This window comes from Pinus tabuliformis, chromosome 4_1 (assembly GCF_031772625.1).
Source record: "Pinus tabuliformis cultivar Carrire ecotype Pingquan chromosome 4_1, CPIR1, whole genome shotgun sequence".
Lineage (NCBI taxonomy): Eukaryota > Viridiplantae > Streptophyta > Pinopsida > Pinales > Pinaceae > Pinus > Pinus tabuliformis.
Genome location: NC_142303.1, coordinates 793,221,387 through 793,365,565, shown reverse-complemented (window position 1 = coordinate 793,365,565; position 144,179 = coordinate 793,221,387). Strand labels below are relative to the sequence as shown.

General features: G+C 37.9%; 2 protein-coding genes across 2 annotated transcripts; both read left to right on the top strand.

The window, feature by feature from the left end:
- The first annotated feature begins 42,666 nt into the window (after positions 1-42,666).
- On the top strand, positions 42,667-99,686 carry LOC149178579 (glucan endo-1,3-beta-glucosidase 3-like). Its single transcript, XM_089422152.1, has 7 exons — positions 42,667-42,915; positions 46,528-46,535; positions 46,618-46,714; positions 96,849-96,909; positions 97,379-98,695; positions 99,542-99,569; positions 99,656-99,686. The coding sequence occupies exons 1-7, from the start codon at positions 42,667-42,669 to the stop codon at positions 99,684-99,686; spliced, it is 1,791 nt and encodes a 596-aa protein (XP_089278278.1).
- Positions 99,687-100,111: 425 nt separating this feature from the next.
- Positions 100,112-103,741, top strand: LOC149178578 (protein NDL1-like). The gene is made up of 10 exons (XM_089422151.1): positions 100,112-100,217; positions 100,385-100,484; positions 100,589-100,649; positions 100,837-100,923; positions 101,033-101,110; positions 101,219-101,275; positions 101,406-101,461; positions 102,661-102,796; positions 102,905-103,151; positions 103,663-103,741. Exons 1-9 carry the CDS (start codon positions 100,112-100,114, stop codon positions 103,148-103,150), a joined length of 927 nt encoding a protein of 308 aa, XP_089278277.1. The 3' UTR covers position 103,151; positions 103,663-103,741.
- The last annotated feature ends 40,438 nt before the right edge of the window (positions 103,742-144,179 follow it).

Below are 144,179 nucleotides of genomic sequence, written 5' to 3'. Positions count from 1 at the left end.
ACCCATTACTTCTTTAGTAAAGGTCCCCTGTTCTTTACAAAGTTTCACTGATGGGAGGACTCCCAGGACTGTGCTACCAAAATCAAGGTTTTCCAGGTATTTCCCTTCCTTAAGCTATAATCCATTAGGGGAGATCACACGAGACTAGGATTGAGGATTAACCCCCCATTTAAGATGAGGGAACAAGACTACAGTCAAAACCCTTCCTTCTTCCAAGTCACCCAATAATTCATGCCCAAAGTGGCCAAGGAGAAAAATGCTTAATCACCTTATTGCACAATGAAAACCATGCCTTTAGGATTGGATTGCCCACCTTCAAACACATGTTCTCGATAGATGGGCAAGGGGACATACGACTGGCTCAGGGAGCGGAGATAAAATGTCACAATATAAATAAATCTGCTATGATCATACATGTGCTTCAAAGAAGGAAAATGAATATGGAAAACACATAAGATAAATAACGAATACTACAATATACCAACATATACTCAAATCAACTTGCTCACTTTTATTATTCTCTCCAAGGAAGCCAAAATGATTAAACAAATACTCAAAATTCCAAAACTCCAAACCCTTTTCCACTGGTTTTCATGTCTTTTAAATATTAGATCAAAATTAGTTACAAAGGTAACTATCAAAACATAGATAACTACTTAACTATCTGTAACTAAAAAGTCTTTTACCACGTTACAAAATGATATTTTCTCATTTTTGAGGAGTGATATGACTAGTGGAACATTGACTTTAAGGATTGGTGCTCAGTTCTGCCATTTGAACTTCTCCTTCAAAAGGAGTAATCAAGATTTCACACTTCTTCCAAAGTGCTTCATTTGGGAGATGACACTAGATCATTTTATGGAATGCAATTTTCAAATTTGAAAGCTTTGTATAATAAGGTTTTGCAACAAATAGTGTCTTCATCAGCCAAAGAAGTTTGACGTCCCTCTAAAAATAATTCACTACATTTCTTCCCTTTAGAATTGCAATATTTTCATGTGTTTCATTTGCTCTACTTTTAACAACCACTAGTCCCTTTTCATATAGTTCCCAAGAAAGAAGAATTCCTTGTTGGTCCCAACAACTAGGTAAACCATCTTTAGTCCTTTGGACAAATTTGGAATCAAACAAAGATACTGACTTCTGAACCTCCTTTAATCTGTTCTCAGCCTGAATATGAAGTAGATTTTTCTCATTCATTTTACTGATTTCCATAATTAGTCCTGCTATGTGATATCTGATGCCCTTATTTCAGTTGAATATTTTCCATTTGAATATTTGCTCATCTTTTTAGCCTTCACTGCTTCTTTCTGTACATTTTTCTTGCATGCATCAATCATTAAATCACACCCTTTCTATAACGCCACCTCTCATATCTATCCACTTTCACCATCTTTCCAGAGGTAAACATGATTTGAGGGATACTATGACATGAATCAACCTCCTAGGTCACCTTAATCAAATAAAGTCGACAAACCAAGACTTATTGACTTCCCTCAGGTGCTGCAAGACCCCCAAGATCTAAAACACCCTTCCAGGTGCCCAAACCTTGAGTTAACTTTCTTTTTCACTGATTTGGACTCCAATAAGCTGGCATAGCATTGCCTAAATTTGACCGTATCCCTCCAGTCGCATGCATAAGCCTACAAGGAAGCGATTGTAGTCTTTTTTACCCAATTCTATGCCAGCAACAATGAGATCCAATTCGCTTTTTCAGGGCTAGTCTCCAGAACTCTGCCTAGAACTTGATGAAACTCTCAGAAATGATAAATAATACAGAGAAAAGGCCTCTAACACAAAACTTAACCAATGACTTGACCTAAACTATTCTAACCATGACATTCATTCCGTCAAACACATAGTGAACATGCAATTCACATGTCATGAATGCATATCTGAACATAGAGATCTGAAACTTATTTGAGAATCATCAAGAAGGTATAATTCCCTCTGACAATAGTGTAGAAATTCTAGATCCTCGTGAAGAAATGTTGTCTTCACATCCATCTATTCTACCATAAAATCAAAACAACAACAACAGATAAAAGTAATCTAATAGAAGCTACCATGGCAACAGGAGAAAAGATATCACCAAAATCAAATCCTGGCACCTGGGAATAACCTTTTGCTACCAACCGAGCTTTGTACTTCTCCACCTTTCCTTCAGCATTAATCTTCTCCTTAAACACCCATTTGCTGCCAATGGGTTACCTTCCAATCGGTAACTCCACCAGATCCCAAGCCTCATTTTTGTGCAAAGATGCCATTTCATCAACCATGGCCTCTTTCTAGAGTTTTCCATCCTTCTGCATTCATATTCTTCTTAAACACCCCTTTGCTACCAATGGGTTACCTTCCAGCTGGTAACTCCACCAGATCCCAAGCCTCATTTTTGTGCAAAGATGCCATTTCATCAACCATGGCCTCTTTCCAGAGTTTTCCATCCTCTGAATCTACTACTTCCCTCATATTTTTGGGATCATCATCAGTAATAGATAAATCAAAATTTGAACATAAAGCAGATGGACTATACCTTTTTGGTTGCCTTCTTTCTTGAACTAATCTTCTCACAGCCGGAGTTTGTGGTTCTTCATCTTCTGATTCCTCTTCTGCTGTAGAGTTTGATTCTTCCTCCTTTAGCTCAAACTCTATCTTCTCAGGTTGCTTTTATAGGACTTCATGTTTAATAACATCTTTCACCTCTCTAAACACCAAATCTCGATTGTACGCAACCTTCCTTGTTTTTGGGTTCCAAAGCTTATAACCTTTTAAACCATCCTTATACCCAATAAATATGCACTTTTCAAATTTATTATCTAACTTTGTTCTTTTCTCCTTTGGAACATGTACATATGCATCACATCCAAATACCCTCAGATGTGAAAGAGAAGGTTTCTTACCAGTCCATACCTCTTGTGGAGTCTTATCCTCCAATGCCGATGAAGGTGATATATTGACCAGGTAACATGCAGTCTCCACTGCCTCTACCTAGAATTCCTGTCCTAACCTCGCACCACTAAGCATGCTTCTTACCTTTTCCATCAACGTCTTATTCATTATTTTTGCAACTCCATTTTGTTAAGGTGTGTATGGAATAGTCTTCGACCAGTCTATACCACACTTTTTACAAAATTCTTCAAATTCCTTCTTGCAAAACTCTCCACCGTTATCTGTCCTTAGCACCTTTATCTTCTTCTTTGTCTGGTTTTCCAATAGAGCCTTAAATTCTTTAAACCTATCAAAGACTTCAGATTTTTTCCTGAAGAAATATATCCATGTATTGCTTGAGAGTCATTTATAAATGATACATAGTACACAGACTTTCCTAGTGATAGAACCGACACAAGTCCAAACACATCACTATGCATAAGCTCTAATATCTATTTCGCCCTCTTACCATCAGAGGGGAAACTCACCCGATTTTGCTGCCCATATACACAATTTTCATAGAAATCAAAATCAAGTGAGAAATTAGACATACCTTCTACCATACCATTACCATGAAGTATTCAGAGACTTTTCTCTCCAATATGTCCAAGCCTTTGATGCTATAGCATGGTCTTTTCTCCAAAGACCACTAGATTTTCTGCTCCACTTTCAGGAACCACAAAACTGTTCCACCCATCAATAACAATGCTACCCTGAATCATGTACAGAGTTCCAATTCAAACTCCCAGCATCAATGCTAGTGCTCCCCGAACCATCTTGCAGGGATGTTTCTTGAACACTCTTTTTACACCTGCATCATCCAACTTGCTTACAAAAATCATATTTCTGACCAATGCAGGTGTTGGGTAGTAGAGGCACCGTGTAATGGTTTTGGGGCTCAAAGGCCACAATTTTGGGTAAAGATATGGTAAAGACTTTGCGGGATGCACGGAGCGCAAAGTGTAATGAGTCAAGTCAAAGGGTTGTCCACCCAAAAATAATGTAAAGCGAGTCAGCCTACCCATGGTCCACGGACCATGGAAATGTATAAATAGAGCAAGGCTCTATGGTTAGGAGGCAGTTAGTTTTTAATATGCATTATTGATCTGAATTGTAATGGGTTTATGAGGCAAGAAGTCTTGGAGCATCCGTAAGATTGAGTCAAGGGTGTTGGTGGGTAGATAGAGGCTCTGCAGCTGTGTGCACAGAGGCCTGGTAGAGTCTGCAGCTGTGTGCGCAGACCCCTGCAACTGAGTGCGCAGGGTAGATCTAGATGTATTGGCGAAAGAGTTGAATAAAGATAAGTTGGTTCTGAAATAATGTGTTGAATCTAAAATATTGTGGATCTCGTTAATTTATGGTTGATATTTCTGTTTGATATGTATGCTTATGCTTATGTCCTGAGTTTATGAAAATCTATGACTTTTCTGGGTGCGCGCACTGGTTACCTCTATTAAATGCTTGCTTAAAGATTGTAAAAAGTAGATCTGATATATAACAACTCACTAATAATAAGTATTAAGGAATTGCCTGGTTCTGGATCTACGCGGAAGCAGAGTGGCGCGGGCCCACAGAATGGCGCGTGAACCCTACAGACCACATCAAGACATCCAAAGGGTGCGGAAACCTGGTTCCAGCACCCTCCCCTACTACCTCGGGTGAAACCTCAGTTCGCGCTCCGCGGGTTGTTGTCGAAAGGGCCGATAGCTGTGGGATTTGTTTCGCTAAATAACTCTTCTGAACCTGGGTTAGGCCCCAATAAGCCAACAAATGGTTCCATTGCTGGGACCAGGATCTTCCTAAGGGATGTCTGATGTTGGAACACTGGAACCCTACAAAGAAAGAGCTTGAAGGTTGGTTGGATCAGAAGCTTCACGAATTCGTGGTTCAGGAAAACAAAAACCCGCGGATATCGGAGGAAGAGTGGTTGGATCGTTACATATACACAAATATCCACGAGATCTTCTTCGCGACATTTCCGATAGAACTGTACGAGTGGATCGCGAGGTTAGCTGATAGCGTGGGAAGGTGCATACTAGATCAACCTATTGTGTGGACTCTAGATTGGTGCGTAGGCTAGAAGCAACTGAATACAAAATCACACGCGTAATAGATCATTGGTTGGATCGGGTAATAGGTGGGTTTATCACTGAGTTTGCGATAGACACAACTGTAAGTTATAGTGAAGCAGAAAGGAACTTTCTCCAAGGGTTGCGGGGCAAGTATATCAAATCGTTGAATACTTGGATTAAAATGTTGTTATGTGAAAAAAAGATTATGCGTATTTATTGATGTCTGGCATAACACAGAATGGAAGAGGTTACCGAGGAACCAAAGGATTAGAGAACTGTCCTCTGATTTCTATTTCACGAGAAAGAAAGGAGGAGCTTGTAGGGTTCTCTCCAAGAAGTGCAGTCTGGTTCATTAATGGGTGCTTTCCACTGATACCACCTCTGTCCATGCCACCACCTACTTCACCGACATCGAATCCATCTTCATTGACCCCACCTCTGCCAACACCGAAGGTTGGGATGGCGAGCGTAGTCAAGTTGCTGGTATTTAGGGGCGTAGGAAATGAGGAACCAGGTCAGTTCTAGTTTGTGGTAAAGGCTGTATGGGAAGCTCAAGGCATAATAGATGATAACATAAAAAAGGTTACTCTAGTTAGCGCATTGCAGGACCGCGCGTTGACGTGGTATATAAAGTACTCAAGTGATCATCCAAATGCGGGAATAGTGATGATCCAGGACGCATTGAACAGAGAATTTGGTCAACCAAAATCAGAGGCGCAGTCGGTTATTGGGTTCAAGGAGATCATGATGTTACCTGGTGAAACCCCGTGGGGTTGGATCAGAGATTGAAAAGCACCATCCGCAAGGCTAACATGACATTGACAAATACGTAGCACTACGCGTGGTTTGTGGCATCTTTGACACCACATTTAAGGATGGCACTGTCCCAACAAAAGATCTCAACCCAAGCCGAAGCATTAGAGACCGCAATGAGGTTGCACAAAACTCCAATACAGGATCCGAGGTTGGGAGTTCAGCAAATCCATGCGCAAATACAAAACCTATGTTTAGAGATGCGAAGTTTGAAACAAGGACATGTGCCTCGGTCAGAAGTGCACAAAGAGGTGTGGTGTATCAAATGTAAGGGCCAGGGCCACGATAAGGATCACTGTCCGATCTTTGCAAACTATGTGGCAGCAGGGGGACCAATACCATTGCAAATAGAGGTACAAGTAGGGCCAAGCACGATGCTCGCACTCTGGTGCACGATTTGTCAGGTGGGAGGAAAGCATGCCACAGAAAATTGTCATCTATTGCAGAACCTAAGACAACCCCCACCTCATCAATTATTTTGCAATTTCTGTAGGACGATAGGCCACGATGAAAGAAATTACAAAAGTTACGAGATGTTGATGGATCAAACACCTACTTACAGGATGAAGATGGAGGTGCGGGTAGGATCCTGCTGCAGCAATAGCGTGAGGCGTATTCCAAGGACGCGGACGGGGGCGAGGGGGAATGGGACCCGGACGCGGATGGGGACAATTAATCTACTATAATTGTGGAGGACCGAGGCACTACGCACGTGATTGCATGAACCCGACCAGAGCCTTTTTCCTGTACTGTTACCAATTTGACCACGAAGCAGTCGATTTCCCCACGCTAATTGCTTAGATGCGGGAAAAAGGGGTGCTTCCGGCTAACCCCACTCAGAACGTCCAAATGATGAAGGCTGAACTGCGCAAGGAAGACCCTAATGTGAATATGATGCTCAGAAGTGGTGCAACTACAGGGGAAGATAAGGGGAAGAAGCTAGAGGAAGATGCATGGGTTTGTAAGGCTCCCACAAAACAACTAGAATTTGATTTGGAGCATGCGAAGGAAACATTTATGGAAGCTAAGAAGAGCTTCGCGGAAGCTTCCACTTCAGGTGGCAAGGATCAAACGAAGTCAGAGAGGGATACTTCTATGCTAACTACCTTCTTAGAGACATGCATGAAGTTACTATGGGATGCTAAAGTGGTGAAGGGACTGTAAGAATTGATAACTAGGTGCGCAGGATCGGATAAACCTCGAATGGTCCAGAAGCTAGGCAAGCATGCATTGCGCACTGGATGGGAAATGTGATTGACTGCCTAGATTGGGGACTATGAGATGGATCAGGTCGTTCTGGATTTGGGGTCAGACGCGAATGTCCTACCTAAACAAACCTTTGAGCGCAAGGGTAGGCCCGCACTACAATGGTCCCCTATCCAATTGCAGATGGCGAACCAAAAAAAGATCTTGCCCATGGGAAGATTGCAAGGAGTTACAATAGACATCGACGGTGTAAGCACACAAACGAAATTTGAGGTCATAGAAATTATGGATGACAGTAACCCATAGCCTGCATTATTAGGGATAGACTGGGCAACGGATATGAATGGAGTCATCAATAAGAAACAAAAAATGATATTCGAAAAGAAATCTCTTCGCGTAGCGGTACCGTTGGACCTAGCCGAAGGGGCATGCTATACTGAGCCAGTGCGCGACAAGGAGAGTGACAGTGAATTGGACTGTATCTACCAGATCACAACGCAAGATCAGGACTGGGTGAATCTGACAGCAAATGAAAGAATCTCATGGGACCGTGATAGTTCCTGCACGTCGAACTCAGATGAAGAGATTAAGCGATGGAAGAACCGATTACATGAGGTAACGACACTAAATTGTAATAGGATGGTTAGATCACTATGCCGTGTAACAATAGAGGCAAGGGAGTGGCCAACTGGTGAGGTTGCCATGAAAGCAAAGGAACCAGTTGACCAATGTGAAACGATGAAGCCGAGACAAAATCCACAGGAAGTATCCATGGAGGCACCGCGTGCGACAATTTCTTCAGGAGGGGGTACATGCCCAAAGATGCGGAAAGTGGTGCGGATGTCAAGGTAGATGCACGGACGAGTTGGAGGGAAAAATGGGGTAAGCATCCATCGCCAGCATAGGTTGCAGGTGTATGTTGTGCAGACACCCAACCAAAGCAAAATCAGAAGCCCAAAGTCACCCCAGCAATCCGGTTCGCCAGCAGTCCGCGACAAAGTCAGGAGGGGACCAAGGGGAAGCATGCACAGTGTCTACCCGATAAAATGACCCAATAGGGAGTTGCGGGTACCGTGGGTTTGATGGGCATATAATAGAAGGCAGAAAGGAGCCCAGAAAAAGCGGGGTAACAGCAGGCATCGCAAAATCAATAAACTATGGGCACAACTAAGAAGGAAAAACGCGCTAACAGGGGAGGGAATCAGCAGGATGGCAAGTAGCGATGCCCATGTCGACCGCATGTGTCAACACAGAAGGAAACCAGGCCCGGTTGGGCATCCCGCGGAACTGGAATGGGTCGCAATCCTGCTATCGTGGTTGCACCCACACCTACAAAAAGATACACCCCACACAACAGCGCACGAAAAAATAAAAGCTCCAAAGGCACTCGAAAGGTGCTTGCAGCTTGGGCTAGTAGGAAAGCTGAGACATCACACATGGGGTGCGACCACCTGACTAGCTATAGAAAGCACAGTCTCAACGCCCCAAGCAGTAGGCGTGGGACTATAAACAAGTCTGCGGGAAGTTGGCGTGGAAAACAGGATCTGTGCAGAGTCCTTTGGTTGCAAGAGCGTGGCTACGCTACTGTGAGGAAAGGTCAAAAGATGACCGTTAACACCACTATTCCTGATAAGAAATTTAAGTTATGGCAAGGAGGAGCAGGCGGCGAGCCATTAAGACGGGAGTTTCAAGTAAGATCCAAAAAGATCTGCTGCCTAGACGCTGGTACTAAACTGAAAGTGGAGGGAAGGGATCTATTCAAAGTTACATGTTCCTCTAACAACCTATGGATGGCATTGGGATATTTGCGATTTGAACCACTGAAGAACAATAAACACTTAGCTACCAAGTGCCCCATGAGTACCATGGCAAGAACCCAAGCACGATTCGCAGAGGAACTACATCCAACCCAGGAAGAGCCAGATGAGGTAACGCCAGTCCCCGAGGTTCCAAAGTCCCCACACACACCACGACCCCGGAAAAACAAGCAGACGATAGGGCCAGTCAGGGTATCACTGAGATTCAACAAAAGGTCAACAGTCGAAAAGGGCAAAGCAGTCACCACCAAACTCGCTGAGGACGATGAAGATTTACAAGCTCTGACTGCCCAAATTGAGGCACAGGATGAGGAAGAAGAAGATGCATTCCAAATCCCTTCATTACCCCCATATGTCTCTCCGTGGAATGGGACGACCAAAATACCAAAGGACCTGGATGCTGCAAAGAGTATGCTACAAACCCCGCTTCTCCCAGACGATATAAGGTTTGATGGTTTGCCACTGGGCTGCATACCAAGTATCAAGTTCGAATATTGGGATCTAGCGGACAGCGACAAGTTCCCCCAATTGACCACAGACAAGTTACTACCATGGAAATGGTTACTAGGTGTGGAAAAGGTGGGCTTACTCAATCTGAGGTGGATACCCCACTATCACTGCGTGACCATCACCATATTTGTGATCCGACAGTTGCTATGTCTGATACATGATGGGTGTCTCTGGTTGGAAGAGCTGATTCCGATCACAACTGATTTAGTCCACCGAATTACGCACCTACCGGTTAAAGGGAACGACCCCATAAACATAGCCGGAACAAGTAGCGAGGTGGGCCTCGCAGAAACAATGAAGGCTAAATATAAGCTGGAAAAAGAAAAGCGTGGGTATGTCATAGCCAACATTAATAACCACGTAGTGCGAGTTGCAACTCAGCTACTAGCCAGTAAACTCATGAGGAAGTGTCGAGCCGATGAGGTACCAGCCCCTGTTATTGTGCTCGTGAAGCAGTGTGCCAAAGGAGCCCAGTTCAACTGGACGCAGTTCTTATGCGACAAATTTTTGACAAATTGTCAAGAAGCACAGGACAAAGGTAAGCCATTTCATTATGCATGGTTGCTGCTATCCATCCTTCTAGTTGTAGGAGAACTGCCGTAGGGTAGCCAATTTCCTAGCATTGCGGACAATCTACCTGAAGCAGTGCAGTATACTTCGCTCTGGGCTACAAGGGATGCAATGAGGGTGTCTGAAATCAAGGTTTTTTGGACCTTCATGGAGGGGAGTATCCGAACACAGATTTCTCGTAGGCCACGGATGTCTCCAACAATATGCAACGATTTGCAAAACACGACTGAGTTCAAAGCGGACATGCATAACCTATATATCCGGGCACGAAAGGATCCAAAGCGAGCATGGGTCATGCTTCCGTTCATTGCGACAGACGATGCCATTTACGAGGTATTAGCAACATGGCATCTAGAGTGTCGCGGCCCAGACACGACCATCCTAGAAAAAATTGCAGCATAGCAGCAGAAAAAGGAACTCCAGCAGCGACTCACTCAATTGGCAGAAAAGACACGACAGGGACAAAAGGCAGCTTCGTAGTAGGAGGAAACCAAGGAACTGATGGCCAAAGAGACCTCGGCAGATCAGGAAATGGCGTTGGAACAGGACACGCAAAGGGAAATGGGGACAAAAGAATGCACATACCATCTTACAGAATCGACCCAAATCAAGAGGCCGCGCGGTAAGGAATTTCCGCACACACGTAAAAAGTCCAAAACAACGAAGGCTTTGGAGAAAGAGTTTATTGACAGAAACCAGTCAGCGAGCAATACCCCTATCAGTGCATTGGTAGAGCTAATCATAGAACAGACAACTGTGTTGGGGGAGATTCGAGCGCAGTTGCAGGCATTACAGGTGCGACCCTCGGGCGGGGTCATCCTAAATCTAGCAGAGGACATAGCCGCAGCCGAGCAGATGGTGCGCACTCACACAATGAACACCTTAGCGTTGCCAGTAGGCACTGTCCTAGCAGAAGTCGTAGGCAAAGAGCGTAGTTGGGGATTGAATCTAGCTGCCCTTCCAAGAGAAACACTATACCAACTACAGGATGGGGTAACTAATGAGCTTCGTACCAGGGAAAGTCGCGCCCTTAAAACCTTGATGGAGCACAAGGAAAATTTGGAACAGGTCACTCTCCAGCACAATGACTTGGTCACACACTACCAGGAAGTGGAACAGGCCGTGACGGAGGCTTGCAACAAGGTACTGGAGCTAGCTATCCCTGCGGACCTTCCAACAACTGCCAAGATTCATCACATGGCCGCAGGATTCCGTACAGCCCAAGAGGAGGCCGCGAAGGCTCAGTGGGAGTTAAATTTACAAATTGCAGAGCTAAGACTAAAGGCGTAGCCGCCCACACCTCCGAAAGTTCGAGAATGGCGTCGTGGCGAAATTCAAGCTGGACTGGAAATGATAAAGCGCACTGTCCAAGATTGCTCAGGATTGTTAGATCAGTCCCTCCTTATGCTCACCTCCATCCAGGAAGACCCAACCATACAGTAGGTAGAAACCGAAGCACGAGAGTTGCAGTAGGCTTATGACACAGTTCGAGGGGCTGCACAGATGGTCACTATCACACAACGGTTGGCCAAAATGAAGGAGGCCCAGGCTCTCAAGGCACAAGTTGACGCCGTGCGACAACAGGAGGCAGTGCTTAAAGAACACATCCAACCCTGGCTTGATGAAGCATTCGCGGTCTCTACAACCATCGAAAGAAAGTTAGTGCACATGCAGGCAGTATGTGATCCTGAAAAGGCAACTGCAAGTGATATGGATGCATCAACAGCTCGCTTAGAACATGTACAGAGGATAGCGACAAAGTTTGTTGAAAGTACACGCGACGCGCAGAAATTGTTGACCGACCTCCGTGTGAAGATTACCGCACTAGCCGAGTGACTCAGGACAAGTCACTATGATTGTGTTGGGGGATTGTTGGGTAGCAGAGGCACCGCGTAACGGTTTTGGGGCTCAAAGGCTGCAATTTTGGGTAAATATATGGTAAAGACTCTGCGGGATGTGCGGAGCGCGAAGTGTAATGAGTCAAGTCAAAGGGTTGTCCGCCTAAAAATAATGTAAAGTGAGTCGGCTCGCCCATGGTCCACGGACCATGGAAATGTATAAATAGAGCAAGGCTCTATGGTTATGAGGCAGTTAGTTTTTAATATGCATTATTGATCTAAATTGTAATAGGTTTATGAGGCAAGAAGTCTTGGAGAGTCTGTAAGATCGAGTCAAGGGTGTTGGTGGGTAGATAGAGGCTCTGCAGTTGTTTGTGCAGAGACCTAGTAGAGTCTGCAGCTGTGTGCATGGACCCTTGCAGCTGAGTGCGTAGGGCAGATCTGGATGTATTGGCGAAAGAGTTGAATAAAGATAAGTTGGTTTTGAAATACTGTGTTGAATCTGAAATATTATGGATCTGGTTAATTTATGGTTTATCTGGTTAATTTATGGTTGATATTTCTGTTTGATATGTATGCTTATGCTTATGTCCTAAGTTTATGCAAATCTATGACTTTTATGGGTGCGCGCACTGGTTACCTCTATTAAATGCTTGCTTAAAGACTGTAAAAAGTAGATCTAATCTATAACAACTCACTAATAATAAGTACTAAGGAATTGCCTAGTTCCGGATCTATACGGAAGCAGTGTGGCGCGGGCCCACAGAATAGTGCGCCAACCCTCCATACCACATCAAGACATCCCAAGGGTCTGGAAACCTGGTTCCATCACCCTCCCCTACTACCTCGGGTGAGACCTCAGTCCACGCTCCGCGAGTTGTTGCCGAAAGGCCCAGTAGCTGTGGGATTTATTTGGCTAAATAACTCTTCCGAACCTGGGTCAAGCCCCAGTAAGCCAACAACAGGAATATACAGAACACCTAGAAGTGTTCTAATCCTTCCACCTTGCAAATTCAACTTAACTTTTTCACGAACGAAGATTCTAACCTTCCTGTCATCCCCTAAGAAGACAACACCACCATCATATCTCTCATACTCGCATAACCACTCCCCGTGGGGAGTGAAGTGAAAGGATGCACCTGAATCACCATGCCTCATGATCTACATGTGTACATGAAGAAGAATCCAAGTACACATCCCCACTTTCATCTAAGGGGGTTTTCGCCTTTGCAGAAGGAGCATCATCAGATCCCTTTCCTTTCTCAGGAGCTTTAGATTTACAGTCCCTTTTGAAGTGCCCTTCCTTTCCATATTTCCAGCGCACCTTTATAGGTTTTCCTGGAGATTTAAATCTTCCACTCGAGGAATTATTTTTGTTTCTATTCTGGGGCCATCCTCATACAGACAAGGCATCACCATTTCAGCCCTCCATATTTTTTCGTCTCATCTCGTCCGACAACAAGGATGAGACTATTTCATCAAACTGCAAGGCAGTTTCATTGCTACCTATTGCAACAACCAAACTATTCCATGAATCTGGTAGAGAACACAACAAGCTGGTGCAATTATATTCATCTGAAATTTTAATATCAACAGATAATAATTGGCTTACCACAGTATTAAATGCGTTCAAATTCTCTGTCACCGAGTCTCCATCTTTCATCCTTAGGTTATACAAATTTTTCCCTAGGAACAATTTATTCACCAGAGACTTAGATTGGTACAACGTCCCTAAATTTTCCCACAAAGCCTTCGTCGAAGCTTCCCCTCAGACATTCAGCAATACTGAATCTGAGACACATAATCGTATTGTGCTCTTTGCCTTCAGATCCAACTTCGCCTAGTCTTCAGCTAACATTGTTGTTGGTTTAGTACCCAGATCTATTGTGATCCACTGATATTTATCCACCAATAGATCATCCATCATGAGTTTGCACAACTCAAAACTCTGACCATTAAATTTTTTGATCTCTATCTTTCCACTGCTCGCCATCTTCTTTCACCACAAGAATCGATCCCGCAGACCTCCCACTGAACACGGTCTACCATAGGCCCGAGAAAAACCCCTCAGCAACAAGGGCATCCCCTTGAAGCCAAAACAACTCGGAAACCAAATGTAGGTTTTAACCATGAATAGAAATTACCTGCATACGAATTCTAAAAAATTGAAAATAAAGAATGGTGAGAGCATAAAACATAAAGTATATATACACAAATATTTTCCCCTGGATCCAAAAACCGGGACTACTAGATTGATTTTTTCATTATGTTCCTTTCAATGTTATAATACATATATATACATGCTGAAGCATCCATAAACCCCAATCCATTAACACTGGATTAGAACATAACCCTAGTTCCCTTGATCGAATCTACAAAATACCATGGACATTAAACCGTCATGCCCAAAAATCCACGCACAAAACCATAGGTAGGTTTTCCCACCTAATATAGGGCCCAAAAAAATTACCACCCCCCGATAGGGGGGCAGCTGCACCCTCGCGCGTGGGCTAGTCATGGAAAGAATATAACACAAACCAACATGGACCTAGTATAGGCATTATGAGTTTGTTGTAGTTCATTTTGGTCTAACTAATGCTCCAACTACTTTTATGTGCTTGATGAATAGTGTATTGGGTCCTTATCTAGACAAGTTTGTTATTATGTTCATTGATGATATATTGATATACTCTAAGAATGAAGAAGAGCATGTTGAACACTTAACAACAATATTGAGATTGCTAAGAGAGCATCATTTGTATTCCAAGATTAGAAAATGCAGTTCCTTTTAGACAAAGCTACATTACTTGGGGCATGTTGTTTCCAAGGAAGGCATAGTAGTGGATCCGGAAAAGATAAAAGTTACCATGGAATGGGAAACTCCTTGAAATGTGGATGAGGTAAGGTCATTTATGGGGTTAGTAGGTTATTACAGTAGGTTTTCTAGGAACCTCTCACATATTTATTATCCTATTAGATCATTGCAAAGGAAAGGTAATGAATTTGAATGGACAAAAGAATTTGCAACGAATTTTGAGAAGTTGAAGAAGTTGTTGACAAATGCTCCAGTTCTAAAGATTGCAGATCTAGACAAATAATTTGCGGTGTGTACAGATACTTGAAAGAAAGGACTTGGTGGGCTTCTAATGCAAGACAGACAAGTAGTGTGTTATGAATCAAGGAAATTGAATGAGCACGAGCATAATTATGCTACTTATGATCTTGAGTTGGCAACGACCATTCATGCATTGAAGATGTGGAGACACTATCTTATGGGACAGAGGTTCATTCTGATGAGTGATAATAGTGGGTTGAGATACTTTCTTGACCAACTGAATCTGAATGCTAGGGAACCTAGATGGTTGGCCACGATCAATGAATTTGATTTTGAGATCAGATACATTAAATGGAAAGAGAACATAGTGGCAGATGATCTTAGTAGAAGAGTGAAGATGAATCATATAGCAGCTATGAGTTCATATGGGATGGATTTACAGGATCAAATCTTACAGGTAGGTTAGCGGGATGACAGGTATAGGGATCTTAGGCATAAGTTATAGTAGGATACAGGTGATCAGGATGCGGACTATCATCTCACAATAGATGGTTTGGTTAGATTTAGGGACATGATATATGTGCTAGAACACAGTGAGCTCAAGAAGATTATCTTGATGGAATTTCATGCTAAATCAGTTTCAAGTCACCCAGGATATCATAAGACATTGATAATGGTGAAGAAGTTATATTATTGGTCAGATTTAAAGAAGGAATTGGTAGAGTTTGTGGCTAGGTGCTTGGATTATCAACAGGTAAAAGTAGAGTGTAAGCATCCAGGTGGATTACTACAACCGATTCTAATTCAAGAGTGGAAATGGGAGGTTATTTCCATGGATTTCATTATATGTTTTCTAAGGACCTCTATATAGCATGATTCCATCATGGTTGTGGTGGACAGGTTGACAAAAGTAGCACACTTCATTCCATTGAAGGTCTTCATCAGGGAGATAGTGAGGTTGCATGGTATTCCGAAGAAGATTAAGTCAGACAGGGATGCCAAGTTCACCTCCAGATTTTGGAAGGAATTATTTGCAGGTTTGGGTATAGAGTTGGCCTTCAGCTAAAATTATCATCCATAGATAGATGGAAAGACTGAGAGGGTCAATAGAATTCTAGAGGACATGTTGAGGATGTATGTGATGCATCAGCAATAGAAGTGGGAAGAGTGTCTTGCATTGGTTGAGTTTGCTTACAACAATGGGTATCAAGAGTCACTGAGGATAAGTCTGTTTGAGGCACTCTATGGGCGTAGTTGTAAAACTCCAATTAGTTGGAGTGATCCAGTGAGTAGGGTGTTGATAGGACTAGACATGTTGGGAAAGATGGAACAGGAAATGTAGGTAATCAAGAAGAATATAAAGGTAGCACAAGACATGCATAAAATTTATGCAAATCTGCACAGGTTTTTTAAGAAGTTTCAGGTTGGGGAACATGTGTACTTTCACATCAAGCCCAAGAAGAGCTCCTTGAGGATTTGGTCATGTGCGAAGCCGGAAACTTGGTATTGTGGGCCTTTAAAAATCCTTGAGAGGATTGGACTAGTGGCTTACAAACTTGCACTTGCTCCGACAACGAAAGTCCATGATTCTTTCCATGTTTCATTGCTTAAAAGATATGTGAAAGATGTTGATCATGTTATATATTGGTTTGTATTGCAAGTGGAGCTAGAAAGATAATTCTAGTTGGAACCTCACTACATTTTGTAGAGAAATATGGTCATGCTCTGGAATCGACAAATCAAGTAGTGTCGACACTTAATCTTTGGGATTAGGTAAAGCCATGTAAATAGTGTAAATAGCCAAATAAAGAGAATTTGAAGACAAAGAGACATTTGGAGATGAAACCCAATAGTCTCCCTCTCCATGTATATATCCATGTTCCATCTTAATGAAAAACACAATTCAATTCATGGAGTTACCTCCTGGATTGACAAGTAGGTTAAGTGCAAGTGGAAGCACTTCAGGCACGATGAAGCTACATGGGAGATGGTTGATCAGATGCAGGATATGTATCCTTGATTGTTTTTCAGTTGAGGCAAAGAATTTTTGGTATATGTATATATGTATATGGATGTAAATACAACAATGAGTTGTGTTATAAAGCTCCAATAAGAGGTGTGGATTTCATGTTGTTATGTTGTCATGTTGGTGTTTCTTTTTAGCATGTTGATCATTGTAAATAATGCAAGAAGCTAAGTTATAAAGCTCCATGGGTAGTATGTTTTGCTTCTCAATGATATTTCTAGTTGTAGGTTCCATTGAACATTGAGGACGTTGTGCCCCTAAGGAGGAGGGGTTTGTAACAACTCCTAAGGCAAAATAATAACCAAGGTCATGAGACACATATTCCAAGATGAATGTTGGGAAAAACATAGTGACGAGCATCACTTGTGATTAATTATTGGCTATAGAAATTGGCAAAGGCAATGGAAAAGGATTTGAAAAGGAATGAGGCATTTTATTTATGAAAATAATAGAAAATAAGATAAAATAAAGGTGAAAGGTAATGGGTTTCATGTGAGGAGAAAATTGAAGGAAAATAATGGAAAATGAAGAAAATAGAGGCCTCAATGATAAAAAAGGCTTCTAAGGATCAGTTCACAGCTTTTGTCAGTTCAATATTTGCCACCCTCATTCTATTCACTTTCTTTCATACTCTTGGACACTTAGGGTTTTCTTGGAGCACTCTTGGAGGAGTGTGGCTTACTTGGGATTTGGAGCAATTACACAAAGGAAAAGAAGGAAAGTGCAAGAGGACAATGATATCAATGACTATAGTGGGATTTTCTTGCAGGTATCAAGTTGCATGTATGATTTCCTTGCTATTTTTGGCATGCATGGCACATGCATGTGGTTTATTGGTTATGATCTGTCACTGGCATGGAGGATCACCTAGATTGACAATGGTTTTTCCTAGCCTTTCCATTTCTTGGATAACCATGGTGTTGTGGGTTTTATCTTTGTTTTATGGTTGTTTCTCATGATCTTATGGCTATGGGTTGAGTTATTAGTTCTTGGAGCTTTGGTTGAACAAACGCTATGGAAAACCTCTAACAACTTGGGTTGAGTTACTAGTCTTGGAAGCCTTGGTTGGACAAACGCTTTAGAGCCCTTGGTGGTTTGAGTTACTAGTCTTGGAAACCTTGGTTGGAAAAACTCTCTAGAGTCGAGTGGCAGTTGTGTGTTGAGTTACTAATCCTGGAACTCGGGTTGAAATAAATTCTCTAGAGACCTAGACATTTGGGTAGAGACCGATCTGGTGATGGTTAATGATATCTTATCATGAGGTGGAATCACTGGTTGAGGGTTGAGGTGGTTAGGTCTCTAAAATCCTTGATTTGGTTTTGATCAGTTATTCCATGAGATCCCACATTCATGCTTGGAATATGGCATGAAGGTGATTGGCTGAAAGAGAGATTTGGTTCAACCTAATCTATGGTTAGGTGGTAAGGGGAAGTCCCTACCTTGATTGAATTTGCATATGTTAATAAGAGTTCTTTTCCTCTTATGTTCTATGTGTAAATGTACTTGTTATGATGTGGTTTTGATGGTTGTTCTATTTTTGTTATTTATCTGGTTATATGTTAATTATAAGTATGGTTTTATGACAGTCTTGAGTAATGGATCTCATCATGTTTTGGTTATTAGATGAAATTTTAATGAATAAATGACATAATAGATGATAATGCATCTAATGTGAGAGGGAATCAGAGCTTATTAACGATTCTCAGATAAGTATGAGGTCCCTATGTTTAAATGTGTTTTTATGACCTGTACGTTACATGTTCATGATGTGCCTGACAGAATGCCTGACATGGCTAGGGTGAGACAGGTCAGGTCCTTGTTCATGTTTTTGCATTAGAAGCCTTGTCTTCTTGTTATTTATCATTTCTGAGAATTTCATCAAGTTATGGACAGAGGCCTAAGTCCTGAAAAAGTGGCTCAGATTTTGGGATCGTTGGCACAAAACTTCCTGAAAAGGACTATAGTCGCATGGAGGCCTTACTGTGGGAGTGAATGGAGGGTTATATTCACTTGGAGGGCTTGTCATGGGAGAAAATGGAGGTTATTTCAGTTAAAAATCAAGTTAACTAAGGGGTTGGGCACCTTGAGTGGTTGGTTAGACCGTGGGGGTCCTGTAGCTCCTGATGAAAGTCAGTTTGGTCTTCTTTTTGTCGATTCCGCTTCCTTAACTGTACTTGGTGAGTTGAATCATATCATAGTAACTCTTCATCACATATTTAACCTAGTGGATCAATAATCTTGGGTAAGTGAAAGAGGAGGGTGTTACATTGTCTTGGGGGTGACAACTGTAAGAAAGACTTGGTTGCAACTTATTTATGGTTGGGTGGAGAGTTAGAGTCCTAATTTCAGTTGCTAGATCTCTTATAACATAAGTATGCTCGTATGTTTTTGTGCTTGTGGTTATTATTATGTCTTTTTTATTTGCATCAAAATAATGGTATGCTAATGTTGAGTATTGTTTCCTGCATTAATGAGGAATGACAATGTTTTGTGTAAAGATCTCGTGAAATGGGATTGTCTTGTGGACGTTTTGAGCTTGAAATAACTTAAGACTGCTTGAACATGAGGAGATTGAAATCTATGTTAATGGGTAAATTATTTGGACTAACCTATCGGTATAGATGGTCTTTGTGTTAATGATGGGCACACGTTGACAATAAGGAATATGGAATTCCTATGTAGAAATGCTCTTGAAAGTCTTCCTTCAACAATGGTTATTCTTGTGATTATACTAAGTTTGTAAATTGGTCTATGTGACTTGAACATGAAGAGGTAGACGATTTATGTTAATTAATTGAATTACTGAATAAAAATGATGATACCAACAGGTCTTGATTTACAAATTGTAAGATCTAGAGGGACAATGTCTCTCTCTCTCTCTCTCTCTCTCTATATATATATATCTATATATATATATATATACACATATACATATACATATACATATACATATACATATACATATACATATAGATATACATATAGATATATATATATCTATATATATATATATATATATATATATATATATATATATATATATATATATATATATATATATATATATATATATATATATGTATATGTGTATATATATATATATATATATACACATATACATATATATATATATATATATATATATATATCTATTCTTATATATGTATATGTATATAATTTGTTTGTGGGTTGCAAGAAAAGGGGCCTTATAAAAATATACATATGCCAGGTCAAGTCAGGAACAAATCTATCATAGCCAAGACTATGCTAAGTTCCATTGGAAAACCACTGGGTTCAAGCTTATACATATAGAACAAGAGAGAGTCGAGCCATAGTACTCATAGGGCCTAGGTTCTAAACTGAAACGACTTATATACAATAAAGCCATTATGATCGAGTTCTAAGGGTGGAAGGTCCCAAGTACTTCACCTCTCACTTGAGCCATGGGGCTAGAAATTTAGGGATCATAAGGGTTAGTTGAACCCAAGCCTACTAGGCCAAGTCACTGAGCGCCATAACCAAGTGCATAAGCATGGTAGATCTAGGCCATCTATGGATGAGCATCCATGGTCATTGGATCACCCCATAGGTTTGGTACCCCATAGGTTTTAAGTGGAGCACCAAGGGAAACTCCAGGGGTCAAATTTTCAGGATGATGTGGCAGTGGGGCCTTTTGAATGCCCAAAATGATGAAAGTATCCCCAGTCAAATAATACACAAAATCCCTTAGTGGGATCCACCGTTACATGGCATACGACATGGAGGATGAAACGAGGGATGACATTTCCTAACGGTTGGGGCTAGTGACCCTAGACTCAGAGATTTCGAACATAGGTTATAGTAAAAGGCTTGCGATTTAAGTCCAGGGGTGACATATTGTAAGGTACCCATTGGTGAGGACAAGCATCGCATGGAGTGGACAAGTTTTCTTGCCAGCTAAAGGGGAGGTTGTTCTGTGAGATGGAATTGCAATGCCATGTAAGAATGGGAGGTTTTCCTCGGAAGTTCGACGACGAGCAGTGTGCAGACACATTGAGGTTCATTGCAGCAGGGTGACATGGACGTAGAGGGCCTGCACTTGTATACACCTAATATAATTTTATTATATATATATATATATATATATATATATATATGGACCATAAGAGTTGCGATTAGTTCGTGATCAAGTATGAATAGGCTGGAAACTACCACTTGGCATGACATGGTATGTGATTTTCCAGCAATGTGGGTGCCATGTGGCAAGTTAAGTTGACATGGCTCAATATGATTGGCCAAGACTTTAATCAACCATATATCTTAATCCGAGAGTCAGATTTGGAAAAGTCTTATATCATTGGAAAGAAAAAAATGATGTTATATCGTTTTGAAGAAGTCCTAAGAGATAAAAAAATTTAGACCCCATTTCCATAACAAGATATTGGAGGTCGATTCAGTTCAATAACTACCTCTTACTACCTTTGCTCATGGTTGGTGTTAGTAGGGGGTATGTTATAGAGTGGTATCAATGCTTCCAAGTTCAACACTTGGATTGGATATGCTCTATTGTAGGAGAAACGTGGTCAAGGGTCAATACATGAACTTTGGAGATTGAGTAAGGTCTTAAGGCGTTGTGATAAGTGTTAGGAACCTAACTATTTTTTGCTTTGGTTATATGTGTTGCTAATGTTAAAAATATGCAACTACGGTAAAATTCCACTTTGGATAGCTCACTTGATATAGATAATGATTTCATTGAATTCCTCTTTTTGAGAGGACCAAAATCAACCTAAATATCACTCAAATCAGATAAGGGAAAGTGTACTTATGAAGAAAAGCCCACATGTGCATATTTGATAAGGTCAAGCCTAAAGCAAAGTGGACCACCTTAAAAGGCTATAAATACAAGTTACCTTTACCTCATTTGGACACAATGATGAGATACACTTCTATATTGTTTTTGGTTCACACAGGTCTCAGGCTTGTCTGTAGAGGATTAGGTTCGATCTGAGGTGAAATTGCAGGGTTCAAGGCTCGCATCTCTGATTTAGGGTTTTGGGCTCCAGTCACAGGCACTTGACAGGAAGGATTTAATTGTAGTCACATGCATAGAATTTCATCTGTACTACTGGAGCCTTCTAGCCTCACGGACAACTCTCTATCCATGTAATTGGGGGTTTAGGATTTTTGCAGTATAGATCTGACCCCAGTTGATCGCATGCCAAGTGTTGATGGTGCTGGACCCGCCAACATGTCAAGGGGACTCCCTGATAAGAATTCCTAATTGGATCTCAGATCGTTTGGTGTAGGAGTCCCAGCAGTGGGTCATAAGGTAATTCCTTGACCGTGGTGTCGCATAGAGGCAAGTAGAATAAATCTATCAGTAACAAGGGTGTGACTGATGCAATGAGTCAAGGAAGGTGTATGAGAGGTTCCAACACTTAGAAAGGGGAAGGAGGTGAAGGTGACTTCCAGGTTGAAAGGGATCAATACCAACTCGACTAGGAACACACAACACAAAGGACATGCATAGCTTTTGGCGAAGCAGTCCACTCGAATGCGACAGTCACATCATACAAGGTAAGATAACATGTACAACACTCACGGATCAATCAAAGAAGAGTGTGATGGTTGTTCTAGCAAGGTTCAAGTGAACGGTCTGTCTGATGTCCAGCAAACCAGTCGACACAAATGGTGACAACATTAACAACATATACAACACATTAACAACAAGATTCATATAATTTCATGTGAATTAGTTCATACACAAGTACGTAAGTTAAACAACACATATCATTAAAGAAACCAGAGCAGTCCAACTACAATAACAACATATGCATGAAAATGTGTTGGCTCTTATTATATAAAGAAGTGTAAGTCACAATCATACAATACATCCACGTAAACCTGCTAGCCCTAATAGTGGAACGTTACAGCCACATCTGCCTTCTCCTCCATAGAGATGTACTAGCTTCGTGCAATGGAGAAGCCAAGGTGCATTACAATACTGTCCAAGCCTTCTTCAAAATAGTCTTAGTAGAAGCTTGGCTGACCAAAAGCTTATACAATGAGTTATGAGGGACTATTTATAACAAAGGGTGGGGTGACCCTTGACATTCCCCTTTGTGACCATTCAACTACCCTCATGACTCTTCACCTACTCTATGACTGTTACATCCACTCTTGAAACTTGACTTACACTTAACATGACTCAACATTACAATGCACATGTACCCATGTGAATAATGGCTTGGACAAGCCAAACTAGACATCATTCGGACTTAGACAACCATAGAAGTCCAACTGCTCAACATCCTCATGTTGATCAACAGTGACATATTGATGCCAAGATTGGTAGTCCTTGAGAGTGTCCGTGTGTTCTGTTGTGACATCCGTCTTAAACCTGAACCTTGCTCCATAGCATCCAGGTACATTGGTCAGGCTCCTCTGTACAACTCGTCTGTGAGCATGTGCATCGTTCTCTTTAGTGTGGTTGGGCCAGCAACGTACTTGCGCATGATGTCTGCACTGATAGGCAAGTCTGGGCTAGTGGCGGTGCGCATCAACTCGTCAAAGTATGAGTCAAGCTCCTGTTGGACCTACTTCTTGGTCTTCACCTGGGTGAGGGTCCCAAGTGATGGGATCGCATGAGTGTGCACTATAACCTCCATGCTTTTGAATACTTGTGCATGGGAAGCATGTATGCTAGTGATGAGTTGTGGTAGGTCTTCACTATTCCGGACCTGACTACAGATACGTGCCTGTAGCTTGACTGCATTGGCCTTCATCATCTTTGGCAAGTGAAGCGGGACTCCCTTGTACTTCATTGTCCATGCTCGCATGTTATCAACAACAATATGTATGTTCTTCAAGATGCGTACTCTTCTTGCATAGCTGCTACCATCCTTGGAGATGAACGACTGCTTGATGCATGGTACCAAACTTGGAGTACAATTCTCGCATAACTGTGTCCAAGGAAAATACTTCATCCAATATTGCCTTCTTCAATTCAGCTCGAGCGGACATTGTCACCAAGTCTCCTCCCTGCTTGGCCACCTATAGTTCCTTCACCATTCACTCATTCTTAGCTATAAGAAAATGAACACTTGAGCTAGTGGCTTCGACATAAAATCTAGTTGCATCGGCCAACGGAGTTGGATGCTTGTGCACATCAGTCACGATCACTTGATCTTCAAATTGCATAGGGGATGTTTGGTCCTCCAGAGTCGGTACTCTCTAAGACTGCACAACTCTGTGATGAGATTCTTCAAAGGAGATGTTGTGCATCTCTGCTTCTGGTTGACCATCAAAGATCTTAGTACATCCTTGGTCAATCGAGACTTGCTCAACGTCTTGATGCATTGAAGCAGGTGAGTCGACCTTTATTTGGTGAGGCATGAGGTCAGTGTCTTGTTACAACTCTTGTTGCTCCATGTCTCCATCCAACTGTTCAAGAGCATGTTCTATCTCATGAACAAAGTCTTGCCCCTACGAGGGTTCACCTTGTTCACCTGATGCCAGTCGTTCAAAAGAATCAACTACTTGTACGGGCGTTGCTTTGTCTGTCTACACGTGATGCGCCCCTACTGAATCTGCTACTGCTGCGCTTCCTTCTGTTATCACTCCAATATTTCTCTAGAGTGTTGGAGAAAGAAATGATTAGAGGTAACCAAACCACAAACCAAATTTGGAGATTAGGATCTAGCCTTCCTAATCTCAGAGAGGGTTCTCTCTTTTTTATTTAACTTTGTTTAGTTATTTGATTTTAGGCTAGTTATGATTGTGCTTGGGTTTTGATTTATATTTGGTGGTGGAATCACATACTTAGATGAAAAGATGGGTGCCTTTTACCATTGGGATATGGGGTCAAATGTCAGACAAACAGGACTGGATCAAATTCTAAAAACAATGTCTACAGGGCAAGATAGCAGGGTTACTTCATATCTCAAGACTAGATGGTGAAGTGGTTTTCAATCGGATCCAAAGAGCAATTAAGGGTTCCTTAGGCTGAATTATGAAGAAAATGAAAGAGGTCAACTAGATGGGAGAGCAATTAAGGATTCTCAGATCCGGGTATCAGGAGAAAACATGTAAATGATTAACTGTGGAAAACAGAGTGTACTTAAACAAATTCTGAGATAATCTTCCTGTTAATTCATTCAACTTTAGATAACAATTAAGTTTGTGAAAAACATAAGAGAATAAAAAATTGACAAAGAAAATACTTCATTGTAATAGCTCTACACATGAATCCTGTAATGCAATCTCTTTATTACTTTCTCCAGTCTGCTGACTTGAAAATTGGTACAATAACCCTCAGGTTTATGATCAAAATAACTTTACAAATGTATAGAAATCCACCCTCAATACTTCGAATTATGAAGTATTTATACAAAAATAATTTACAAAATATCCCAAACTGTCTTGGGAACTAATCTAGGAGAAATAAAAATCTTCATGCAAGAAGATAGAGACAACTATTGAACTGTTGTTTGCTGTCCTTGCTTATTAGGTTATGTTGTCTTTAGCCTTTGATATTTTTCCTTTTAATCTTTGCTTTGCTGTTAAGTCTTCACGCTGGATGTTCTAGTTACTCTGACCTTTCAACTGATACACTTTGACCTGGCTAACCTGTCATTATCCTTTTACTGTGCCTTTTACTCTTACTGTACATTTTCACCTTTTGAATTTCTACAGTAAGTCATTTAATTTCTCCCATGTTTCAGCATCTGGTAATTGGATATTGAGTATCTTCTTGTAAATCTCATCTTCTTATATATACTTGGAAAAAGTAGGTTTATTGACAAAAATGTGTTTTACCTCATCTTGGAGGTAAAACAAATTCTCAAAAGTTTGGTATAATACCTTGCCAGTAGGTATGCCCTTCATGGATGAAGTATTCACTTGATCTCTGGCTACTTCTCTGATTTTTTTGTTATAGTCCTCCTGTGTCATCAACTTATCATTTATTACCAAGGGATTCGGTAAACCCTTCTACCTCAAAATTTCAAATTTGACCATGAATCTGTTAATGGCCAGTTGCATGGTTTGGCACTTGTCTTCAAGGTTTAACATTAAATTCCTCTTGGTGAGGACCCTTTTCACTTCCAAAATTGAACCTGTTATGTCAGGTATCTCTAATTCTTGCAGCTCATACTTGTTCTTGGAGTTGAAGAAGTGTATGATCCTTGAAGCTTCCTCTGGCATGCCTTCGAGTTCTGCTTTTACTCTCTATATGGCTTCTGTAGCCTATTTCATCAAATCAATTTTCTCAAAATTTACTTGGATGGATGGCCAAATTTCATTGACACAGTCAATGATATTGGCCCACAATTGTTCTTTAGCCTGTCCAAGGGGTTCCTTCAATGTTAGTTCCTTCTCTAGGCTTTTTATTCTTTCAGTCATTCTAGTGGCTTTCTGCACTTCTTCTTTGTGCATGATTTGGGCAAGCTTGTTATCAGTTTCTAGACTGGTCACCTTCTCCTTAAGCTTGTTCATTTCATTAGTATGAATGGACATGTCTTCCATTACCTTGACCAATCTGCTTGCCTCATCACCTATAAACCTTGTTGCTCTAGGCCCTGTTGCTGATGTAGAGGGTGTAGATGCTGGTAGTGTTGTGGCCATTGGAGCTATGGGAGCTAAGGTTGCTGCCAAAGTGGAAGGTGTTGGCCTGGGTGCAGGCAATATAGACAAACGCCCTAATCCTGATATAATTTCCTCTAATTCTGGTGGAGTTCCTTCTGCTTCCTGCACTGGAGTATCAGTCATCTATTTCTAGACAGACTGTTCATAAATTTCCCCTCTTTTTCCAGAACCACCACTCTTTCCCCTTTAATCGCCCCAACCCTTGTTACCGAGAACAATTTACACAATAGAGTTTTTTTCTCTATCGGGACTGTAATTCCATAGGAATTACGAAATACACTATCGGCGGGGTTTTTGAATGGAATGAATGTAATTGTGCATAAATGCACTATCGGCGGTGTCACAATGCGATTTTACATGGGAATGCACTATCAACAGAGTTTTATTACCGTAATGCTATTCCACAGGAAAATACACTATCGGTGGGATTTTCCTAAAGGGAATGCGTTAACATGCGATTTCACTATTGGCGGGGTTTTCCCAAAGGAAAACGTTGATACACTATCGCAATCGCTATCGGTAGTTCCAAAGAACGGAACACAACATAACATATTCTGATGCGATAACACGTGAGTTATTAGCAATCGCTATCGGCGATTCCAATACTCCAATGCCAGGCTCCTCCCACTCCAGTCTTGCGATGCGATAGCTTCGCGGACCCGATAGCTTATCAAACTCTCCTCTATAGTTTTTTGGGTCCAAGGTATTACTACTTCAGACTTCGGCGATTCCAAAGGTCGGTCCCTCTCCACTCAAGCGATGCGATGCGATAGCGCTTACGGACCTGAAAGGGTCTCGACCATAATTAATAAAGTTTCAAGTCCAGAAGTTAATTCCGACTAAGGTTTTTTACAGTTTTCCAGTGTAAAACAGAGTTTCCGCTACGGAACTTAACAATGCTTATAAGGAAAACAGGGCATGTCGATATAAGAGAAACCACTCCATAGGCTTCAAACAAAATGTTAATTGAAAAAAAAAGTCGAATCACTGTTAATAAAACTCAGAAGAAAACAAAGCCGAATACATGCATAATACCAGATTTACAGGCAAATAGGCGTTCAAATGCATAAGAAGGGTTTCAAAGAGCACAAGCTCTCTAGGATTGACCAATACATAGAGATATCTGCTCCTCTCTTTAGAAATGCGTAATAAACACTTTCGGTCAAAATCCCTTTACAACAGCGTCAAACTTACGTATGCACTGGTTCATGTTAACAACCAGTTCCTAAAACAGAGGCTTTATTTAATACAACTATCAATTCTGCGAGACATCCTCCTCGAGAACCTCCACTATGCTAACTAATCCTATCTGTTCAACAAGGTATTCTCCTCGAGAACCTCCACTATAGCTGAACTATTAACATTTATTACTACATGATTTATTCCTAGATTCTATATCTATGCTAAACTAGAAAAACATGGAAATTGATGGCTAAAGGATCTTATTCCTTTGCTTCTATATTTTTTTTTGTATTTTTGGAATAAATTTGAAGATTTTTCCCTCCAAGTCTCATACTCCTGCATCAGACTCCTGAGGACAAAATTCTTCATGGGCTCCTGTCCATGAGCTCCTCTACAGAACTGCCCAGCTCCTGTAGCATGTTTTCTGTTACCCAAGTAGCTTCAGCAGTTGGCTGATCCTTCCATTTTACCAAACACTGAAAGTACTCATGTCCTCTAGAACACTTTCTTGTCCAAATTCCTTTCTGGCTGTAACTCTTTTGTTGTAGGTAACTGTTTTACCCAGTCAATTTCTCGTGTCTCTTGATCTTGTGTTGTATCATCTTCAGTTTCACCTTCATACTTGTATAGGTCTGCAACATTGAAAATTAGAGATATTCCAACATTAGGGGGCAATTCAATTTCATATGCATTTGCAGAAAGCTTCCTTAGTACCCTGCATGGTCCAATTTTCTTGAACTTCAATTTATTATACTCCCTCTTTGGAAATCTTTCCTTTCTGAGGTGTGTTAAAACCAAATCTCCAACTTCAAAGTTCACCTCTCTTCTTCTCATTTCTGCTCTGGTCTTGTACTTAATGTTGCTATCCTGTAGCTGTTGTTTCACTTGTTCATGTATTGCTTGCATTTCTGAAGCAAATTCTTCTCCATCTGCACTACTCAGCTCCTCTTTTCCCAAGTTTCTCAACTCAGATACTCCTCTTGGGTGCATTCCATAAACTATATGGAATGGAATTTGTCCTGTACTCTTGTTAGGTGAGTCATTATATGCATATTCAACTTGTGCCAACACTTGATCCCACTGCTTTGGATGTTCTGCAATAATACTTCTCAAAAGATTGCCCAAACTCCTATTCACAACTTCAGCTTGTCCATCAGTTTGTGGATGATAGGCAGAACTGAAACTTAGTTTATTTCCTAATTACTTCCATAATGTCCTCCAGAAATGTCCAACAAATTTGGAATACCTGTCTGAGACAATACTCTTAGGCAACCCATGCAATCTTACTATCTCCTTGAAAAACAAATTAGCAATGTGAGTAGCATCACTAGTTTTATAACATGGAATAAAATGTGCCATTTTTGAAAATCTGTCCGCTACAACAAAAATTGAATCATTCCATCTTTGAGTCTTTGGTAAGCCCAAAACAAAATCCATACTTACCATATCCCAAGGCCTATTTGGAATTGGTAATGGAACATACAAACCTGTGTTTTGGCTTCTTCCCTTTGCATATTAATAGACTTTGCAAGTTCTCACATACTTTTCCACATCAGATCTCATTTTTGGCCAGAAATAAAATATGTTCAACTATTCATACATCTTCTCTATACCAAAATGTCTTGCAAGTCGTCCACTATGTTTTTCTTTGATTAAATTCTCCCTCATAGAACAATTTGGTATGCACAACTGATTTCTCTTAAACAACAGTCCATCTTATAAGAAATAATCCAACCATTTACTCCTATCCATCAAAACCTAATTCTTACAAGCTTCAAATGCCTCTTTAAAATCTGGATTTATCTCATATAATTCTTTTAGAAAATCAAAACCCAATACTTGAATTTGACTTTCTTGAAGTAATATGTTTATCCTACTTAAGGCATCTGCAACTTTATTTGATTGGCCATTTATGTGTTTCAAAACAAAATGGAAGCCTTGAAGATACTCTACCCATTTAGCATGTTTATGGCTAAGTTTTGGTTGCTGCATAATATACTATAGTGCATGGTTATCTGAATAAAGTATGAATTCCTTTGACATTAGATGATGTCTCCACTTTTTCAATGACTGCACAACTGCGTAGAACTCCTTATCATAAGAAGAATACTTCTTTTTTGAATCATTCAACTTTTCACTAAAATAAGCTATAGGTCTGTCTTCCTAACTTAAAACACCTCCAATAGCTTCTCCGCTGCATCACACTTCACTTGGAAAGGTTTATTAAAATCAGGAAGAACCAAAATAGGCTTTTCAGTGATCTTCTTCTTCAACCGCTGAAAATTATTTTCTGCTTCAGCAGTCCATCTAAATGGCTGTTTATCCTTCTTTATGGTCTCAATAATAGGTGCATTGATCTTACTAAAATTCTTTATGAATTTTCTATAAAAACGAGCAAGACCATGAAAACTTCTTACCTCAAAAACACTTTTGGGTGAAGGCCACTCCATGAGTGGGCTCTTGTTCTGCAAATAAACAATAGTGTTAAATGCCTCAGCCCATAAGAGGAAAGGCAAACTCTGATCATGCAACATAGCTCTAATTGCACCCACAATGGTCATGTTCTTCCTCTTCGCCACCCCATTCTGCTAAGGGTTATATGGCACAATGAGCTCCCACTTTACGTCAAAACTCCCACAAAAATCTCTCATCTCCGCAGAAGTGTACTCGCCCCCATTATCTGATCTCAACACCCTGATCTGCGTCCCTATCTAGTTCTCCACGAGAGCCTTAAACTCTTGGAATCACTGGAAGATCTCATCCTTGGTCTTCAGGAAGTAAATTCAGGTCCTCCTAAAGTGGTCATTAATGAATGTCACATAGTAATCATATCCAATCAATGAAACACATGGGACATAGGACAACATACATCAAAATGAATCAAATCAAGGATACTTGCAGCTCTGCTGTCACTGCTCTGGAAATGTGTCTTGGTGTACTTTCCCAAAGCACAACCCCTGCACACATCATGATGCTCTGTGCTGATGTCAGGAAACCCTGTAACCATCTCCCTCAACATCCTGAAAGATCCATGGTGCAAGTTGGCCATCCTTTTGTGCCACAACTCACATAAATCACTGCTACTAATCTGCGCTACCATAGCTCTAAGAGGCTGAAATAAAAGTCTGTATAGTCTCTCAGTGTGAGCTCCAATCACACGAGAATAATTGATATTCAATCCCTTGGGATGTATCAACACTTGTCCCTTTTGGAATAGTACCTCATACCCCCTGTTCTCCAAGCTAGAGACTAATATCAAACTCTTCTTCAACCTTGGAACATAAAGAACATCTATCACCTTCATAGGGGGTGATGACTCCCTCTAAAATGAAACTGTCCCCATACTTTCTGCCTTGACTTTGGAGTTGTCGCCAAGCACAACCACCAAGTCAATGTCATCCTCCAAAAGGCTCTTGAAGTGCTCTCTAACTTGGTCATATGGCAGGATGCTCCACTATCTATGGACCATTCATGGGAAGAAGTGAGATGAGTGAATAAACTCACCACCAAAGCACACTTTGAATCAAACATAGCCGTAAAATCATCCACATCTGTTGAAGCTGCAACTCCCTGTTTCTTCTTATCTTTCTTGTTGGGACACTAAACAACATGGTGACCCATCTTCCCACAAGCAAAGCATTTCACTTTGCTCATGTCCTTCTCTTTAGCCTTCTGCTTCCACTTCTCCTGTTTTTCTCCACTAGAAGATCCCCCCCCGCCTCCCTTGATCTTCTTGCCCTTCTTTCCCTTTGCCGCAAGAGCAACATTCTCACCACTCTTGTTGCCACCTTTCACACTCCGCTTAATCTCCTCTTGGATGAAATCGTCCCACATCCTCCTCCAACCAGGAAAGTGCTCTCTGGCCACCAAGCCATGGATAAAGCCATCCCACTTCTCGGTAAACCCATTTAAGGCAATCTAAACCATCTACTCTTCTTGAACAACCTCTCTAATGACAGCTAACTCATCCTGCACCTGTGCAACTGGTGAGGAAATATGTCACAATATCAGTCTTGGTCATCTTGGTGTTGCGTAGTTTTTGTCTCAACAACACCATCTTTCTGTTCTCATTAGAATTATGGTGCAAAGAGACTAAGGACTCCCGCATTTGATATGCATATCTCATCCCTGAAACATGAGGGAATAAATGGTCCTTGATGGCATCTAGAAGGATACACTTTGCCTTTACATTCTTGTTGAACTCCACTAATTGAGCTGGATCAGTGGGTGCTTGCACAATTGCTTCAACAACATCCCACACTTCCACCTCCTCCAGTAAAAGCATGATCCTCTTGTTCCATGGGCCAAAATTTTCAGGCCCCATCAATCTGTCCTCTACTCTCAACCCAGTAGCCATGACCCCACAACCAACAAAATGAAGCAAATCTAGAAGCTAGAACCAACCTCCCTTTGAACTGCTGAAGTTTTTGGGTTTCTGATAAAGTTTCAAAGGTATGGTTCATTGTTTGAAGAATTTAGTAGCTTGCTTCCCTCTTTATTAGCTGACTGAAAATAAAGATTTAAGCCTCAACTTGGCTCAACTCAGCTCCGATACCATGTAGAAAAATTATGATCTGCACCCTTAACCCAATTTACAAGTTTGCATGTGTTGTTTAGGCCCAACCCACATGTTTTGTCACGTTGATATAAATTTCAATATGCATTAATTGTAAACATTGAAATATTGAAATAGTACTTCTACTATTTTTCACTTTCCTATCAACTGAAAATTAACACAATTTTGCAATCTTTCACACATGTAAGACACTAGTTTTTGGTCAAGGTGACCCCAGAAAGACCCGACAACCTCTTGGGGAAAACCAGTCTTCAAAGGAGGATTTTATTGCTTGAGAAAATTAGTTTAAGTATATAAAATAATCAAAGTACTTATCTCCCTTAGCAGCTGAAACATTAAATGCAAATCTGGAAATTTGTTCCCATTGATATTTTTCAGATTTCACAAATTTTTCATGCCCAAAATTTTCTGCACTTTCTCACAGCTCAGCTCCTCGATTTTTGTGCCCAAAATTTTGCCTCGTTTTTTGTGCCAAATGCTGCATCGATTTTTGCGTTGGAAGTGACTGCAGAACCTCGAAATTCCATGCTAGATGGCAGCATAGACTCTAAAATCATGCTGCCCATAGCAGTAAACCTGAAAGTTCTGCCTCGATTTTCGGGCTAGGTTAACGCAGGAACAACCCTCAAAATTCCTGCCCATCAGCCTCGAAATTCATGCTACTGTCCTCGATTTTTGTGTTTTTTGCCTCAAAAATAATGCTGACTGTCTCCTTGATTTTCATGCCTCCTATGGCTGCCTTCCTCCTAGAAAATTGAGCCCTCCTCTTGTTGCAAATTCTCCTGGAAATATGTCTTCTCCTCATGCTCTCTCAATTGTGAAGTGAAGAATGAACTTCCCTTTTCTCCTTTTGTATCTCAGAAAAGATTGAATCCCTAAACCTAGGATCCAATTGATGAGATTTAATCTCCAAATCTCAATATGTGTGGTTGAGATTAACTCTCTCAATTGAACCCTTACACATTGGCAACATTACTTAAAAGCCACCTAGTACGTTTTTCAAGTTATGTACCTTTTTCTATTTTTCTCATAAAGTGACTTTTCATCTTAGAAAAGTACATCTAGTTTACACATAAATTCACTTTATAAAGTACAAATGACTTTAAAATTAGATAAAATACATGGTATAATATTTTTAAGTAATTTTTCCACCCATGACAATGTTATAACTCATAAATGTCACCAAGACAAAAATCATTAATGTGTCTACTAGATTAAAAGAGATAAATGCCTAGTAACACTTCTTCTTAATATAACTCATAAAGGTCACCAAGACAAAAGTCATTAGTAACACTTCTCCTTAGTACTTTCCAACAATAATCTCTCCTTCTTAATATAACTCATAAATGTCACCAAGACAAAAGTCAAAAGTCATTAGTAACACTTCTCCTTAGTACTATTTCCAACAATAATCTCTCGGGATAAATCCATAGTAACATTTCTCCTTAGTACTATTTCCAGCAATAATCTCTCATAATGTAGGCAAAGCCTTGTGATTCAAATGTTCCATTTACCTATGCCACAACTTGCATAGGTTATCACTGTCATGAACCAAGGCACCAGCTAACCCTTCATCATGTACATGTTATCTTCTCTCCTCCCAATAACTCATTCTGTGCTAGAACTATAAGATCTTGACTTGATAAAGACTTACCCATCTTCAAAATAGGTCTCATATTCCTTTTCCTCCATGGCTGAGACATCCCTTTTCCTCCATAGCTGAGACTGTAAGAAGGTTCTTATGTAGCCTTGGAACATAAAAAACATCTGTAACATCCAAGGGTTCACTTGACTCTAGTTGAAATTGAATAGTCCCAACTCCCTCTATTGGTTCACCTGACTCTAGTGGAAATTGAATAGTCCCAACTCCCTTTATTGGACACTTGGAATTTTTCCACAAGCTCTAGTAGCAAGGCGAGAACCCACCAAGGATAAACCCAAGAGCTCCTTCAAGTTGCTCAACCCACGTCTTCAGTGTAGAAGGTTAAAGGGTTTATGGTCATATAGAAGAAAAATATTTTGGATCTCAATGATTTTAAGGCAGACATCACAGATAATCTTAGAGAGATGTTTGGCTGAGGAGTCTCGTTTGAGCTCGTCAGCGCATCTCAAATTGATTACAGTGTGTGTTGATTCCTTGATTCATTCAAATCGATTCCAGTGGGTGTTGATTCTTTGATTCATTATAGATTTAGTCACATTTTTTTGATTTAGCACATTTACCTAACTTTCTCTATTGTAACTCTAAACTCGTCTTCATCTTTAGGCAATGGAATTGGAAAGTTGAGTATAAGTGAGCTTCTCCAAAATTGGATCTCTAATCCCCAAGGGCTCGTTGCTAGCCATATCAAATATGGAATCGATCAAGTTTGACTGGAAATCCAACTTCATAACTTGAGAGCATTCTTCATCACTAATTCGCATCATCACGAGTTCTTCCTCATCTCACTCACTCTTGAAGTTCCTGGTCATGGCAGTGTTCACTTCGACTGCAACTCTTCAGTGTATCCAACCTTTTAAATACAATAGAGATCGTCTCTTTTTCTTTAATCGGGTAAACATGTGATTCATCTCAAATATTAGGTAGGGCATAATGTTTTGATTAGGAAACAAATTTATGTGCTACTAACTACGTCATTATGTATTATGTAGAGCTATCTCCCTGTTAATAGTTCTCTTGCTCTCAAAAAACTAAGGGAGGTGCATAGTTCTCTTGCTCTAAAAAAACTGAGGGAGGAGGAGCTGATAAACCTAAGAGGTGGATACAATGGAATGCTGGAGACTAAGAAGTTGTGGGACATAGTGTATGACTACGATTTCTACAATGATGTTGGAGACCCAAACAAGAAAGTGGAGCTTAGCCAATCAATGTTGGGAGGATCTCAAGATTTTCCATACCCCAGGAGGGGCAGAATGGGCCATCCACATACAAATACAAGTGAGATTAGTTCTATCATGGGCATTTATACAACAATTCAATCTCCATTTTCCTACTTAGGCAATGAGACAGGGAAGGGAGCAAAAACGCTAAATTTGTGGCCGGTATTGATTGTTCATAGAGCCTGCTACGAAACAGATTGACATTAGGCATGAGTTTTGACATCTATGTTCCACGAGATGAACGTTTTGGGCATCTGAAATTGTCTGATTTCTTGGCCTATTCCCTCAAGTCAGTTTCCCAATTCTTGGTGCTGGAGCTCAAATCGCTATTCGATTCAACCCCGAACGAATTTGACTCCTTTAGAATATTTTGTTTTTTTTTTGTCAAGTTGTGATCTTGCATGCTTGATCTATGGCTTGAGGAGCCGTGACCCAGGGGCATCTAAGTTGTTAAAGTCACCTAGGGATCACATCTAGCCTGGGCCACACTAGCCCTTAGCTAACTGGATTTTTTAGCATGTCTCCTCCCCCTAGCACAGGGCACAACCACCCCCCGTGAGGTTTGACCCTAGGTTGCCTTGCTGACGAGGCCCATCCTCAACTAGTTGTGCTAGTGGGACTTGATGACTCCTTTAGAACATTAAGAAGCTCTACTCCGATGGGATACAACTGCCTGACAACCCAATTCTCGATGCTGCAAAGACTCCTCAAAACAGGGAGCTAGAAATTTCTCAAGTACCCCTTCCTCAGGTTATTGCCAGTGAGTGTTTCTCGTCTAAACACACCTCTGCATGTTCTTAACCTTGCACTTGATTTCCACCAGATTATGTATAACTGAATTTGGTGGAACTAGAATTAATGGGTGCAAATTCAACAGGCAGCCAGAAATTGCTCAAGTATCCCCTTCCTCAGGTTATTTCCAGTGAGTATTTCTCGTCTAAACACACCTCTGCATGTTCTTAACCTTGCACTTGATTTCCACCAGATTATGTATAACTGAATTTGGTGGAACCAGAATTAATGGGTGCAAAAGATGAATTTGCATGGAGAAAAGACTAGGAGTTCGCGCGGGAGACGTTGGCTGTTGAAGATCCGGTTGTTATACAGAGACTCCAAGTAATTAGCAAAACACTATTTCCCTCTTTTCTACTTTCATATAAATGTTGGAAGGTCATGATCAGGGTATATAAAAAACATGTTGATAGCTTAATTTTTAATTACACGTAGTCTGTATATAGTTTATACTTTAAATGTTATGAATGATTAAAATTTGACACTTTTCCTCCACGAAGTAAAATGGACCCAGAGATGTATGGTCCTCAGATCAGTTCTATTACTTCTTCACATATAGAAAAGAATCTCGATGGGCTCACAGTGGAGCAGGGATGATCCAACTCAGCCCTTGTTGCTTAATTAAAATCTACTCATTTCCAACTCTTTTGGTCTTTCGAGAAATTCATTATTCAAAAATTAATATGATGTTTTCAGGCTGTAGATAAGATAAGATAATTATATTTATGTCCAATTAATGATCACAAAGTAGGTCAAAGGGACTGTTGAGTACAATGATGTCCATAAAATGCCGGAGAACCAAAGAGTGTCCTATAAAAAAAATATAACGCATGAATATAAAAGGTACAATGCAGGAACATAAAAGATACATTGTATGGAATGCCTTGACCAAGAAGATCTAGGGGCTAATGGGTCTAAAGGTCGAACCCATCTTTCCTAACATCTGAGGCTGATTGAAGAGCACTGAAAAAAATCCCACAAAATTTGTTTGTTGGCGTGATGAAGGGTCAGTGGGAGGTGCGGACTGCCCACCAACTAGCTCTCTGGGGGAGTTTGTGCAGTGTTGAGGTCTGGAAATCTAGTCTGTCTCCCAGGGACGGATCTAAGACGATTTAGCTGCTGAGGCCTCATGTGGCGGAGTTCATTTTGGATCACCATGATGTCTACTTCTTCACATATAGAAAAGAATCTCGATGGGCTCATAGTGGAGCAGGTATGATCCAACTCAGCGCTTGTTGCTTAATTAAAATCTACTCATGTCTAACTCTTTTGATCTTCCGAGAAATTCATTTATTCAAAGATTGATATGATGTTTTCAGGCTGTAGAGGACAATAAACTGTTCATTTTGGACCACCATGATGTCTTCATGCCTTATGTGAATCGAATAAACGCTCTGTACTCTACCAAGATATATGCTTCTCGCACACTTCTTTTCCTTGAGAAGCATGGCACATTAAGAGTAACACTTCTTTTCCTTGAGAAGCATGGCACATTAAGAGTATTTGCAATCGAGCTGAGCTTACTCCCTTTAGATCAACGCTGGGAAAGTGTTAGGAAGGTGTTTATTCCTGCAAAGCAAAGCGGGTAAGGAGCTATATGGCAACTCGCCGAAGCCTACGTGACCGTTAATAATACTGGTTATTATCAGTTTATCAGTCACTGGTAAAATCTAATTATGCACCTCTAGCAGATCACATGCAGATTTTCTTTACTATTTTACAATACCATTATAAATGGTGTCCCGAGTCCCGACTGAGTAATGGCCGGATTTTTTCCAGGCTTAGGACTCACGCAGTCATTGAACCATTTGTCATCTCTACTAACAGACAGCTGAGTGTGATGCATCCCGTTCACAAGCTACTGAGTCCCCATTTCCGGAACACCATGAACATCAATGTTCTGGCTCGCCAAACAGATCACATGCAGATTTTCTTTACCATTTTACAATACCATTACACATGGTGTCCCGACTACGTAATCGTCTTAGTCGGAATTTTTCAGGTTCAGGACTCGCCAGTCATGGAACCATTTGTCATCGCTACTAACAGAGAGCTGAGTGTAATGCACATCCCGTTCACAAGCTACTGAGTCCCCATTTCCGGGACATCATGAACATCAATGCTCTGTCTCGCCAAACTCTTATAAACGCCAGAGGCTTTTTTGAAAGAACAGTCTTTCCTGGAAAGTATTCCATGGAGATGTACAAGGACTGAGGTTTGACGAACAAGGGTTCCCTGCAGATATCCTCAAAAGTTAATCTGAAACAATACTGACTGAGCTAGCTTGATTTGTGTGTGTTGATCATGGATTTGAATTTTGACTAATATATTATATAGAGGACACAAATGAAAGGTGTGATGGAGCTCAATCCATGGCCATTCCCACAAAATTTGAAGTGCCTGGCAGCAAGGACATAAAAGATGACATTCTCAGGTGGTGTAAGGTGTATTCCTTTTCACAGTAAACGGTGTGTTGAATGTCTGATTACGCTCGGCATAGCCATGGACATGTGTATGAAGCACTTGGCTTTTCATTTGCCACGCCACTAGTAATTGAAGTAATGTTTCAACCCCTTGGAAGCAACTTCAAAAGTACAAGCCTGGAATTTAAAGTCTCTTCCATCAAAAGGAAGTTTGTGTGTAGTGCATATGATGGTCAAGACGATTTAGATGAGCAGCTTGCTAAGCTTATCGATCTTAGTAAATCCAACCCAAATGCATTTGTATGGTCTTCGATCTTTGTTGCCTCGAATTGGTAAAGATTTCTTCTCTCGAGGGGGAAGGGATAGGGATCCAAATGTTTTATTGGAAGGCGAGGACAATATATTTGTGAGATTTTTGCTCTTCACTGGAAGTCGTCTTGCCTCATTGCTTAAGCGGTGTATTGTCTGCGACAAAGAGCTCCCATTCACTGTCTCCAGGCTTTGTAGTTGTGCCGACGAATTATGGTATGTAAAATTCCATTTTGATTTTGATCCCTCACGTTACTTAGAAAGTTACATTCATTATTGGTTCTGCTAAAATATAAAATTATAACACTAGGATTACTGGATTTTGCAGCTTGTTCGGCTTCGAAGTATTGGGCCCAGGCGCTTAGGTACTGCAAGAACTGGTCCGAATGCCACTGGAATTGATCGATTTAGAAATCTCGCTCGCTTTGGCTGTGGCAAACGGCTATCTTGATGTTTCGAGAGAAAATGGAGATTAGTCAGCGTTCAGACCTCTTAAATGATAGTCACTTTGAAAACCCTAACGACAACCCTAACCCTAGGTTCGAGCCAGAGTCGGAACAAAAACAAAACTATGGGACTATGTGCTGATGAAGCTGAGTTGAAAGCAAAGCTGGCGAAATCATAGTTGTCCGCTGCCCAAGGTCAATCGGTGCAGAAATTGGGAGACAAATATTTTGGGAAGGAAGCCTGGCAGTTTCTTTATAACGTTCTTAGCTTCATCCTGTGCACCAACAGACTATCGTTGTTTTGGGAAGCTTCATGATATTTCGAGTAGATGGTGTTTGATTAGCTCTTGGGTGATTCGTGATGGATTTACATATTGAAGATGACTTACTCAGTGATTGCTTGACCTTTAGTTGGGTGCTAGCATGACATTTTTCATCATTCTTGCTTGACCTTAGCTGGGTGCAACATGACATTCTTCGTCATTCTTGCTTGACATTCTTCAACATTCTTCATTGGGGTATTAGAGATCTTTAGACAGATTGGTGAGAGTTTACATGTTGGCGACATGTTATGTTTATGTTATGTTTTTTTCTCTATCTCTCTATATGTTCTACAGTATTGTGTAGGTTCACTTTAAATGTTTGAAGCATTGTACCCCTGGCTAAAAGATTTGTAATCTGTTTATTAATTGCAAATGTTTCTTCTTTTACATATGTACAGGTTGTTTGCTGAGCTTGGCTGTTTGAAGTACTTTACAAATGTAAAGGCTTTGAGAGAACATGTGCAACAGAATTACAGCCGTGTTTGTTGTGAAGTTTGTGGGAGTCAACAATTGAAGAAACAGATCAAAAGGTACATGCGCATTCATGTAAACCAAACCTGTGGTGAGAGAACAAAGTGCCACTCGAACAACTGTTTGCAAAGTTTTACTGAAGTATGTTATTGATAATTTTAACATTTTTTTGGTATGCCAATGGAAACTTTATTTTTTACTTGGTATGGAGTGGTAATGTAATTAAATTTCTCTCCAGAAATCAAATCTCAATCAGCACATTAGAGAGCAGTACCTCCAGAAATCAAATCTCAGTCAGCACATTAGAGCAGTGCCTCTAGAAATCAATTCTCAATCAGCACATTAGAGCAGTGCACCTTTGGTTGAGACCATTTTAAGTATATATTTCATGATTGTGAAATGAAATTTGCACAATCATGAGAAGACATTGCTATGTAGAAGTGAGTCCAGCAACAATAATCTTAGTCTAGTGAAATTGTATCCATTGAACAAGGAAATAGCAACAACAATTTTTTTTGTTTTTTTTGGTGTTGTTTTTGTTTTTATTATTATTATTATTCTTTCAAAGTTGTACAGTATTGTGTATAGTCTGGGGTTGTGAACATAACCGTTCTTTAACTGCTGAAACGAATCTTCAACCTCCGGGGTCTAATCAAAGTGCCTCTTTTGATGGGATTGCTTTTTCAGAATTATAAGGGCTCCATGAATTCCATTCATCCCTTTTGACAGAAAGAATGCTCCAAGTTTCTAGGCGTTGCTTTTGGTTTCATATTTTTCATGTTGTCAAACAATTGCACGAAGAAAAAAAATAGATGGCTACGGAAAAAACACAAGCACTACCGAATAGAGTAGGATGCTAGCGCTGTTTGGGCAGACCCCAGCCACAAACTCAAACTCCTGTTGCTTTTTGGAATTACTGATTCATTCACTGAATTCGGAACTTATGTACAATAAAACGCTAAGAACTCGTAGCTTAGCTGTTTCTATTCTGGTAACCGTGCGCTGCCCCTTTCTTTACCTATGGAATACCTTTACACAGATCGATGGCAAAGCTAATCAATTCCGAGGAACCACAATTGAAGGTGTGGAGGGATTAATAGAGCCAAGTGGGCTACAAGTGAAATTGTATCCCTTTAATAAAGTTGTTTTACATACTATATATTTACATGTAGTATATTTACATGTTTCTGGATTAAAATATTTTATACTAATGAAAATATTTTTTACTTTTTATTGTTTACACTTTACATAAAGCATGTTTACGTGTTTCCTTGATTAAAATAGCTTTGTTTTACATAAAGCATGTTTACATGTAGCATGTATATTTACATGTTTCCTGATTAAAATATTTTATACTAATGAAAATATCTTCTACTTTTTATTGTTTAAGGTTTACGGTTTACATAAAGTATGTTTAATTAAAATATCTTATTCCTTTTTAAGAAGTTAGTGATTAAAAATATTTTACTTCTTTTAATAATAAAGAAGTTTTACATAAAGCATGTTTATATGTAGCATATTTACATGTTTCGTGATTAAAATATTTTATACTAATGAAAATATTTTCTATTTTTATTATTTACAGTTTACATAAAGCATGTTTACATGTAGCATATTTACATGTTTCTTGATTAAAATATTTTATACTATGAAAATATCTCTTACTTTTTATTGTTTCCAATTTATATAAAGCATGTTTACATGTTTCTTTGATTAAAATATCTTCTACTTTTTAATCTTTACAATTTAGATAAAATATGTAAAACTCTATTTTTTTTTTTTTTTTAATTTTAAGAAGTCAGTGATTAAAAATATTTTACTTGCTTTAATAATATGCATGTTTCCTTACCCGGATGCGGGTGCATTAACAGCGTGTTAATCGCATTGCATGCGACAGGGGCAACTGTCCACCCACTTGGACGAGTCTGGCAGTTCGCGGCAAGTGATATCAAGGCATTTATGGTTCATTCGGCTCGAGGTCTGTAGGTAAGGGATTTAATCATGGCGCGCCTTAATCACGGCTCATTCGATCCGAGTTCTTCAGGTATTGGTAATCTGGTTTTCCTCTGTTTGTTATGCCTTCAGCACCCCTGCGCAGCTCAGGGTGTATGGAAGCCCCTCTGGCTTCTTAACCGGTCTCAATCTGCCTGCTTCTGGTATATTGATTTGGTCTTCTCCGCCGGTGTCTGGTGTATTGAGTTGGTCTTCTCCGCCTGCGTCTGGTTTATTGATTTCGTCTTCTCCGCCTGTGTATGGTGTATTGATTTGGTCTTCTCAGCCAGTGTCTGGTCCGCTCATTGGGTTCATTCTGCCTGTGCCTGGTTTTTTCAACTGGTCTACTCCATCTGTAGCGAGTTTTGCATTTGGGTCTACCGCGCAGGGGTCTGGTCCTTGAATTGGATTCAGTCAGACTGTGTCTGGCCGCCTTACTCCCAGCTTCAGTCTCCCTGCTCATACAAGCTGCCTGCGCATCCTGTAATGGCCCGTCGACGCGGCGTCCCCCGGCGTGGTAGTAATTCAGGCTCTCGTGGAGGTTCTCGGGGTCGTGGTGGCTCTGCCCCTCAACGCATCACTCCTTTAGCCTCTGCCTCTCCATCCTCTCCGCCCTCTGATCATTCTCGGCCCTCCCTGAATAGCTCCTTTCAAACGACCCGGTTCAAGTTCAGAAGTAGGCTCAATAAGCCTCTCATCTCAGCCACTATTACTGTTATCTTCTCGGAGGAGGAAGATGAGCTTACAAGCTCGGATGAAACCTCCAGGGCTCAGTCTCAGTCTCAAAATTCAAGTGATTTTCAGGGTGACATGGCTGGAGTTGTCCTCAATGACACTTCCGTGCAGCACGAGGAGGGCCTTCAGGAAGACCTTCAACCCCAGCCAGCTTCACCACAAGAGAAAATTCTTGCTTGTGAGCCAGCGCGCCTCTCTGGAAGTGTTCTGAATCTTGTTCTTCCTCCAGAAGGCAGTATGATGGAAGCTGAAGACAATGTAATGGTGACCTGGGTTGGCTCCCCCAACCAGGCAAACGTGGACGCGACAGGCTCTCCTCCGCAGGTTTAAAGACTCCTGGCTCCAGTGTCATGACAGCAAGCTATCTTCTGATTTCTGGTACTTGTGTGAAGTTCCCATGGTTCATGGCTTCTTTTGATATCAGCATGAAATACTACAGTCTCCAGGTCATAAGTCTGGTTTTGAATCTTTTTGTAATAGCAATTTTAAAGGACAACATTTTTGTAAGTGATCAGCTACCTCTGAAGCTTCGATCACCTATAGATCAGTTTAGTTTTTGGTCTCTCAAGCTCACTACAATTCTCGCTTCTATGACTCTCATTTTTGTAAAAGGAATGCAGTTTGCTACCTGCAATAGTCTTTTTGGCGGAGGGCAGGCTACGGCCCCCTCAGAGGTTCAATCCTCTCTGTAAATATTTTTTCCTTTTATCTTTTTAATAGAATAGTCTTTATACAGAAAAAAAAATATGCATGTTTCCTTGATTAAAATATTTTATATTAATTAATCAAATATCTTTTTACACATTATATAAGGCATGTAATTTATTTATTTATTTTTATTTTATTTTTTATGAAGTTAGTGATTAAAAATATTTTACTTGCTTTAATAATAAAACATGTTTACATGTTTCCTTGATTAAAATATTTCATATTAATGAAAATATTTTGAACTTTTTACTGTTTACAATTTACATAAATTAAAATATTTTATATTTTTCAAAATATCTTCTACTTTTTAATAATGAATAATTAAGATATCTTCTACTATTTACAGTTTACATAAGCATGTTTACATGTTTTTTTTATTAAAATATAAGACAATATATATAAACAAGAAATATAAGACAACATATAAGACAAGAAGGGTACTCTATTTATTTTCGGTAAAATTTTAGAAAGCAATATTTACATGTTTCCTAGATTAAAATATAAGAAAATATATATGACAAAAAGAAGCATGTTTACAAGTTTCCTTATTAAAATATAAGACAACATATATAACAATAAGGGTACTCTATTTTTTTTTGTTTGTTGGTAAAATACACATGTTTACAATTTTCCTTATTAACATATAAGACAACAAGGGTACTCTTTTTATTTATTTTTGGTAAAATAGGCATGTAGTTATTAATTTAGTTCTTCGTTTTGTTGGTTGGTTAATCTGATGGTAGAGCCAATCTTTTGAATATGTAAATTATTGTAGTATGTTGTTCTTAAAAACACATGCATTTTAATAAACTTGTTATAGATTATGAAAGCCTTTATTAGTTTTTTTTAATAAATTTGTTATAGATTAGGGAAGCTTTTAGTAGTTTCTTTTTTAACCTTTTTTTTTTATATAAATAGATCATGAAAATCTTTATTAATTATATATATATATATATATATATATATATATATATAATTATGAATGAGGAAAGTCTCTATTAATTAATTAGTATTTAATTAACACATAGAATATAAAAAAGAAACATATATGATCTTTCATTTGCATTAAAAAAATAATGAAAATCTTTATTAATTGTAATATATATGTTTTAAAATTATAAATCACGGAAGTCCCTATTAATTAATTAGTCTCTATTAATTAATTAACATAGAATATAAAAAAGAAACATATATGAACTTTTATTTGCATTAAAAGAAATAATATGTAATGCAGATTAATATTGAGGTATTAAATATTGTTTCAATTATATTTAATTATTCTTAAGATCCAGACTTTTGACTTAATTAACATATAAAATATAAAAACAAAACATATATGAACTTTCATTTGTATTAAAAAAATAACATGTAAGGTAGATTAACATTAATGTATTAGATATTGTCTCAATTATATTTAAGTGAACAAGGCAAAGTAAGAAGTTATCCCATTGTATTATAAGGATTTCTCATTTTTTTTTTTTTTTAAATGTTCATTTTTTAAAGGGGACTTTCATTGGGTTTAGGTAGTGAAGATAAGTAAAGCATTGATAAGAGATATTTCAATTTGGGTTTTGATTTTAACAATTAATAGTAAATAATTTATAGAAATTTTTTATTAATTTTATGCATTTTCACTCTTCATTGTCTTAATTTATGTTGATAAAAAGCTTAGATATTCCATTAAAAAACTCCAAAAAACTGTTAAATTTATCAAAATCCAATCACTATAGCTAGTGAATCTTGACTTGAGTTGTTTGGTGAACAATTCTCTAAAGACATGTACCTAGCATTTATGAAATCGTGACATTAACATAAAATTAAGATATTTGGAGATGAATTATCAGTTGTTGGCATTTTAATTTTAAGTTTATAGATTTGAGATTGTAAAACACTCTTTGCTAGATCTCTAGGGGTTGGTCACAAATTGTTGAGCTTGATGATCAAACTCATGTTCTCAAAATAAGTTGCTTTTGTATTGTGAATGTTGGATCTAAACAAATCATTAATTGCCTGCCAATTTTGCCATGATAAAGGACGGTTTTTTAGAGAACCAATTGCAAAGATCAATGGTGCCATGTCCACCAGGATGTGAGTGTTGTCTTCATTGGGTTGAAATAAAATGATTAGAAAGAAGGATGAAGGTCTTCTTTGTGTTGAAATGAAACAAAACTATTAGAAAAAAAGATGAAGGAGAATGCAAATAGAGCATTGCCATAAATGCAAAGAAAGGGATTCAACATCAAAACTTTTCTTGACAAAAATGATTTTGAAATGGTTTTAGTTTCACTCAAATATGTAAAAATTACTATTTTAATTATTTTAAAGATATTTATGTTTATATTGTAATTTTTTTTTTTTTTAATCCATAATATTTGTTTGTGTTTTCTTTTTCCCTAGGGTAAATTAGTAACTTCAGTATTAATATCACACAAATAAAAATATTACAAAAGGAAACCAAGGTATGGTTGTGGCTAATTGTCATGATTTATCTTCAAATAAATTAAATTAACTTAAATTGGAAATTAACTTAACCCGGTAACCTTCTATGCTGCAGCGGTAGAGGGCAGAATCATCCGATGCCTCCTCAGATTGAATGATTGCCCTCAATTTACCGTATAAATCAGAGATTTCTCAACCGCAGCGTTTTATCCAGAGCGTGCTTCTGACAGAAATTCTTTGTTGCGAGAGAAAAATCATCAAAAATATTTAAGCATTTTTCTTTCTGTTGGCCTGATGTCTTCTAATGGCTGAGGGATGGATCTAAGAGTTGCGAAAGCAATCCCAAAGGTTGTGCCATATCTCCCCAGCGTTCTCAGGGCCAGTGCCGCAGAAACAGAATGGGAGAGTTCCCACCGTTTCTGCTTCAAAGGGGAAGAAAGGAGTTAACCCTAGGCATTTCGTTATACAATTGCAAGCTCTGGCGAATACCATGTGCAGTTGTTTATAATACGATTTTTTGGAAGCTTTTCCTGTGCGTTTTTTTGGTCAAAGTCTGGTAGTAATTTATTGGAATCGCAAGTTTGATAGCTAATTTCTGCACAATCAAAACATCACAGGGATTTTTCAGGATGCTGAATCCAAGTATACAATTAAAAAACCATTTTAAATAATACAAATCAAGATTTAACCTCAATTCCGTCACCGAAATCTTAAAAAATCCTATTAAATCCTATTAGAGACAATTTTGATTCAGGAACCTTTTTTTTGAATTAAATCTTAGATTTGCAGAAATTATGGTTATTTCTCTGCACTCTGATTGTTATGGCCATGATTGGTCCTTCATACTGTTACATTAAATGCTGAATTGTATTGATGCAGGTGGCCGGAACATGGTCAACGCGAATGTGATATTTCTGAGAAAGCGAATGCTCGATCTCAAAATGCAGGAAATGATTCCATCTTCTTTTTCAAATTGGTTTGTTAATGGTAAAATTAATTTATAATTTAAAAATATCATTAAATAATTTTAACTTCTTTTCCCAATTAAATTTTAATAGTTTTACAGAATAAAATTTTAATTAATAATATCTGAAAAAATATCTGGTCTTGATGATGAACCATACTTGTTGGTTTTAAAAGCCGTGATCAAAAAATTGTCTTATATGATTTTTACCTAAATATTTTGCTTAATTCATTATGAATCACAGAAGCTTGAATACAGAATTCTAAAAAATTACTAATATAGTTACATGGTTTTAATCTCTTTTTCCAAATTACTACAAATTTTGAGTATAACAACTTAATAAATTTTTAAAAACCCAATCACTTTTAACAAAATCCCACACCACCAAATCTCTACTCGGTAAATTTAATTGTCCTGATAAATTATTTTACCTAAACTCTAATAAGATTAAAATAATATCTATTTATTACAAATTAAAATAATATAATATCTATTTATTATAAATTTAAAAATATATATATATAAATTTATTCCGATTGATCTATTAAATTTATAATTAATTTTTTTTTAATTAATAAAATTAAAATATTCATATTTATATTTCAATAATTAAAATATTATTTTATTAAAATGCTATATATTTCAAAAATTAATAAAATAAAAATAATTATATTTTAATAATTGTAAAATTATTTTATTAAAATGTTAAAGATTAATAATATAGTTAATCAAAATTAAATAATTTTTAAATAATATTAAATTATAATTTTCTCAATTTCACTTATATGTAAATACATTTTTATAAATAAAGCCAATTTACTTTTTAAATTGAATCACACATAAAATTAGAAAATTATAAGCATGTTTAAACATTTTTAGGGGATTTGAACAATCACAATATGTTTTGAAAATGAAGATTTTAATTTGTATATAATCATGTGAAAAGATGACTATTCATGGCGGGGTTGTTCACTCATCAAGATTGGATCATCATATTGTTTGTCATCTACCTTTGTTTTTGGAGTGGAAAAAGTGGAGGAAATAGCTCAAAGAAGCATTTTTACTGGTATGATTCAATTTGGCAAATTGGGGTCAAAAATTTTTCGAGATCATTTTGAAGCATCAAATGGAATTTTGTGGGGGTAAAACTTTGCCACTTTAGCGACACACGTAAAGACCTTTCCAACGATGCAACAGTTGCCTTAATCAAAGTCCATATGAAAAATTATGCTATTTGAAAGTTGACCTTCTTGTTTTGACCACTATAATTCGAGAGGATGGCACATCAATCCCCATTACTCATGGAAAAGGGGCCAGCCACATGATCATGATGAAGAAGACTTTAGAAGATCTCATATTTTAACTCTAGTAAATAGTTGAAGGAGTCAAACTTAACCACTAGTAAGTTATTGGGTTGGGTTAGGCCCAATTATAACCCAACCCAATAGCCTACTAGTGGTTAAGTTTGACTCCTTCAACTATTTACTAGAGTTAAAATATGAGAACATAGAACAATGCAAAAGGCAGAGTGATACAACAGAAGGGCGACGAACTTAGATTAGGGTCGCAGGTCGGGTAGTAGGCAACGCATAGTTGGGTCACATTCACACATGACAGGCGGGCTGGGCAATGCGCTCACCCTGGGTGGGTAGACTCAGGCAAGATAATATGACGTTGTTGGGCGAGTTTTTGTGAACAAGAATTCAGGGTTCCCAAGTAGTGTGACCACCGTTCAGGCAAGTCGGAATGCGGTGCGACATACTAGTGCGGCGGGTGGAGGACGCTACAGTGGATGCGACGGGTGAGCAAATTGCGACACAGGTGGACTGTGTGAATAGGGTCGTTGTAAGTTGAAGTATTGTGCAACAGTGCATGGGCAGACCGTGCACAACATTTGTATGAACTTGTGAGGGGTGCAGGCCGAATTGGAAGGTTGCACGACTATTGTAAAATATTGTATTTGAAGTAAATTTGCATATTTATATATTATTGGAAGACTCTAGAAGATATCATATTTTAACTCTATTAAATAGTTGAAGGAGTCAAACTTAACCACTAGGTTGGGTTATAATCAGGTTGACTCCTTCAACTATTTACTAGTGGCTAAGTTTTCGAGTGCATTTTGTTCCATAGGCAAGAATAGTAGCCAAGAGGGATATTACCATAGTTAAGATCATGTTTAAGATTATATAGTCCCATAACTAGCATCATTCCCTATTCCTCATTCTTATGAAGAGTCCAATGATGTAGCACATAGCTTTAGTCTCTCTCATGAGCTTCATGCCCATTAATGCACCAAAAACCCTAACTCCTATAGCTACAACCCAAATAATAGAGAAGATATTTGGTATACCTTAGGTTCTCTTTTATATTAGGTATACACAGTCAATTACTCCTCATGCTAGGGATAATGACGTAGACCCTTAAAAAAGGTATATGAAAGCTAGGGGATCATCAAATTGTATAGTCTTATAACATTGAAATAAGGTTCTCTTAATACAAATGTTATCTCTTCGACTAATTTGAGAAATCCTACGTCAGGTGCATCAAAAATCAATTTCAATGTAGATTTCACTATATAAAATATGGGACTAGGAATTACTGTTGTAGTAGCCCACCCCTACTTGGTGCTCTTGGTGCTTTCTTCATTGTTGCTTCCCTTGCTTTCACTAAATCATAAGCATCAAATCTTGGCTTACCTTGTTAGTTGTAACTCACTCACCCATTATACGATCACTATACAATCACTCATTATATGGATTGTAGTCAATGATTATGCTTGTGTATGCCACCATGAATACCTAGTGCATCTATTAGGTTTGTAACATGCTTTCACTATTAGAGTTCTCCCATTGTTGCATTATTGGAAGTATGCATACACTTATATACTATAAACACACTTAAGAACCTACTAAACCCACCATACTTTATACTATGAGGAACACAATATATAAAGGGAATTCAAACATTAGGAAATAAAAGATATATGCAAATGATTTATGAATTTAGGCACCCATGAGCATGTTCGCGAAAAAAGCAGACATAAGCACCTTGGACACAATGCTAGGGATCAAGGTATGGAATGATAAAATGCAATGACCAAGCATCATGGGGAATGCTTATTGTGCCAAGTGCACCTATGTCATTACATGAAACAATTAGGAAACAAAGTCAAGAGACTTGGTCCCAACCAAGCATAATGTTTTTGGATTTGCCATCGTAACATACAGGAAAATTACTCACTAGTAGGGACTAGATATAAATAATAACATTAAATTAATATTATGGGATCTCGCTTCCCGCCTAGAGGCTGACATGGCATCACTCTAACTAGATTAAGGGTGAAGCTATAAGTTGACATATAAAAACAATGATGAAGTATATTTACTAGTGCATTTCACCTTACACCTTACATATGATGCAGTTACTTTGCAAAGAAAATAATATTTAGGCATCTATTGGATCGAGGAGAGACTTAGGTATTGAGAGGGACCATACTCATTAGAGATTTTGTATCCTATAAGGAGTTTATTACTTAGAATGTAAAGGTCATGGAATGGGGGGCCAATATAAGTAGTTATCCTATAAAAGATAGTAAGGCTAGTGCTTACCTTTACTGGACTTTAAAGATAGGGACTCAAGCCATGGACTTCACACACATAAATCACATACATAGGAATCACAAACCTCATAAGGTTAGACCGTTTTACATTAGATAAGCCAAGGTCTAAGCACACCCAAAAAACCAAGAGCTCTAATAACAACCAAGAACAAAGGAAGAAAATAGGGAGTAGAAGGATTTGTTGGTTGCCCTCTCATGGAGCAACTTAGAAAAAGTTGCTCATAAAGAAACAAGGATCACTAGGGTCTTTATAAAAAGCTAATACATGTAGGGTAAAGGGAACCCACCATTATTATTAAGTGTATTTACCATCTTGTACCATATGTAAGGGCAACGTCATGACCTCTGATGACTCCTTTCTCATCTTAAATCCACTTCATTACATATAGGGTAAGACTTACTGATAAAGAGACCTATACTTAGATGATGAGGATTGTATAGGGTAAAGGGAACCCACCATTATTATTAAGTGTGTTCACCATCCTATAACATATATAAGGGCAACATCATGACCTCTTATGACTCCTATCTCATCTTAAAGCCACTTCACTACATATAGGGTAAGACTTATTGATAAAGAGACCTATACTTAGATGACAAGGATTGTATAAAATAAAAGTATTGAATTCATCATAGCTATATAAGCTATACTACTGTCTGACACCTATCCGTGACATATACCATAGCATCATTGAATACCCATATCGATGTACCTCTCTACCTTATATTTTCTAGGGTTATTGATTGAGTTAAACAAATACCAAACACCTAAAGAAAAACCTACCCATAATTACATATTTTCCTAAGAAAATGAGAGCCATGACTACACATGCTGACTAATGAGAGTAACACCCCCAATAACACCACTTACCACTGATGACTTTCTCAAGTGAAGTGAGTAAAACAACCCCACAACAAGTGGCTCAAGGAAGGCAAGCGTCATGAAAGATAGTAGTGCATATCTTTGTCCTGTTGGAAGAAGACCCATTGGAATGCACTATAGATCCCTAATATATGAGCAACATGACTATGGACAAGGCTCATGGAGGGGAAAAAAGTTCAAATACAGAACATCCATTCACTTGATTGGGAAGCACATTGGATACCCCAATAATGCCAAGAACCAAAAGAGGATTGAACCTCACCTAGATACCATGGAAGCTAAACTAATCTCTAAGGGAAAACTACATTTTTATTGTGGATAGGGAGATAAGTCGACAAAACATCGAGTAACTTTGATTGGTCATACTCCACATGTTAATTCGAGCTAGACCATACCGAGATTTATACTATGAATATCGACAAAGTGGGATAGATCACAATAAGAAGTAAGTGCTCGAGTGCAATTGAAATTTGAAGGGTACCATCTCAGTTATAAAGGGTCATGAAAGATAGTTGATGAGCCCCAATATTGCAACAAGAATGATGCAACTCTCAAGGCTACCAACTTAAATTATCAACCCAGGCTCCATACAAACGTAAGAGGGGATGACACTGTATGTGCAATAGACACCTTCCTCTTCGTATTTTGACTCCCTTTAATGCAAGTGAAATAAGAAAATGAAACAACTTCAATTGAACAAAGATCTAGGTAAGCCGCCAATCCTAAGTTGCAAAAGGTAAATAACAATAAGCAAATCTATTCTACTTGGAAAGTAAATGGCAGGAAGGAAATCTATCCTATTTGCAAAAATGTAAAGAATAATGAAAACTAAGAAAATCTAATCTATCTTTTTGGAAAGGAAATGGCATTAAAAGAAACCTATTCTATTTTATAGGAAAGAAAAGTCCTAGATTACTCTTGCAAAAGGAAATCACACTTTGCATAGGTAAATTGCGGAAAGGATATCTAGACTAATTGCATAAATCAACATTTAGGAAGCAAGGAATATAAGAGAAAAATGGTGGCCTAACAAAGTCTCAGCTCAACCAAAGTGGCCTCAGAGCATTCATAGGCTTTAGATATACTTATACCATGAATTTCGAGTGAATCTACGCAACGAAGATCTCGAAAAAAAATTGCTACAAGATTGTTATTTCTCGAGTTAACTTGTCGATTGCCCAAGCAAATCAAATGAAAATGAGATGGGGAAAATTTTGTTATTAAGTAGGATTTCTTATGACTCCAATCTAAGTGGAATCATTCAAAAAATCCCCTGTTAACATGTGCTAAAAACTAACAGAAAAGTACTACTCTAAAAACCAGAAATTTCAGAGCAATGAACTAGTGAGTTGATCTAAGTACCCAAATGCCTAAGCTAATCAAGTGAAAATGCTGTGGGGTAAATTTTGTTATTAAGTTGGATTTTTTTAAGCTTAAATACAAGTGGAATCAACTTGAAATAATCTCATTAACACATGATAAAAATTAACAGAAAATCACTACTATTTTGCTACATGATACTCCTAGAAATTCCAAAATTGTGAACTAGTAAACCAATCCAAGTAGCTCAATGGTGAATATGACTTTGCAAGGTTGTTATAGAGATGCATCATTTTCGTTACTTCATAAATAACCTACAAAAAAACTCACTTCCATCATTTAACCAATATAACCTACAACAAATGAAGCATGAATACTAAATGCATAAATAAGAAAAACAAGAATAGAAGATGCAAGTGAAAACATTCAAAGAAGATAAGGAAATTGTATAGCAGGACTCTGAGGCTCTTGGGATGTCCAAAACTAAGGATACTCAAATCCATATGAAGGAAAACAAGCTTTAGAAGCTAAAAATGACACCAAGCTTCATTATTTGAATCAATCCAAGTACATACATGCTAGAAATGAAAGCGTAGTTGCTAAATAACAAGTTTTCTCCACAAGAAGACTAAGAAAAACATTACCCTAGAGGAAAATTCGAATTGGTACTTATACAAATAGATGGGGAATCATCCTCCTTGAAAGTTTTGAAGAAAGTGTAACTTGGTTTAGTCTTCATGACATCGTAATTATGATTTTTAAGAAAATGAATTTATCATTATGCCTTACTGCATGGGTTTCATGAGAAAGAAGTTTATTTTATCCATGGCTCCCATTAAGAGCCTTAGGGTTTATTATTAAAGAGTCAAAGTCATGAAGAGATATTCTTGAGAATTTATGTAATGTATATGAGTCAACCTAGAGTCCAGATCAACCCTCCAAGACAAGCACAATCCTCTTGAAGAAGGGAGCAAGCTAAATGATGAAGAGAACAATCATGTTGGACTCAAAATATCTATAACTATCAAGTCAGCTTATAAAAGGTGACACATCCATTCAGTGCACATGTTGGCTCAAATATAGGGACAAACACCTATATAAAGGAGCTTTTACCCCCGCAGTTTCACAGTCACATCTTCACATTCCTCTCTGAAATCTTGATAAAGTTAAGTGTTACATGAATCTCAGATGGAGACATTATTACCGTATTTCAGTTGGAGAAAGGGTCTATGGTTCTCAGATGAATATTATAGGAGTACACACTCTCGTCATAAGTATTACAGTGATGTATGCACATCATGACAATGACAAGGATGATCTCAATGAAAAGAATAGTCATATACTCAGTGAAGTTCTCAATGTAGTCATAGTCCTGGTAACAAGGATGATAACAATCTCAACGTAGAGAAAGGATCTCAACATACATCCATGTGTCATCATAGTCATGAAATATTATAATGAAGACTTCAGTGCAAAAATTACATTATGGAAACCTCATCTACATGACGATGATCTCAGTGAGCAGTAATGAACTAAGCAAAGATGGAGATATGGTGCAGCACTTATGCTCTCATGAATATCTCAATGAAGGAAGCATGAATGATGATCTCAGTGAAGAATTAATGATGATGATGATCTCAACAACAAGAAGAGGATTGATGTCTTGGTCTTGGAGTGGCCCAGTAGGTTAAGGGTCATGGTCTTGGTATTCGACAATTGGAATCCCTATGTTGTGGCTTTTTCTAGCACCTGTAGCACAAGTGCTTTTGAAGATATAGAAAGCTTCCTACAGACAACCTCTGGGTTGCTTGTAGACCAGTGCCTAGGACATATTAGATATAGGAGTGCATTGAAGATTATCTATGAGGGGGTTTCTACAGTACTCCAATTGTCACGTAATTAAAAGAGAATAAAGGGGTGCTTTGAATCAATAGTTTTTCATGCAGGTAAACTCAAGCCGGTACATGGATCCAAATTCTCAGGGGTAAATCAAACCAACCTCAAAGAGAAATGTCTAGTTCTGGTGGCCTACACACAACAACAAGTAACTTTATATTGAATTTGTAGTAAAGTGAAGAGGAGGAAAGAAAGGAGGGAATTCGATGCATAGGGTTGTAAACATGACAAAATCCTAAGTAGCAATGTTCCAATAGAAGGATGGAATTCAATGCATAGGGTTGTAGACAACACAAAATCCTAAGCGATGATTTTCCGATATAAATATGGAAGAGGAAGGAGATGAAAGAGAGGAAATAGTGGAGCGCAAATTAAGGTTTCATGCATATACATCATGGGACCTCTATCACCAAACAATGTGAGTAAATATGTGCTCATACAGGTATTGCGGGTTAATCTAATAACACAAGTAAATATGTAATTACTACAGGTACTGTAGGCTATTGAATAACACAAGTAAATCTGTAATATACACAGGTATTGTTCTCTATTTAGCAGCCTGGATAAATCCATGAATTAGAGAGAAATCGACAGTTTCATTACACTATTTTAGAGAAGGAAAAACATATATGAAATGAGATTACAGAGGGGAAAACATAATGCTCATTGATCTGCTTGGAATCACAAGAATAGTTTCATTAATACTTGAAGGGTCCCAATAACTAGTCCATTACATTCAACAATCTACAACTCAAGTCCCTCATGAACAAGCCTTTAGAACCAAAGTGGAATCACAGAATTTGGACCCCTCGGGTGCATAATTCTGAAACCCGTATTAAGTGTTTCTCTCCCGTATTTATAAGAATAGGGGGAGCTTTGAATTAACATTTACAAAATATCTCAACCAAGGGCCAGCTGTTCAATGGCGTAGCTGCCTGGGCCTACAATAGCTGTGTTGCCCAAAAATGATTCTAAAGGATTCGATCCCCTTTTTAAAAATACATAAAAACTACAAAAATGATAGAGAATAAAAACAAGGGAAACTGAATGATGATGGAGCAAAATGTCCATTTGTTGCTCCTTTGAAGGCCCTTGATCAGGCCACGTCTCTGTGCTGAAGTTCCTTTCTCACTACTTGGCATGTTCCCATTGCTTTCATTTAATTGTCTGACTTCCCCACTCTCTGGGACTGATAGGGATCGATCATGGTTGCCTGTTGCAGAGTAGAAGTAGAGCTTATCCTTTCAGTCCTTCACTGTGTATTTGAGTGGAGCCCCATGCTGAGCCATTAATCTTCCTGAGCCCCCCATACCGATTTACCACTGCACCATAATTCATTCAATGCTTTAGCTGTCGACCCATCTACCTTTAAACTTCTTCACTACCCGGTTGTGGTAGTAAGGGAGTGGAGGTGGAACAGAAGTGAGGGTGATGTGATCGGGAGGATGTAATTGTCAGTTGACGTGGATCCGAGCGATAGGTGGAAAAGGGCGCGGGACCGTTGGTGGGAGAGAGTGTGAGGATGAGTGGTTTTCAGAGGGCATGAGCGGTAAGTGGTAAGTGAGTGGGGGGTGGAAAATAATATGAGATGGAGTCAGAAATATAATGAATCAATACAACCAAAAAATCTCCATGGGACTTTATTTGCTGGGGGTACTTTCCTCATGAAACTAAAATGAAAAAAAATAAATTCTATCAACTGGAAAGTAAACACTCAACTAGTCAGCTTATTTATATACATTCCTACTTATGCATATGACTAAATTCACCTAAGTGAGTTGAACCCTCTAATGGAGCTAGGCCAACATTTGGATGCCAGAACTAGTGCCCCCATGCTGCTGAAATATAAAAATTGAAACAAGCATGCACCATGAAAAGTCTTCAAACAAAGAACCTGATGCATACTCCAGAAACAACCTCTGCTGCTGACCTAAGAATGTGGTCATGTAATCAACTATAGGGTCATAGAATTGAAAAGGAAAGTTTGTAGCTATCTTATTTTCATGAACAGTTTACTGACCAATATCTTATTGGTTAGGGTAGCTACAAATACTATTCAAATCCTCGAGCTTAGACATTTTAAGAAAAACTAGTTGTTGGAAGCTTTCTCCCCACTTGCTGGTAAACAGATCCATTTGACAATCCTCGACCATCTCATCCTCCTTAGAATCATACGCATCATAAATCGGAGGAGGTTCTTAATCTTATTCTCCAGGTGAAGGATGTGCATTGTAAGCTGGAGCCTCTTCACTGACCTCCTGATGGGCCTCCTCTTCTTGTGCAACTTCCCATGACTAGGATTGTTGTGGCTTTGCATCACTTGACTCTCCATCAGAGCCATATACATCATAAGAAGGAGAAACATCAAATTTGGCTGAATAAGACATCTGAGGGTTTATTTGCAACTCGATGATGTTTCCTTCATCTCTTTCTTGCTCATTGGGTGATGCTTCTTGATGCGAGTATATTTTTTCTTGGAGAGGAGCTCCACAAACATCTACAATAGGGTCATCAACCTCATGAATGTCTTCATCATTAAAATGTGTGCAACAATCTTCAAACATAGCATTCAGTGGATACAATCTTTTGCAATAAATATGGAATGCTTTATGAAATTTTTTTGGGGAGGATATGCTGCCACGAGGTATTGTTTTGTACCAAACTCTAAAACATTCTTGTAACAAGCACATGAACAATTTAATTTGCACATCTTCAAAAATAATACCCTACTGCTCCATGCATTCATGAAAATATTTGAGGTGATGGTGAGGCCTTCTGTTTGTGTTCCCACTGAATCTAGGCAAATAGGTAATCCATTCATGAAACGAAGGGACCTAATTAGGATAACCAACAATAGAAGAAAAATCTAGTGGTGCAAATTGGTTGGCCAAGAATGAAGGAATGACCATCTCGAAAACCTACCTAGATGAGTGATTGCAGGTTCAAAGGTAGGAAAATTTTTCAGCTGCTTTAGCATCAAAGCGAGTATGAGGCAGATTGAAAGCCATGATGATCAAATAGAGACATGGACTGTGGAGTCGCCAAGGTGAGAGATCTTCAACCCACACTTCCCTTGCTCACCTAACAAAGGAAATGTAAAAATTTGTCGTACCGAGGGAAAAATATTCTAATCCGCTCCCCAGAATCAACGCCAGAAAGATGTTGTGGCTTTTTCTAGCACCTATAGCTTAAGTGCTTCAAGAGATATAGAAAGCTTCCTAGAGACAACCTCTGGGTTGATTGTAGACTAGTACCTAGGAAATCTAAGATAGAGGAGTGCATGGAAGATTATTTGTGAGGGGGTTTCTGCAACACTTGAATTGTCATGTAACTAAAAGAGAATAAAGTTGTGCTTTGAATCAATAGTTTTTCATGCAGGTAAACTCAAGCCGGCACATGGATCCAAATGCTCAGGCGGTAAATCAAACCAACCTCAAAGAGAAGTGCCTGGTTCTGGCGGCCGACATAGAACAACAGACAACTTTATATTGATGTTGTAGTAAAGTGGAGAGGAGGAAAGGAATGAGGGAATTTGATGCACAGGGATGTAAACATGGAAAAATCCTAAGCAATAATGTTTCGGCAGAAGGATGGAATTTGATGCATAGGGTTGTAGACAACACAGAATCCTAAACGACAATTTCCCGATAGAAATATGGAAGAGGAAGGAGATAAAAGAGCAGAAATAGTGGAGCACAAATTAAGGTTTCATGCATATACATCATGGGTACCCCTATCACCAAACGATGTGAGTAAATCTATGCTCATACAGGTACTGCGGAATAATCTAATACCACAAGTAAATCTGTAATTACTACAAGTACGGTAGGCTATTGAATAACACAAGTAAATATGTAATATACACAGGTATTGTTCTCTATGTAGTAGCCTGGATAAATCCATGAATCAGGGAGAAACTAACAGTTTCATTACACTATTTCAGATAAGGAAAATTATATATGAAATGAGATTACAGAGGGGAAAACAAACTGCACATTGATCTTCTTTGAATCACTAGAATAGATTCATTAATACTTGAAGTCAATAACCAGTCTATTACATTCAGCAATCTACAACTCAAGTCCCTCGTGAACAAGCCTTTAAAACCAAAGTGGAATCACAGAATTTGGACCTCTCGGGTGCATAATTCTGAAACCTGTATTATGTGTTTCTCTCCCCTACCTATAAGAAGAGGGGGAGCTTTGAATTAGTAGTTCCAAAATATCTCAGCCAAGGGCTAGCTATCCAACAGACTAGATGCCTGGGCCTGCAATAGCTCTGCTGCCAAAAAATGATTCTAAAGGATTCGATCCCCTTTTTAAAAATACATAAAAACTACAGAAATGATAGAGAATAAAAACAAGGGAAACTAAATGATGATGGAGCAAAATGTCCTTCTGCTATTCCTGTGAAGGCCCCTGATCAGGCCACGTCTCTGTGCTGAAGTGCCTTTCCTGTTGCTCGGCTTGTTCCTGTCGCTTTCATTTTAATTGTCTGACTTCCCCACTCTCTAGGACTGATAGTGATCGATCATGGTTGCATGTTGCAGAGTAGAAGCAGAGCTTGTCCTAGTAGTCCTTCACTGTGTATCTGAGTGAAGCCCCATGCTGAGCCATTAATCTTCTTGAGCACCCAATATTGATTTACTTCTGCACCATACTTCATTCAATGCTTGAGCTGTCGACCCATCCAGCTTTAAATTTCTACACTACCTGGTTGTGGCAGTAGGGGAGTGGAGGTGGAATGGAAGTGGGGGTGATGTAACTGGGAGGATGTAATGGTTAGTTGACGTGGAGCTGAGTGATAGGTGGAAAACGGCGTGGGACTGTTGGCCGGAGAGAGTGTGAGGATGAGTGGTTTTTGGAGGGGGACATGAGCGGTAAGTGGTAAGTGAGGGGGCGGGGGTGCAAAATAATATGAGAGGGACACGTAGCAGTGGGAAAACCACTTTTTTGGCCCCCCCGCCGGCAATAAAGGGAAACATGGCGGTGGGGGCCGAAAAGGCTTGAGAGTCGTCGATGTTGGTGGAGTCAATCTAGGTTGTCTAGAGATGGGGGGTGTTTAATTAATATGTAGCCTTTGAAAAGGGACAGACTCGCCATCCCTTTAAATATATTGTATAAAATATCGCATCCAGGAGAGTTCCCACATATCGCAATCGCAAGCTGAGAGGGACTTCTGCGGAGGAGAAACTTTGTCTTGTGCAATCGCCGATATGTGGGATTGATGACGTCATAAGTGCCACGTGGCACTTCCTAAGTGGTGACACGTGTCACCCGGATATGCCCCCATAGAACCCTGAAAATGCCAGATCTGCGCGCCACGTGTCCTCTATACCACTACGTCATGCTAATGTCATCTTCCATGTGGATTCATCGGGACCAATGGTATTTCACCACGTGGCCCCCACGGAGGAGAGAGAAAAGTCCAATCTACCTCTGGTTTTGCAACTGATTTCCTTTGTAAATCAGCATCATCCCTCCCCTGCTGCTTTAACACTATCGACATATTCCTTCGCAATTCCTTAAGAATGGTCCATTGGACCTGCCGATCACCGATATGCCGCGCCTTAGACCTTTGAATTTTCTGATCACCGATATTGGCCATCGTTGATCGTACGTTTGATCTTATCTCCCCTATTGTTGCTTTTCCAAGGCTCTGATTTTGATTGCAATGAGCTTAACCCTTAGTCATTTTCTCTTTGTTTTCTAGCTTTCAAAGGGTATCTTCAATCTGCTCTAACTTCTGCTCAAGGAGTCCATTTTTTGACTTCAACCTACCATTGGAAAGCTTGTTCTGAGGAATATCCAAAGGAGAGGGTCCAATTAAGCTTTAAGAGCTTCTATGGCATAGTAAATGGCCTCAAACTTCACTAATATTTTCCAAGGGTCATATGTGTAATATGAAAAGTCACATAGTCAAATATGGACAAAAGAGTCTTTAGGAAATTTCTAAAAGTCATATAGAAGTCCAAAGGTCACATTAGAAGTCCAAGAGTCACAAGGGTAACTCAATATTCATAGGGGATATGAAAGGCCACTCCTCTTGTTATAAAAGAAACCTATTAACTAAAGCAAATGGATTTTAGGAGGCTTAGACTTTCGAAAGCTAGCCTTGGCTTCTCTAGCTCAGGATAGGAGAGAAGATCATTCTTTGGAGAAGAAAGAAGTGACTTAATGTTCCACTATTGGAGCTACTGGCTTGTCATTATAACTGTGTACTTGGATCTTTCACCTCATAATAAGAATCTCATCAAGCCAACACATTTTCATGCATATATCATGAATATTGTAAGAATATTCTTTGGATGTTTATGGCATATGTTATTTTCATATGTTATAAATATATTTGACTACTTCATTGGACTTGGTACTCATATTGTTGAATGTGTGTTGTATTTTCTTTAATAATCATTGTGTCCATGTGAAATATTTCACTAGATAACTAATGAATCTGTCCTTGCTCTCGTGTGCCTCTCCTAGGATAGTACTATTGATTTCCTTCTAGAGACTCACTTTTACTTCCCTCTCATGAAAGTCTCCTTTTACACATTGCAATCAGTATTTTACAGTGTCAACTTACTTGATGATTTCAAAGGTTATGTGGATACTCTCTTATGTTATCCATTGCAGCTAAGGCAAACCTTAGAGTTATGGTGGTTGGGCTGATACTCTAGATGGGGCTCCTACTCCAAACGGTGTGAGGTATAATGGTACTTCACATCGGGGAGACCCCCCTTTGGTTGACAAATTTCCAGCACCTTCAACAAATTCACAACTTGGTTTTCTAACTTGACTCGCAACTTGTAGTGTCTCAGTTGAACCATGTTTATTTTGTTAGGAACCCTACATTACTTCGTTACTTCTTGAGGGTATGTCTCCTGGAATGATATTTTTCCTATATTTCTTTTTCACGTGTTCCTATACACTATAATACACTTACAGATTCATTAGAAAACTATATGATAAATTTTCATTTGTCACATTAATTCTTAAACCATGCATAGCAAAAAAATAGCATTCAACCCATTATTAAAATAACACCATCAAAACTACCATATGTATCATAAGTCAAAATATAGTTTTTTTACATCATAACATCCCAGGAGTACATAGGGCATCTAGTGCCCAGGATATCAAGCCAATGCATATGCTAGACAAAAAAAAATCAATCCTAGGAGTATTACTCCTTGAAGCTTATCATGCTCATGTTGATGGTAACATAAAACGATATGTACAATATGTCGGAGGAAGCCTTAGTGATGAGTAGAGTGAACCCCTACAATGTGCCTCTATAGACATGAAGGTAACTCGATCATGGGAATAATTTGTATCCCTAGTGTCAAACCCTTCACATTGTGCATGAAATTGTGCAACTCATCATGCTCATCTCCCTACTCCTCCTCCTTAGAGGCTTCACAGAGAACATGTGAAATTTCTCTTTTGCAATGGAGTGGTGATTGGGTTGGGGGTTGAGCTAGTCCGATGTATGCATATCACACATTTTAAACATTATTGATCACATAATCATGAAAAAATACAAAAATAAATAAATTAATACACTAAAAAAAATAAAAATTAAAAATTAAAAGAGCAAAAACACTTATTATCGAGTGCACCCCAATGTTCTCCTAGGGACAAGACTAAGTCTGGGTGATTCTTGAAGTCTAGTCCTTCATATGCAAGCCATATACCCCCAAGATGACATTTATCATCCATCTAAAGAATGTGGAGTTGAACCATTATTTGGAGTGCTCACCCTCTAGTCTTCTCATTAACTCTATCTAATGACCCATATGTTGATCTAAGGGCCCTAGATCATAATCATAGTAAACCCTGGCTCTCATAATAGGAAATCACTCTAAGAAGAATGAAATAAGAATTCTATCATATCCAAATTATTTTAGTCGTCCTATTTTTCATTGGGTTAGTTTCTCTTTCATGTTAGCTACTACACCCTCACACTAGTTAAAAATAATAAGCTCTAAACATCTTATTTCCAGGTCCATGGGAACCTTAGAAGTTAAGTGTGGTGACACTGACCCAACTACATGGTTGATTGTGAAGAAAATGGTTTGTAGTGCCAAAATTTTTATTTCACAGATGGGTACTTTTCTTCTCATATTTCTTACATGTGTCCCATAGTACATTGCAACATAGTCATCCACACTACCCTCCACAATTCTGCTCACTCCGACCAATATTGTTGGGGCACCATGCCCATACAACGTTATTAAGAAATAGATCTCTTTAACTTATAAATCCAATATTTATCCTTTCACTACAAATTGTTGGTTCTCGGGATCCCACCACTCAACCAAATGTTGTAACAACTCTACTTCACTCTTCATGCTTTGTAATTTGAATAATTTCAACAACCCATAATACCTAAGAGCACTAAGGATTGGAGGATTAACTAAGGGTTAGATATCATTCTCTTGGTGGTATCTATCTCTCCACTTAATAATTTTGAATGCCTGCACAAAGACACACACAAATCAGTAAGGTAATCTTAACCATAAAACCCTAGATTCATTTTTTATACAAAATCATTGTGTGGGTTAGTCACACCTTATATGTGTGCACAGGGAGTCCAACCCCACTACGAACTTGTATCGAATGTGACTGCTCTAGGATAACCTAGGGAAAATAAATTAATAGCAAAAACTTGAATGAAATTTAACATGAAAACTACCAAATTGGAGGGGGGGTGTCAAGACATAACTCATGAAGATGACATGGTAAATGATTGCCTATAACTCCCATGATATCCATCCAAAATTGAATGGTAAATTGGTGAATTTCTCCACTTCTCTCTTTCACACTACGAAAAGTAAAATGAGTTATGTGAAGGTAAGTTATCCTTATATAAACCAATTATAGGCTTGCATTGGGGGGGTTTTCACTTTTATATCCTTTTTTTATAAATAATGGGGTCATTTTTTATTATTTTATTATTCTAATCATCTTATATGAAGGAGTTTGGAGTTTTATTTGTCTTTGTAATTGGGGTAATTTTGTGGTTCCATTATTACAACCGGCATGAGGTGCATTTTTACTTACCCAACATATAGAGATAGGTTTCACATTACCATTTTTTTTGCTTTATAAACTGCTTTTGCCATTTTTTAATTCAGCTTAGGTCCAATCCCATCAAATTATAATATTAACTTACCTATTTTTGCATGTCTTAACTTGGAAGTAGAGATTTCTTATAAATGGATACCCTAGATTAGCACCTATTTTCCATGTTGGTGTCCATGCAACATTATTTTCCTACCACATAATTCCTCCTTTTGATCTTCCATGACTTAGAATCTGAGACTCACTTACTCTTGTTCATCATCTTCTAACTTTATCCCAGGAGGATTGCACTCAATTTGTACCTTGTGATTGTTGCCACATTTTAGACTCACTTATGCATGGTGATAAGCCTTAGTCTTGTTTAACCATTTCCATCACATAATGCTTGGCCCATTGCTTGATTTTTCTTGGTTTACTTACCTTTGCTAGAGGGGCCACTGTGATATTTGGTCTCCTTTGCCAACCTCTCTACTTCACTTTGCTTAGAGAAGCTTCATCAACTCGAAACTAGTTATTACCATTTATATCGAAATTTCCTCTAGGACGAGTTTCCTTTCTGTCCTTCTTATGGTCATTAAAAACTGAAAGACAATGAGTATCCTTTTATTTCTTTTTTCAGACTCATTAAAACTAAATGAAAAAGGAATTGTTGAACTTACTTGTCGTCTCGTTTGCACTCATTAAAGCTATGAAGGAGACTAAAAGGAGAAAAGGGAAGGGATCTCATTTTCTTGAGTTATAATTTAAAATGGTGGTGTCATTCATGTCACCCTTGAAAATGGAACTTTTTTGCGTCATTGCCTCACAATTGGGTTTTAGTTTACCTAGAAGTCATACGATACTTATGAGTTTGTTTACTCTTTTGGATAGTTAGTCTTGTAACCACTGTGGAGCATCCTTCAATGCCTCTAGTGGTGTTGCAAGATATCATGTGGTGTTCATTATTCAATGTTGTCAAGTCACTTTTCATGTCATATCATTATATGTTCAAGGGAAGTCTCAACCTTATTTGTCCATCTACCATCCTTGTTGACCTTATTTTGTTAACCATCCCTGTGTCAATTCTAATTCATGACTTCATCTGATTCACATCATCTCTTAGTCTATTCAATGTTGATTGATGGGGGATACATTAAGTCCCTCCTTCGATGAATCTTCTCCTGTGAAATTTAAATCATTATCGAGGAGTTTGATCTACGAATTGGTAGTACCTTAGAGCTTGCAGACTTCAATGAAATGATTCATTGTGATATACAACAATTTTACCACATTGACTCTTGATCAGTTAAGTCTGTGAGTGTTTGAAATCAACTCATTTATTCACACTTAGTGGACTGTGATCAATGCTTTGTGATCCATTTTCATCATTGGTGGGTCCCCTCGTGTCTATTAGTGGCATGGATTAATGACTAGTAATCAAGAAATTTCTACCATGCTCAATATTGTATATATATTTGCATGCTATAGATTTGTAAAATTGGATTTTTGTACAAGAACTTGGGTTAAGGACATCTCACTCTTATATGACATCCTTTCCAAGTTGCGTTGGATTTATGTATCATTTTATGTACTTTTAGGACTACTCTGGCACACTTATCTTCTATGTGTCCATAGTCCTACTGACGTATATTGTGACATGGATCCACGCTATATTTTTTAGTGGCTATGATCATTTGGTTTGTCACGTGGATCCATTGTGTATTCCTCATGGCCATGCCCTAGTATTTCATGTCATGGATCCATAATGTAAAGTTAGTGCCCATTTTTAGCTTCTCTTTATGACTGAGCATGGGTATGATTGACTCAGGGATGATATCAATATGGTTAAGACTTCAGTATCTGAGTTGCTTCACTTCAACCCTTTATTCCTATCTCCTTCCTTCCATTTTGAGCTTTACATATTTTGCAATGCATTTCGACCATCATTTTCTCTTATGACCCCATGCATTAGGGGGCATATGTTATAGCCTATTTTTTCCTCCTCGTGTCATTATGAGAGACCTCTAATCATTTCTTATCTTTTTTACCTTAATGAATACATTTTCCTCGATTGTCCCTTTTAGCGGGATAACCATCCCCAAGAGACTAACATATTGCACTTAGTTGTTGTCATGTAGTGTACAATCCAACAACTTAGTTGCAAGCTTTCCTTTTACTAGGAGTGAATTTGGTCTAACTTCTAGAGTCTTTGGATCCCAAGGAGATCAATTCAAGCTACTTGTACATGAGTTGGATAAGGGTTAATTATTGTGGAAGTTTACTCACTTCTCAAGCCCCTAGGATTCCACATATATTCTCCTAGAAGGTGCAAAAGGCCTATATAAACTACCCTATAAAGAGGAGAGGAGCTAATCGAAGTTATTCTGAGAGAGATTTTTTATATTCATTTGTGATGTGAGACTATCCTTTGTATAGGAAGAGGTTAGGATTGGAGGCTAAGGAGTAGTGATCAATACTAAAGGTATAATGTATTCATTTTGATTGTTCAATAAAATTTCATGATTTCCCTTCCATATATTTTTCATCCATTGAATGTATCTCAATGCAATAATGGTTCGTATGTGCAAATATGCCCTCTGCAGAAGGCAAGCCTTCTTTGTTTTTTGATGCTTGTTTGCATGGATTTATATTGGAGTGTCTATGATCGAAATATTTGTGTGTAAGATAAGAAGGTTCTCCAACATTAGCTTCAAATCCAATAGTCTTCACCATCCTGTGAGGGTATAGGTACACATCCATTGGATTTCTAATTAAAAGTCTATGCATGTGTTTGATTGGAATTTAGGGAATTCTCACTTTACTCTACACATTGTTTGGTGAATTTTGGGAAATATCCCTAGAGAAATATCTCATTACTTGGTACAACAACATATTCCTATCAAATACCATTTTCTTAGAGAAAAATTTGTTGATTATGTTGTCATGTTACAATAAATTCCAACAAAAGAGAAAATTGTAGACATATTTACCAAACCCCTTCCCAAGGACATTTTTGAATATCTTAGACAAGAGATGGGTGTAATTTCTTCTTCAAAAAAAGGAGTGGTCCACTAATTTTATCCCATAATCATGTGATGACAAGGGGAGTTAAAGGAAATAATATGCATTATTAAAGGGGAAGTATATGCCCTTTTTTATTAATGTTAAAGGGGGAGAATAAGCAGGCATCAAGAGAAGAACAATCAACAAGCAGATAAGGGGAGTCTATCCCAAGTCCATCAATGAATATTAGATGTTTGGTGGTGTAGCCATCAATTCCAAAGGGGGATGTTGTTGAACATATTTTTTCATTGATTTCAACTACAATGTCATTGATGTCAAAGTTTAGCAGCATGGGAGATTGTTAACTATGTGATGTCATTAATATTACAGTTAATAATCATTATGAGTATCATGTTGTAAAAGTTGAAATTTGGGTAGCATATATTTAAATGAATTCAAGTATAGAGGAATAAGGGCCATGTTACAACAATCCTAGTTACAAAAACAAAACGAGTCATCAAGATATCTAGCTCATCCAGCTATGGAGCAAGCATGAACATGTCCCAGATCTGGATACCTTGGAACCAAAGGAGATGGTCAAGGTTCCATCGGTTGTGGATATGTAACTCAATTTTATTCAGCCTATATCATTATCTAGGTGGTCAACAAGGAAAGTTCTTCTTATTTAGCTTAGATCCCCAAATACATTAGAGAGGTAGCATAATAAGGATGTGGTCCCATCACTTGGTTGTATGGGATGATGATATAATCATTAGAGTTAGAGTTAGAGTTAGTTGTAAAAATTGATCTAGATATACTGGGAAATTTTCTTAAATAGGGTTACATCATTCAATTTTTTGACTTTAAATTTACGTCCTCAATGGATAAGGAGCCATATAAATGAGTCTTATTTGAGTCAACCATACCAAATTTCCAACAATAAAAATAAAATAATGATCCATGTTTTCTGGTATGGTTTTCCATGAAGTGTCATCCTTCCATGAACTTATTGAATTAGTTAATTATTTATAATCCAAAGAAGTTTGGAAGTGGTGCATAATTGTGTGTCAATGATACAATTGAAGTTTTGGTGTGTGAAGAGCAAGAAACTAGAAAATTCGAACAAAGTTATGTGTCATCAAATGGGTGAGTAAGTATAAGAATGAAATATATGGAAGATGTGTGATCAAGGAAGAATATGAAAATGGAGTTTGAATAGATAGGTTGATATTGTATGCAAGTACAGTGTAGGGAGTGACGTGCAGAATAGAGGGGCAACATATAAGGGCTTTCGATAAAACATAGTTGAAGATGCAAAGTAGGGAATGATATGTAGAAGTGGAAGAGACTTTGAGGAAAGACAAATTGAATTATAAATAGATCAATATGTATACTTAAATAGCGCGTGGATCTGAGTTTGAAAATGTATGAAATTGGGATCTAATAAGTAGCTATGGTTGGTGCGAGTAAATTACTTCAGGGGATTGGTGTCTCCTGGTTGGTGTCAGTAAATCATTTCAAGGATTGAAGTTTCCTTTTGGTTGGTGCCATTAAATCATTTTAGGGGATTTAATTTTCCTTCTAGTGGCGCGAGTAAAATTATTTCAAGGGATTAGTGTCACCTTCTGGTTGGTGCCAGTAAATCATTAAAATAGAAGGTTAGTACCTACAATTAGAACATTCATATACATAAGTTTTGTGGTTTTCTCCTGTTAAGATTTCCATGTATATATGGGCTTTCTTATGTTGTTGATGTGATTGACATTGTATATGAATTTAAGTGTTTTGAATTGTTAAAGTTTGAAATTATACCAATTCACCCCCCCATAGTATAATCATATTTCCAATAGAGGAACAATTCCTAGGTTGGCCCTTTCAAATGATATATCTAAGTGATAGGTGTTATGGCTTCGGTTTTACTTCATGAAATGTGTGATAGTCTTATACTAGTTTATGTATAACCATTTTTCGTGAGCACCTTTTTAGGGGGAGCACTTACCTTCTTGTGCCTTTGTTTTTCCAAGCTCCATTATTCTCATTTTCTTCATTTCATATGGATTGTTTAGAAAGCTTCGTGAATTTATAATGATGAATAATAATCCCCATTTAATGATGGGTATTTTAGCATTTCATTGAGGTCAATATGTTCAATGAGATTCCCTTTTACTTTGATAGACGTGATATGCATGGGTACTATTAGGGATGAATGTCCATATAAGAGGGGTAGAGCTCAAGATATAATTGGATTTTGATTGTTTTGCATCCCTTTACACTCTTTTACATTTTAATTGCATTACGAATTTTATTTTATTACAAATACATCAATGTTGGGTATTTCCAACCCCTTCTTCTCGTAGGAAAAGTTCAACAAGAACTAGTATGAGTTACCAACAACAACTAATAAAAGTATAGGATAAGGAAATGAGGGTAATGATTATAAGTGTTAAGTATGAATAACATGGAACACTACCATCATCAAAGCCTCCTGTTTTTCCCCTCCTATATAGTGAAAGAAAGACCCTAAGGAAGGTCACATTGGACTAGGGGATTTTCAATATGTGATCCATACTAGAATTCCTTAAACATTAAATGAAAACACTTAAATAAAAAATTTCCTAATGTTCCTCAAAATATGTTACCCAGCATCAATAGATGAGTAGGATAGATTAATGAATGTACTAGAGAATGGGTGAGTGGCATTTGAGGATGGCTATTTGTGGATTATAATAGGGATTAATGGCTAACAAGTTGCATCATAAGAGAAACGTTTTCTCCTAGGGATATCCATGTATGTGCATGGGTAACATCTAGCTCCAACTCGGGGACATGCGCTCAACGTAGAGCACATGATCCATGTGCTTGAATAAAGAGTGAATGAGAATCCCAATAATCACTAGTGCTTATAGACCTGTAACTTCCATCACTCTAACATTTATTAGATTCTATAAAGAAACTATTAGTAGCGTGGTAATATTGTTACCCTTAAATTAAAAATATATACATAAAAAGTATAAAATGAATTACGCTTTTGTTTATGGAATAAATAAGAAGATGACTATGTAATGAAATTAGCATGGTAAGAAAACAAGGAAGGATGAAAAATAAATGTGCATGACACACAACCTACACTAATAAACTATGATATGTTATATAATAGTCAAGTATAGTCATACAATTAATGAAGCAACCCTGATAACATCATATAAAAAACATGAAATCTACCCTTGATCCAGATTTATGCAAGAAAAAAAATGAAATACATATTCAAATAGAAACACAAAGCTACAACAAAAATTGAACTTCAATTCATTAATATCAAACGCTGAAAATTGTTTACATGTAGAATGGAAATAAATTAGCTCAGGCAATGGTAGCTTATATCTAAGAAGGTATGTGACAGTTACATGCCTCTAAATTGAGTTATAATGAAGCTCTAAGGCCTTTTTATTATTTAAAAACAAGGGAAAACCCTAAACGTCCAAAAACCTAACCCTAGGAGATGAATCACCAAAAGTTTATGGGCCTCATTGGGGTTAGTTGGTACATCAACTTCCTGGGGTTGTAATTTGGGCATATGATCTTCATTTGACGCATATGTGTTTTCCCATTTTCTAAAAAAACGTCATTTAGGGCCTCAAAATGGCTCTATAAGTTCAAGACCTAAACAACTACCAAAAATAGTAAATTGTGTTATAATTAAGGAAACTGAAACAAAATTTGGTGGGTGTCTAAGTGGAATATGAGGGTGGCCACCAATATCCACCTGGATCAGTCCCACCCACTTAGGAAGCAATGGCCCCCATTGCATTGAGTGCCTCCAGCAGATGGGGAAACTTCTATTGAACGTGGTCCCTAGTGAGCCACTTGCTCTACTGTAACAGTTGGCCAACTTTGACAACTCGATAGAGTTGGAACCTCTGTTGGCGAGTTTCCTTGATCTATGTGCCCATGATCTGATCAGTTGTGGAATATTACATGTAGTCTAGGTTGAGATCTGTTGGTGTTAGTTTTTTGACAATGTCTGATGTGTCCAACAATGGTGGAAAGTATGGCTGAAGGTGGTCCACATTGAACACTAGGTGCAGGCCAAGGAAGGGGGGGAATGTTGAGCTAAAAACGTTGTCTCCCATATCCTTGGTGATGGTGTAAGGCCCATATCAGAGTGGTTGGAGCTTCTGATGGGCTCCAACAAGGCGATCTTTTTGCAAATGCAACCAAACTTTGTCATCTGTGAATTATGCATGGTTTATTTCCTTCTTTCCTCAGAATATCACTAGTCCTGGTATGCTACCCTCTACTCTCTTTTTTTCCAATTTCCAACTCAGTGCATTTGCCATAATAGCATAGAGCATGGGAGAAAGGGGAAAACATTTCCTTAATCCTCTCAAAAGGGGGGGAACAGCTCTCGGCCTCCTTTTCATCAAGGGGGTTATCCAGGGTCTTCCTATGCAAGCCTTGATCTAGTTTATGAAAGAATCCAAAAAACCAAAATGTGAAATAATTTGAGAAAGGAAAGAGTACCTTACCCTATCAAAGGTGTTCTCCATATCAATATTTAGACTCATCCCCTTGTCTTTCCTTGCCTTGCTTGAGTGAATAGCTTATTGTAGCATAATGATGTTGTATACGATTTGCCTCCCTTAGATTAACCCCACTTCATTTTCCAAAATGCACATGTCCAATAATCATTTTAGTCTTTTAGCAATTATTTTAGCCAGGATTTTGCACGGTGTGTTACAGAGAGAGATATGCCTAAACTTGGAAAAAGAGTAGGGTATGCTATCTTTTATAATCAAAGCTAGGAAGGAGGAGTTTGTGGTTCCCCCAACTCTCTTATTTCTTAATGATTCATTAATCATTCCCAACAAATTGTCTTTGATAGTATTCCAACAGGCTTTGTAAAAATTGATTATGAATTCATCTAGTCTTGGGGCCTTGTCATTATGGAGGTCATTGATGGCTTCCAAAATTTATTTATCCCTGATTTTAGTTATAAGTTGTTCATTTTATAGCATCTCCTAGGTTTCCTCTTTTGTCTTGGTTTCCACTTTTCTATATAGTTCCCCAAAGTGCACGATGGCTTCTTGTTGTAGGGCTTGCTTCCCTTCCCTAGTTCGCCCATATTTCCCTTTGATTTATGTGATTCTACTGATCATTTATCTTTCTTTTGCTTGCTCGTGGAAGTATGGCGTATTTAAATCACCAATTGTGAGTCACAACATTATGTACTTGATCATTTATTCCTCTTCTTCCTCCCTACAAGTCTTGTATAGATTTTTTAGAGTGGTGCTTCTTTATTCAATACTTATTTGGTTACTGAATGATTTTCCATACTCCCCTGCATTTCTTCAATTTTCCCAATAATTTCATCTCTTTGCGTGGATGGGGATTTGTATTTTTTTTCCCAAGCCTTTTAGGGCTACGTTCGTGTTTCTTAACTTTTCTTCCCAGACATAAGAGGGGGATCCTTACACTAGTTTCTGTTAGGCTTGTGTTATAATATCCTAAAAATTTTCCTACCTTGTTGATAGGCTATATGGATGGTAAAATTGGCTTATGATCTGAGGCTGAAATAGGCATAATATTGGAGGTAACCTGCCATAAGTCCAAGCTATCTAAGATTTGAACCAAGAAGTAGTACAATCATATTGCAATATGATCTGCTCCCTTTCTCTTATTTGTCCATGTGTAGCTTCCTTTTTGGCTTTATGTCTATCCAATCCCACTTGGCCATCATTGCTTTCACATACAGTTGGAGGGGTCTTACCCTGTTACTCCATCCTTCTTTTCCTTTTGACTGAAAAGAATATTCAAGTCCCCTCCAATAATATTATTCAAGAAAATGGTATTTTCTATGAAATAATTTAAGGAGTCCCAACATTCCTTTTTCTCTTTGAAATTTTCACACTCTTACATATTTACAATTGTTGCAAGCAAATTTAATTCCTAAATTCGCAAAAGTATTAAGATCTAGTGTTTCCTTACCTTTGATCAGATTACTTCTATTTTTAGGGGGTCCCAAAGTGTTAGTATGCCCCCCGAGGTGCCTCTCACATTATTTGTGACTCCTTCACTTGATTTCCAGTTCCTTTTTCCCAAGGCTAGTGTCATATCACTTCCTAACTTGGTTTCTTAGATTAGCATGACTTGTGGATTTTCTATCTTTGGAAAATATCTTAGGGTTTCCTCTTTTGGGGTTTTATCTAACCCTATGTTGTTCCAGAGACCAACTTCATTTACTTTGAGTGTTGTATTTGGTCAGCCCCATGCTCGTGTCATACAACCCTGTTTTAATCGAGATTTTTGGTTTTTCCTTCTTTTCATCCAGGACATTTTCTGTCATGAGTTGTGTCCCCCTTGATTTTTTATTTTGGGCCTTGAGGTCTCTTAATTCATTATTAATCTTTCTTCCCCTCCTTTGACTGTTAGACTGTTCGAGGTCTTCTATCCCTTAGGATTCTAACATTTATGAATCTGGGTTTTTTATGTGCTTAGGGTTACCTAATCCTAGGGTATGTGTTTTCAAGCATCTGTATATGCTTCTTTGGAACTCCTTACCGCAAGGGTGAGGGAACAAGTACCATGATGTTTTATTGTTCATGTGGTTTTCCTTGCCTCTTTATTTCTTTTTTTGTTTTTGTTGGTTGATTTTCGTCTAGTTGTTTTGGATTTGCTAATTTTTCCAAAGCCTTGTGTTGCCTTGCTTTTTGTTGTTCATCTAGTTTATTCTATGTTTTGGCCCCTCCTGTATTAGGGTTTGCTCTCTTTTTTACTTGCTTCTAATTTTCCTATTCTTCTTGTGACTCTGGTTCCAATTGCTTCGCCTTTCAGTGCCTTACAAAGTGCTCGTACTCAGGGAAATACTTGCATTTGAAAGGCAATTGATCATAATCAAACTTCTACAAATGGGTCCACCCATTTAGGGTTAGCTTGATTTCTTTTGGCATCCCTTTTTCCAAATCCACCTCAATGCATATTTTGGCACACAAAAAGTTTCCTTTTGGATCAACCATATCTAAGTATTTTACCAGGGAATTTCCAATCACAACTAAAGCATCCTTATTTTAGAGATACATTAGGACATGGGTAAGTTTTACCCATACTGGCACAGATATGGAATGTCCATGTTTAGATCAAAATCCAAAATCCACTTATTCAGGTAGTGTCCTCTTGGTCCCATGAAATAGGGTATGTTTTTGAAAATCAAATCTTTATCTTCCTTGGATTGAAAGAAGAAAGTGAAAAAACCCTTACCGCAAAATAAGGTGTCTATTATTTTCTTGCATAGTGGTATCCAATTCTGTTGACCCCATATTTTGACCATTTTCAAAGGTAGAAAGAGTCTTGTGAATTTCTTTATCAGTCCTTGATCCATTAAAGCTATGGATTTTATTATTGAGGTGGGGATTACAACCTTAGGGATTTCCCCCAGATTTTTTACGAATTTGTCTGGCCCAATCCTTGATTTGGGATGACTTTCACTTATCGCCTTTTTAAATTCTTCGACTATTGAAGTTACATCCCCTTTCATATTTTTTGATTTCTTCTTCCTTCCCCTAAGGAAGCGAGCGAAGGGTGTGAAGGGAAAGAAAACTCCCAAACTTTTCCACGTCGCATATTAGTTTCACATATTTTTTTAATATTAAAAAGTAAATTATTAATAATTTACTTTCTATTACTTTATCTCTTTTTTTTCTATGTGGTTCACGATCCTAGGAGATCAATGGTCTGCTATGTACACAAAATATTTATGCTAGGGATATCTACTTGAAAGGATCACTTCTTACTGGCTCAACCATAGAGACTGAATGTAACAACCCACCCCACATTTATCCATTTTAACATACTTACCAAGGTAAACATGAGTTGAGAGTTACTATACGTGAACCAACTTCCAAGATGCAGTTATGGAAATGGGGTCTAACTTGCCAAAAGTTTATTTTCATTTCTCATACATTTTGTAAAGCACTTTGAAAGTAAACCTTTCTTCAAATATTTTTGTATACAAATAATTGAGTAGCATTTCTCTTGTATAATTTTTTCAAACATTTTATATGAGATTAAATTAGAAACATTGCACTTATTCCAATTATAACATACTAATTAAAATCTACCACTCCTTTCAAGTATTGATTTCTGGCTCACCCTTTAAAACACAATTCTACCACTCCTTTTTATTTTTTTTGTCAAGAGAATTGGCAGGACCTTCCCATCCTCTGTTTTACATAATCAGTTCCATCCATCAATGATATAAAGAATAACAGATACACAAAAAAGGACATAGATGTTCTTGTTGTATACCTATGTTTTAGGACTCATCTAACCTTACTGGTGCAAAGAGCTCACCCTGAAAAAATAACATCCATGTGGAATTTAGAAAAAAAAAATATCAAGCTCCAAGTAAACCAATCAAAATATGAACATCCTTTCAATCAATAAAATCTCTGACTTAAAATAAAAGTGGCCTGGAATTGAATGTTATATCAACCATGTCAAGTAACTAACATCAGGTGAGAAATACAATCCATGCATATTGGATTAGTGAGATAATTGATCTGGTAAAGCTCAAAAATAGATGACTTGGAGCTAAGAAACGCAAATAAATGACTTAGAACTAACACATGAGGTTGCCCCTTCAACCCTGTCATTAAATAACTCTTCTTTATGTCACTTACCATTAAACCTTTTTTGAAACCAGGTGGAAGTGGTATTGTAACATTAACCTCTGATAGTCTGTTTCCACGACTACTTCTCAAGGTCCACTCCATTACCAACATTTGGGGCTAGATAAGATACATGCAAAAACCATCAACATGAAAATCAAATCTACATCCTTGTAAAAAAATGGGAGGAAAAAAAATATCCACAAATTGAAACAGACTGTAGGATACCTCATTCCTACAACATGATTATCTTGTCATGAACAATAAAAAAATAAATCAGGAGAAATGTAATTTTTGCCACATTTTGACAATGAAATCTTTTGCATATTCTATGAACAATTGATGAAAAAAGTTAGCTAAAGCTTGTCAGCATCAGGATTATAGTAAAACATAAAGGAACCGCTCCAACACATATATAATCCTAAACATAAGTATCTATACATATAAGTATTTATTGAGGACATTGTATTTTGTGAAAATATGGAAGTCAAATCTTTGAAATAACACAATTTATGGTACCACTGCCTTATGAAGTCCATTCATTCGAGTATTTACGAAGTCCATTCAAGAATTTATTCAAAGTTCAAAGTTCAAACAATTAACATGTAGCCTAGAAAAACTCAGATTTCAAAAGGAGATAACCCAAACATGTAGAGTATATATCTCACATTTATATATCCTAATTTCCAGACATTGAAATGACACTTTTTAGCATACTATTGTGAATTCAACCCAAAATGCTAGAAAAAAATATTGATGGTTATTTTGCTAATATAGAAGTTTTATACATGCATTTATTTAAACAGTTATCTTGCAATGTCAAACATATCTAAGGATGCACATAATATGTTGCATCTTTAGCACTGGTGTGTGAACTTGAGACAACGAAGTCCAACATTAATAGTTTGCCTACAATATGCACCAACAAAATAGGTGAACAATAGTATTGTAGGTATGTGTTATGAATATATGTATTGCAGGCCAATAAGAGTATGGTTGGAACATTCATGTCCAACCCTTCCAATTTTGCCTATAATTTTCACTGGTCTAATAGGTGAAAAAAAGAACTGTAGGTGTGTATTCTATGTCACTTACCTAAATCCAACACCTTCAACATAGAAATTTCAAAGAATATGTCCAGAACTGGTAGGTAATTTACAAAATGAAAGAGTTGCCTTGATTGTTTTTGGAGAAGACTAGATTCTTACATTGTTCAATGTAAATTCATGACACTTTTCCAAGCTTTGATGGAAAAAAAAGGAACCAAGCTAGAAGGTTATTTAAAGAATCCTTACTTAGATAGAGTAAAATGTTAGCCCTTTTTTGTCAAAAAGCATAAATGTAAAAACTTTAAGAAATTCAGTGAAGAGATTTTTGAAATGTTCTTATCAAACCACTAACGTAAACAAAGCTAAGAAATATTGCTTTGTAGAAGAGATATTCATGGTCAAATTAACAAGAAAGTGACCTTTTAGCATAGTTAATGCACTAGTGCTCATGTCATAGTGTCCTAGGGCATGCTAGGGACTACAGGGAGTGCTCATGTACATCTAGAGAAGAGGTGGGGAGACATCGAGCTATAGTTAGGAGGACTACAAGCGATGAGGGGCAGATACTTGAGGTACCCAACCTCTTAGATTATACCTTGCTACGGGAGTCCCGAAGAGAGAGTAGCAGGACTGGCGGATGTGGATAGAGATGAATGCGGATGAAGTAGCAGAGAGTGCTACAATGCAGGAGTCCCCAGGTAGCGTGAGGCTAGCAAGCTGCAATAGTGTGAGCCCTAGTTGCAGTCACAAAGGAGCCCTAGCTGCAGTCATGAAGGGAGACCTAGACGGAGCCTTGATGGAGCTCTAGCCCCAGTCGAAAAGGAAGCCCTCGCTACAATAAAAGGCAGCCCTAACCATATTCAAAAGGAGGTTTAGCCACAATGAGAGAGAGGCCTAAGCCACAGTCTAGAGAGAGGCCTAAGATGCAGTCAAGAGAGGCGTAAAGACGCAGTCAAGAGAGGCCAGATATGTAGCAAAAGGAAGGCTCTTATCCATAGCAAAGGAGGCCTTAATCCGTAGCAAGAGGGAGGCCCTTATCAGCCATCAAGAAGAAGCATATCACTGCAGTCAAGGAAGGTCTAAAGAAGCACTCAGAGATGCCCTAGCCATTGCAAAAAGGATCCATAAGACAACAAGAAAGAAGCCCTAGAAGCAACGTGGAAGCCTTGGTTTTGATGTAGGTACAACGTGTGAAACAGAGGTTGTTTTGAGTGTTGTTCTTGGGTGCTCTTGTAGGGAGAAGGGCCGACGTTTAAAGTTTAAGATCACAGCAAGAAGAGGCATTCAACGTGGGTTAAATAGGGTTGTTCTGTAGCTATTCGAGGAATACTAAAGGGTTTAAAAGAGGCCGAGTATCTTGCTTGAAGCTTCAACTAAAGGATGAAACTCAACTAAAGGATGACTTAGCTTAATAAAGTTCATGATGGCCTTTTACAGTCATATAGTTATGAGCGAACACAACTCTTATTATTGGGACTTATCCTGGTGTCCTGATAGGTGGGATATAGAGGACAAATATGATATCCCTTTCTCCATTGCATTCCTCCCATCTTGAAAATCAAAAGGGGACACAATGAATTTCATATACACATACTTAATAGATATATATTCCCAATATATTGCCATCTACTAGTTGCGCCTGCTTGAGCTAGGCTCAAGAAATTATTCAATCCAGAGCATGCATATCCCTACTTATTCTCCACACACCTCTGGGTGGATCTCTCTATCCCTGTAGTGCCAATAAAAGGGTTTTGGTATGGTAAGGGTTGCTAGCTAGTTTTTTGAACCTTTGTATTTACACCTATTTTCGCCTGGCCTTACCCTACTCCCATCTCTATGTATTCTCAAATTAAACCAACTACACAATCAGAAACTTTGTTCTTGTGTGGTATCTCAAAATACTTTTCAAACATAAAACTACAACATACTGTCACAAGGAGACTAATCATGGTTTAATAGATAAAACTTGACATCTTACATTAATAACAATTTCCTTTTACGTGATGCCAGTCTTTTGCCCAGGCCTTGGAACCATGCCTAAAGGGGTGTGCTACACGACCAAGGGTTTTCACTGCCAGTAAACTTAATTATAACTAATTATGAGAACAACATAGCATTGTTTATATACCAGATTGCTTAAATTAAAGATTAGCTTCCTATATGAATTACAGTGCACTGATAGAAACAGAGATAGTTTCCAACAAAAAGCACCCAAAAAAGTAGCAAAAGTCATAGGAGACACTTATTTCGCTTCTTCGGTGCTGGTCTTTGAAGACCTCCACCACCATCATCACTTTCACATTCATCCTCCTACAACTCAAGAGCTGCAGGTACTGTTTGGTCAATTTAGTGATGTCTAAATTGCAACTTTTAAATGTCAACCCGGGGCTCGTAAGCTGATGAAGTGATGTGTACTGTATGTACTTAGGCAACTGTTTCTTAAGTTTTTGTCGTTTTTAACTTTTTAAGTTTGTTTTCAAATATATTTCGCCTATTGTGAGGTTGATGGAAATGAAATAAAGTGAGTGAAGTGTGTGTGATTGTGATGAGTTCTAGATGATTTCTTAAAACTTAAAAGTAATCTACAAGAAAGCTTCGAGCAACAACTGAAATGAAATTAACTCTTAAAGGAAAAATGAAGGCATCAATTAAAAGACCAATGGCATTGGCCCAGTACCTCTACTGCTGATAAAAATGAGATTGAAAATGACATCTACATTAACTCAATTAAGAAACAAGAACAACTACTTTAACTCCTCAATTAAATCTTAAGCAATGTACAATCTAAGTGACAAATCACACTACTTAATTTCCCCTTAACCTTTCTGCCTTCAGCTGGATTGATCATATAAGAAAGAGTTATGAGCAAGTTAGCAATGTGAGTCTTAAAACAAAATAAACCAAGCTGCACTAAGTGATGTTCTGGCTCCACTAAAAGTTAGTTGATTATGATAAAAAGAGCCATTGAAAGATGAACAACTTGATAAGCTTATGAGCAGAAAATGAAGTGCAAACTAAAGCAATGATACTAATGGAAATCAAAAATAAAGATCAGCAGTCTAGATAAGACTATCACAAATGCCACTAGCTGTAAAAAGAGAGGAAAGAAAACTGTCCCGGGCACCTAAGAAATCTGCAAAAACACATTGATCAGTCATGGAAAAGTGTAGAAATATAAATGAGCAGAATTCAAAGTTATATACAGCTATTGTACATGATCAAAACATAGCAATCAAAAGCATTCTGTACAACTATTATACGTAAACTGATAAGAAGAAATGCTAGAAATGAAAAGCACTGTACAGGCCTTAAGTAAACAGGGGCCCTCTGCCTACTCCAGCCAGCTCAAAGATCGATTACACGCTCAAATGGAGAACAATCTTCTCATATATTATGTAGCAAAATAGAGAGTACAGTGGGAGATCAAAATTACATATCAGCAGCTAACTAATCAGCGTTCAGAGATGCTTTATTTATAGCAGAGAAAACAAAACTAACTTAACACAAACTACGCTATTCTATCAGCTGTGTAAAAACACGTAATCTAGCACAGTCCTCGGATTTAGGCAACGGTCGTGGTGGGCATTAAATCTTCTGTTGGATTCGTGTTTCCCATCATCTGCGTGGCTAAGGAAGAGGCCAGCTGTTCTTCACGTGCTCTAAAACCGAACACGCAGAGCCGTGCCACCGCCAATGACCTCTGTTTGACCGTAGTTGCCCCCTCGTTGACCATGGGTTTTTATGACTGGTTTGGCTGAGCTGGAAGGACACACACCATGTCCTTGGTTCCACGAACTTGCCCATGTGGCTCTTCTGCCCGGAGGACACCTGGAACATGCCGTTTAATAAAACAGCTGCGGAATCCGGGGTTGGCTGCGGAAACCGGGATCAGCTGCGGAAACCCTGTGTGAGCTGCGGAAAGTGCAGCACTTGAACCAAAATTCTAAACCAACAACACAGTCATTAGCATAATTAACAAACCATGTAAAAAGTCCTAAAATACAATGATTTGAGCAATTTGATGGAGGGAATGAGTGGCAAAAGAAGGAAATGAATAGGAAAAGGAGGCTGAGAGGATGTGTAAAGAAGTGCAGGTTTGAGGCTCAACATACCCCCACTGTGAAGGTGTTGCATGTCCTCATGCAACCAAAACTTTGTCATTGCTGTTCAGTCCATGTGTTCAGATGCTTCTGCCAAAACATCTAGCCTTCTTTTCTTTCTTCTTGTTGCCAAAATTGTTCTTGGTTTCTTAACCAAACACTTGAATTTCAAATTGATCAAGGCCCTGCTCAGTTTCTTGCATTTTATTTTCAATTTTTTGTTCTTCTTCTGCCAAAGTCCTAAGTGAAGCATGGTGTTGTCATGGACAATTTTGTCCACCTTGCTTTGTTCTTTCAATGCTTCGTTTTCTTGTTTTATATGCCGGTTCAGGACTTCTAGCTCAAACACCTCTTGTTTCAAAGATTGGACCTGTTCATTAAGAGGCAATATAGTGCTTGGACCTGCAACTGATTGCTCTAAGGTCTCCAAATAATTGTATACCTCCTGCTGGTCAGGGTCAATTTCAGGTGATCTCTTTGGGCTATGCTCAAAATCAAATTCTGTTTGAAGTTCTGGCTGAAAGGGGCTCTCTTCCCGTGGAGGAGTGGACTCAAGGCCAATCTGAGTTGGAGCCTTTTCAGGTGTACTTTCTCCCAAATCAATGAAATGTGACTGTTTTACTTTAGTCACACTCATTCTTTCTTTAATTCTACTGCTTCTTCTCACTTGTGCACTAGTGCTCTTTGGCTGGACACTCTGTTTTCCTTTTTGTTTCTTCTTTGAGAGGGCAGCAGCTTGAAGTTGTGAGAGTCTATTAGCCAAGGTTTGATAGTCTTCTTCTATTGAAGGTTCAGGTGATGGACATGATTCTTGAACAATTTCTTTCCCTTTCTCCTTTTTTTGTTTCTTAGTTTTATCTCTCTTTACCTCTTCTTCCTGGGTAGTCTCCTGAGTTTCTACAATAGGAGGATCTTGGGCTGCAACATCTCTTCTCATTCTCCTACTTCTTTTTGGGACTCTAGGAGAACTGCTAGCAGAAGCTTCAGTTACCTCTTGAAAATGATTCCTGATTAAAAACTTTTCCCATGTATCATTGTTGTTTTTCAATTGGTCTTCTATGAGCATTCTAATGAACCCGTGATGATACAAGTGAGGTTCAATATGGCCTATATTCTTTTGGACAGTGGAACTCATTTTCGTTAGGCTTCTTAACAGAAAATAGGGTAAATTGATGGCATGGCCTTCCATGAAGTTCATCATAATTCTAGCATGGTACATATACATAGTGCCAAAGCGGCCCTCACATGTAACAAACTTTTGAACAAGTAATAACAATGCAGTCCATTCTTCCTTAATCACATGTACAGGAATCCCTTTGGTGAATATTGAAGTGTCCATACCTGGGTTCTTAAGCATATCTTTCCAGACCTGATCTTCCACTGTTTTGTTCTTAAACCATCGGTCTCCCACCTGAGGTAAGCTGGTTGTTGTTGCTATGGAGTTCTCTGTGATTGTGAATTTCAGGTCCCCTACTTTCACAGTGTGTCCATTGAATGATCGAGCAAACGCTTTCGTTACCTCCTTATCATATCCTTTGAATTTTTGGATGAACTTCAACCATTTTGCCTTCTTTAATGCTTCCTTTGTCTGTGGGTATCCTTCTAGATACTTTGAACCTTCAGGTTCAGCTCTAAGCAGCTTCCCCATCTTCGACTCTTAACTTCGGTTGAAGCTTTGACTGTGTATGGATGCTCAAGGAGGATGCTCACGGGAAAAACAAATGGACTACGACTGTAAGTGGAATAGCCGCAATGTAATGCAAGGCAATACGGGTTTGAAACGGAACTGTGGAGTTTGAAACAGAGCTGCGGGGTTTGAAACAGAGCCGTGGAGTTTGCAGCGAAAATGAGAGTGAGTGCGAGGGAGTAGAATACAACCACGAGAATGAGTTCAAATGCGTGCGGAAATGGGGTGATAAGAGAATGAAATAACGGCCGAATCTCTTGAAGTTCGGGTGGCTTACTCACACGTTTTAGCATTGGCTGCGGAGATCGTGGTTGAGAAGAGACGTAGTACGATAGGTCTCTTCTTCCTTTTACGGCTCATAAATGAAAGCGCAGTCTCAACTTGAGTTTGAACTAAGAGTGATTATGAGACCGTTAGGAGGGTATGAGGTGGATGAAGGATTATCGTGGAGGAGAAGTGGGATGATCTTTGCCGAATCATTGCATTTAGTGGCTCTGTCCACGATTTAATAATTATGCATGAAATGACATTTAAATGGTTGTTTGGAAAAGATTTTGATCATACCTTCATGGGTTTGCCATTTGTTGATTAAGGTTGTTGATCCATGATTGCTTTTTGTTCCTGCAGGTGCCTCCTATCCTTGTTGCCTTTGGTGATGATGATGATGTTAATCTTTTTGAAACAGAGTGCTGCTAGCTGTAGAGACAGAGTGGTGCTGGCTGCGGAAACTGGTGCGAGCTGCGGAAACTGGTGCGAGCTGCGGAAACTGTTCTCAGCTGCGAAAACTGAAACAACACCCTTCTGTCTATACCAAAAAGTAGTTAGAGAAGACTTAACTAAATGAAATAGTCCTGAGAGGGACTTTTATTAATGAAATGAGATGGAGTGAATGGAGTGAAGTGGAAAAATGAAATGGAATGAAGTGAAATGGAGATGGAAAATGATGAAGGTGAAGTGAGGATGGAGAGAGAGAGAGATTTTTTTTTTTGGAAAATATAGTGTCAGGTGACCCTGATTTTCACTCCATATTTTCTGTATAAGACCGCCAATCTGAGATTGGTTTTCAGGCTTATACACATTTTTCTTTTTTCTTTTTTTTTCTCTTTTTTTTTTTTTCAATTCAGAAAGAAACAAAGATTAGGCTGATGGAGGAGAAGGACTCTTCTCCACCAGCCTCATTGCAGAATTTTCTTGAAATACTTTGACAAAGTCCTCTTTTGAGAGTGGCTTATGATAAATTTTCAATCGGTGACCATTCACAATGAGAGGAGTTTGAAGCTCATCAATAGTCTTGATTCAAACTGCTCCATTACTAAAGACTTCATCAATCTCATATGGCCCAAGCCAATGAGTTTGAAATTTTCCTTTGAAGTCTTTAAACTTTGAATCAAACAGTAACGCCCAATCTCCCTTTTGAAACTTCTTTTCTTTGATGTATTGGTCATGCCATTTAGTTCTTTGGTGCTGAACTAGATCGGTCCTTAAAATTGCATCTTGTCTTATTTCATCTAGCTCATTCAGCTGCTCCATTCTGTGCTTTTGGGCTTCTGATAGACTCATCCCCAACTGAACTGCCATCTTGAAGGTCTTGATTTGAAACTCAATGGGGAGCAAGACTTCTTTCCCATAAACAAGTTCATAGGGAGAATGTCCTGTTGTGTTCCTTCATGTAGTTCTATAGGCCCATAAGGCTTCAGGAAGCCTTTCTGCCCAATCTCTTCTGTGGAGATGAACAGTCTTGGTGATGATGCTCTCAAGAACTTTGTTTGTAGATTCCACTTGACCATTTGCTTGCGGATGGTATGGAGTAGATTTTCTATGCTTGATTTTGTATTCCTCCATCAGCTTCTCCATCAATTTAGATGTAAATTGACTTCCCTGATCTGTCACAATTTCTCTTGGGACACCAAAACGAGTAAAAATATCCTCAAAAAGAAATTGAACAACTGAATTTTCAGTGGCAGAAGGCAATGCCTTGGCTTCTACCCACTTAGTAACATAATCAGTGCAAACCAATATATACTTCTTTTGTTTAGATGGTGGATTAATAGGCCCAACGAAATCTAAAGCCCATTTCTCAAAGGGTTCGATGAGTACCTGTGGCTGTAGTGGCATTTCATTTGAAGAAGTTGGTCTCCCAACTCTTTGGCAGTTGTCACACCTTCTAACATATTGCTTTGCATCTTTGAAGAGAGAAGACCAATAATATCCTAGAGAAAGGATTTTATAGGCCGTCCTCTTGTCAGCAAAGTGTCCGCCGCATGGTTCATCATGACATGCCTTAAGGATGTCAGGCATTTCATCTTCCCGAACACATCTTCTGATCACACAATCTAGCCCTGTTTTGAACAATTCATTAGAAATCCAAGAATACTTTGAGCTCTCCTGAATGATTTTCCTTTTCTCATTAGGAAATAAGTGTGGAGGTAGCTTCCCTGTAACCAAATAGTTAGCAATATCTGCATACCAAGGAGTTTTAGTAGTTACTGCAAACAGATATTCATCTGGAAACTTATCCTCTACGGGAGAATCTTCGTTAGTATTTTGAATTCTAGACAAGAAATCAGCTACTGTATTTTGTTTTCCTGGTCTATCTAACACAGTAATATTGAATTCTTGTAGAAGTAAAAGCCATCTTGTAACTCTGCCATTAGTAACAGGTTTGTTCATAAGATATCTAATTGCAGAATGATCAGTATGGACAAAAGTTTCATAGCCTGTTATATAGTGTCTAAACTTGTTGATTGCATGAACAACGGCTAAGAACTCTTTTTCAGTCACAGTATAATTTAACTCAGTGGGAGTCAAATTTTTACTGGTGTAATAAATGGCATAAGGAACTAAATCCTTTTGACCCAACACAGCTCCTAGAGCTGTATCTGAAGCATCTGTAGAAATATGGAAAGGGAGTTTCCAATTTGGCCCTCTCAAAATGGGTGCTTCAGATATTCTAGTTTTTAAAGTTTCAAATGCAGATTGACAGTCAGGATCCCACTTGAATTCATAGTCTTTGGTAAGTAATTTGAAGAGTGGAGATGCTATCTTGGTGAAGTTTTCAATAAATCTTCTATAATACCCAGTAAACCCAAGAAAACTTCTAACATCCCTTTGACAATTTGGAATAGGTAACTTGGAGATGACTTCGACTTTTGATCTATCAACTTTGATTCCATCTCCTGAAATATGATGTCCTAAAACAATCCCTTCAGTAAACATCATAAAACATTTTTCATGACTTAATGAAAGATTTGTTTCTTTACATCTTACAAGGACTTTTTCCAAATTTTCTAATGCCTCTTCAAATGAGTTACCATAAACTGTAAAGTCATCCATATAGACCTCTACACAATCATGAATTAGATCAGAAAAGATTCCTAATACTGCCCTTTGAAATGTTGCGGGTGCATTACATAACCCAAAAGGAAGTACTCGGTAAGCAAAAGTTCCCCATGGACAGGTAAATGTGGTCTTGTCCTGGTCTTCAGGTGCTACCTGAATTTGATTGTAACCACTAAAACCATCCAAAAATGAGAAATACTTTTTACCTACTAGAGTATCTAATACTTGATCAATAAAGGGTAAAGGAAAGTGATCCTTCAAGGTTGCTTTGTTCAATTCTCTGTAATCAATGCAAACCCTCCATTTACCATTCTTTTTAGGTACTATAACCAAAGGGGAAACCCACCGGCTATCTGAAATAGGGTAAATGAAGTTTACATTAAGTAACTTTTGGAGCTCTTCTTTCACTATCTCCATAAGATTTGGATTCATCCTTCTTTGAGGTTGTCTGATTGGTCTACTGTTTTCCTCAATGTAGATGTGATGAATGCAAGTCTTAGGATCAATACCTTTCATATCGGTATACTCCCATGCAAATGCAGTAGAATGTCTTTGCAAGATTTTGGTTAGCTCTTCCTGTTGTGATTTTTCCAAGTTTTTGTTGATGTTTAACGTTTTTCCTGGAAAGATCTCAATGGTAGAACTACCAAACTCTTCCATAGAGAAAAGAGACATTTGTCTAGATGATAGACACTCTATGTCAGAATCCAACTGAAATTGTGTGGAGTCATATTCTGAAGATGGTTCAAAATTTTCTAATGTATTCAGAATTTGACTATCTTCACTAATCTCAGAAATGGTAAAGACAGGTTGTATAGTATCTTCATCATCAACCCACTCATTATCTCCTATTTCTGTGATTGCTTTTGCTGGAGGATACAGATTGAACTTCTTTGTCGAATTACCATCAGAAATGTACATATCCCCAGACCTACAACTTATGAAAGCATCAGCTGTGGCTAGCCAAGGTCTTCCTAAAATAAGAGGATGTCCTCCTAGATTACTCTTGGGAGTTAAAATCATGAAATCCACTGGATATTCCCAAGAATCTAAGGAGACAGGAATGTCTTCTAATACACCATCTGGTTTAATAATTGATCGATCTGCAAGTTGCAATAAAGTAGGTGTAAAAAGAAGATTAGGAAGTTTTAGTTGTTCCATAGTTTCCCTGCTCATAATGTTAATAGCAGCCCCTAAATCAATCAAAGTATTTGGTATTTCTACCCCATTGATATGTGTTTTGACAATTGGACTACTGGGATCTACATATTTCTACATAGTAATCTTTCCCATCATGATGTCTGCAATTTTTCCTACCAGGTGGATCCTTCTGGTATCTCTTGGTTTCCTTCCTGGTCTTTTAAGGCTCAACTCTTTTATTGTTTTCGCTAGAATAGGAATTTCCTTAATGGCTTGTAACAAGGGAATCTTGATACAGACATTCTTCAATTCATCTAGGAAATTATAGTCAGGCAACCAAATTTGTTTTTCCACTCCTTTGTCAATTTGTAATCTTTCAGGAAAAGGAGGTGTGGATAGAGATGTAGGTTGCTCAACTACAGGAGTTGTGGGGGTTAATTCTTTTTCTTTTCCTTTTTGAGCTTCTGGGTTTTGAAGAGATGCTTCAGAACCCTTATTGGCATCAAGAGATTCCTCCTCAAAAATGCTTTGCTCTTGAGTTTTTATAGAAGGTTTATCTAGGACTCTACCTAATCTGAGTTGTACTTCATTGAGAGGAACAATCATATAGGTAGGAAAAGGTTGTCCTTCCATCATGTAAGCATTTTGAGGATTTTTATTGTTGGGGTTTGGCAATGGTTGAGAAGGAAGTTGATTTGACTTCTGTTGGAATGGAAGCAAGAGTTGAGAATTGGGATTCTGTTGAGAAGGTTGTTGTTGTTGTGGAAATGGTAATGATAGTTGTGGATTTTGATTTGGAAGTTGCGGAGCTTGTTGGTTTTGGAAAGATGGAGGATATTGGTAGAATTGAGCAAATCTACCATAAGGATTCTGCATACCTTGTACCCATGCTTGAAAAGGATTTTGAGGTTGGGGCCAAGGTTGTTGCCAAGGGTTCCAATTTGGTGGAGGTTGAAAATTCATAGAGTTGTTAAACCCTTGATTTTGTTGCCCCTGCCAAGGTCTCCTTGCAACAAAACAGAGAGATTCAAGTGTACTTGGATCTTCTTGAAAGACAGCTTTGAGCCCAGGGATTGAAGGACAATCCTTGGTCTCATGATTCTCTGAGCAAATTACACATGTCTCTACAACTTTTGCTTCCAAGGGACATTCCCTTAGAGCATGTTTCTTTCTACACTTTGGGCAAAAGATGGCCAAAGCCTCAGCTTCTGCTTTCTGCTTATTATGAATCTTAAGAGTGTCTAGTTGTTCACTAAGACTCCCTAAGATGTCAGTTTTAAATTCATCAAGCATACTGCCGATTTCAGCCCTACTTACTGATCCAGTTGCAGATTTGTTTGCTCTGAGGAGAGAAGGATCTCTAGGCCCTTTTTTAGTTTTAGATTTCCCCCTTGAGAGATGGACACATAGTTCTGCTATATCATTGAGTGAAAGTTGAGATATATCTCCCTTCCCCATCATGTTCAAAATGTCTATCCATTCATCTCTAATGGCTTTTAACAAAAGGGCTTTCAAGGTCTCCTCATCTAAGTTGTTCATTTTTGCTCTTTTCAAGTTGTATTGAAATCTTTCAAGCAAATCCTCCAAATTTTCATCTTCCTTTTGTACCATTTTGAATACCTCATCCTTGTGATTGGTGGGCATACAATAGTCCAGGTATCTATCCAAAAATGTTTGTTTCATATCATTCCAAGACCTAATGGATTGAGTGAGTAATCCCATAAACCATTTCAGAGCTGCTCCTTTCAGTGTTGAAGGAAACAGTTTGAGTTTTTGAGAGTCTTCCAGATAATCATAGGTTCGACAAACGACTTCAAACTCAAATAGAAATGTTTCAGGGTCCTCATTCCTCATCCCATGGAAATTTGGCAGGACAGATGGTGAGATGTTTTTCATGGTGGCTCGGGAGTCCTCATCGACTATAGGAAACCCGAATGAGTTATCTCCATCCCTATTTCCCCCAATGTTACCTCGACCTCCTCCATTGTTTCCTCCTCCTCCTCCTCTACCTCTATCCCTACCAAATCCAGGTGCTCCTTCTTCTGTCATGGTAGTTTCCCCGGAGACTTCAGAGTTTTCTGGTTCCTCTACTAAGGGTGAATGAGAAGGAATTTCTCCCTCTTCTTCAAATGATTCTACTTCTTCAATTACAATTTGTCCTCCTATGGAAGAGAGAAAAGGGTCTCTTTCTTGTTCAGACTCGATGGATGGTGTGGGAGAGTCAACTATTGCCTCTTGAATTCCAGGAATCCTAGGGCTAGGAGTGTGAGTTGGAGATGATGGAGGTGTCTCTTGTCTATTCCTTGAAGTAGATGGACTTGTAAAAATCGAACTCTTAGCTCTAGCTAAAAACCTTCCCCTAGAATCTCTTGCTCTATGCATGTCATTTTTTATTTTTTCTTCAAGTCAGGGTAATAATTCTCTTTCTGATCTTCCAGGTCACTCTAGGTGCAAGAAGAGAGCATACTCAAGAAACTATTAAACCAATAACTTTCTCTTTTCTGATCCTCCAGATCACTCTAGGTGCAAGAGGAGAGCATACTTTGAGAGGTTATTAATTTTCCTTCCTTGAAATTTTCTTGTTTTTTTTTAAGAATTGGCTACCTAATTTTCACTTCCCCGGAAACGGCGCCAAAATGTTTGGTCAATTTAGTGATGTCTAAATTGCAACTTTTAAATGTCAACCCGGGGCTCGTAAGCTGATGAAGTGATGTGTACTGTATGTACTAAGGCAACTGTTTCTTAAGTTTTTGTCGTTTTTAACTTTTTAAGTTTGTTTTCAAATATATTTCGCCTATTGTGAGGTTGATGGAAATGAAATAAAGTGAGTGAAGTGTGTGTGATTGTGATGAGTTCTAGATGATTTCTTAAAACTTAAAAGTAATCTACAAGAAAGCTTCGAGAAACAACTGAAATGAAATTAACTCTTAAAGGAAAAATGAAGGCATTAATTAAAAGACCAATGGCATTGGCCCAGTACCTCTACTGCTGATAAAAATGAGATTGAAAATGACATCTACATTCACTCAATTAAGAAACAAGAACAACTACTTTAACTCCTCAATTAAATCTTAAGCAATGTACAATCTAAGTGACAAATCACACTACTTAATTTCCCCTTAACCCTTCTGCCTTCAGCGGGATTGATCATATAAGAAAGAGTTATGAGCAAGTTAGCAATGTGAGTCTTAAAACAAAATAAACCAAGCTGCACTAAGTGATGTTCTGGCTCCACTAAAAGTTAGTTGATTATGATAAAAAGAGCCAATGAAAGATGAACAACTTGATAAGCTTATGAGCAGAAAATGAAGTGCAAACTAAAGCAATGATACTAATGGAAATCAAAAATAAAGATCAGCAGTCTAGATAAGACGATCACAAATGCCACTAGCTGTAAAAAGAGAGGAAAGAAAACTGTCCCGGGCACCTAAGAAATCTGCAAAAACACACTGATCAGTCATGGAAAAGTGCAGAAATATAAATGAGCAGAATTCAAAGTTATATACAGCTATTGTACATGATCAAAACATAGCAATCAAAAGCATTCTGTACAACTATTATACATAAACTGATAAGAAGAAATGCTAGAAATGAAAAGCACTGTACAGGCCTTAAGTAAACAGGGGCCCTCTGCCTACTCCAGCCAGCTCAAAGATCGATTACACGCTCAAATGGAGAACAGTCTTCTCATATATTATGTAGCAAAATAGAGAGTACAGTGGGAGATCAAAATTACATATCAGCAGCTAACTAATCAGCGTTCAGAGACGCTTTATTTATAGCAGAGAAAACAAAACTAACTTAACACAAACTACGCTATTCTATCAGCTGTGTAAAAACACGTAATCTAGCACAGTCCTCGGATTTAGGAAACGGTCGTGGTGGGCATTAAATCTTCTGTTGGATTCGTGTTTCCCATCATCTGCATGGCTAAGGAAGAGGCCAGCTGTTCTTCACGTGCTCTAAAACCGAACACGCAGAGCCGTGCCACCGCCAATGACCTCTGTTTGACCGTAGTTGCCCCCTCGTTGACCATGGGTTTTTATGACTGGTTTGGCTGAGCTGGAAGGACACACACCATGTCCTTGGTTCCACGAACTTGCCCATGTGGCTCTTCTGCCCGGAGGACACCTGGAACATGCCGTTTAATAAAACAGCTGCGGAATCCGGGGTTGGCTGCGGAAACCGGGATCAGCTGCGGAAAGTGCAGCACTTGAACCAAAATTCTAAACCAACAACACAGTCATTAGCATAATTAACAAACCATGTAAAAAGTCCTAAAATACAATGATTTGAGCAATATGATGGAGGGAATGAGTGGCAAAAGAAGGAAATGAATAGGAAAAGGAGGCTGAGAGGATGTGTAAAGAAGTGCAGGTTTGAGGCTCAACAGGTACCACTCTGCCCCTATTTCTTGAAATCTCTCTAATAGGAGTCTCTACAAACTTCTCAGAACAAGGAACCATAAGTGGATTGGTTCTGTGAGGCATCAACTCCTCACCACTTTCAACAGCTTCCATCATCAACTTCCAGTCTTTAAAATCAAACTGAAAAACAAATTGGCTGTAAGAATCTTCTCCAGATGCCATTTTTGTAGCTCTGGGAGCATTTTTGGGGACAACAAAATGTTTTCCATTTTCATCAACATTTATTTCAACTCTACCATCCTTTACTAGAAATGATAACGCAAAGATGTTTTCTATTGTCTGGGAAAATGATATTCTATTTAGAACCAAATTCTCTAATCTGGCTTGCTTCTGTTTCGAAAAATGTTAAATATGATTTCCATATTCTGGTCTGTTTCTGATTTTTCATCTTTCGGGGACTCTTTCACTGCTTCAATTCGAGTGCTTTTTGTCAGCTTAGTATGTTTTCTCTATACTATAGCTTTCCTTTGCTTGGGTTCATTATCCATTAGTCCAAGCATAGTGCAAATTCCTGCCACATGGTGGAAAACAGAAGCAGCTAAAAGCCAAATATTTCTCCATGATATTTGGGTTTGATCGTCATTTCCCTCCAAAGACCTGCTTCCATATGCCTGGTCACTATAGTTTCTTAGAATATCACTACTAATAAAATCAACTGGAGTATCACCATCATTATTTTGTGATATGTTAACGGTAGCGAGGAGTGTGGATGTGAGATCAAAGAGTGTATCAGCATCTGTAGCTTGCCCACGAGGTCTCTAAACAAAATTGTGCAAGCTTTCCACTTTGCTAATTATAGCCTCAAATTTGCCAGATTCTTCTTTTAAAATATTTTCTCTTTCCTCAGCAATCAAAGTCTTGAGGTGATGATAATGGTACCTTAATATACAGTGTTTCACCGTACTCTGATTGTTACCACTGCATGCAATAGCATCTTCTTTCTCTCTCGGGGGTTTATTGTGGCCTTGTTGTGATCCTTTTACCCCATGAGAGGAATCTTCCAGTGTCTGACTCATTGTTTCTTCCTCTTTAACTCTAGCTTGGGTACCAAGCCTTCTACCCATCCTTTCTATCATTTGCTTTTGGAGTTGATAGAAATGAAAATATTCAACCAAAGTTGGAAGGAAGGGCTTGAAATTGAGATTTCGAATTGAAGAACTACCGTGAAATGGAAAGAGAGCAAGAAAAGATTTTCATGTTGCATTGAAATGAGGGAGGGCAGGGAGTTGTGATTTCCCCTACCCTTAGAAGTCTACTTTGTAATAGAAGAGGGATGAAGGCCCACTACAGTGGATATAAAGTCCCAAGACATACGCATTGTCGAATGAAATGCATAGGTGCAGTGTGCCAATTAAGCGTGAGGATTGGGAGAAGTGACACATGTGAGAGAGTGGCCATATTATTGAAGAATTGTTTACATTTAGGAAGGACACCATTTGAATATGGTAAGAATGCCAATTCTAATGTGGAGAGTTTCCAACACCACTTTCTCATCTACATCAGGGAGTTTACAATTTGTATATCTTTGTCTCAGTCCCATGGTGAATATATTAGTGTGAGGATCCACTGTTTCATGATCCATATGTTGGATGCTTTGCTGAACTTGAGCTTTATAAGGAAATATCTTTAGATATCCAGAACATCTCAGAAATTTATTTAAACAATTATTGTGTTGCAACAATGTTTATTGATGATAAATTTCTTGGTAATGTACACATGCATAGAAGAGTGTGACTAATGGCATGGATACTCGGCCTTTCAGGTCGAAATGGACACCTCTAAAGATAATATTTGGAATATCCTTCGAGCCTTTCTTTGAGATGGCATCCAAGAAGTTGGAGTGAAGACATCAAGGAACTCTATATTTTGACATATTCCAGCTGAATCACCAAACATGCAAGAGAAACTAAAACCAAGGGTTATATAAGTAATAGCCCCAGTGTATGGGAAATCCAGGCTTTTAGAGGAATATTTCCGCATTTAATAATTGGATGAGAATGAATATTTATGTTACACTATGTGTTGTTATTGATATGTTTGGACGTTTTGGGTGAACACTTGGACCATCTTCAAGAACATCCAATAACGTTTGAGTCCAAGATATATTTAAAGAGATCATTTATCAAATTAGCTGTCCAACTATGAAAGACAATCAAATTTTGGAAGAGATACATCGTAGTACTATCAAAGCAAATTGTGGACCATGTTAGAAAATGGATCAATTTTTTTTTCAGAATGTCTACTAAAATTTGACATTTAGCATTGTCTTAGCATTTTCTGATGAACTTTCATGGAGGAAAAAAGTGACAGGAGAAAATTGCACAATAATGGCGGCCACTAGAATGAGAAACACAATGAATTAGCAAAATGGAATCTGTTGCTATGATGACACATGGGAAGATACTTATTACTCTCAACGTCGTTGTATAGGAAACATAATTTTTGCCTTTGAGTATAGTTGATGTATCGTAATGTAGCGGTTGTTTCCTTGCTGCAATAAAACAAATATATATCCATCTCAAGGTGAAAGAATAACACCAGTATACCTTCGAATGATATGGGCTATGTGTTGTGCTCAACAACTAGGAAAGTCTTTATCGTTCATAGTGCGATGAAGCGATGGGTTCGGGTTTCCATGCCTATGTTGTCAAAGTATATTGATACAAGTGATGAAAAAACATACGTTCAATTCCTTGGAACATATCTTATTTTCATTACTTGTCCAGGATAAATCCACGACCATAGTTGAGAAACGTAATCAAAAGAAAATAAATATGTAGTTTATTTAAAAAATGTGCCATGAGTGGAAAACATATGCACCAAATTACAAAATGCGAAATTCAAAGTTCTGTATAAAAGTTTTAAATTAAAAAAATTTCAAACAATTGCCAGGAAGTTTAACGAATGCAACTTCCCAGCACTCATCCAATGGCCATCTGAGGAGGGTCGAAGCCATCCATCAATATGAAGAGATCTATAAAAGCAAACAGGGACTTTGAAGAAGGGGTCCCTAATTTTTCATACCCAAATGTTACCCAATTATTAAGTAAGGGCCTGACGAGTTAATGAGGGTTTCCCTTTTGTTTTTGTTTCAATATATTTTCATGCTTAGATTTTTGCTAATATGATGTCATTGGTGGACCTTAATATACGGCGCTGCACCATACTCTGATTGTTACCACTGCATGCGGTAGCATCTTCGTTCTCTCTCGGGGGCTTACTGTGGCCTTGTTGTGATCATTTTACCCCACGAGAGGAATCTTGCATTGTCTGACTCAATGTTTCTTCCTCTTTAACTCTATCTCGGGTACCAAGCTTTCTACCCATCCCTTCTATCACCTGCTTTTGGAGTTGAGAGCAATGCAGAAATTCAACCAAAGCTAGAAGGAAGGGCTTGAAATCTATGTTACTATAAACCAGAAAGGGGAAACGAAACGAAAAACGACAACGAGACGAGAAATGGAGTTTGGAGATTTCACATTCAAGAAACGAGGAGAGAGAAAAACAAGAAAAATATGATACATACAACCAAGCATTTGTTTCACATTCAAGAAACGAGGAGAGAGAAAAAACAAGAAACATATGAAACATAAAACCAAGCATTCATCATTAACATTCTTGAATACTATGGTTCATAGGTAGTTGCTCATAGGCTTTAGCTGCTCACATTGGCCATTCCTTAATACTTATAGTGATCAACAAAGCTTCCATTTCTCACATAAGCCATTCTTGAATACCCGTGTTTGATCCTCTAGGCTAACAAATACAATAGTGAAGAAACACTTGGCACCGAATTCAAGTTTGATTTAGCCTTTGCATTTTCCAGATGAGTACATGATCCCACATATATTGCATATATTCTTGGATGTGACATGAGTGGACCTCAAATATGGGATCTATTGTATCATTTTCCACATAGTTATTGGGTTATTGTTTTCATGGTTGGGTAACAAGATGGTGGAGATTGAGTTGATCTCCATTGGATATAGAGCCAAAAATAGAGGAGTGTCTCGAACTATTGCCACTTGCAGAACCATAAATACTACAACATGTGTTTGAAGACAAAATCTAAAGAGAAAAATTTCAAAAATTTATCTTTAATCCATTATAATAGAAAACTAATCTTTATAATAATAAAAATAATATATTTTAAAAGTATAGTTGAACTAGATATTAAATTGCTAGTTTGTGAGAAAAAAAAATTAACTAAATTATTTAACTACTAATTTATAAATATATATATAAAATATCTATACACATTACTAATTTATAAAAGAGATTTGATCCCTTTAGGGCGTTGGTATATCTGAAATTAAGATGGATCTAGGATAGTATATATTACTTACCATAATTATTGTTAAAGTGTATAATGTCTATCTCATATTTGTATTTGCATTGACTAAATGATTATTATATGTAGTCATGTTTTATATTAATTATTTTAATGCATCATATATATGGTTTTGTACAGTAAATTTATTTTTATGTTAAATTTTAATAGTTAAATTTAGATATTCTTTCTTGATATTAGTTATTTTTTATTAATTTTCATTTTATTCTGTTGGATCCATTAAAATTTGTTATGTGAGTCAATGTTTCCAATTAACAAGTGTGGTTGATCAATATAGATAAGTGAAATAAATTATTAAATTGTGATTTTTTTTAATTTCTACTTTGTTAAATATTATATATAAATATCACTTGTCGTTATAACATACCAAACCATTCATTTTTAGTTGTTAAATATGATTATGTTAAAATAACTTTAAAAAAATGTTATCACCCATGGTTAGAACTTACCAAAACATTCTTTTTTAGTCTTTAGATTTTTTTATGTTAAAATAACTTTTAAAAAAATGTTATGGCCAATAGTTTTGTTATATTCTATGGTTTTGTACTTTACGTTCATTTAATTTGCTAGTTTTTGCACATGGTTTTGTTAGATTCCATGGTTTTCTATTTAATATTTATTTAATTTATTAGTTTTTTCTCATCAATTTTCTTTCATAAATTAAAACAAGCCAGAGAGACCTTGAAGTCTTGAAAAGAAATTTCATAATCTAGGTATTTTATTCTAGGCCCCTCTTAATATATTTTTGGTTGTTAGATTTTTGTACCAAGAGACCCTTTCCACCTAGGGAATATGTTATAATATTTGGCATTTTAACTCAATCAAAATAAAACAAAATCAAATCAAAAAAAAAAAAACATAAAATTCTCCAGTGCATAGTTTTTTCTTGCCCATGGTTTTTCCCATGGTACTGATAACCCATGGTATTTTTCTGCAATGTAGCTTATTCAAAGGCTAATAACTAAAGCGACCTAGATCCATTTTAAGTGTGAGAGAGAGAGAGATTTGATCTCTCTTGATGCTGGAGAGAGATAGATCTACGTTGGTTATTTATAAATGAAGAGGAGTATTTTCTTGTAGTAGTAGTCCTATTTGTTTTGTATTTAAAATTTATTAAATGATGGATTTCTAATTTGTATTTTGATTTTTGAGACTTGTTTATTTTTATAAATTTACAATTATTTCTATCACTATTTTTATGTAATTATGAAACTTTCCATATTTATCATAGTTGAAATTATGTTTGTATTATAGACATATTAATCAATAGCTTGTTGCTCTTAAGCTTTATTATTGCAAATTACCTAATATAATATCTTTTATCACCGATGAAAAAAGTATTTATGGGATAAAACTATTAATGGGATGGATAATAGATAATTATTATTTTTTATATATTAAATTAATGTCTTTGGTTGATGATATTTAATATTATAGATAGACTAATAGTTAGGCCGATAGGCCTTCCTTTGAAAGGGACTTTCGTCGTCCCTTTGTTCCTCGTGCTGACACGTGGAGAGTTCTGCAATCGCGTTATGTGCTGACACGTGGAGAGTTCTGCGGCAAACAATTTTCGTATTACGCTTATTTTTAATATTTTTCAGCGGGCATTTTGCTTGTCATGGTCTCAACCGAATCTTTGCAACGGCACGAGTTTTATTGCCGGTATCTTGCAAAACCTCAACGCAACACTGTTATGCCAATGCCTTTCTCCATGATGATGGCGGTCTAGAATCTTCACCCACTACATGAAGCCGGCAGAAATATCCCCAAATTTGTTACAAATTCCTGTAATCCCTGAACAAAACGTTACAAATTACTGAGAAGGCAGTTTAAAGTTAGCAGCGATTCTCCAAGTGCCTTCAATGGCGTCCACTGTTACAGAGAAGTGCACATTGTGAGATTAGAATTTGAATGGCTCTGAGTCTGTGACCCTTTGGCCCAATAGTTCATAAATCAAACTGCAGTCCTAAGGGAAAATGTGGTCTTGGTATTCGATGCACAATCTTCCAGAACTGTGTTACAGTTAGCGAGCATGTAGGAGCTGATGATAGGCATTGTTTAGAAACGTTTGACAGTTCTGTGTTCCTTTGAGCTTATGGTTTGATCTATAATATTATTTATGTGTTGTCAGGAACATCAATTGGAGTGTCATATGATTCAAAGGACAGTACCCTGCCATCTCCTAAGAAGCTTGTAGAACTGCTGATGAAACATGATCTACTCCATCTTAGGCTCTTGGTTGCCAATCCCATTGTTTTGGAAGCTTTTTCTGGGACAGGGATTGAGGTGGCTGTGAGTATGAAGTATGAGCAAACGAAGGACATTGGAAAATCGAAGTCACGAGCAGCATTATGGCTGAAGAAAAATGTCATGGGTTTCATGCCTGATACCCTCATAACCAGTATCATTGTTAACCATCAAGGGATATCAGAAGAAGCAGTATCGACATTGGTATCTACGATGAAAGCCATTTATTCTGCTCTTGTGGATGCAAATCTAGATAAGCGTATCAAGGTCACAACCATACTTTCATCCACTTTGATTCAAGATGCATCTAGTGTGCCTCCATCCTCTTCCACCAAGGATTTGAGGTGGGTTCTTCACCCTCTGCTGGCGTTTGTCTCAAAGACAGGTTCTTTTCTGATACTGAACACTGACTTTAACAGAGATTTTGCACATAGTGAAGAAGACCTCATTAACTCTGTAGTCGTTGCTGCCAGAAATGCTATGGCATTTCTTCACTATCCTGATATTCCCATAGTTATTAATGATCAAGGTCTGCTTTCCGAAACAATGAAGACCTTTTTAATGACCAAAAATCTCAGGGATCAAGTTCTTGCCCAAAGCATGAATAGGGCTCGGATATGGACAATAATAGTGAAAATGAGTTCTTTGGACGTTTCTATGCTGAAGGAGTTGAGCAGAGAAGGGGAAGAACTGTTCCGCTCAAACTCTAGGGAGCTTTTGGACAATAAAGCTAACTCTACCAGGAACAAGACAAGTGAGTTGGGATCTCAGCTTGATACTTTTCCAACTACACCTATTACAACAACTCCTCCAACTCCGATCACGACCACACCCACAACACCAATAGGAATAACTCCTCCTCCAACAACAATCACACCAACAACCCCTACCACCCCAACAGTTACCCCTTACACCCCTCCCTCAACATCTACCACAACAACACCGACAACCAGCTCAAGCCAAAGTTGGTGTGTAGCAAAGCCTGGTACCCCTGATTCAAGCTTGCAGGTTGCTCTGGACTATGCTTGCGGGCTTGGAGGTGCAGACTGTACAACAATTCAACAAAGTGGCACGTGCTATAACCCAGATACTGTTTTTTTTCATGCTTGCTATGCTTTTGACAACTACTACAAGAAGAATGGCATGGCCCCTGGTACTTGTGACTTTGCTGGCAATGCAATTGTGACTACTCAAGATCCAAGTAAGCTATATGCCCTTATGCGAAGTTTGTTTTTTGCCCCCTGTTTTTCTTTTCATTGTATTTCTCAGTTTATATGGATTCCTATGGTCCTGTGGTGACGATAAACGTTTTATCCACTTTTACATAGTTTGTTGTCTGCTTGTTTTGTTTCACTGCGTCAACTTCTTGGATACCTTCCGCTGAGTCTCATCTTTACATTGTGTTAGATGATAGTTGAGTTGCATGCTTATGATTCATCTACCCACTTCCATGCCTGGTTGAGCTCATCTGAATGCAAAGACATCCTCCGCTGATATACATTTTCCCATTGTAGGTTCCACCATGATAAGTAAGTGACATGATTATAGACCCATTTCCTGCCTGTTGTCTGCCTTGAAACTGCATGCAACCTTCAAATGTAAACACTCGTTATGGATAACTTGTATTGTTCAGGATATTTCCTTTTGGTTTAATGATGGAACTGTGTGATGTATTAAGAGAGAGTTATATTTGTAGGCAATCTGCTCTTCTGCATGCAACATAACTTTCATTTATGCCTGGATATATTGCATATTATTTTTTTCTTTATTGATTTTGTTATGAGAAGCTAAGGGTATGCATACTAAGTGTCCTTTATACCCACTCTGTCTTCTGCAAATTTTACTGTTCCAGTTTATATGAATATAAAAGACGTTTTTGTTTTTTGTGCACCGTTTTGGTTGTGATTAATATGCTTGACATTATACATTTTCGAAAATCTTCCCTTCATGGGTTAACATGATATACAAATTGAGGCTTGAAATTGTGTGAGACTGGAGAATGCATTGCACTCATGCAAATCTTCCTTTACGGATTTTGTGATGACAGGTACTGGGACATGCACATTTCCACAAAGGTATATACTAAGGAACCGCATTACTCCTCCTATCTTTTGTTCATTTTTCTGTTCTACAATAAGTACTTTTTCAAGTTTTCATACAGAATTGAGAATCAAGATTTACTGGATTTTTGATATATTTTATGTTATATCTCAGCTTATAGTTTTGTAGCATTCTGATTTTTCCAAATTACTTGCAGCAGTAGCAGTTCATCACTTCTTAATACAAGCATACCTGCATCCTTCAAAACAACAAAATTACAGTCAGTCATTTTCAGCTAGTCTGCCTGATTAGAAATCCACAGAAGTCAATGTCTGCATAATTACTTGTAAAAATGCAGCCCAACATTACTTCAGCCATGGTTTCCATTTCTGTGGTTATTGTAACATCTTCTTTTTCTTCCACAACAATACATTACATTGATGAAATAGGAATTTCAAGTTTTGTAAATTAATGAAATCAATTGATTGACAGAACCTTGTGATTAACCGTGTAATGTGTATACTAAATTATTTGTCGTTACTAACTGGTCCGGCATCTATTTGTTTCTTGAACAGACATGTCATGCTTTCAAGGGTTGTTCTTCTTCCCTGAGGCTGCTTCGTTATTCTTTCACAATTTCTGTATCTATCATATTGATGCACCTGGACATGATGTTCGTATTGGTACTTTATTTTTTTTTCAGGTCAACAAATGTACTTTTTTCTCTGTTTATGGTTGCAGTCTATCCAAATGTATGATGTTTTTCTGATATTTGAACTAGATTTAGTAATTGCACTCTTAAAAGGCAATAGTATGCTCACATCATGTTATTTTTCTGCCTTGTTTTAAGAGTTCTTGCAGTTAGGAGCTGCTGCAATTTCGTCTGATATTGCTATACCTACTGTGGACGATCTTGCGGAGCAGGTTGCTGAAGTGCTTGATTACTTTGGGTAATCTTGGAATTCAGCCATATCTATTTTATTCCATCTATTTGTATCAGTAAGTTATAGCAAAATTGTGTTGTTTTGTTTTTCTAATTGTTTTGTCTTGACAGTCTTGGAGGAGTTATATGCATGGGTGTGACTGCAGGGGCCTACATTCTCACTCTTTTTGCGGTGAGTGAAACCCTTGAAGCTAACTTGTCTCTAGCTCATGCTTTTATTTATGGACTATGCAATTGGGCTATATCGACTGCCATTTCTTTAATTTTTTATTCCCTTGTTGTTTCTTCTTATGCTTTCTATCTGTTAGTGGTTTGAGGTCACTTACGTTTTGTGTGGTTCCTGATTCCCTATAATGCAGTTGAAATACAGAGAACGAGTTCTTGGTCTCATTCTCATCTCTCCTCTTTGTCAAGCAACTTCTTGGACTGAGTGGTTCTATAAGAAGGTTTGCTTCCTACAAATCTTTTATTTTGTGCAGATTCTACTGTACTGGATTCTGTTTTCGAATGTTTGTTCTAATAGATATTAGCCTCATGCTGATCCTATTTTTGTAGGTGATGATGAATTTTCTTTACTTTTATGGCATGTGTGGAATTGTCAAAGAAAGTTTACTTCAACGGTATTTTAGCCAGGTAATTTAAATAATCCACTACTTTTGTTTCTTTTTCCATGGGGTTTCCAACCCTGTTTTCATTCTGATTATTCTGTTTACACTGTTGGAACCATTGTGGGTATGGCAGGAAGTGCGCTGCAATATACAAGGCTTGGAGTCTGATATTGTGCAGGCTTGCAGAAGGGTAAGCATCCTTTGCACTGAAATATGTACTTTATGGAATTGGGGTTCAAGGTCTCTGACGGTGTGGATTTCATCTTATTTACCCTTTGTTGTGGAATACTTTCTAAATTCCGATGGTGTTCTGTACACAGCTGCTGGATGAGAGGCAGAGCAGTAATGTTATGCGCTTTATGCAAGTGATGAGTCGGTAAGTTTCAAATTTGTGAAATAATTTCTTATGTTTTGAGAAGCAGTTTTAGGTTTGAAATTCCTGATCGAATTCCCATTAGAGATTTCTCCATATTCTACCAACTTCCTGTAGAAGAGGCTTGAGAATTTTCTGTCAATTCATTGATGGTTTGCCTTCAGTGAAGTCTAGGTGTCCCTGTGAATAACGTGTGTTTTGTTTTTTCATTTCTCTTCTAAGAAAACTGATACTTTTTTTGCCTTAGAATAAAATCATCTACTTTTTCATATTGAAAATAAAAAAATATACATTACTTATATTTCACCTGAAGTTTATAACAAAACAACATCATATAAGCTGTCCATTTGACTGAATAAGACTAGTAAAAGATATGTCTCCAAGGTAGCACCTTCCATCAAAAAGTTGATACCATGAGCTCCCTTGCCCATCACACCTCTTTTTTGATAGACAATCTGCAACTTGGTTCTAATCCCTCATCGCAAACTGGGAGGAGCAAGACTGAAAGTGAGTCTCGAGGCCCAAAACTTACTGAAACACGTCCTACAAACCTAGTCTTCCATGCTCCATTTTGCCCTCAAGGCTCATATGACTAAATTTGAATCGCCAAATATGTAAAGGCTCCTTGTATCCATCTCCAAAACTGAAGACATAAGAATTAATGGTGCCTTCGGTTTAACATCATTTTTAGAGCTTCTACCAACCCAAATTGTGATTCAAAGATGGGGAGTGTTCCTCCAGTCCCAAGTAAGATACCTTTACAAGCATGTAGGGCAACGGCATGATATCAAGCTTCTGCATTCAACATATTACATTCTTTTTAAAGGATTACTATATTGTTTTATTTCCTTTTCTTGCATCCTAATCTTTTACTCTAACAATTATGGTAGGATACCAAAGGGGAATAAATTACATGTGTTCCATCAGTTACCCTGTTGTGCTGGAGGGGAAGGATGGTATTATACCTAACCTAGAGTGTCATGTTCTGAATAATTCAATGGTGTCTGCTACTGGTAAAATTCAATGTGAGATCAGATATTACTTAGTGAAGGTTAACACAAGAGAGATAAAACAAAGTGGTGGTTTGTTACTCGTTTCAATTTGTGTGAAATGATGATAAGCAATGTATGCATCTCCAATTGCTTTTCGGAAATGGGGGAGATTTTGACACGGGGCTGCATCTGGATTAATGTTGCCTGCAGGAGATATGATCTGACAGAAGGGTTGAAGAAATTGCACTGTAGGACACTCATATTTGTAGGAGAAAACTCTCCATTTCATTCAGAAGCTCTTCACATGTGTGCCAAAATGGACAAAAAATTCAATGCATTGGTTGAGGTGATAACATTTCACTTTCTCAAAGTTGATCTTTAAGATACTAAAACTTTCCTGTAGAGGCAAACTGACATAAACATGGCTGACATAATTGTTATTAATGCATGACAGGTCCAAGCTTGTGGATCACTTGTGACAGAGGAACAACCCCATGCAATGTTAATCCCAATTGAATACTTTCTGATGGGATATGGCTTTTACAGGCCTCCTCCCCGGTTATTTTGCAGCTATGGGACTAGCCCCAGTCCAACCAGTCCTTTAAGTCCGTCTTGCATCTCAGCTGAATTGCTGTCTCCTGAAAGTTTAGGTCTGAAGTTAAAACCGATCAAAACACGTGTTGCAGCTATGGATGATTAAGGTGGACACTTCTTGCCATAGCAACTAAGGCCAACATTACCTGCATGGTTTCCAGTTGTGTCATGCACACTTCCTAACAAATCCAACAGCTTTTCTTTGGAATCTGCAGAATCAGACCAGATGCTTTCAATTGGGACAATATGCGTTTGCTCTCCTGGATTTGCTTTACCAGAAACAGTGACTCGTGATCCTTATTCAATCACCACACTCTCCTAGGAGATCAAAAGCACTAATATTCATGCTTCTAAGTTCTAACACAAGATAAAATAAAACTGACATCTCCTACAATATGAGCCAACTTCAAGGTTCATCTTTGTTGAAGTGGGTTTTGGAAGCGAATCCAAATGCCCTTAATGTATGTAGGATATTATTAAGAAAACCTTGGTACTATTTGCCTTGCAGACATGTAAAGGATAGACTCAGTATTGCATTTCTAAATTTGCACCTTCTGTTCTATTTAGGTTTGAAGCTATTTTGCGTAGACACTGCCTTCTTAAATGAAATTCAAGGAGGAGCACTCTCACACATGTAGTGGCAATTTAACTAAGTACCTTGAAACATTTTGCATGTAATGCTCTGTATCGGTGAGGGTATGTTTTCACTTGTGCAATAAGTAATGTGTGGAGCTGATTTGGAGGACTTTGTGTCTCACTAGGACCAACAAAACAATACCCATGGTGCCTTGACTGCCAATGTATATGCCTGCAGCCATGCTATAACTTTTACTTTGACATCGAGTTGATGTAATTCCATGTTTATTAGGCACCGATATGTTCTCACCATGGCTTGGGAGGTTTGTACTAGCTGCTTAAATTTTTTTGAAATTTGTTCAGAGGCATATTTTTCTGTTTTTCCAGGACACAATTGGGGCTAGAATTTGGGCACCTAATAAATATGATGTATATGCTTTTGAAACCTAAAAGTCTCCAAATCAAAAGCCTACAAGCATGAGTAAGATATATATTCATAATCCTTTCTGATACATTTTTTATTTTCACTTTTTTATTTTCACAGCTTCAACTGAGTAAATTATTAACCAAGTTGACCTGTATGACATTTTCTTTTCAGTCCACTAATGCCTTTACTGCTCTGCAATTTATGCCATACGAAGCTTCTTGGCAGTGTTATCAGACTCTTCGCAGTCCAAGTGAAGTCGAGAGTTTGACTATGTTTTAAGAGGAAACAGAGTCTAATCAGCAGAATCTGAATCAATCCCGATACTCCACCAACTATCCATTACTAGGACCCTACATCCACTAGAAAAACATCAACTCAAGAAGATGAACAAACTTCCCTGCAACCTATCACTGATCTTCTTGACATTGAAATACATGTCAACATACATTGAATATTAGTTTGATATATATGTTAAACATGGTAATAAAAGGATGCACATCTTCAATTAGTTGGTTGAACTGTACTTTAACTTTAAACCTATATGAATCTATTTCGGTATGAACTAAATCCATATTCAATTGACTCTCAAACTAATTGTGTATAAACTTTACTTGAGATTGTTGAACCTGCCATATGACATTCATGTGCATAGTAAACCATCAAACAACACACCAGCGGGTAGCACAAGAGGATTAAGTACATTGAATGGAAATGGATAACTAGGTTTCATATTTATGTAATTATCTGCCCTTATCATTCATCAGCATCATGTCACCTCACTGTTTGTCATATGACATTCATATGAATAGTAAACCAACTGGTTGCCATATGACATTCATATGAATAGTAAACCACACCAGTGAGTGGCATGAGGATTAAGTACATTAAATAGAACTGGATAACAAGGTTTGATATTTTTTCCAGGATTTATACTCACTGCAGACTACTTTTAATTTCATATCATTGAATGACTGCCCATAAGGATTTGTCTATTAAACGGAGAGACCTTCATCCGTTAGGAACCCTGCAAGCGTATATACATAGAAGTTATGCACATTACATAATGTACTTTTTCTTCTCCTTGTGAGGGATTTTTGTCTTGCTACCAATGTACCATTCTTCGTCTGTTTTTTCTTTGTTGTTCTATCATATCCAAGAATGTACTCTTTCTTAAAATTGCAAGTAATTTATATCTTACCAAGATTAAAATTGTACTCTATTATTCTCATCTACCAGTCGCGTCTGTTTATTGTTTTTTTATTAGGAGTGATAAAAATTGTCATTGCCCATTGCTAAATCATAGAACAGTCTTCTGCTCTTTCTTCTCTCTGCTGTTCCATTGTGCCAATGATGTGCACTTTTTTTTATCATTGTAAGGAATTTATATCTTACTATTTCGCTTCATGTATATCTTATATCTCACCTACTCTTTCTTATCATATTTACCCTACTTCCATTCAAGGGTTTGGACTTCAAAGAATACAATCTAAGGTCCGAATTCATCCTTCTACACAAAGATATCCATTTGCACAAGACTACTTTTTGGTTCATCTATAGACAAGGCGACAAGGCAAAGTTTCCTTGCAAATTGTTGAGGTTGATATGAGGCTATCGTGGGTTTATATAAGGCTAAATAAGTAATAAATATATTAATTTTAAAATCAATTACTTATTAAAAAAAATATCTTATATACAAGTTGGTTATACTAGCAATTGCATTCCTTATTTTATGAAGATTTCCCAAAATACTTTGAAAATTTAAAATCAGTTTCAAAATTTTAATAATCTTAATGTTTTAGTTGTAGTGTCAACCAGTAATGTAAGTGATTTGTTTTAATATTTGCAAATCACAAATTTCTCCGCTTTTCATTTACCATGTACAACGTTGTAATTTACTTTTTATTTAAAAAAAAAAGCGTGTTGCCAATAATCTATTGAATCTATTGAGCTTTAAGTATGAATGCGTTCTACACTTACTATATTGATATGAATGGTTTGGTTTTGGTTTTGTTCTTTTAATATCAAATGTACTGGTACAGGATGGTCAACGTGGTTATTGCCTTCGTCACTACTGAGCTTTATATATGCTTGACTATCTATACAATTTTCTTCCTTTTACTAATCCTATCGGCCTCTCTTTGTACCTTTTGGGACAATTGCTAGTTGATAAAAGTGTCTATAGGATGGTTTTATCAAAATCCTTTTCCAATCATTTGAGAGGTTATAAACCAGACCAATGGCAAAAAAAAATATTGTGTCCCATTGTTTATATAATATAATTAATTAACTAGAAAAATTAACTAAATTATTTAACTACTAATTTATAAAAATATATAAAAAAAAAACCTTATATATTTAAATTTATAATTTTATATAAAAGTACACAAAATATTAGATACAATCACTAAATCCACTTTCAAATAAAAGCAACACAAAAATAACAAAAAAATAATTTTAAAAACTTAACCATACACTGCTACACATCAATGGCTACAATTAAAAAACAACATAACTTTAATTAATAAAATCCCTAAATAGTCAACGTTGTTAAAGATATATTAAGCACTATTGCAAGGTGTTGTCATTAGAGAGAACACCCAACCTATTTGCAACAAACCTGTTCAGCTAGCACCTAAGCTATATATGGTTGACTTCTAACCATAGACCATGAAAATGCCTTCAAAAACTATCCAGAAAACCAATGCTTTTTATGATTCATGTCGACATCCAATCGGGAAGAGATCCATATTACAAATGAACCAAATTAACATTTTCCATAAAATAGTTTCAAGAAACAAATCGTTTTTGGAAAACCCAATTTCTTGCATTAAAAAAACAAAAACTACCGTATAAAACACCACCATTGCATTTTTTATACGGTTTTTTCAAAAACGAAGACTTCTGTTCCGTTTGCTTGAAATTGAGATTACTGCCGTGAAATGGAAAGAGAGCAAGAAAATCTTTTTGTGTTGCATTGAAATGAGGGAGGGCAGGGAGTTACCCTGAGAAGTCTACGTTGTTGTTTTTTCAGTTCTTTTCCTGGTGTGGTATACTACCAAACTACTATTTTTGTAATTTCTGGTGTGGTATACTACCAAACTACTATATTTGTAATACTACCAAACTACTATAAAATTTTAGCGTATATTTAATATAAATTTCATTGCCAATATAGTAATTGTGGGGCTAGTTCATTTGAAAATAAATTCTTAAAAAACAAAACCCAAATAACCTAACTTCAGGTGAAAAAGTTGGTAGATTGTTTGAAGCAATTGAAATCGAGGAAGGAATTAAAGGAGAGAAAGGGTACCTATGCAAGTATTTTCTTGGGCTCTTGAAAGAAGACCAAGGCTTTTGATCCTTCCATTGTGGTCCAAATTTGCCTAGCTAAAATAGATCCATGTTTTGTGAGCAAGCCATTGAAGAGATCCTCCTCAATCTTATTTCTCAACGCATCCAAATTCAACCATGAAACAATAACTACTGCAACATTTCATGTGAAAATATAAAACAAATTTGCAAATCAATTCTAAGAATGGCCATCGATCTAGAAACCATAAAAATTGATCCAATGACCTGTACCTGTTTCCATATAGCTACAGATCAGATTGTATTGTGCCCATGGTCTTTCTTTTTTTTTTAACTAATCAACATACATTTCATGTGAAAATATAAAACAAATTTGCAAATCAATTCTAAGAATGGCCATCGATCTAGAAACCCTAAAGATTGATCCAACTACCTGTACCTGTCACAGATGAGATTGTATTGTGCCCATGGTCTTTCCTTTTTTTTTTTAACTGCTCAACATTCATTTGAATACACTAAGGCTGGAAAGAAAACTTGTTCTGGTCTTTCCTTTTTTTTCAACTACTCAATATTCATTCGAATACACTAAGGCGGGGAAGAAAATGCGACATAATGGTCTTTCCTCTTTTTTCAACTACTCAACATTCATTCGAATGCACTAACGCCGGGAAGAAAATGCGGCAAAATGGTCTTTCCTTTTTTTTCAACTACTCAACATTCATTCGAATACACTAAGGCGGGAAAGAAAAAATTAAATTTTTAATTTGGATGATCGTTAAATTTTTTAATTATAACTATTTATTTTTTTGTAAATTTTAAAAACAATATATTTTATGAATATATCAAAATTTATGGAATGTATATTTTCTTATCTTATTGTATATTCACTTCAAAAAATTATATTTTTTATTTTTCAAAATCACAAAATAATTAACCATGTTGTAAGTTGTAATTTTAAACAAATTCAGATTTGGATTTTATATAATTAAACGAAAAACTATAAATATTTTTTATTAATGTTAATTATCTAATACTAATATTATGGGTTTCCATGTTATTTAAACAAATGAGATTTGGTTTTATAATTATTATGTCAAACTTTAAAGCTAAAAATTAACTTTTAACAATGCAATCTTTTATAACCAATTTGGATGTAGTTCATTGTTATGGCAGTAAAAAATGAATTTCATGCGTCAATTTGGTTGTAGTTCATTGTGATGGTAGTAAAAAATGAATCTCATGAGCCTGGTCCCACCCACACATTGGTATGGCATTTCTATTTCCCACAATTGAAAAAGCACCATAAATCCTTCTACATGAGCATTTTGCTTCCCTATTGTTGAAGTAAACATGGCAAGACTTTCCTGTGGCGACAAGAATTTCCTAAACCCTCATCCCCCCTATCACAATATATCTTAGAATCTGTCATGTTGGAGTGTAGTATCCCTAGTAAGCATATAGGAGTGTGGGTGAACACAACCTCAAAGTCAATGGGAAGCTAAGGGGAAAGGTTTATGCATCCAAAAGGGATGCCTCAATTACATAGATGTGGTTTTCTAAGCTTTTGCATTAATCAAATGTATATTTGAGGAGGAATTCAGCCATAAAAAAATGCTTAACTGAATTTTCCTACACAAGGGTTGATTCTACTTCGAATTTTGATACTTTGTGTTTACTCACTTTAATGTCATTACATATAACTAATAATTTGCAAGTCCTTGTCTCATTTGATCTCATTTTATTTCAATTGTGAAGTGACTAAGCCTTGAACCCCAAATCCTCATAGCTAAGATTTACAAAGTATGCATTGCCTCATTTCCTCTCATTTTACTTCAGTTAAATGGAGCAACTATGCCTTAGCCCCAAACCCACACAACTAAGCTTTGCACACTACAGAATCCTCTCTCTCCTTGGTATTGCACTTGGTTTAGATATACTTTTCTTAGAAGAGAAGCAATGTCTAACTAAATACCTTACATTTTAACTTATCATCTGATCCCATGACATTTTCCAAGCATTGAGGACATTAATAAAATTTCAAAATTCAATTTCACACTCATTTGATGTAATCACCATGTTCCATCAATTTCAGGTAAACTCTACAAATAAATGTAAGTAATTATTTTGATTATTTTCATTGATTCTAAATTAGCAAGTGAGAAAATTGCAGATGCATATTTATTTTTAAAGTACAATCATCCAAAAAAACTCATCAAAGACTAAAGATAGGTTAAAACCTTTATGGAGTGAAAAATATTGTTGGTATCCTCCAAAATAACACTACTTTCAGAAGTTGGGTTCAGATTTTACCACAAATGCAAGAACCAAAGTGAGAAGCTTATTTTAAAGTTTTTATAACATGATATATTATAAAAAAAAAATTGAAGAAGCACACAATACAAAAAAGTTTTGTATCTAGTATCATTATAGATAGAGAAAAGTACTCGTTAGGCTATCTATGACATGAGTAAGAATTGCTACCCACCTACTTTCAAAATCATCATGGACATTTAAATATTAAAAAAGGAATTGATTAGGCTACCTATGACTAAATAAGAGTTATTCCCCACCTTTCCAAACTATCATGTACATTTAAGCTATCATATTTTATCAACATCCTTTCTATGATGCAACACGTTACAACTTTCCATTATATTTATGCATTATATGAGTTGATGTACTTGTAAGGTGCATAAATTCCAAAATAATTGTCCAAATACCCATGTTTCCACTAAATTAATTGTTTAAGTAAGAGACACATTTTATTGTAGGAAGCATGCATCAATCAAACACTGCTCTACTCATAGTTTACAAACCCAACCAATTTTTCATACACAAACACATTCAAGACTAATCCACAATAACAAACAATGCTCAAAACAATATTCTTCATCAAACATCTACCAATGCATAAACAATGAGGAGACAAGAGACACATAGAATATGCGATCAACCAGGGCCAAAACCTCTCCAACATGAGAGGAAAACCCAAACGAGATCTTCTTCTTATATAGACTTCAATTGACGAATACCAAGACCATGGCCTAGACCCTTGACTCAATGACCTCTCCAAGACTAAGTCACAAGCCTCCTTGATTCAACTTCTTTATTTTCCTTAAGTCAACGATGACCAGGCTTCTTCCTTCGATAACTCGACTATCCTTCAAATTCCAATTCCATAGATCAGATCTGTAGTTCTTGGCCCTCTTGCATAAACCCTAGAACGTGTGGTTGACCAACCTTTTGAACCTTGATCTTCTTCGCTTGGATGGTATGAAATCTTATTATAATTCGGTGTGTAACCTTGCTTATCTTCTTCCTTGATTCGACTTCTTGGACAACAATAAGATATTCGAACTTTTCTGTAGTAGATAGTTCTTCCTTCCTTCGCACATGTGGATCTATTAGCCCTAAAACAGACCCATAAACAACACCAAAATCTTCTCTCTTTGTTTCCTTCTCTTGGTTGGTTATCGCACATGTGGATTTATTAGCCCTAAAACAGACCCATAAACAACACCAAAATCTTCTCTCTTTGTTTCCTTCTCTTGGTTGGTTATCTTCGCACTTCTTATTACAGACTTACTTAACCAAATTTTCTTGTCCACAAATGGAGGATGATCTGCCCTATATATAGTGTTTTTTCCATCAAAAACACGTGCTAGGAAGTGTTAAGGAGTGCTAGGGGAACACAAGGGAGAAATAGGTGAAAACAATGAATGTAAATGAACAATTAAGATTTTGTGACACGAAGTGTTATTGAGTTCCAGGTGTGCTAAGGAGGGAGTGATAAGGTATGCTAGGCAGTGTTAAGGCATATTAGAAGCCAGGGAAACATGCCAAGATGTGTCAGGTGCTAGGGTGTGCCAATGCATGCCACAGAGTGTTATGGAGTGCTAGGGAAACATAAGGGAGCACTAGTTTCAAATGCATGGAAATGAATGACTAAGAGTGTGTGACAAGGAGTGTCAGCGAGTTCTAGGTGTGCTAAGGAGGGGACGACAAGGTATGTTAGGTGGTGCCAAGAAATGCTAGAGTGTTAGGGTGACATGCCAAGGTATGCCAATGTGTGTCAGGGTGTGCCAATGCGTGTCAGGGAGTGTTAGGGAGTGTGACATAAACATAAAGGAAAACTAGTCCAAAATGCATGGAAGTGAACAAATAAGAGTGTATGATAGGGAGTGCCAGTGAATTCCAAGTGTGCTCAGGAGGGAGTGACAAATTTATATCCTAGGTAGTTCCAAGGCATGCAAGAGTGACATGACATGTCAAGGAGTGGTATGGTATGATAGGGAGTGCCAAAGCATGCCATGGCATGCGGGGAATGCCAACATGTGCCACATAGTGCCAAGGGATTGTTAGACATGCCAAGTGCTATGCCATGTCAAGATGTAAACTATGTTGCTTAGTTGTTTTATGGCTATGGTTAGACGTGAGCCTTGACTTGGTAACTTCTTAAGTGAGATGAGCTAAGATTGGGCATGAGTAGCCTAAGATGAGTTATAGTTCATTCTTAGGTGAACAAGTTGTAGTAACTATAACTTGGTCAAGATGTTGTAGTCGAGGTAGGACTTAGTTGGTTCCCAAGTCTTAAAACCAATAAGGGTAGTTATGAGGGCATGATAGCTAAGGAGTTCCAAGGCATGCCAAGGAATGAAAAGGCGTGATAACAAATTCCAGACATTGTCAATGCATGTCGAGGAGTGTTAGGGAGTGTGAGGGCATCACAAGGGAGAACTAGGTCAAAGTGCATGGAAACAAATGAATAAGAGTGTCTTCCAGGTGTCCCAAGGATAAAGTGTATTAGGATAATTTCATAATAGGACTTGCAATAGGTAAGCCTACGATTACGATAAGGGGATGGAAAAAGCAATTTTAGACAAAGGGAGACTTTTGTCTAGGGACAACACTATTTTTTCAATGACTTGGTTGGGTTCCAAAGTCACAAAAAAAGTAAGGCTATATATGAGGGCATGACAACTAGGGAGTGCCAAGGTGTACAAGGAATGCCAGGAAGTGATAACACATGCTAGAAAGTTCCAAGGCATGTTAGTCATTCCAATACATGCCAAGTGCTAAGGCATGCCAAGAGGTGTCAGGTGCTAGGGTGTGGCGCCAACGCATGCTAGGGAGCCAGGGAAAGACAAGGGAGGAATAGTTTCAATTGCATGTAAATGAATGAATAAGAGTGTGTGATAGGGACTGTTAGCAAGTTTTGTGTGTGCTAAAGAGGCTTTGACAAGGTATGTTAGGTAGTGTCAAGGAAACGCAAGGAAGGACTAGTTTCAATTGCATGGAAATGAATGAATAATAGTGTATCATAGGGAGTGTTAGCAAGTTCTGGGTGTGCTAAGGAGGCATCTCTGGACAAATTTTGGGAGGGTTTGGAGAAAATTTTGTGTTTTGGTGCAGATTTGCAATTTTTTGGCAATTTTTTGTCTAGCAGCACAGCGAGCTCACGCTTTTCTTCTTCCTCAGGGATCCAAGTGATGTAAAATCAAAATTTTTGGAAAGCTTATGACCCCATATCAAACCCAATTTGCCCACTTTCCTAGTTTGGGGCTCAAGTTTTGATAAATTTACAAAAAATAGGCCAAAAATCACCTTTCTGCCCCTCTCTTTCCATTTCATTGCACACCTAGAGACACCTTGGGAGAATGGCCATATATCAGCCAAAATTTGGTCATTTTGAGTGAAACAATACTCTAAAGACATCTACACTCTCCCAAATTTCCAGAAAAGGCTTCCGATGTGGATTTGGACTTCAGAAAGGCACTCAAAAATGGCCTCCAACACAGGGAAAATTTTAAGAACCCCCCCTAAATTTACATGTATAATAAATGGGTGAATCTCCATGGTATATAGAAAAATTGGAAGGCGATTTTATCAATAATATGATATGTATATATAATTTTTTGGCGAATCTCTCACCAGGCATGGTGAATATTTTACTCAATTATAAAATCTTGTGTTTATTGAATACACAAATGAAATCATTACATTTCTTTAAAATATCTTTTGAAATCAAAATTACCGAAATTACATATCGGTAACCTAGTGGATGTAGGATAAAATTCACCCGTGCCATTCACAGAAAGCATGAGAAAAAACCTAATACTATATATAAAACCAAGAAAAATTCAAATTCATCACTTCTAGGGACCTCGTAACCACCCTACCAATACACAAGTATGTTCCTATTTTCAATTAGAAAAATTACCCAAATTACAATATGTTTACTCCAGCATATGTTGGAAAGTTATAGAAGGATGACTACTGCAATCAATCCAATCCTTTTAGCCATGGATTTGTTTCAGTTTAAAACAGAAGTATACAAATATACTTGTCCAATGTCTATGCTTTAACTATTCACCTTAAGATGCTTTTACAATATATTTTCCTAAGTCTATTTAATATCTTCATTATCATAAAAACCAACCTATATCCATCTTAACTCCACATCTACCACTCTTAGGGGGATGAAATCTATTTATCCCTCTCAGCACTTGGTAGACCCAAAATTAAGATGGATCTAAGATGATAGAATTTCCCCTTTAAATAGTCTATACTCACATGAATACCATGGTATTACCATGGGTCAATACCATGGGTTATCATAAACTGGAGCTTAAAAATTACTATTAGTAATTTATAAAAATTAATAAAATTAATAGTTGATTTTTATTTTATTTTTTATTTTAACCAAGCTAAAATGTTTAACATACATTAAATTACAACATCCATTTTTACTTTTGATCGGATCAAATATTTTTTCACTCTATGCTAGTTTTCATATCACAATATTTGATACCTCTCGTAGATCCAGAGTAAAGATGGATCTATGCTGGTTTAATTCTCCCATTTAGAAAGGCTACATTCCAGGTGAATACCATGGGTCAATACCATGTGCCATTTTGGTGAATACCATGGGTCAATACCACATGTGCCATTTTTATTTTTATTAATACTAATATTAGGGTTAATAATGTTTTTTTTTTGCACCCCGGATGCGGGTGATCTGTAATGCATTTACCATGATGGGACGGAGGAAGGCGGAGCATGGTTGGCACCTGTCCAGCATGCTCGCCGGACAGAATATCAGGTGGGAGGATATCAATGCGCAGGTGATTAACATTAAGGGTGTTCGTCTGTTCGGTCTTGGCATTAAAACGTTGTCCAGTTACGCCTGCTCTGGAGGATTTCTACCTGCAACGAACTTGATTGCCATAGTAATGGCGGGTGAGGATCGAGGGAATGGCACCTATGTATTTAATAGCTTCAGCTCCAGCAACATGCTACTGTGTTTCATTCTGCTTGGAACGATTCGGAGTTTTGAGAAAGATTGGGCTTGGGGAGGGTCAGGCGCCGGATGCTGTCTTCGGATAGCGCCTGAGGCAGAGCTCAAGGTGCGTAATTTCCCCTCAGCTGTTGGCAGCATCCCCTGTGGTGTTCGTGGCATTCTCATTACGGGTCGAGGAATTTCCACTGAAGGAGATTTCATCACTGTTGTTCGTGTTCTTCCATCCGCTATGCCGAGACCCCGCCAGCGCATGCTTAGTCGCAGAGGATCCGGCCGAGGCAACCCTTCGCGCCCTTCTGCTGGGTCTGGCTCCATGGGGCAAGCTCCTCCTCCTCTGGGAACAGAGAGCATTCTGAGTCCAAGTCAATACCTGGACCCAAACTCTCCAGACTCTGCCAATTCGCCGTCCTTTGGCTCAGCTATTTTCTCGTTCAACTGTTCTCTCACTCGCCCTCGAATTACGGCTCATGTCTCTGTTCTCTTCTTAGAAGAAGCCCAAGACGAGGGCGAGCCTAGTGCCCCTATGCCTCACACTGAGGAAATCCAAAATCCCAGCTCTCTGAAGCCTTCTACTGATATGCAACACGGGACACCTCAGCCAGCCAGCGCCATCAACATTGTGCCAGTTGCCCACGCTCAGCCAGACAGGCAGGAACCAGAAGAGGGATGGCGCAGGATAGTGGAGGAGCCACCCGACGAATAATCTTATGTGTCAGCTATCCACCAGTTTTTTGAAGCCCAGTGGAAAGGAGGAAAGGTACTCTCTGGCTTTGTTTGTCAACTTTCTCTATGTTCTTGTATCGGGTCTATTGTCTAGTTTCTGTTGTGTCGGGACTATTGTCTAGTGTATGTTGTTTGTATCTCTGTGTTTCCCCTACGCGGGATATCATGTTCAAACTCCCAGTTTCTGTTTCAGTCATGCTCAAACGGCCTAACTCTCAGGCATGATGGCTCTCTGTGTTCAAATGATGTAACAGTTCTCTCTTTTTGTAAATAATAGATTAATCATATTTAGCAAAAAAAAATAATGTTTTTTTGCATGGTATTAATAACAATCTAGTCCATGGTATTTGTCCCATAGTATTTTTCCCATAGGTTTCACCTAAATATAACGCATTTTTTAGTGTTCCTAAATATAAGGTGACTTATGGAGTAAATATAAAAAAATGTTTTATTTGTTTACCATACCTCTCGTTTATTTATATTTTTATTAATTTACCATACCTCTTTTACAAATATGGTATTTGGCCCATAGGATTCACTTAAATAAAACCTCTTTCGTAAGCCTTCATAAATAGAACGAGGGTTATGGACTAAATATAAAAAGAGGTTTTATTTATTTAACGTGCGTCTAGTTTATTTATATTTTTATTTATTTACCATACCTTTTGAGTAAGTATAAAAAGACATTTTATTTATTTACCATAACTCCACTTTACTTATATCTTTATTTGTTTACACCCTTGCATGTATATAAGGTGACTTATGGAGTAAATATAAAAAATGTTTTATTTATTTACCATACCTCTCATTTATTTATATTTTTATTAATTTACCATACCTCTTTTATAAATATGGTATTTGGGCCTTTGGCCCATAGGATTCACTTAAATAAAACCTATTCTTGAAAATCAGCGAATGGATTCACTTAAATAAAACCTATTCTTGAAAATGGGCCAATGGAAGGTTGTAACTCCTAATTTCAAGGGCTAAATTTACCTTTTTTACCCTCTCCCTTAAAATAAGGTGGGCTATTTGAGGTGATTTGTAAAAATGTACTATGATACAAAATATTCGCCCACTAAAAATTTAAAACCCCTTAATTTCGGGGAACATTCGCCCCTAAAATTTTCTATGCTCCAACAGCTCGCTGTACACGTGGAAATTTCTGAGATTTTGTAAAATTTTCACTGTGTAATTTTTTGTAATTCCTAGTTGGAATCTCGCAAAAGTCAAAAGGGTGAAGTAGATGAGTGTGAGGGGTAAAAGTAAATGTATATAATGGATTGTTAGTATTTATAAGTTGTTTTGATGTAAATTTGATGTCATTTATGAGAGAGGTTGGAGTCAAAGTTAATTGTAGAAGTAATTTTTAACTTCCCTAGACATTAGGGTTTGGTTAGAACACCTCATGGAACAGTTCCTAGAGTCATTGTTCAACCCTAAGAGTGGGGAGATGTTGTTTTGGTCTTTATGTATCAGTTTCTCAGTGATAGAATGGGTTTGATTTCAGAGGAGAGAACTATTGTAGCTTGTACTTGGACATTTTCTGGAAATCAAAGGACATAATTTGCAACTATTATCTAGGAATTCATGTGCAGTAAGTTTGTGATGTTATTTTTTCTCTGTTATAGCTTTATATAAAATATATTAATCTTCTCTTTCCATTCATAAATTATTCAATGGTTTTCCTTACATTTTATAAACAAAATTCTTTGCATAAAGCTCTGTTTTGATGGAAAAATCATTATGTGTTACTTTATTTCTTGCTTAATGAATTCACATTTCATGCTCATTAATACCTTTCACTTCTTCTAAACACTACACTACACCAAAAAACCCTAAGATCCATCAAAAAGGTAATGCTACCTTTCTCCTTTTTGTATTTTTTGTTGTAACCCTTTGATCCTCTGAACTAGCTACCTAGTTTTTCTCCCTTATCTAGCAACAAAACCCTAAATTTTCCAAAACCCTCTTGAACCTAGCTATCTAGCCTAAAATCCTTTGCATTCCAGTCATCTCTTTGTTGTGATTTCATAGATAGAACCCTCTCTGGTTTGGTAGGGCTAGCTACCAAACTAAAAGCTTGGTCTTTGATTACCTCCGTCGATCTCCTCATTAGCCTGGGACATTATGGAGGATAAAAGAGGGCATGAAAACTAGGGAGTGCCAAGGTGTTCTAGTGAATGTAATGTTCCGAAGTCATGGAAAAATGTAATGATAGTTGTAAGGTCATGACTTCCAAGGTGTGTTAGGGAATGCTAGGGCATGCTAACATGTGCCAGATAGTACGAAGACATGTCAAACAAGATAAGACGTGCTAAGTGCAAAGGCATGCCAAGATGTACAAGGGTGTGACAATGCATGCCAGGGACTGTCAAGGGAACAAAAGGGAGGAACAAGTTAAACTACAAGTAAATGAGCACATAATAGGGTTAATAAGTCATCAATTTACCTTTTCCATAAGGGTCATGCTAGGAAAACCAACACTAGGTGCCAATAGGTGCCAAGTGCCAAGTGTTAATGCATTCTAAGTGCCAAATCTTCCTCTGTTTCTTCTCATCTAGTTTCCAATAATTGATCTCAAATAACTTTAATATTAAACCATGCCAAATCATACCAAGTCATCTCAACGCATGCCAAGCATTCAAATACTTGCCAAGTGCCAACACGTGCCAAGTGCTGATGTGCATCAAGAAGTGTGATGCATGCTATGAAGTGGAAGAGCATATCAAAGAGTGTTAAGGTGTGCTAGAGAGTGCCAATGCATGCTGAGGAGTGTTAGGGAGTACTAGGACAACTCAAGGGAGCACTAGGTCAAAATGCATGGAAGTGAATGAATATAAGGGTGCGTCGGGGAGTGTTAATGAGTGCTAGCTGTCATGCCAAAGAGGGAGTGACAAGGTATGCTAAGCCAGGTAAGGCACACCAAGTAATATCAGGGAATGTCAAGAAGTGCTAGAGTGTGCTAGGTATTTTCGGGGTGTGCTAGCATGTGCCAAATAGTGCCAAGGCATTCCAGGTGCTAAGACATGCTAGGATGTGCATGGTGCCATAGTATGCCAATATGCCTCAAGGAGTTTCAAGGCAAAAAAAGGAATAAACAAAATAAAATGAAAGGAAATGAACACATAAGAGGGTTAATAAATTGGGACTTTATCTTTTTCAAAAGGGGCATGCTAGGCACACTTAAAATATGTTCCAATACATGCCAAGTGCCAATGTGTGCCAATTTATAATGTTTTTCAATGCAATATTTTGCCAAGGTGTTCTAGGGCATGCCAACACATGATAGGGGAGTGCTATGCTATGTTAGGGCATGCCAACATGTGTTTGGGCATCCTACTCGTGGAAAGATGTTCTAGGTACAAAGATGTTCCAAGACATGCGAGGTGCCAAGGAATGTTAGTGTACTGTTCCAAAGCATGTTAAGGTGTGCCATGAGTGTTGAGGAGTGCTAAGTCTCTCTCATTAATAGAATTTATAGAGCTTGATTATGTATTAATTAATATAGTTCCTACACACACTAGTGGAACTTTATTTAAAGGAAATTTTCTAGATAATAAACCTCATAAAGATGAATCATGTATTGACTCATAGGAAAACTATATTCTTATGACGTGAGGGAAATGATACACACTAATTAATTCTTAATAAATTGAGTGACTATTATAACCACTATGACCTTGGACACATAATAAAAAAGACTCCACAACAATGGTCTTAAATCGTTATCTTTTGACAAAAAAATTAGTAACAAGTACATAGCTTCATCAAAAACTCATTGGAATGATCAATGATGATGAACATTTTTTGACCGTCACCAAAAGTAACCAAAAAGAGCATTGGTGAGGGTCAATAAAATATCATCACTAGAAGTGTCACCAAAAAGAGAATTAGTGATGGGCCTTTAACGACCCTCACCAAAAGTGTCACCAAAGAGAAAATTAGTGACAGGCCTTTAAACCCTCACCAAAAGTGTCATTGAAAATGGATTTGGTGATAAACCTTAAAGGACCATCATTATATACACTTACAACAACGATTTTTTAAAGACTGTCACCATATGCGACATTGGTGACGGACCTTAAAGGTCCGTCACAGGCATGAAGTGTCATAAAAAACTCATTGGAATGATCAATGATGACGAACATTTATTGACCGTCACCAAAAGTAACCAAAAATATCATTGGTGATGGTCAATAAAATATCGTCACTAGAAGTGTCACCAAAGAGAGAATTAGTGATGGGCATTTAACAACCCTCACCAAAAGTGTCACCAAAGAGAGAATTAGTGACGAGCCTTTAACAACCCTCACCAAAAGTGTCATTGAAAATGGCTTTGGTGACAAACCTTAAAGGACCATCACTATATACACTTATAAAAACACGTTTTTAAAGACCGTCACCATATGTCACATTGGTGACGGACCTTAAAGGTCCGTCACGGGCATGACCCTCACCAATGACCTTTTTTCTTGTAGTGGCATCACAGAACTTCAGACATACCTAGATCTTAGCATACATAATAAAATCATGCGTCAAGACATTATCAACACAGATCAAATCACCTCATTATCAAGATTGTCATCTTAGATCTATTAGATTTGATCCATCATCAAATTCCTAGGTGCATACTTAGTTTTAGATCAAGCAAAACATTAACAGCCCATTACATGCATATTTGCTTCAGATCTAACTATTCATAAAATATTCATCACTTACACACACACACTACCACTTTGATCTTCATATCCTTATATAGCTTAGCCCTTATCCAATACCACAGGTCAAAACCATACTCCAGACGATGGTTTTCTTAGACATGATCAAAACATTTATTGATGGGCTCAATACCACAGGGAAATACCATGGCAAAGACCCTTGGTATTTATAATACCATGGTGCGGAAACTGTATGTGCCTTTCCTTCTTCATACCCACGTGTGTACGCGTCTTTGCTTCACAAAATCTATGTATACTCTACTTTGCTTCACCAAACCTGAGTGTGTACAATACTTTGCTTCATAGAACCTATGTATACTCTACTTTTTTTCACCAAACCTCCATATACTTTTTCAAACTTCATCTTTATCATTTCTCTATCTCTGAATTGTTATTCTTTTCAACACATTAGTCATCTTTATCATTTCTCTGTCTCTGAACTATTGTGCCTTTGATCAAACTCTTTGTCACATGTAGATACATCTTGTTGACATATTCATCAAGTAGGTTTCCATCAAAGGACAAGTCATCAAGTAGGTTTCCATCAAGGACAACACATTAGTCATAATTCCAACACTAGAGATGCTAGTAATCTAAGAAAGAGCAAGACCAAGATGAGGAAAAGATGTGAATTTGGCTTGGTTTCATCAATTAGGGCAGTGATTTTTTGGAAATTTTGCTCACAACATCAACAACAAGCCTATTCTAAAAGGAGGTACACTTATCAAAACTCTTTCTTATTTTCTTGTAATGAAATGTATCTATGTGGTCCCCTAATTTTTTATTGCATGTTTGTAGAAACTATGGTTCTCGGGGCTGTTAAAAGGATTTTGAATGACTTTATCTTGCAAGTGTCAAATCCTTTTTGAAATGGATTACAAGAATCCTATTTCATCCTAAGACCTTGAATTTGATAGGATTGCATCATGGGATGAGCCCAGACCAATATGAACCTTCCAAATCTTCGCATAATCACCATCGAGCTCCATGTACTCCTAGCCTTCCTTGGAATTTGATCGCCGAACAAGGGAAATTACGTGGCAGACCAGAGGGGGAGATAGATCCTTGACCCTGGAGGAACCCTTTTGGTTCGGTGGTCCAATATAATTCTTGCCTCCGTAAGGAAGAGGACAATCTTCCATGCAATTTCCGAGCTTATGAAATAGATGGCATCTGAAAGGGACCCCCCTTCTTAGTCCAAATTTTACTTGTGTGTGATCCCCCAAAAAGTTAGATTAATGTATGGGAGAAAACCATATTTCGTATCCAAGCTTTACAGAATTTGAGCAACTACCATCCTACCGAGACCTCATAGGACCTATCTGCGTCCACAAAGGAGCCTAACCTATTCCCAATTTGTCTGAAAACTTCCTTCGACCAATATTGAAGTGACAATGCCGAAAGACAGACCCAAAGAGAAGTGTTTCCCATTTTGTCCCTTTAAGAATCAAATAAGGGGGGCCACTTCTTCAACAGAAATGGAGAGGAGTCTACACAACATGGTTGAGATAATAACCTAAAATCCACCTCAGCCGAATCAAATTTTAATAGAAACCAACGACGCACAAGGGAGAAAACCTTTGGAACTTCCATTACATCCTTTTTCCATTCCTTCTCAAACCATCCATGGAGAAAATTCACAAAAGAAAACCTACCTCTTTCTCATCCAACTACAGCCTTTTCAAAGATTTCCATCATTTCTCCCATTTTAATGTATTCCCCAAAGACCATATTGACTTCCTCATTAGTTGGTCGTGTACATTTTCACTTCCTTCCTTTTTTTCAACCTGATTCTCTGTCGAGGCTTCCTTTTTTCCCTTCTAGGGTTTGAACTTGAGAAAATTACCTAGAGTCCACACCCACTCCAATCCTTCACGTGCCATTTTTTGGAGAGTCTTGATTCAATAGGACATTATCCGCTAACCTCAACAAATCTGGGATGGTTCCCCCCCCCCAGGCTTGTCGCCACCCCATCCTGTGCCACCAGACCCAAATGAACCCCTTTTTTGTAAAAAACCCACCATAGTTGACAAAATCCTCAGGGAGATAATTGTTAATATTTGGAAGAGAAATAGGAAATTTAGAAAGAAGTGAACCATCCTATGAATCCACCAGATCCATGCTTGAAACCCTTATTTCAATACCACTGACTCTATAACAGATACTGGGGAAACAAAAAATGAAAAATAAAAACTACCTTGTTCCGGCTGAGGGAATAAATTAGAGGAAAGAAGAACCTTTGAATACGCGAGGAGCTATTAAGAAAAAAACACATCAACTCCCCTATTGGTCTCTCTAGCTAGTGCTACCTCAACTTCTACATGAGGCTGAGATGGACCAACACTCCGGAAAGCGACAAAATATTCTAGCTCGGGCTCATAATCTACCAATTCGTCCATATCCTCCATTAAACCTCCTACCCATGACCCATGACCAACAAGAGAGACTGGTGGGCACTCACTGATAGGAAATATTGAAGGTTTATCCTTTGCATCCATCACTGATATGGATGAAAAACATATCTAATGAACCCTAATCGTAGGCAAGATAGTCGAAAATCAAACCGCAAAGCCTAATTGTAGAGTGCCTCTTGGATGAATCATTTAATGAGAATTTTTAAGTGTCTTGTAGGAATATTATGAAGACCTTGGGTTCATTGATGTTTTAAATCACTAGCAAGGTGGGCCAAGTACCATTTAGAAGGAAAGGCTATTAGAAAAGTGGTCGGTCATGTTGAAGCCTCAATTTCTATTTCATTTCCATCATTATATTGTAATATTTTGTCAATGATAAATATTAAAAGCTATCTAGGAGTCACTTGGAATGTAAAGAGTCATGTATATGGAAATGAGGGGATTTGGAAGGTCATGAGATAGGTGAGCAGTTACCTATCCACTTGCATAAGTACCCCTCATGCCTCATTCATAAAGGTGAGATTTTGGCACTTAATACTTTAGCATATCTATAACATTCTAGGCTTCGAGTGCTTCTACTCTTGGTAGGTTATAGGTTGAGTGATTTCGAGGCTAAGGTTTTTGTTTTAAAGATGATATTAATTTCTCTCATTCCACTATTGGATTTTGAGAGACTTGCAATGCATGTGTTTGTATTTATCAACATTTAATAAGAAACTTTATAATTATTGCGTTGATTCCCATGCGTGTTGATGTCAATTGTAATGGTTGTCCATGCTCTTGTTGTTTATGCATGTGTGTTTACATATTAGTTACATGTTTATGAACTAATTTATTGCATGCTGCTGGTGTGTTTGATTTGAATCTTTTCTCTTCATTCCATTCAAATCTTGGTAATTAATTGTGAACTAATTTGCAGTTGATTTCTAGCATTTCCTTACTTATGTATGTCTTATTTAGTCTCATCTATCTAATTCTTCCTTAAGGTATGCTCCTTCTCATTGTTCATTTTTTACTTTCTTGTATTTTGTTCTGCAACCTATCAATGAAGAGTTGATCTTGTCCTTATTCATTAGGAATTTTACACTTGGTCTCACATTTATTTTTTTTCATTTGAAAGCCAAGAGTAGCACACACACACACACATGGTGGAAATTGGGCCAACAGACCAGATGGGGCTCCTATACAAAATGGTGTGATGTCTGATTGGGACTTCACATCGGGGAGACCCCCTAACTGTTGGTGTAAGGTCCAACACCATTTACAAAAAGGAATGGAAAAATCCACATTACAATATTTACCCTTATATTATTGCAGTTGTTGTTCTAGTTGATCTACCTTTTTCCTTAGAGGTCATAGTTCTTCCAAGGTACTCATGAGTTCTACTTCAAAGCATACTTCTAATTCAATCTCTTTTTTTCATTATTTTGATTTCTCATGGCTACAAACAATATATCTCCTATTTCATCATTAGACATGCCTTCATTTCTTCCACAATCACTATCTTCTTTGGAGTACAAACTTCTCTTTTTGAAATTTCACCTTCTTTTATGATCATTAGATTTGAATTTTACTTCATCATCACTATCATTTACTTTTGTATAAGGACATTTAATAACATAGTGTCTTACTCTTCCACATTCAAAACATTTTAATGGCAGCTTACCTTTGAACTTTCCATGTCCCACTTTTTTCTATCTTATGAATTTGGCTTTCTCTTTATCTCATTCATGGTTGGAGTCTTCTTGAATCCCATGCTTGTTTCCTTCATTAGCTACTTTGAATGTGACTTCTCTAGATATTATCTTCTCCTTTTCTATCCTTAGTTCATATGCAATAATAGTTCTATGAAGGGTATCCAAGTTTAACTTTTGAATGTTAGATTGCTCCTCAATGGAAGAAACTTTAGGATTAAACCTTGAGTATAAAGATCTTAATATTTTATGAACAATGTCAACTTCCTTGACTGTTTCACCAAGACCTAAGTTGATTATGTTGACAATTCTGTCAACTCGAAGGAAATATGAGGTAACAATTTCATCTTCTTCCATTTTCAAACTTTCAAGTTGACCTATATAAGTTTGCATCTTGACCTCCTTTATTTTTTCATCCCCTTCATAGCAAATTTTAAGCTCGTCCCGCAGTTCTTTGGCATAATACAACACATCACTTTGGAAAATTCATTGTTTGATAAACCACTAAAGATGGCATTCTTTTCCATGGTATTAATCAATGCGATAAGTTACAGGTACTTGGTAACCATTATCAACAACCATCCATACATCAATACTTAAAGACAAGATGTAGGTTTTCATTCTTATCTTCGAAAATGTGTAGTTTGTTCCATCAAACTAAGAAGCCTTACCTAAAGATCCCCTAAGATTGTACATGTTCCTTTTGATCAATATTCTATTAATTTATTGTCCCTAAAGGAACCTACTATGTTATCAATTATTGGAATTATGATTACACTAAGAGGTGGTGGTGAATCAGTGTAATGGCTAATTTAACTAATTTAAAAAATTTCACATTTTATCGTAACTGAAAGTATAACAATGCATCAATAAATCAATCACCACATCAATACACATGAAAACCATATATACGTGGAAACCCTTGTGGGAGAAAACCACAAATATTATTATCTTCTTCAATATTTGATTACATTAATTTGTAGGAACCAACCCCCAAAAGAAATTTGTAGGAACCAACTTGCTGGAGGCACCAACCTCAAAAAATATGCAGAACCAACTTGTTGTAGGATTCAACCTAATGTAGCCTCCAACCTGACGGAGGAGCCCACCTGCAAAATATGCAAGCGCCAGCATGCTAAAGGATCCAACTTGATTGAGGCACCAACCTCTGAAATCAATTTGTAGGCACCAACCTATTGTAGGCTAACCTCTTATGGAGGCAACCACCTCCAAAATCTATAAGCACCAACTTGCTAAAGGATCCAACCTGATTAAGGAACCAACCTCTAAAATCAATTTGTAGGTACCAACCTTTGATGGAGGCACCCACCTCCAAAATTTTCAAGCACCATCTTGTTAAATGATCCAACTTGATTCAAGAACCAACCTCTAAAATCAATTTTCGGGCACCAACCTAGTGTAGGCTCCAACCTAATATGGCAACAACCTCTGATGGAAGAAACCACCTCCTTCACCGAAACATAATGGACCAATTTTCACAATCTTTCATACTGGATCCACAAGCACAAAACACAATAAATACTGCCACAAATTTGATCATATCAATGCAACCTCAACTTGTTCTTCAATCATCAATAATAACATCTTTTTCATTTCTCGTTTTGATCACTAAGACTAAAAAATTTCGTATCCCCCAAAAGATTTTGACAACAACAAAAGAAATATAGCCTTTTGTCCTAAAAAATATGTCATCATTCTTTTCATGTCCCCTCTTTTAGATCACAAAAATATTATTGCAATTTACCCCTTTTCAAAAATCATTTTGGGCCTCAAAATGTCTCGCAAAACATTATAAAAATTAACAGTTTGACAAAATGACCCAAATGGTTCGAAAAAATGTATCTTTATGATCTGCATGTTGGTTCTCAGATTGTTCTGGTAACAAAGAACAATCTAAGAACCCATTCACTGAGGATTATGAGAATCTTCCCGCTTGAGGGGACAAGGAATGGCCTTTATCCACCCAAAGGGGTATTCGATATGTTGAATGTAATTTAAATAAATTTTCTAATTGCACAAATGAATATGGCCAGGTTAATGATATGCGATTGTTTTAAATAAAATAAGTTTTTAAGGAAAGAAGGGTGGTAAGCACATAACGTATGAAACTTATTAAAATAAAATATCATTTCTGACAAAATGAGGTTAAATTATAAATCATAATTCATACATAACATGAGGGTTAGTAAGAATTAAAATTAAAATAAATAGAAAAGAAAGAAGTTAGAACATGTTGGCTTAAATGCATCTAATTGAAATGTGTAGTTAAAATAATAAGACATCAAGTATCATTATTAATTTATCATGCACAAACAATTAGAAAATTTAATTTTACAGATTCTAAGTAATAAATATTGAAGAAAAAATAAATCAAATTTATGTGTGAAAGATTAAAGAACATGATCAAGTCAAATTATTCTCAATCAATCACATGTGCTAGTGAAATAAATACAACAACATTAAAAAATGATAGTTTTTTAAAAATATGATAATGCTTATAATAAAAATTGATTTAAATTGTTTTAGTTATATATTTCTTAATTTTTATTTTTGATTTTAATAATATGTAATTAAAAAAAGTTGTCAACCATCCACGCCACATGTGTTATTAAATTCCCCTCATGAATTCTTAATTGCTTCCCATTTGGAACTGTGTACTCTGCATGTGATCTTTACATGTGTTATTAAATTCCCCTCATGAATTCTTAATTGCTTCCCATTTGGAACTGTGTACTCTGCATGTGATCTTTAGCGAAATCTTGTGCTCATTTGATGTTGTATATAATGCCATTCGATCCATACGAAGATTTGTTTTTAAATCAGAATCTCGTCATTTATTTATTTTGTCATCATGATTAACCACGGAACTATGTACATTACAACTGCGAAGATTGTTAGAGGATCCAGTTTGATCCAGTTTTGTCATCATGATTAACCACGAAACTATATACATTACAACTGTGAAGATTGTTGGAGAATCCGATTTGATCCCATTTATAACAGGAGCATTCATTGTTGTCGGTACAAATTTTGTACATTTCGCTGGAGGATTTGGTTAGTATTTATCCTGGTTAATACATTGAAATCATTGTCAAATAAGAACATGACCAATAAAATGTTAGAAAAAATAAAACAAAATATTAAAAAAAAAAAAAAAAATTTGATTTTGCAATTATTGCAAAATAAAAACATGAATAATAAAATGCTAGAAAAAATAAAACAAAATATTTTAAAAAATAAATATTTTTGATTTTGCAATGTTTACATTAGAAAACTATTTTTAATTTTTAGTCAAGAGCTCACTAATTCTATAGTCAACGACTTACTGAATGCGTAATACTTGCTAGCAGTAGTCTAATAAAGGAATGTTTTACATTCTTTTCATGTCGATAGGCATAAACTCTTAAATGAATATGGAGTCGTCTACCGAGGTGGAGCAAAAGTGGCCAGTCCGGGAAAAACATTTCAAAAGGCAGTGTTTGAATTATCTTTTTGATGGCCGAAATGGATTTAGCGCCATCAAAAACATTTAGGACACCTAAAATTTTGAAGTTTAACAACTATAACTTGGATTTACAAAAATTCTTCCCAGATTTTCTCTAAATATGACCGGAATTTCCATAACTTTCCGAGCAATTCCTCCGGCTAGTTAGACTACAGCTTAATTTTTTATTAGGTGTTGTAACCTACACCTCCATGCATGCAGTTAAATTATGTGGAATATGTGAAGTGAGGTTGGTAAGTGATTAATTTATTTATTTTACTTATTTTATTTGTTTTCTTGTTTTTATATCATTTGATTTATTTATTTATTTTTATTTTATGTTTTATATTTTAATTATTAGGTTTAATTTTTTATTTTTTATTTTTATAATTATTTTAGTAATTTAAATATTTTATTTTGATTATTTAGTTTTTATTATTAATGAATTTATTTATTATTTAATTTTTAATTATTATAATAAAAGTCATAATTTATACTATATAATGTTGTTTGCAATTATTAATTTAAGATTAAGATTTTGAAATTTTTATTTAATAGAATCATGATATTTATAAGTTAATAATGATTATTATAGTAACAAACATAAAGAAGGGAAATAATGATTTTTATAAGTTATAATGATTATTATAGTAACAAATATAATGGGGGAAAACATGAAGATTTGAGCAAGAAATTTTTTTATCATAAGAATACGAGAGGAAGTCATATGACGAGGGAAGCACAAGGCGAAATTCATGGAAAGAGCTTAGTCCTAAAGGGATCGAATTTAGCAACAACATTTGGCTCTGACTAGGGATGACGCCTCCCTACGAGGCATGAAGAACAATGGACTAGATGCCTTCAAATTGGGTATGGAGTCAATAAGAACAAAATGAAACTCAAAAGGAAAAACATAAAGCTTAATCTATCTTAAGAAAGAGAAGGAAAACATTTGCATCTTAAAGTTTTGATTAATCAACAACAAGAATGAAACAAGAATTAGTCGTATGAGATCCATAATATGTAAAACTTGATGAGTTCAATGTTTATATATATATGACATTTGTTCGTATATTCAGTCTACCAGGGTAATTATGATATGATTTAGGGCACACTAATCATAGATTGGTATATCTCACATTCTTCGTAAGAGAATTTCAACACCATATATAAGTAATACATGCTTACAATTAATGATCAAGAAATTGCATAAGTCATAGTACTAATTGAGATTCACAAGGATGATTTTCATTTCAGAATAAGGTTTTACTGAAACTATGGAGACTAGTTATCAGGGATTTGTTTCCATTTTTGTTTGCATAACATGAATTTCCAGAATCAGTTGTCGCTCCTCTGCCATCGAGCCTAATCAGTACCCCGACGAATCATCCACTATCCTGAGATAAGGGAATTTCTGAATTCTTGTTTACTCTTCGTGTTAAAGGCATTCTCCGAATTTATTTTAGGAAATATACGTTTTTAAATGATGAGAGGATTACACACTAGACTTAGCCCAATACAACTGATGTTGTTCCACTGCCAACGAGCATTCATAGCCCCAACAAAGATATTAGCATGCCCCACCCAAGAAAACATGGCTTCTTGTCTTTAGGGTAGTATGGTGATTAGGTAAGGTCTCATGCATGTTTGTAACTAACTAGTTCCACAAGAGTTTCAATTAGATTTTATGAAATTCAAATCTTATGTTTATAGCTCTAACACTCATAAGTTACTACAATACTTCGTGGTATTACAGTGTAAGCAATATGAAAAGAAAGAAATGGTAAAAAATGTTTGACATGAAGTTGAGACTATTAAAGAGATTGAGACATTAGCCCTTTAGAAAGATAGTTACCCCTCAACCTTAATTTATAAACGAAGTTTTTTAGGAATGGTTTCCAAACTCATTAATATGGTGTATACTAAGGACTCATAGATCCATATTCCATTCTAATTATGATCATATAAGGATTCTTCAAGATGCAAAGAATTTCATCTTTATTCATTCTAAACCTAACAACATCAAAGTATATGTAATCAAAGGAGTTTATTTATGTACAATAATTTATATTCATTAGTGTTTTCAAAATCAAAACTATTCAAAGAAATCAAACAACTAATGCAACCAAGTGAAAAAGTTGTCAATGACAAAACTCCTAATTTTGGGCTTCATCTTGATCAATAATAATAATATATTTAATTGAAAGAAGTAGGGGAGAAATTCTTTTACCAGACCTTCGAGGAATACGCTCACGTTTGATTGAAAACAAGAAGAAAACTTTTCAAAATATTCACTCATCCATGTTTCAACAAAATCATGTAGCCCTGTATGAACATTTAATGGAAATAATCTTCAAATATCATCAACTTGTTCATGAGAAGGATGTTTGTGTATATCTATCTCATGGTTATCATGTGTTAATTTTTTCAACTAGGGTCAAATTCCACATTGAACAGCTCAATGACCGAGATGATGCTTGCATTAAATTCCCCTTTTCGAGAGGACCAACATGGACCTAAAGAGCACCTAATTTGGTTAAGCGGAAGTTAAGTTTTGAATTATTTTATTCATACATTCATTATGGAATGGGTCGGCCCTAACCACATGGGTAACTGCTTGGGTCAATATTAACCCCAAGTAAACCCTCAAGAAAGCCTATAAATAAAAGTGACCTCAATTTCATTTCAACACATTGATCAAGTCATTTTCTATTCTTCTATTTTGTCTTGGCTCGCACAGGTTCGACGGAAGGAGTTCGCACAAGGTCCGAAATCATAGGCGAAAAGTTCACTCTGAGTTAGGGTTTTCTGGATCTCAGTTGTTGGCACAGAACAAGGAATTTTGGTCCCTGGTTGTTGGCACAAAGTGGGAATGAGAGAAACCAAGGCTCTTTGGACATTGGGAGATAGGCTTGTGAGAACGACTCTGGGTTCAAAAGAAGATCGGAAGGTTCAGGTCCCCGGACGCTCGCAAAGAGTAGTCTTGAGAGCATCCAGAACATCTTGGTCGCTTGCACAACAATTGTAAGAGAGTGACCCTAGGTTTTCGGTGTATTTCACCTTAGTCGCACGCATAAAGACTTCTTGAGAGGGACCGTGCAGTCACACTTGCCCTCATACAGTGTCTGAGAGAGTGACCAAGGAGTTTCAGTCGCACACAGACAATTTTCATGAGGGAAACCAGAGTTCAGATCAAGGGTTTGACATCTTGGATTCAATTGACCTTAGTAATTTGGTAAATCCGGGTTTCTCTCTATTGTTATACATATCTGTAGATTTTTAGATCTTATTTTTTATTATCCATTGCAATCATATGTATTGGGCTCATTGTACTCTCTGCTAAAATATTTTTATGACGATCTACTAAAGAAGAAGATTTGAAAGAGTTCCCCCTAGTGGGGGTTTTCCCTGGTCTTGGACCAATATACTCTCTCTTATGGTTGTGCTATTGTCTTCTTTGTCACTGCATATATTGTTCTTCTTCAGCTACGTTTATGATTGATTATACTGCTAATAATTGGATGCATTGTTAATGAAACGATAAATTGGGCTAAAGTAATTGATACATCATAGAACAAAACATGGTATCGGAGTTGAGGTGAAAGACAATCCCAAAAGAAGACAAGCTTTGAATCCCTCTATTTTAGAAAGCAGATTGCCTATTCAAGGTCAAGATGTCATCCTCTACCTTCAAGGAGCATCAAAAGTTGGGTGATGCATAAAACTTTGTTGCATGGAAAGTCAGATTGGAAATCATAGCTGACAACAATGATGTGCTAGAATACATTCAAGGAAGGATGCCCAAGCCTCTTGAAAATGCTTCCGCTTCCCTCAAGAACAGGTATAAGAAAGGTGAGTCCAAAGCAAAGCAAATTATAGCTGATGGTTTACAAGATCATTTACTTGCATATGTTGGGAATTTAAGAAAATCTAAAGATATGTATGACAAGATAACTAACATGTATGAAGTCAACAACTTGAATGAGATCATCACCTTGAAAGATCAACTCAAGGAAACTAAGATGAACAAAGGGGAATTTGTCCAATCTTACATTATGAGGATCTCTCACCTTAGAGATTAATTGTAGAGGGTTGGAGAAAATGTACCTGACAGGGAGCTAGTAGTTGTGACTCTTAGAGGTCTCCCCCCTATTTTGGAAACCTTCATTACTACTATCAGCAACAGTAATGTCCTTTCGTCATTTGATGAAATCGTTGGAAAGATCACTCAAGAATAATCTAGGATGATAACAAGAGGAAGGATTCAAAATCATGAAGAGGGAGAGCCCGCTGCATATATATCTCATGTGAAAAGGAAGAAGGCAAGAGGATGTTCATCAAGGAAACCTCCTTCTCAAAATACAAAAGGAAGGAATGACAGATCGACATCTCATGTTGAATGCTTCAATTTTCACAAGAGGGTCATTATGCACGAGATTGTCCTGAGAAGGAAAGAGGCCATGCTACAACACTAGAGGCAACTAAAAAAAAAAACCCGTGACATAAGAGATGATAGAATAAGAAGAGACTCCTCAAGCGACTGTGAAGAATATCATCCTCCTCAAAAGAAGTCAAGGGCTCCTGGGTATGAAAGTAATACTGTAAATAAATCTGAATACATTCTTATTTCTGCTCTTAGTAGTTCTTCTCCACCAAATTCATGGGATAGTTGGACCACTCATCATTTCTCTGGTGACAAGGAAGTCCTCTCTAATCTGGTAGAGAGGGAGGCTAAGCTAAAGATCATTCTTAGAGATAAATCTACTCATCCCATGGAAAGTTTTGGGTCCTTCAAATTTTAGTTGAATTCTAGGGAATCAGTTATGTTGCATGATGTTATGTATGTACCTGGATTAATGTATAATCTTGTATCTATATCTATATTGGAAGATTAAGGGATGAAGGTTACCTTCATCAAAGGTAAATTTTTAACTTGGCCTGTCGATTCACCTATGAGAGATTCCTTCACACTAGGATCAACATTTGAAGGACTCTATAGGGTCACTAGAAGACCTTTCCTATCATTGGTTCATAACACCAATCATTTGAGCGAATTATGGAACCACAAATTGGCTCATATTCACTATGATGCACTTCTGAAATTGAAGAAATTGGTCTAATGTATTCCTGATGTTCAAGCTCATCATGATGGAGTTTGTCTAGGTTGTGCAAATGGAAAGAAAACAAGGGGACCATTTCCCTCTAGTAATAACAAGACAAATGACATCCTCCATCTCATTCATTCTGATATATGTGGTCCAATGCTTGTACATTCTATTGGTGGTCATCTCTACTACATTACCTTTATTGACGACTTCTCAAGAAAGACATGGATATACTATCTTAAGCACAAGGATGAAGCCTTTGAAACATTCAAGGAATTCAAATCCTTGATCGAAAATCAATCAAGAAAGAGAATCAAAGTCTTCAGGTCCGACAATGGAGGAGAATACATGTCAAAAGAATTCATATCATTTTGCAAGAAAAACGGAATCAAGAAGGAAACAATTGTGCCATATACTCCTGAATAGAATGGTCTAGCTGAAAGGAAGAACAAGTCTATATTAGAAGCTACCCATGTTATGCTCCATGATCAAAAGGTGCCAAAGTTCCTTTGGGCCGAAGCTACATCTACTGTTGTATATGTTCAAAACAGGGTGCCTCATCAAGCATTAGAAAACAAGACTCCTGAAGAAATATTCACAGGTATTAAGCCTGATATCAACCATCTTCGTGTATTTGGATGCCCAATATATTTTCATGTGCCAAAGGACAAAAGGAACAAATTGGAAGCTATTGGTAGAAAAGGTACATTTGTGGGTTATTGTGAAAATTATAAAGCATATAGAATTTATATTCCTGGTTAGAGGAAGGTCGAAATTAGTAGGGACATAACATTTGATGAAGATGCAGCTCTTGGAAAAGCAAGAGACCTTCCTCCTCCTCCTCCTCCCAAAGAATATTATGATGACTGGGATATTATGGATGGTCCGTCCGTACTTGAGTCCAATATGGTTGATGAGCCCATAGATACTATGGATCCATTAGGTCCTCCTCCAAGTGATACTCCCTTTAAGAAGAGACCACTTTGGCTCTGCGATACTTTACAGGATACTGAAAGAAATGTCCCCATTCGTAGATCATTCAAAGAAAGGAAACATCCATGCAGGTATCAGGGATATGTTGCTTCTATGAGTACTATGATTCAAGTCGAACTATCCTCATTCGAAGAAGTTGTAAAAGAACAAGTTTGGAAGGATGCTATGGTTGAATAATATGAATTGATTATGATAAATGATGTATGGGATGTTGTACCTAGAGACCGAAAGGTAAATCTATTGTCAGTTCAAAATATCTATTCAAAATCAAACATGGAATTGATGGCAGCATTTGTTATATATTACAGAGCAATGGAACACATAAAATATTGCAAAAATATAAACACAGAAAACACATAAAACAAGAGAGACACAGATATACGTGGTTCACCCAGTTTGGGCTACGTCCACGGAGAAACAACCAGTCCTTTTTTTTATATTATCCAACAAACTGAAGAGCAACCTACTGCAGATCCATTGTAATACCCTCTTCGTTGTCAATCTCCTCTCTCTTCCTCACTCAAAATACAAATATCCATAGACGCAATACAATTCCCTCATATATAGCGAGGGGTTGCCTTCTAGGGAAAAAAACCCTAAATTAAACATAACTTCTACCGTCAGATCTCCGCCTAATGAACGGCCCAAATTGACTACAAAATTACAACATTTTTTTTTTTTTAGACAAAATTCGGGTGCTATATATTGATCTGAAAAAAGGAGGCTGTTCGCCATACATATAGAGCTTCATAAGCACTCTGGATCCAAGGAATTACAAAAGGGTTCTTTTCCTTGATCCTTGTTTTAGTATTTCTGCCTCTGAGGCTTCTTAAACTACTGTAGATCCGGACAAACTGCAGACACCAAAATTTACAACTACATAACATAATTAATCTATCTCTATGTGACTGATCTTCCTTGCAGTAGACGCTTCTGGATTAGGATCAGGTTCATTCTGTTTAGCGCTGGAAGAGGATGGAATATCTTTGAAATGCTTGTCCATCATGAATTTGAGGATAGTGAGCGATTCTTCAGCATGGCTACATCTATTGGCCAGATTGTTAAATTGCTCATGTAAGGAGCTGACCCTGTGAAGGAATAGGTTTATCTCAGCCCGGTATTTCTCATTAAGGATTCGGTATTGGTCTTCCAGCCTTGCCTCCAGACTTCGCACTTGATCCTCCATGGCCCGCTGCTGAGCTCGCAGTTCCTCGAATTCAGCCTGAAGGTCTCTGCAATGAAAGCAGTCTTCCGGGCGATCCATTAACGCTGAGTGGTTTTTGACTACTCTATTTTCTTCTTTAACACAGGGGCTCGGATCTCTCTGCTTGCTGCAAACTGCTTCCACAGCGCGCGCAGAGTTGCTGTGCTTTGGTTGGCTCCCACGAACTATATGAAGACTGGCGGAAGCGGGATTGCTCGTCTGCCCACGAACTATATGAAGACTGGCGGAAACGGAATTGCTCGTCTGCTCGTGAACACAGTCGTTCTCAATGTGTTGGAGGTTCATGTAGTTTAATCTATATATAGAAACTATCTTCAGGCTTGAGGAGCGGGAAAGGGTCCCATTACATCTCCCAATGCTCCAGATCATGGTCAAAGACTTAATCTGAATTGCACATGTGGTCTGCCTGCGAGGACAATTTTCACCTGCATTTCGCTTGGTTCCTATACTCTGAGTAGATCTCCCAATCTTGCTTCTGAATAAAATCTTGTCTACCATACCTGTTCTGCCAAGTGAGTTGATTGTTTGCCGGCTGTCATAGATTCTAGTATCCACGGTGCACCTGCTGCTGACTAGAAGTGGAATGATCATGGTAACAGTTGTAAGGAGGATTTATTGTTACAGCTCATAATTCCTTTGGGGCGCTCACATGCCCTGTTGGCGCACTTATCAGCCTCCTTATTCAGTCCATGGAGGATGTGGTAAAAGGTGATTTCTTCCATGGAGGCTCGAAGAATCTGGTTCCTGTAGTTTATCTGCTGTAAAAGGATGTTCGGCGTGCTCAGCCTCTGCGCCATGAGTCTAATGATAATTGCTGAGTCCCTGAACACTATAACCTTCCTTATTCCTAACTTAATCAGTTGAGTGAGGCCCTGGAACAATGCTAGCCCTTCTGCCCTGTTGTTGGACATTTCCCCCAGTCCCCATTCGAACCGAAGAATGATTTCGCCGTTAGCATTGCATATAAGTCCCCCTGCACCGGCTTGACCCGTATTTAGTTTAGAGGCGCCGTCAAAGAATAAGTAAAACTTATTACAGTTGCTCAACCAGCTTGCAAATTCCGCTTCCTTTAACCTCAGCTTCCAGGCCCTGTTGATTTCTTTCCTTTGAGTCTTTCCTTGGTTTAATTCCTGAGCACTAGTTATGTTCTCTTGGACATAACTGATCAGGTTCCTTTCTTCAATACTGTAATTAGTGATCTCTATCTTACCTTTGGTGTGGACAGTGATTGTCTCCACCGCTAAGTTCTGTGCCTTGAGACACATTGCTCTGATATTAAAGCCTTTCTCCTGGAACACCCGTCTATTTCGAGCCAACCAGATTCTCCATAAGAGAGTTAGAGGAATGGCATTCCATATCCTTTGCGTTAATTTACTATCTTTCCCTTTCCATGGGCAATTTTTCTTCCATTTATGAATTGTGTCTGCAATGGTTGCCTGAGGCTCCCATGGAGCACCCCCGATTGAGGCCAACTTTCTCCAGCATTCATCTGCAACCGGGCAATCTATGAACAAGTGTTGAATGGTTTCCTCTGACCTGCAGCAATTCGGGCATCTAGATGGTCCCATTATACCTCTTTTCTTTAGATTCTCTGCTGTTAATATTTTCCCTTTCAGGAGCAGCCAGATGAAGAATTTGACTTTGGGGGGTGCTTCTGCTCTCCAAACAAGTTTCCATTGGTTCCAGATATCCTGTGGAAAGGTGCTATCACATAGATGTTGGTACCCTGCTTTAGCTGTATATTGAGTTCCTGTTGGGTCCCAACGATAGCCATCTTGCTTGCCTTTCTGAATCGGGGCTTTACTATGGAGGAGGTTCTTTAAGGCAGCAAGACTGGTTTCTAGCTCCCTGGGGTAATTCGGAAATTTCCAACCTACCCATGCTTGGGAATGGTTGTCCCAATGTGATATTTGAGCTAAGTACCGTATTCCTTTTCCATTCAGCCAGTTTATGGCCGGGGTAGCCTCCATTTTTGAGCCAATAGGTTGCTGTCCAAGAATTCTGTCTGTAGAGAAATTGATGCTACTACCCCCTCCTGGGACTTTTGAGATGTTTGGAGACATGAAGGGTATGACTTTCTTGCAGAGTTGCCAAATTTTTGTGCTATCTCTGTTGGGAATGTTGGTTTCCAGAAGCTGTTGCCTCGAGCTGTTCAAGTATTTTGCCTCTAGAACTCTCTTCCACCAAGCTGCAGGTCCTGTGATCATTCTCCATATTATTTTAGCTCCAAGAGCTAAGTTCAGCAATTTTGGAGATCTTATTCCTAACCCTCCCTTTTCCTGAGTCTGAATGATATTCTTCCAGCTGACAAGGTTGAATTTTCTTTTTTCCGTTTTCCCTCCTTGCCAAAGGAAATGTCTGAGGGCTCTTTCCATTTTAAGATGGAAAACAGCAGGAGCTTGGCATAAAGAAAAACGATAAATGGGAAGAGAGGCCAAACCTGATTTGAGAAGAACAAGCCGTCCTGCTAGGTTCAACCACATGGTGCCCCATTGTTGGATTTTTCTCTTTATTTTGTCAAGAATTTCATTCCATGTGTCAGCTTTCAGCGGTCCCATACTTACTGGCATCCCTAGGTAGGTGAAATGGCTCCAGGCAAGCTTGTAGGAGACTTCTAATATATTTGCAATGTTATGGATGGTGCGAGTTGAAGTGTTCCAACCATATATGCAACTTTTTTTCTGGTTGATCTTCCCCCCTGAGTATTCCATGAATTGATCTAATATCTTTTTAAATCGCCTTGCTATCATGCTGGACGCTCCTCCGATCAGAAGGGTATCGTCCGCGAATTGGGAGTGATTGATGTTCTTTGTTCCTTGCTCAAATTTGATGCCTGTGATTAGCCCTATTCTCCTATTGAAGTCCAAGATTTGGCTAAGGGACTCGGCCATGAGAATAAACAAGTAGGGAGACAAGGGGCAGCCTTGTCTAAGACCTCTAGAGGATTGGAAGGAGGCACACGGTCTTCCATTGATCAGAGGAGAGATCCAGGGTTCGGAAATACAGGCTTTAATCATTGTGATGAAGGAGGAATCAAAACCCATTTTGTGAAGGACAGCAGAAAGGAAGGAATGCCTTACCCTGTCAAAGGCATTGGCAAGGTCCAACTTTAGAACAAATCCTTTCTCCTTTCTGCTTATGCTTGAGTGGATAGCCTCTTGCACAAGGAGAATAGAGTCGGAGATGTGCCTATTGGGAAGGAAACCTCCTTGGTTTTCTGAGATCAGAGATTGAAGATGGGGCTTGAGCCTAGATGACAAAATTTTAGTGATAATTTTGTATGCTGAATTACATAGAGATATTGGCCGAAATCTAGAGAAGGTGGAGGGTCTATTCTCTTTCGAGATTAGGGCTAGATAGGTAGAGTTGGTGAATCCCCCCATTTTTCCTTTCTTTAAGACCCAGCGAATCATCTTGATGAGGTCCTTTTTTATCAATTGCCAATGTTCTCTGTAGAAGCTAATTGGAAACTCGTCCGGTCCTGGAGCTTTATCTGGATGAAGACTCCAAATCGCTTTCTGGATTTCTTCTTCTTCTACTTCTTTCTTGAGGTCGTTGTTCATTTCTTGGGTAACTCCTTTGGGTAGATGCTGTAATAAACTTGAGTAGTCTTCCTCTCCTTTATCCTCAGTCAGTAGGTTCTTGAAATGAGCGGTGGCTTCTTCCTTTATGGCTTCCTGAGTATTGTAGTTGTACCCTTCACTGTCCTTAATTGTGCTCACTGTGTTTCTGGCCTTTCGAACCATAGCTTGCTTGTGAAAGAATGAAGTATTTTTGTCTCCCTCCTGGAGCCAGAGCTGTCTTGACTTCAATCTCCATTTGGTTTCTTCGTCGTTTGTGGTTTGCCTCAGTTGAGAGTATAAGTTTATTTCACTCTCTTTGGCTTGTTGTGACAGTCCAAAAGCTTCAATATTTCGTTGCACTTCCTCCAACTCTTGCTTGATTTTCTTTTTGCTCAGCTCAGGTTCTTGGTAGTTGTTCTTTGCCTAAGTTTTTAGAGCCTGTCTTACTCTTTTTAATTTAGTTTCCCAGATATAGGTTGGGGAGCCTTCCACATGTTGTATCCAAGCCTGCCGCACCACATCATTTGCTGCAGAGATACGATTCCATATGGAACTGAATTTGAAGGGGAGAGGTCCTAGCCGACATTGACTATTCAAAGTGAGCGTTATTGGATAATGATCAGAGGCGGAGACATTAAGGATATTTGACTGGCCTGTTGTGAAAGTGGACAGATACGTTACACTTATGAGGAACCTGTCAAGGCGCTCCATAATATTGCCAACTCCTATTCTTCTGTTGCTCCAGGTATATCTTCTGTTCTTGGGCCTGATATCTACAAGGTCTTGCTCCTCCATTATACTCTCGAGACGATTTCTGAAAGGATCCGGGTTGAAATGTCCCCCTCTTTTCTCATTTGCATGCAAAACTAAATTTAAATCCCCTGCAATAATGAGATTGCTGTCCCGCTCCTCTTCTATACTAGCCTCCAACGTGTTCCAACATACCTCTTTCTCTCTATACTGATTCGGAGCATATACATTATAGATTACGACCGCTGCTCCACCTGTCTTACTTTCTAGGCTAACACTGATCCAATTCTGGTGTATTCTGGTGGAGTTACAATTCCATTTATTACTATCCCACATTGTTAAAATACCTCCTGAGGCTCCTCTTGCTTCACTTGCGCATCCACTGTAACGCTTTTGCTGGTTGATGACTCTATTAATTTCTGATTGGTCTTGCTTTGTTTCTTGGATGAGAATGATTTCGGGTTTTTCACTTTGGATTAAATCCTTGAGGGCTGCTATCTTGGAGGGGTGCCCTAATCCCCTGCTGTTCCAGGATAGTATATTCATCATGATTTACTGGTTACATGGAGAGGTGCTCGCCTCTCTTTGCCTTTGTTGTTGTTTTCTTTATCCGAATGCCCAAGAATAAAGGATTCTATTGGATTCTGAGAGCCCATTGCTATGTCTTTCTGGGTACTCTCTTCTCTCTGTTGTTTAGCCGATTTTCTGCCAGGCCCGTGTTTCTTTGGAGCTTCGCTGGGCGCCCCATGATCCTTTGAAGAACTTCTGGTAATCCTGGTGGAGGGGGAGTCAGGGGGAGGATGGGAAATGAGCGGAGGAGAGGGATGGAGAGGAGGGTCAGAGGAGGGGAAATCAGGCACTGATTCTTCCTCGGAAAGGGAAGCGAAGGGATTAGAGGATGGAGGGATCTGAAGCCCGAGGAGGAGAGGAAGGATGATGAAGGGGGGGCTGCTGGGAGGAGGAAGAGGGATGATGCTGGGACTGAAGGGGAGGGAGCTGATGGGAAGGTCCAGGGGCTTCAGAGTCTGAAGGCTTGAGGGGAAGGGATGATGATTTTTTTCGTTTAACAGTTTCCCATTGTCCATCTTGTTCTTCTGATTCAACATTAACTATTTTGGGACATCTATTTGCAAAGTGACCATATTCGTGACATACCTTGCATTTGAAGGGTATTTTCTCGTAATCCAGCTGCTGGATATGGCACCAATCATCTACTTTCAGTTTGATTTCTTCCGGTAGTCCACGGCCCAGATCAACCTCCACGCAAATCCGCGCATAGGCCTGTATGTTGTCTTTGGGTTCACTGCGGTCTATGTATTTCCCAACTGCGTTCCCTATTGCTTTCACAGAGTCGTCTCCCTAGCAGTGAAGTGGGAGATGAGGAAGTCTCACCCAGACTGGAACAGCACTTGGAATATCAAGTTCAGGGTCGAAGTCTAGGGTCCATTTGTTGAGATAGAGGCCCCTCGAATCCATAAAGTAAGGTCTGTTTCTGAATATAAGGTCTTTATCTTCCTTGGTTTCAAAGTGAAAGGTAAAATATCCTCTACCACAGAATCTGATGGATATTTTGCCCTGGATCTTGTCCGACCAATTTCTTTCGACCCATCTTTGCACTGTTTTGGGAGATGGCCATAGTCCTGTAAATTGCCCGATTAACCCTTTCTCTGCTAGGGAAATGGCTGCCATGCGTGGAATGGTCGGAGGCAGAAGAACTTCCTGTAAACCATCCAGCTTCTTCACAAATTTTGTTGCAGTTGGTCTAGGTCTTGACGGAGGGAGAGATTTCACCAAGTTTGAGAAAGCGCGCTACAGCTCTGGATCCCCACTGGGCGGATCCGGAGGATCCATGGTTCAGATCGCTCAGACGCAGGTAGGCTCAGGCGAAGGCGCGGGTCTCAGGCGCACGCGCAGAACAGCTTGAGATATGCCCTTAGTTGTGTTCTTTCAACTTATTTGCAATAAAATTACAAAGAAAATCTAGAGTTGATACAAAATTACAACATTTTACAAGGCAATTTTACATCTATTCTTAGCTTCGGGGGCACTGCCCCTGATCCCCCCTCGCAGCCGCCCCCCCTGGACCCCCCCTGCAGCGAATATTTTATGGGCGACAACGAACTCGGGTCCAATGCGGCGATACCTTTGAATATAGAAGATAATCAAGCTCCACACCAAACAATCTCCCACTTGGAGACTGATTATAGCAACTCCACCGCTGCTTCATTTGCTGGAAAATGACTCTACTTTGGACCTGGTTGTTTCTCATCTTCTTCATCATACTTGAAGACCAATTGAAACTGAGCAGATTCTCAGTTTCTCCCTGGTTACAAATTTTGTTAACATATCTGCAGGATTCTAGCTAGTGTGTATCTTTTTCAGCTTCAACTGTCCATCTTCCAACGCTGACCATATGAAATGGTACTTGAGCTGTATATGCTTAGTCTTGGAATGAAATGCAGAGTTCTTTGCAAGATGTATGGTACTCTGGTTGTCACTGTATAACCTGCCCAACTCCTGCTTCTTACCCAATTCATCCAAAAACCTTTGTAACCAAATCATTTCTTTACTAGCTTCTGTAGCAGCAACATACTCTGCTTCTGTTGTTGAGAGTGCAACAATAATTTGCAGTTTTGAGACCCAACTAATAGTTGTTTCACCTACAGCAAACACATAACCTGTTGTGATCCTCCTGTTATCTCTATCACCCGCCATATCTGCATCAACATATCCCTGTAGAGCAATGTTTGAACCACCAAAGCATAATGCTTGATTTGTGGTACCTCTCAAATACCTGAGAATCCACTTCACCGCCATCCAATGTTCTTTTCCTGGATTGTTCATGTATCTGCTTACAACTCCCACTGCATGTGCAATATCAGGCCTCATGCAGACCATTACATACATTAAGCTTCCAATTGTTGATGCATATGGAACTTTAGACATATGAGTTATTTCTTCCTGAGTCTTGGGACACTCCTCCTTACTTAATTTGAAATGGCTAGCCAAAGGTATACTAACTTGTTTGGCATTATGCATATTAAACCTTTTCAATACCGTTTCTATGTACTCACTTTGGGACAATGTTAATTTGCGGTTCTTCCTGACTCTAGTTATTCTCATACCAAGGATTTGTTTTGCAGCACCCAAATCCTTCATTGCAAATGAGTTTGCCAATGAGCGCATTTATTTCCTGCATGTTAGAACCTGCAACAAGCATGTCATCTACATACAATAACAATATAATATAGCTGCCATCATTTTTCCTTTTGAGATAAACACAATGTTCAGAGTGACATCTAGTATAACCTTGTTCAGACATAAACCTATCAAATTTTAGATACCACTGCCTTGGAGCCTGTTGATGAGCCCCCAAATTGGGTAACTTATTGGGCTCATTTAGCCTAATTGTCCTTGTTCAATCCTCCATTTTTCATAGATTATGCATGTTTCTTAGTATGTTTGTGTTATTTGAATGAATAAGGGTGGTCACTCTACCTAGGAGGCTAATACGTGGTTATTTCAGGATTTTTGGACAAATTTTGGAGCAAAACCAAGCAATCATGGGTCAGCTGACAGCCAAGCTTGAGGTGAGGATTTGTAGGGAGGTTATCTCTTGCATTAAATGGCCTTCTTCGAAATCTCCACCCTCAACACCGAGCTCCACAGGACACCAAAACGAGTTTTAGAGGCAGCCAAGCAGATTTTGGAGGAATGACTGTTCACTAGCAGTTGGGACAGCCGAGTACCTTGAATCTAGGAGGGTTGCTAGCCCCCTCATATTGTATAAATCAGAAGGCCTCAGTCTTCGTAGTTTACTTTTGGAACTATTGTTATTTTTGCACTATAGTTCTGTCACTTTGCAGCTCGTTTTTCTTAGCTACTACTGTACAACTTTCATATGATGATTATTTTTTGATAATGAGAAGCAGTTCTATTTGGCATCAGCTCTGAGTTCTTCATAAGAGCCGTAGCTCTTGGAGTTGGGCCCAACCTGAGAGCAAAGGCCTCCTTTATGTATTGTTATTTGTTCTTTATGCATTTGCAAGATTATTTCTGTTAAGTAGATTAAAGTTTGTTGATTAACTAGGTCACTGTTAATGGTTAGAAAGACTTTTGCATGCTCAGATTTTGTTGATAGGTTGTTACTAGGAAAAAGCTTCAAGAAAAGGGCCATCAAACATCTCTGGTTTCACCTCTCCTTCAATAGGATCTGGAGCTGGGATCAGGATAACCTTGCTGCCCACAAAGACATTGATTTTGCTTTGCCATGCAATCGCTAGTGTTTGATTTCCATGTGTAGAAGTTGGCTACAAGTTCAGACTTTTGCTTGCTTAGTTGCATGAGTTAAAATACATGGTTTCATTGTAGGTCACACTTCTGTTCATTCTCTTTGCTGGCAGCTAGCAGATTAGGTTAACATAATTAGGTTTTTGAATTTACAAGTCTTCATTGGATCAGTTGGAAAAACGCCTTGCAGAGCACCTGTACCACTCCTTCATCTGTTCATTCTCCATCAGCACCATCCACTCCACCCTCTACTTTGAATCCTTGCCCCCAGTTCGCCATTTGCTCCCATAACCCTAGTTTTGTGTGTAACATTGCTTTAGTCTTCTTTGAACCAAATCTAGCCATCTACCTCTGTCCTCCACTCCATCCACCAAGTCCTGGACCACCTCCAACCCTTATCCTACCTCCATACCCACTCCTTCACCTGTCTCCCTCCATCCATCCTCTTAAATCCCATTTCTGAACATCTTGTAGAAAATCACAGAACATCCTGTAGAAATTCCAAAACATCCTGTAGAACCCCTGCAGACTTCCTGTAGA

Bases quoted from the DNA above. Each gene is read 5' to 3' on its own strand.
- LOC149178579 (XM_089422152.1), top strand. From the start codon at position 42,667: ATGGCTGGAGTTGTCCTCAATGACACTTCCGTGCAGCACGAGGAGGGC. The intron at 96,910-97,378 runs GTATCTTGCAAA...ATGTGTTGTCAG, and splicing joins CGGCACGAGTTTTATTGCCG to GAACATCAATTGGAGTGTCA. The intron at 99,570-99,655 runs GTATATACTAAG...GTTTTCATACAG, and splicing joins ACATGCACATTTCCACAAAG to AATTGAGAATCAAGATTTAC.
- LOC149178578 (XM_089422151.1), top strand. From the start codon at position 100,112: ATGTCATGCTTTCAAGGGTTGTTCTTCTTCCCTGAGGCTGCTTCGTTA. The intron at 100,218-100,384 runs GTACTTTATTTT...CCTTGTTTTAAG, and splicing joins TGGACATGATGTTCGTATTG to AGTTCTTGCAGTTAGGAGCT. The intron at 102,797-102,904 runs GTGATAACATTT...AATGCATGACAG, and splicing joins AATTCAATGCATTGGTTGAG to GTCCAAGCTTGTGGATCACT.